Source organism: Mirounga leonina, unplaced genomic scaffold (assembly GCF_011800145.1).
Source record: "Mirounga leonina isolate KUSES-001 unplaced genomic scaffold, KU_Mleo_1.0 Mir_114, whole genome shotgun sequence".
Classification (NCBI taxonomy): Eukaryota; Metazoa; Chordata; class Mammalia; order Carnivora; family Phocidae; genus Mirounga; species Mirounga leonina.
Window position 1 is genome coordinate 22,961,095 of NW_023270265.1, and position 122,150 is coordinate 23,083,244.

General features: G+C 47.8%; 1 protein-coding gene across 1 annotated transcript; it reads right to left on the reverse strand.

Moving 5' to 3' along the window:
- Positions 1-805: 805 nt before the first annotated feature.
- On the reverse strand, positions 806-117,577 carry TLL2 (tolloid like 2). Its single transcript, XM_035026106.1, has 21 exons — positions 117,324-117,577; positions 94,059-94,169; positions 69,103-69,180; positions 54,925-55,080; positions 52,047-52,164; positions 47,473-47,651; positions 46,183-46,288; positions 38,632-38,756; positions 36,253-36,368; positions 31,153-31,255; positions 22,187-22,303; positions 21,017-21,162; positions 20,357-20,552; positions 12,739-12,864; positions 11,884-12,044; positions 11,062-11,242; positions 9,597-9,722; positions 7,496-7,623; positions 4,196-4,409; positions 2,597-2,847; positions 806-940 (listed from the first exon to the last, which is right to left on the reverse strand). The coding sequence occupies exons 1-21, from the start codon at positions 117,514-117,516 to the stop codon at positions 806-808; spliced, it is 3,066 nt and encodes a 1,021-aa protein (XP_034881997.1). The 5' UTR covers positions 117,517-117,577.
- Between the last annotated feature and the right edge of the window lie 4,573 nt (positions 117,578-122,150).

Genomic DNA, 122,150 nt, shown 5'->3' on the forward strand with positions numbered 1-122,150 from the left:
CCAAGCACAGGTGGGGTCTTCTGAAGTCAGCCAGGAAAGGAGTATCAGGAGGAGGCAGGATGTTTTCTTCTCAGCACACTGGGACTCTCAACAGCAGATGTGTTGATGGAATTCACAGTGGATGCCTTAACCTCCTAATGCAAGTAGGCATGGGGGAAACCCGAAGTGGCAAGGAGAGCCAATGACCCAGAGGGGAGGCTTGATGTCTACTAGCGTGGTGACAAGGATGCTTATACTCCAGCTCCCTCTGTGCACTGCTTCCTGCGAGTTCTTTTTCAGGCCTGACATCCGTATTCTCAGGTTTCCTGGCTGACATGTCCCTGGCAGACAGAAAGCAAAAGTCTCCAGCCAGAGCTGTGAGTAACAAATCAGCCACGGCCAAGCTTTTATCCTCACTGCTCAATGTGGACAGAAGACAGCCTGAGTCTCCAGGACACAGTCACATTGCCTGGCACCTACCAAAGCACGTCCAGAAATAGAGGAGTGACCAACCCAAGGGCTGGCCTCTTGTCCTGTAGGAGCAAGGGACAAGGAGAATGAGTATGACCAGGCATAGCTTGAGTGGTGAGTGACTTCAAAACCTTAATCTTCTCTCAAAGTCCATGATTGATAACACTGTGGCCAGAATCAAAGAAACATCTTTCCACCTTCTTGGCTGAACTTCACCAGATCCATACCTCCAAGGCTAGATTTTGAGTTTTTGTTTGAGGAAAAAAAAAAAACTTTACACTGGTTTAGGGCAGATTCACAAGGTGCTGTTGTTATAAAACACATTCTCAGTTCCTGTCTTTCATGAACATCGATGTTATTTCTTCATGTGCAGGGCATCCTGGAACTTGGTGCTGGTGTATTGGGCGTGAAAGCCTTTCTTGTTGATGGTGTCATCCGTGTGGAACTGAATCATCAGAGAATCTCCTGCAGAGTAGATCTCTTCCAATGGCTGAGGAAAGGGCAAAAGAAAACCAGGGGGATGTCAGGTCAGTTGGCTGTGGCTGGAGTTTTAAATACAGAGGATGAGACAGAGGTTACATGAGAACATAGGCAGGCCGGCACTGCCATGGGGCATCCCTGGCATCAGAGACACTGAAGGGCATTGACAGAGCTCTTTCTCAAAGGAAAACATTGCCAATTCTGCTCCAGAGAAGAGCTCCCCAGGCCTTGTGTTTTCAAAGACAGTCCTAGATGCACAGCTCATATGGAATCTATGGGGTATGAAGGGCACAGACGGGCCGGGGACTGCTCTGAGCGCTTTCAGATCTTACCTCATATAACTTGACAAGGGGAGTGCTATCTCCATTTTACGCTTAAGGAAACTGAAACTCAAATTCACACAGCTAGGCAGGACCCCAGCTCAGGTCTTTCTGACCTTGAAGTCACCACTGGGATAGATCTCCCAGTGGACCAAACACCGAAGCCCATGCTCGCGGCCTAGGTCCTGTCCAAGAGCGAAACGTGCCACGGAGCCTCTACGTTTGTATTGCCAAGGGCTCAGTGAAGGGGGGCCAGGCTCCGAGGCTGCTGTCTGCCAGGGCGCAGTGGGACCCAGCTGGGCTTCCCACACACTCACTGCTCGGGACTCTCCAAGGTTTTCCTCTGCACATGGGCCCCCCCCCCGTCTGAAAGACTTTATCAAAGGCATGGCATTGGTCAGGTCACACTTTGGCATCCTTTCTTTTTGGGAGGGTGAGGGAAGATGATGGGAAAGTATTCAGAGACCGGTATAAATGCCATTTTGAGGTTCTGATCAGCGCGAGAAGCACTTTTGACTCCAAAATGAGCTGACGTGAATTCAGCCGACAGCAAAGAAGCTTTGCCCTGTCAGCCCCGGAGGCAGAGACAAGGAACGGACAGGGGCGCAGGGGGAGCGTGACCAGGACCCTGTACCGGCCGCCGGTGCCAGCCATGTGCCAGCTTCTAGGTCAGGTGCTGGGGACCAACCAGGCCTGCCCTGTGCGGGGGAGGTGGCTGAGGAGAGAGGGGACAGTGAGGAAAATGATGAGGACCCGGAACATGGGTCTGTGTTTCCAGAGAGCCTCGTCATTCCCGCAGGCATCTGGAGTCTCCTGGGGAGAGAACTGTGAACATATGGGATATACAAAAGCATGATTTAAAACAAGTTTTAGGGCGCCTGGGTGGCTCAGTTGGTTAAGCAACTGCCTTCGGCTCAGGTCATGATCCCGGAGTCCTGGGATCAGGTCCCGCGTCGGGCTCCCCGCTCGGCGGGGAGTCTGCTTCTCCCTCTGACCCTCTCCCCTCTCATGCTGTTTCTCTGTCTCTCTCTCTTTCTCTCAAATGAATAAATAAAATCTTTAAAAAAAAAACAACAACACAAGTTTTAAAGCCTCAAGGCCACGTAAAAATGGAGGTGGGGGGAGGGTAGGGAGCCCTTCGCAAACACGGGAGGAAAGTCCTCAAGGAAAGCCTGCAGCAGTAGGGGGCCCTCCTGATGGGCTCCCAGGCTACTCCCCGCCTCCTCTCTGGACCCCTCTCCCCTTCCCCAGTTTGCTCCAGCAGCACCCCCTCCTGCCCCGGCACCCGGTGTGTCTCCCGCTCTGAGTCCTCGCGCCTCGCCCCTGCTGGCAGCCCGCGCACTCACCCCAGAGCCACAGAAGCGGCCGAGCCTGGGGGCCATGTTGTCGTAGCCGTCGTAGGCCTCCATGTAGTCATAGCCACAGTCGGCCTCCTCCTCCACCTCAAAGGTCCGGAAGATCAACTCGACCCCGTAGCCGTCCTCCGCCACGATCACCCAGTCGCAGCGGGCCTGGCTCGGGTAGTTGTTGTCCCCAAACTGGGCGTGGGAATACAGCTCTTTGGTCTGCACTTCAGCCTTCAGCCTGCCCCCGCACTCTGGAGCAGAGGGAGAGAGCCGCCCCGTCCGCTGGGCACAGAGTCGCGTGGGCCACCCCCACCCGCTTCCCAGCCCCGGCCTTCTCCCTTCATGCCCCAATGCCGGCCAGCTTTCCCTACGAGGCCTCGCGTGTGCCCTGTAGGAAAGTCTGGCAGGTTTCCTCATCCCGTTTTACAGAGGCGTAAACAGAGGCCGATAGGTCCTAGTTTCAGGGCTTACTGGGGGGTCCAAATTGGCCCTTCCCAGGAAGGTCCTATGTTCCTGGATTGGGTCACAGAAGGCCTCTGGGGAATTCCTGAGCAAGCTACTGAAAAAAGCTGGCTGGCTGGATCTCTACCACCTAATTCCCTGGAAGTGCTAGAAGCACCAGAGAAGGGCTCGCGGACCCCAGCTACTTACTGTGATTTGTAACTGTTGCCAACAGAGGGCACCAAAAGCACATCAGAACTCCTGGTAAACTCAAACCCAGAAACCTCAGGTTACAGACTGACCTGCTCCTGCATCTGACAGTGCTGAGTATAGTCTGACTTTGAGGCTCCTGCGGGTGTCACAAGTGAGCTGAGCCTCGTACGTTGGGCTTGTCTTCTGCAGAGCTGGCTTCTGAGTTTGTGACTAGGACCCTAACTCTGGTTGTCTGGGTCCCACCCGATCTTGCCTAGGCCACTAGAGGCCACATAATATAAATGGATACATGAGAGTGATCTCATGAGAGAGATTAGAAAGTGCCAGAAATTCCGAAGGCAAGTTCCTCTACTGCCTGTCCTCAATGTGCTCCACGCCCCCAAGACGCCGAGCTCCCCGAGGTCCAGTGACACTGTCAGGCCCAGCCGGCCCCCGGTCCTTCCTGACTCCCAGCTCTTAACCCCACGGGCTCTTGCTGAGAATTTCCTCCAGGGCTGGGCTGTCTTTGAGAAATTTCAAGTCCCTGAGATGTGACATGTTAAGTGGAGGAAAAATAATGGGTAATAGAAACATCTTCCGTTTTCCAGAACTGGCCCTTAGAGCGTGACAGGGGCTGTTCTCCACCCCTTAGCTCCCAGACTTTGGGATTTCACGGACCAGCAAGATTACAAATACGTTCTGGAAAGAGGATGGGAGGAAGGGAGGGAGGGAGGGCGGGTCGGGAAGAAGTGCGGCACCAACAAAGGGTGGCCCACTTTAAGTGTTATCGATTAAGGACATTCAAAGAAAACGACCCTTCCGCCTCCGGCTGCCCACGTTTCATGGTTAAAGGGACGGCTGATCACGCCCCCCCACCCCCATGTCGGCCGTTGTGCCTGCTTCCATCACCATCTGTGTCCAGCCCCTGGGGCCTCAGCGGGCTACGGGGCCCCCCGGCCCCCCTACCTGTGCTGTGCACCGCCTGGAAACCTTTCCTCTGCACAGAGGCATCTGAATAAAACCTGAGGAACAGGCTGCTGCCCGAAGCCACCACGGGGCCCGGTTTCTCGCTGCCACAAAAACGGCCAAGGGTGGGGGCCAGGCTGTCGGGCCCGTCGTACAGCTCCAGGTGGTCGTAGGCACATTCTTGGTGCTGCTCGATCTCAAACTCGTTAAATGTCTGGGGATAGAAAAGCAGAAAGGGAAGCAGGGCCCTGGTGCTCAGCCGGGGGTGGGGCCGCCTCCCCGGGGGCTCGGAGAGGATGGGGCGCACGGGACGTCCTCTCGTGGTCCCCGGACAACCCTATGAGGTAGTCACAGGAACGACTGCTGCTATGAGCACTCTGCAGGTGAGATGGCCGGGTTCCTACAGCTAAGATGCTGTGGTCATCCCTGCTCCTTCCATCCCATCACAAGGCTCCTTCTCACTTAATGATGATGACAGCAAAGACCAAGGACTCGAGCTGGGTCAGGAGCTGCTTTGAGTGCTTTACAAATATAACCTCATATAATCCTCACACCCCTGTGCTGTGTCTATCGCTACCACCCCTTGGATGGGATGAGGAAACTGAGGCGCAGAGCAGTCAGGTGACTTGCCCAAGGTCACCCACTGGTAGGGCTGGGCCATGACCAAGAAGTCTGGCTGCAGAGCCCCTGCCCTCAACCTCTGTGCTGTGCGATCCTTCAGTACAAATGACAGGATGAGGCTGTATGAAGTGCACGCTGTTCCTCGTCTGCATCCTCACAGTGGCTGACATTTGAGGAGAGCTTTTTTTCCTGCGCAGAATCCTGTGCCCAATGTTCATGAACATTTTCTCACTTAATTCTGATGATGTGAGGGAAAAGCTAGTATTAGACCCAATGTGCAGAAGGGGAAAACTGAGTCTTAGAGAAATGTCTTGCCCAAGCTTACTCCTCCAAGCTAGAGGAGGCTGGAGCTGGACTTAGTCCCCAGCCAGCCTGACTCCAGCCCACACTCTTAACCATCACCAGGCCATACTGTCCCCCTCCTCCCTGCCCCCTGAAGACTGTCCCCCAAAGCTGGCCAGGGGAGCCCCTCCATTCCAGGCCATGCATGAAGCTTCAAAACCCCAAATGTAGAGCTTCTTAGGGACTGACTGGGCAGCTGAGTGACCGATGGCCTGCCCACAGCTGCCAGGGAGATGGGAAGGGTGAGAGGGGACAGTGTTAAATGAAGGCTTGGACCAAATGACAGAGCAGGAAGAGAGGCCATTAGTGGGGGGCGAGGCGGAGTCTGAATTCATGAGAGTAGCTGGAGAGACAGGACAGAGATGGAGGTGGAGAGGGATCATTAGCAGTGCGGGCTTTCACAGGAATGACAAACAGTAGAAACAGGCAAAGCTCTTCACACCTTATAGAAAGGGAGGTGGGTTTGGGGGTGGTATAGGCACAGTGGGCAGGAGCAGGAGGGGAGACCAGCAGCATCAGGGTGGGTGATGCAATGGGAGGGACACACATGGGACACCCTGTTGCTGTCCCCATACAGTGAAACACCGGCTTCTTGGGAAGTATTCAACTCACATTTTCTGGTGGCAAAAAAGAGCATGATCAGGATATCCACCATACGCTTCCCAAGGAAGTTTTTTTTAAAACTAGCACATATACGTATGAACGTCTATAAAGCTGAGATCTGGTCTCTGGCCCCAGTGATCAGTTGCTTTAGTTCCTTAGCACTGTAAAGAAGGGGAAGACGTTCGGCAACTCCGAAAGTCTTGTGGCGCTTGGACAAAAGCGCGGCTTCCAGTTGTGCAGGCTGCGCGTTCCCGCCCCCAGGGGGCGCCATTCCCCCGCCGACGCCGGAGATGTATGTTGCCATTGAGAACCTTCTCCAGCAGAGGGCCGCGTTGGGGCGGGGGAAGCGTTACCCTAAGGCACTTTAGTTCACCCTCACCCAGATTCAAGGCTGTTCTGACACCCAGGAAAGCCGCCGAAAGCACTTCCCACATGGGCAGCCGTACATATGAGGGGCCCGCTGTGAGCACCCTGTGGTCATGGGCTCTGCCTTCGCCACCCCTCGCTGCCCCGGGCCTGGCACAGACAGACCCCAGCACCTGCGCTCTGTTGTGGGCGTCCGTTCACCCACCTGTCCTCCTCACCGCTCTCACCGGCCAGTAAACACCCTTGCAAGTCGCCCCCGATCGTTGCTTATCATCACGTTCTCCTTTATTCTCTTCCATTCTCCTTGCATTTTTGGCTCATACTTCAGAGGACCATCCCTATGCCTTCTGGAGAGCTTACAAATCTCCAGATTCAGAAGGACCCATTTAAAAACCTTCTGTCTGGAGTATACCTTCTCCAGCCGACAAGAGGGTTTGTTTTACACTCCAGGAGCTGGGAGTCTCTGGGGGCTGAGAAAAGAGACTTGTACCAGAGACTCAGTTCTCCTCTGAAATAACCGAGCACGGTGCGCACACCTACAACCATATGCATGAGAGACTTTAATTTTTTAATTCAAGAGAGAATTAGCATAACTTAACCTCTTATTGTTAATTTTTTTAAATGTAAGTTATGGAGGAATCTGAATGATAATCCATTCGAGAAGTCTGGGCAAGAAAAACGATTTGTATTTTTCCCATGCATATTCATACGTTATTGTATGTGCATAGGAAATTTCTGGTAGAATTTACAAAAAAAGTTCAGAGACGTCATTTCTGAAGTGGGCATGGGGGATCTAGAAGGTTTTTTGTTTTTTTTTTAAAGATTTTATTTATTTATTTGATAGAGTGAGAGAGCACAAGCAGGGGGAACAGTAGAGGGAGAGGGAGAAGCAGGCTCCCCGCCAAGCAGGGAAGCCAATGCGGGGCTCGATCCCAGGACCCTGGGATCATGACCTGAGCCGAAGGCAGACGCTTAACCATCTGAGCCACCCACGCGCCCAAGAAGGTTGATTTCCACTTTCCAACACTCTGTACTGGTTCCTTTTTTTTTAACCTCGGGAATGTATCGTTTTGTCAAAAATTACAGCTGGAAACAACTGAATGTCAGCTCTCCCGATCTGTGCAGACAGGTACTGCTGCGAACAGGTGCTATTTAGAGAGCTTTTCTTACCACCACCTCTGAATTGTGCGCAGCCGCCCCGCGAGGGAGGCTTCATTAGCATCCCCATTTTCCGGATAATGAAACCGAGTTCTGGAAGTGTTGAATAACCTCAAATTTCAGAGCTGGGAAGGGGCAGAGCAGAGACGCAACCCCCTGTCTGTCTGAAACCAAAGTCCGTGTTGTCCGTCAACTATGAAAATGACTCACGAGTTTCACCCGGTGGCCCGCGGTGGAAGAGATGTTCCAGGTACACTCCCTCCGACTAGGGTACTTGTCGGGCCAGTTGGGGCTCGCCAGGGTCCCCTCTGCACTGCTGATCTTGTGTGCGCAGCCAGCTGGAGGGGGGTGGGGAGACACATGCAGAGAGAAGCAGTTCATTTGTGGGCAGCACCAGAGGCCCTCTGGGGGAGGATCCGTCTCTCATTCTTATTTGTCATGGGGTCATGATCAAATGTGGGGGCAGGGCTCAGCCTGAGTCAAGTGTCCTCTGGCCAGAGAGTTTATTTGGTTTTGCTGCCTTCCTAGTGGCAGTTGAGACCACAGGCACTGGGGTCACATGGACGTGGGTCACACCGCCTGCAGGCTGTGGGACTTGGGCACTTACCCAAGCCTTGGTGTCCTTATTTGTAAAAGGGGTGCTGACTTCGTAGGGGGATATGTGGACTAAATGAGATAATACATGTACAAGTCTTAGCAAGTGCCAACGAAGGTCTTCACTACGCCTTCCATGTATATTTCCTTTCGATTTTCAAAGCAGTTTCATTTGGCGGCTACAGATGTTGCCTTGGCTATAGGGTGCTGTTAGCAAAGGGGGTCCCACGACTTGCTCAGGGTGCAGTGATTTGGTCAACAGCTAGAAGGTGTGCTGGGCACGACGCTAAGCATTTTGAATGCATTCCCTCATCTCATCCTTCTCACTTTGCAAATAAGAAAATAACTTTAGAGCGGGTGAGTGACTCGCTGGTAAGGGGCGGGGCGGGGACTTGAACCCAGGCCTGCCTTTGGTGTAAATGATTAGGAAACAGAGGGACTGAGGATGTGCACCCCCACCCCCACCCCCATTGCCAACGCTGCCCTGCGGCTGCAGGACAAGATGCCAGAGGGGGCAGTTGAGGGCGGGTCAGGGGAAGTGGGAAGGGGTAGGCAGCAGCTGAAGGGAGGTTCCTGCTCAACGCTGCCCCCACTCTGCAGCCCCACAGGGGACAAATGTCAACAGGGGCAGGGGCTCAGCGTCTGGGACATTGGCTGCCACCCCTTGGAGGAGCCCATAGGAAGGCAGCCACTGTTCGGCTGGTGGGACCTTAGTGGGGTTAAATCCCTCCGGGCCTCCCCCACGCCACGGGAGGCAAGTCTTGTTCTGGCCCACGCCCACCTCACAGGAGTGTGACAAAGACTTTTAAGTTCCAGAATGATGCGTCCTTCCAAGTTCTTCCAACCTGCTTCCCAACCAACCCACGACCGCCCATGTCTATGTCACAGGGCTGGTCTTGGAGGGTGGCTGCACCCTGCTTCTGAAGCTGTCTTAGCTCATCCTGTAACACCCTGGTAGGCCTGGTCAGACTCTGTGCATCCCCGTCAGATCTCCTACCTTTGAAATGCTTATCCTGGAGAGGAGGCGTGAAGTCTTCACCCCTTCCCTCCCTCTGACCACCTCTGCAGGGCCCTGTGCTGGCGCCAAGGCCTAGAGGCCTGTGTGCTTATCAGAGATGCTCAAACACCCTTCACAGGGCAGGGTGAGGGAGGCTCTTTCCAGAATGCCTGGACATTCAAAGGCATCTGGCCTTGAACTTCCAGTAGTAAATGAAGCAGGGAGCAATCTTTTTTGAATTCTATTTTACTATTAGACCTGCATATGATAAAAAATATTATGACATGGATGGTTGATATTTATTGACATGTCAAGTGCTTAATAGATGCCAGATTGTCTGAAATACTTTCTAGGCACGCTTTCGTTCACTCCTCGTACACCTTTAAGAAGAGGGTCTGTTTAGTCCCTTTTAAATAGAAGAACCGGAAGCTCAGAGAGGTTAAGTAACCTGCCCAAGGTCACACAGCCGGTGAAGCAGCAGAGTCAGGATTTAAGCCTAGGTGGTAGTCTGATTCAGGAGCCTGGGGGCATACCTGCTTTGCAAGAGTAACCCCATGAGGGCACCTGAGGGCCCCGAATCCTCCTGAAGGAGGGTGCTGCCCTGGGGAACACCGCCCTTCGGCAGGCGGAAGGCAGACAAGGAGGGCCCCTTGCTCACACGCTCACACGCGTGCACCCGCCAGCAGCCACGGCCAGCCTGGCCTCCCAGTGTAGCCTCACCTTCCTTGCAGTCGTGCCCGTTCTCGAGGAGCTGGTACCCATTTCTGCACCGGCACAGGTAGCTCCCAGACGTGTTGACACACTCGTTCTGGCACCCGCCGTTGTCCTTGGCACACTCGTCCTTGTCTGCGGAGATCGACAGGCTCTCAGGGGAAGCGCCACCTTGGGACTCCCCTCAGTCCGCAGAACTCCACTCAGAAGTAGCCTCTGCCAGGGAGGCTCCCAGATTGCCCTGACCTGGGGAGTCCCCTTCCTGGGGTGGGTGGCGGCAGCATCTGTTGGATCCTACCTGGTCCTGCTCTACACTGAATTCCCCAGGCTCCTACGGCCCTTGAATGAGCATTTGTGTCCTTTAACCCTGCTGCCCGCCAAAACAAGGAGCTCCTTAAAGGGTAGGCTGACATTAAGAATAGTCACGGTAACAATAATAAAAGTAACTGCCGTGTATTGAAAATTTATGTGAGGGGCAATTCCTAAAGCACGTGCTATACAGCATGCAACCTGAGGAGCCAGGTGCCTATGCCCCCCCCTTTACAGGTAAGGAAACTGAGGCTGAGGACACTAACATGCCCCAGGGCCATTCAGTAAGCGAGCAGCCCGTGTGACCCGGAAGCCTCGGCTCCTCCTCCCGGACCCCACGCCACTTCCGGCCTGTGGAGTAGGTAGGCCTTCGGGCCCCGGGCCAGACTGCCGAGCGCCGGTCCTGCTCTACCACTCCCAGCTGTTGTGTCCTTGGGCAGTCCTTGACTTCTGTGCCTCAGTAGCCTCGCCTGTAAAATGGAGCCAGTATGTGTCCTCACGTCACAGGGTTGTTGGGAGGAGGAAATGAGTTAGTACAGGGAAAGTACTTGGAACAGCGTCTAGCTGAGAGTGTTAGCTTGTATTTGTTACGATGTCCGAACTCAAGTCCTAGCTGTTGTCACTGTGGTTCTTGTAGCTCAAGCCAGCGTCTTCCTGCGATAACCGAGGACCGGCCTCCCTCCCCGGCCCCCGACACCGGGATGACTCCGGGGGTCAGTGGTGTCTCCCTGCCCTCACCGAACACTTGGTGTTTTAGTTTCATGAGGACAACGAAGAATCCTTAAAGAATAAAGAGATGAAGCCCACCCAACACTTAAGTACGGGGACCACAAGCTAGTTAGAAGCCAGGAAGGATTCTCCCAAAGCCTTCAGAAGGAGCACAGCCCTGCCCACACCTTGACTGCAGATTTCCGGCCTCCACAACCGCGAGAGAATACATTTCTGTTGTTTCACACCACGCACTTTGTGGTAGTGTGTTATGACAGCCCTGTAATAATATAACCAGCAATATAAAAAATCCCAGATCCAGGCACGCCCCCTCCCAGGTGGAAGTTTTACTGCGAGGGTAGGGGCGGTGGGCAGAGAGAGGTGGGCAGGTGCCCCAGAGCCTGAGAGCCTGCACAGCCAAGGCGACCCGTGACCTCGCCTCCAAACCCGCACACACCTGAGAAGAAGTGGGCTCTGAAGCCGCGTTTGGAGACCGTGTTGTCTGACTTGAACTCCACACGCATGTTGTTGCTCTGGGAGGTGATGACTTCGGGCATCTCAGAGCCGCAGAATTTGCCGTGCAGCCTGGCATCGGGGGACAGACCACTGCGTACCTCCACGAAGTCGTACTTGCAGACCTGCAAGGGAGCACCATGGGGAGCCCCCTGGTACTCCCACGGCTCCACCCTAGCCTCTCTGCAGGACCCCCTTCCTGAACACCACACCCTGCCCGGTGGCCAGACCAGCTCAGCCAGGTCCAGTGGGAGGGTCCTCTCAACACTTCCTGGGATCCCTCTGGCCCAAGGTGCAGACATGGGGCACTCATGCTAGCATGCTGCTTGGGGCGGGGGCGGGGGGCTCTACCTGGGCCTTGGCTGACTTGGTCATCCCATGACCACTGCCCAAGGGAGGGGACAGGCAATTCACACCATCCTGGTCTCCAGCTGCATCTCACCCCCTCAGTTCCCCTCACTTGGACGCTAACCCTCAGACTCCTACCCCAGGGGACATACTTGTCTTGACCACCTCCCACCCCCAAGACCTGCCTCCTCCACCCTGGTCCTGATTCTTCTTGGATTTATCAGTGACAAGAGAACCAAAACATCACATCTGCAGAGGGTGCGCAGCTGAAACCACTACACCAAACACTCCCCAGACTCTGCCCTGCAAAGAGTCCCTGAATGCAGGAAGCGACCCCCCCCGCCACCTGCTGAGCCCCTCGCTGCTTTGCAGCCCTGAGCCACATCCCAACACAATCAGTTAGAGTGCAGAAGCATACATCATTGCCTTCCAATTCAAACACTTCAAACTGAAGGGAGATCCGGTACTGAGCAGGGGCCACCACCTGCCAGACGCAGTTTTTGTTTGTAGGATACTCCTTCGGCCACCCAGGGCTGGTGATGGTCCCGTTCAGCTTGGTAATAAAACCGCCACAGGCCACTGCACGGGAGAAACAGAAGCAAAATTCATTTGGTTTTAGTTCCAAGTGACTGCGATTTCCCCCAAGCAGCAATAAGCCCTGCTGTTCTTTAATAAAAAAAAAAAAAAAAAAAGTTTGACAATCTGAACTGATTAATCCAGCATCCTTTCTTCTAGTCTGCTTCAACTGATGATTTGGAGGGATGACGCTGAGGACAAGCCTTTACCGCTTTGTAAAACGATGACAATGCATCTGTGCTTACCTGTCACTCAGTGGCAGAGTTGGGGACTCCACATGACTTGGACCAAAGGAGACTTAGGAATGTTTGCAGCAAGCTATGCACCTCACCTGGCTTATATGAACAAGCAGCATCATGCGGGTGGGCAAGGAAAACGGAACACCAGCCCCGTAGAAGTGGAATGAATGAAATGAGCAATTAGTTGCATCACACGAAAGTGCTCATGGTTTTTCTTTGCTTTCATTTTTTTATCTGAATAATCGTGTGAATCGTGTCTAGGGTGGAGTTCTTATAATCTGGGCAGCCCTCTCACATTTGTGACTTGATGGAGTTGTTTTTCCTTCCAAGAGCCAGGGGCACCCTCCATCACAGATCACGTCACCTCGCAGCCAGCCCACGGTCCCATCTCATCCCCCTTTCTCCTAAGACTGGCCCCTTATCCCTTCCCATTCTCGCTTGGCAGGTCCAACACCAACCTTCACACGTCTTCTTATCAGCAGCCAGCTCGTAGCCAGGATCACATGCGCACCTGTAGCTGCCCAGAGTGTTCACACAGCGCTGCTCACACCCGCCATGATCTGGCCAGGAACACTCATCCACCTCTGTTGGAGAGGAAGGGGACCCCAGCTAAATCATCACAAAGTCATCTGGTCTGCTCCCCATCTCATTCCCCATCCCAGGGTGCCTGGCAAATGTCCTCTAAGAACAAGAACGGCTCCTGGTGACGCCTCCCCAGGAGGCTCACGTCCATGTCTCAGAAACCTTGAGCAGCTCTAGCCAAAGGGGAGGTCATGAGAACATAAGAGTAACTTGTTAGGCAGAAGCAGGGTTGCTCTGGAGGAGATCAGGTCTGGATGGTTTTGTTCTTTGAAGGGTTCAGTCAGGGTATACAGTGTGATTTTTAAAAAATCTCAGAGGTCCCTCACCAAAACGTCATCAGTTTTAATGCTATGGAATTGGGGTTCTCCCCAAATATAGAACTTCGTAGGGACATTAAGTGAAGGGTAAGAACAAAGGGACACATTTCTAGATGAAGATGTAGAAGAATTTTCTAGAGATAGAACCAGAACTTGTGATTTTGTATGTTAGAAATAATCCGAAGCGGTGTGCCCAGGGAGATCTTCAAGGTTACAGAAGACGCCGAGCTCTTAGGTTAGTCAGCCCTCCCCCGAGAAACTGCAGGAAGAGGCCACAGTGAGACTGAGTTAGCAGGGGACTTGGATGGGATTCGGTGCTGACAAGTGTCTAGTGATATGTTTGGGGCAGTTAATAGCAGCAGGTAGGATGCCAGGAGAGCTGTCCCGAGGAGGAACATGGGGGTAATTGGAGAATCTGCCTGGAAATGTCAGCCCGTGCATCACTGGAGGAAAGAAAAACCCAGGCCGGGGGCATCTCCAAGAAGAGGATCGAAATAAAAGGAAAAACTCATCATTTTCTGGTGCCAAGCTCTGGTGCATCTATCCCTGAGAGGAGAGGCTGTGGCCTCACCGAGCCAGAGAGCCGAGCGAAGGGACAACAAAACCCTGAGGCACCTTCCAAAACAAGACAAAACCAAAAAAGCCCAATCTGAGAGGAAGAAAGGGTGGGGGTGGCATTGGTTCATAACACCACGGAAGGTAGGAAGAGAGCAAGCACAGGGTCGGCCACAAAATCTTCAAAGCCCACATTACACACAAAATGGGAGAAATCAGGATATCTTAGAGTTGGTAAAGACCCAGAAAGACCCCCAGTCCTGCCCTCACGCAGCGATCCTTTTAATAACATTACTTATGGATGGCTTTGCAGACCCTGCTCGAAATCCACCCAGAGATAGGATTCTCGCTGCTTTTCAAAAATGTTTCTTATCCTTTGAAATGTGAATTGTCAACATTTGGCCCCTTGCAATGTCCCTCCACTGGTCCTGCAGCACAAGCAAACCCTTTGACGGGGCTGACTCCCTCTGTGCTGCCCGTCCCCCGCTCAAACAGACCCATTTCCTTCCAGCCTTCCTTGTCTACGGGGCACAACACACTCATCTACCTGCTCGCTCTTCACTGGGTAAAGAACGGCCTGTGAATATCCCATCATTGCACATAGTGGGCAATAAACTTAGGTAATTGTAAGAGTGACGTGTTGTTGGGCTCAGCCAAAGCTTAAATAAATTGACCAGTAGGGGAACTGAGTGTAGGAGACATGCTCTAGGCAGGGGGTTGAAGTTGTCCATGGCCTCAAATAAATGAAATATGAAGTATGCTAAAATAGTAACAATCCTGCAATTACTTATTGCTTTACAATAGGAAAAGTGCTTTCTTTGGCATTTGCTAGAAAGTATAGAAGGAGGGAGAATCAATAATAAGGAAAAATGGAGAGTCCTGGCTTCTCGAGTGAGCCAGACAGACCTTGGTTGGATCCATACTGGGTCTTGCCCCCAACAAATTGGGTAATTTAACCTCTCTGAGCCTTCCCCCTGCTTCAGAATGAAAGTAGTACCTGCTTTTAGGGTAGTGGGGGCTGAAAATCATGTGTGTGAAGTCCCTAGCATATAGACATCCAATACACAATAGATCTCACTACAGACAATAGCGAGGTTGCTTTCGAAATCCCAGTGGGTGGAGAGACACAATGATGAGGGCAGTGAAAAGGATAAGGTTACCTGGGCATACCTGAATCAGGTGAGAGCAGAGTAGTACAGCCTGACGAAGGGAGAGGGACAAGACAGAAACAGAAGGAAGGACACTGCATCAAAGATGGGCCAGTGGGGGAAGAAGAGATGGGCAGGAAGGCAGCACAGCAGAGTCAAGAAACTGGCAGGTGGGTGCAGGGGGAGGGCAGAAAAGAATGATGGGAAAAGCCCATCAAAATACCAAGATAAACACGGGATCAAGTCGGGGGCAAGGGAGAGACTCTGATGCCAGAAGATGATATGGCTATGGGAAGGACACACGTTTGTCATAGGCAAGAAAGGGAAGACCACAGATGAACAAGTTTCCGGGTACCATCTTAATCATGTGGGGTTGAGAGAGGATGGTAGATTGGATTTGGGACTAAAGCAAAGGGAATATAGTTCCTCCAGGGACTAGAAGGGGAGGATGTTTGTTTGGCCCAGGAAGGTGGGTGAAAGCTATAGAGTTATATCTGAGCTCCCTCTAGCAAAAGCAGTGGGATGTTTGGACATTTTCAACCCTACTCCAACTTGGATGGATGACATGGAAGTGTACTAGGTGCCCTGCTCTCAGTGGGAGCCTGGGTGTCCTTGGAATCACCTCCACACTGTGATGAAGTAGCATCTGCTCCAAGCCCACAGATTCACGCTTGCTCTGGGCTACCGTGGTCAAGGCCAAGCCTCCTAGAAAAATCTGGGAAAGTGTGAGGGGTAGGAGAAAAGGCTGAAAAGGTAGGGCTCAGCCTTGCAAAGTGGTAGCTCTGTCTCTTTTGCCTTCTTTAAGCCGTATTAGTAAAAGAAGGAACCATTCCCTGCTTAGATAATGAGATGGCCCAGGTAGGATGCCAACAATTGTCTGCAGAGAGTTAAGGAATGAGAAGGCAGGGCATATGCGTAAGCTTTTGAAGAAACACCTGCAGGAAGCCAGTCCCCCTCATCAACACCCCATGGTGGTCCTTTGGCACTGGGACAGAGGACCGTGGGGAGCAAGATGGAATCATATTCTTTATGTGAGGAGTGTGTGACCAAAATGGCCAACCCTCAAATGCCGCCATCTCCGGCAGTAAGGGGAGATGAGCTCTGCCTGCTGCCAGGCCAGCGGGCTGTGAGAGACACTGCCATCCGGCACCGGGAGAGGGATGCAGAGGCCAACTGGCACCTTGGTCAGTGCCGTGCTCCATCTGGGCTCCGGGCAGAGCCTCCGGCCCACTGGCACCAAGGCAAGAGTTTCTTTCTCTTGGTCCAACTCTTCTGCATGGACTTTGCAGCTCATCTTCCAGTTTCTTTCACTGGAGAAGTCCTGACACACGCACTGGGCTCTGTGTGTTCCCAGGACAGCCTATTGATGGCTTTTCTGGACAAAGGCTGGGCAGAGGAAGCTGGCCGTGTCCAGTCCCAAGGCCTGCACTGACCAATGTGGTCACCAAACCCTTGAAATGTAGCTAGTCTGAATTCAGCTGCGCTGTGAGTGTAAAAAGACACTGGATTTCCAAGACTTAGAATGAAAAAACCCATAAAATACGCCATTAATGTTGAGTATATCAATTACATATTAAAATGGCAGTGCTGCGTGCGATGGTAAATGGTCATAAAATTGATATATTGGGTCAAATAAGATATATTCAAATAATTCCACCTGTTTCTTTCTTGGGGGAGGGATAAGGTGGCTGCTAGACAGTTTAAAATGACATGGCTCACCTTTGTGACTTGCTTCCTATTTCTGTCGGACAGCATTGCTCTAGACTGTGGTCTTGCCTCAATCTTCCTCCTGGGAACCCCAAAAAGGAGGCAGAGAAAGCAGCAGGAAGTCCAACCCACAGGTGAGGAACCTGAGCCTCATGTGCTCTTTGATCTAGTCATTCCCTGCCCCGTGAGTATTTACTGAGCCCGGTGTGGGCCAGGTGCCGGGAGTACAGTGAACAAAGCAGGTATGACCCAGTCTCCGAAAGGAAAACTGATCTGCCTGAGAGCAGACACCTGTGAGGGATGAAGGCAGGACAAAATTCCAAACCTCGGATGCTACATCCAAGGCCCTTTCCCCCATGTCCCCATGGGACCCAGAGGGCAGAAAGGTGACAAGTTTCAGAATCAAACCACAAACACTAATGAAAAATTGAACGCCCCTCGCTTGACTTGCCGGTGACTTGCACGTCTCTGTAGCGGGAAGAATGCACTGGGGGGCCCTGCAGATCCTGGGTCTGTTCGGCTCTGCCCCCTCAGAACTTCGATTTCCTCAACTGTGAAAGGAGGGTGATACTAATGCGGACCATGGGGTGGTTCTGAAGAGAAAGTGAGATCACTCACGTGGGTTCTGGCACACTCAGTAGAGTCCTTTTTCTTCCCTCTAAGAGGCCCCCCAAGGCTTCCACCAGTCCTGGTTCCTCTTCTAGGATTCAGGGTCAAGCTCACTGACATAAAAGAGACGCCAAGCTGGGCCTGTGCATTAAGTTAGTGTAGATGGGTCTTGGTTAACACCTTCATGGGCATCTAAAGAGAAGTTTGCAAGCTGAGAACTGAAATGCCCTTGAAGTGTGAGGATGGGCACAGTGCCCTCCCCCAAGGTTGAGTGCCTCCGAGGTCCACACGTCAGCGGCCCGGCCACCGCCCGTTTGCCTTAGTCCTCTCTCACCAGCCTGAGCTCTTGAGGACAGTGACTGTGCCTTCCTGTGTCCCCAGCGCCTAGCACAGCACCTGACACATGGCTTGATGACTGCTGAATGAATGCTGACTGTGGCAGAAGGAGAAGATGCTATCTTCCAACTGCAAACGCAGCTGGTTGTCGTGGATACCCAGAGCCAGCCAGTCGGTGCCTTACACGCCAGCCTAGCTTCACAGAGGGATGCACGCCTGTCCGCGGCCTCGCCTGGCCTCGCCTGGCCTCGCCTGGCCTCGCCAAAACACGCAGGGGGCTCAACTAAATTTGAATTGAAGATGAACATTTCTTATCATTTCTTAGCCACGTGTGCAATGTTTGGGACATGCTTATACTAAAAGATCATTCTTCATCTTACATTCAAACTTAACTGGGCATCCCTTTTTTTTCTTTAATCTGGTAACCCTGATCTCCAGCTTTGGCCGGTCCTCTCAAAAACATGCATCACCATTAGAAGCAGCACCAGGAATGAGGTGTGGGTGGGTTGGTGCCACTGGGTTACTAACTCCCCAACGCCTAATTTGCAGAGCGGAGGGTGGACGTCAGAGGAGGAGGACAGAATTAGAATAAATCCTTCCAATCATTCGTGACAAGTGGGAAGCAAAATCTGGCCTCCTGGAGCCATCCACATCTCAGTCCCTGGAACTTGTGAATCCGTTAGCTTACTTGGCAAAAAGGACTTTGCAAATGCAATTAAATTAAGGATCTTGAAATAGGAGATTATCCTGCGTTCTGTGGGTGGGCCCCATGTCACCACACAGGTCCTTATGCCTGAGAGAGGGAGGAGGACAGTCAGGGGCAGAGAAAGAGATGCAGCCGTGGAAGCAGACGTGTGACACAGCAGGAGAAAGACTCAACTGTCCAGAGCTGGCTTGAAGACGGAGGGGCACCCGAGCCAAGAAATGTGGGGGCCTCCTCCAGATGTGGGAAAAGGCAAGGAAATCTGACCTCCAGAACTGGAAGATGAGAAAGTTCTGTTGTTCTAAGCCTCCACGTTGGTGGTAGTTTGTTACACCAGCCACAAGAAACTGATAGCAACCTTTTGTGATAGCAAGGAGAAATCGTCACTTCCTTTTTTGCCAGAGATAACGATAACCACCTCAAAGACTCCTTCTTTAGCAAAGACAGTTCATGGGACTAACCATTAGACAGTGTGCATTTGCTGACACGGTTTCATTTTCTCCCGACAGCCCTGCTATAGCCTCATATGTCATTTCTAGAAGTGGATGATTTGGGGTTCAGAGAACTTGGGTCACTTGCTTCAGGCCACCCAGCGAGCGTGGCTGCTGCTGGGTCACATGTGGTCTGGGCCGGGGCAGGGCGCAGACTGTGAATTTCCAGGCATCTCAACCACAAGCTGACCTGCATTTGAAATACACTTGCTGCGGCCTGGCTTTTTCACTTGGGAAAGAATTGACTCAATTTTTTCCTCCAATTATCCACAGAATTATGATTCTTGTTCTGTTCCTGCTTGGGTTTCACTCTTCCAGACGCCACGAGACCAAAGAAGAACCCCACACATCACACATCTGTGGTGCACTCCCCAGCTTATAAAGTGTCTCTACAGCCAACATTTCGGTGGGGCTTCACGACAGGTCAGGTAAAATGGGCAGATTTCTTCCCCTCGTTTTACAGAGAGGAAACCTGAAGTGTCGGTAAGGGCGAAGAGCTGCCTGCTCAGGCTCACGGCTTGAGAGGGTTTCCTCTGACACCCATGCACTTATGTAGAACCTGTGAGAAAGGGCTACAGAGGGCAGATGCAGAGAGTGGGAGTAAGAGAGGGACCAGGGTTTCTGGGCTGACACAGCCAGGAGTCCTTGGAGAAGAGGAAAAGAGGGGAAAGCGGCTTCTCCCTGGACGTGAGTGGTGCCACTGACCGAGACCTCAGATGTGGATTAGCTAACACCATTCGGTGGGTGCTGGTGCGCTGCCGGGCGCCCGATCACAACGCGCTTGGGACTATCCAGGCCTCCCTTTTACAGTGTGGTCTGAGGGGCTTCCAGAGCCTGAGAGGAGAGACCTGCTCCGACAGAGGAGTCCTGAGTAGCCCCTTCTGCTGGGGCCAGGAATGCGGGCTTCCCATGCCATTCTGGGTCGCTTTCAAGACTCTGCAACACAGCAGGCCCCCAAGACCACATGGAAGCTTGTTCCCTGAGCACCTCTCGCTCTCCTCCCCACCCCCACCCCCCTCAAGGGGAGACTTGAAGGCCGGGAGCTGGTGCGTCAGCAGCTGAAGAGGGAGGCTGCCTCTCCGGCCCACATCAGGGAATGCGAGGCAACGCTGTAGAAAGAGTTTGGGCTTAGGAGTCAGACTGCACTTGGATTCTTGATCTGTCACTTAACTATCTGGGTGACTCCCAAGCAACTCTTCTCAACCCTAATCAAACGTGATCCAAACCCAATGCATAGGGTTATTTTGGGAATTAAGTGACATCATGTCCAGCAAGTACTTTGCACAGTTCCTGACACAGAGCAGGTGCTCAGTTAATGAGAGTGACTACACGAATATTTATTATCAATGCTCAGTTTCCCTGAGGTTTACTAACTTGACCTGGTAAACTTATTAAATCTAGTTTCCAAGTGCAGTGGCAGAACTTTCTGCCCTGTAGCAGCCCAGGCCCTGCCTGCTCCTGAGTCAGTGGTGAACTCGGCTAGGGGCAGCTTGAAAATGGGTCACTGCCTTCTCCCCGCAGGGAGCCTTGTTTGATGCTAAGGTTCCATATGGGTTTTGTGATTCTTAAGCCGGGGTAGCAATACCTCTTCCTGTGACTAAAAATGGAAACAAACTGCTAATTCATACCCTTGAAAAAATTGGCTGCAAAGCCCGCTTTATTGATAGAGCCGTCGGACACAAACTTCATCCACATTCTGTTGGAACTGGATTTCACATCTTCCGGCTTCTCGTAGCCACAAAAATGGCCAATCAGGGCGCTCTCTTCCGTGGGGCCGTCGCGGATTTCCAGGTAGTCGTATGCGCAGCTGTCATGCCTTTCGATCTAAACAGAGAAACAGAGGCAACGTGGAAGATGACGGATGGTCCTGTTTTTTCACGTAAGAAGGGAACTTAAATAACACTCTCAAAAATCTGACCAGGAGGCAGAAGGACCCAAGCGTGTCCTGGGCTCTCCAAGCTGTCCCCTACTTGTGGAAGCCCAGGAAGAACCAAACTGTGCAGACTAAGAGACGATACACAGGGAAGAACTGTTCTGCACAACTTCCTGGGATCCCCTCCTAGACTTTCAGTTCCCCTGGGCGGTGGTCAGAAAGGAGGTGGACGCAATTTCAAAGTTGGCCAAGATTTTGATGCCAAATGTCCAGGTACAATGCACCGTGAGCTTGAAATGGTCTCTTAGGTTCCTGTTTGCAACCCACAAAATGGAAACCCATCTTTATGGAGCAGAGTGTCTAGCAGAGTTGACATTTACTTCATTCTCGGGAAGAAAACCCGAGCAGTACTCACCTCGAAAGCTTGGAAGGTAAGCCCCACGTGAAACCCTTCCGAAACCGTAATCCTCCAAACACATTCCTTGGAAGGTCTGTAGTCATCCGGGTAGTTGGGAGATTGAATCTGACCAGCATCTTTGTTAATGTCTCCCCCACACGTAGCTTTAGAAAGAGAGCCAGGAGAAGAGGAATGGGGTCCCCGGTCAGACCTTAGGAAGGAAATGAGTGGCCACCCTTATCACCACTAGGTGACTCCACGTGGCAACATTTTCATCTCCATCCAACTGAGACTGTGCCTCCGGAAAGGCACAATTTCATCTGTTTGCAACTCTGGATTTTTTTCATATAAAGAAAATAGCCAGGTAAGGCAGCGGTTCTCCACCTTTGCTGTGCATCACGATCACCTGGGGAATGTTCCAAGCTGTGGAAGCAGGGGTCACAGCCCTACAAGTTCTGAGGCGTGGGGTCTGGGGGAGCTCCAATAGCAGTGAGTTCCCCAAGTGATTCTAACGTAGAGGGTAGGGGACCGCTGACACAGGGGGACGCACGTGTGTGTGCGTACGTACACACACACACAGGTTATTTCTTTTATAAAAACAAAATCTTGGCCTCTCCAAAATTATAATTTACCCAATACGTGGAACAAACTTTAGCAGAAATGCCCTGGGGGCAGTTGCCTGGAGCCCAGACTTATTTATTTCCTCAACTCAACCACCAAGGTGGCCTCGGAGGCCCTTTCAAGAAATGTCCTCGGAGGCCCTTTCAAGAAATGTAGTTGTAAATATCCTGATGTTGCCCAAAGTCCTCTTTTCATCAATGAAACAAACAGAGGCCCAGAGAGGTTAGGTCCTTTGCTCAGGCTCACACAGCTCTTCGGAGGCTGCTCTCCCGGGCTCGGGGTTCTCAATCCCGGACAGGCCCCCCCACGCAGCTGCACTGGAATGGAGTTCAGCGGGGTGGTGACAGGTAGACGACACCTGTCCTGAAGGAGGCACAGCTGGCCCCCTCTGCTTCCAGAGTGCGGAGGAAGGGGCCCCGGGGGGGGGAACGCCTCAGCCCAGCCCCTGTGGGGGGTACCCCCACCCTCCTGGCTCTGGCAGCTTCCACGCATGCCTGGGGGGCGCTGCATGTGAAGGTCAGGGCACATCAAGGGCTCCCCGGGGGGCTTCTGTCCTCGTGAACACACCTTCGTACACCGCGAAGAAACCCCTGCCCAAGATGCCACTGCTGCTCCTGAACTCCACCCAGAGCCGGCTGTCCGTGGAGGTGAGGGGCTCCGGCACTTCATCGCCGCAAAACCTACCTGGGAAGTGGAAAAGACTGGTCAGGCTGCCGCAGCCAGCAACAAGAGACTCATTACAGACCCACAGGAAGCGGCGTTTCTTCAGTGGCGCTCCAGGTGAGCAGGAACCTTGGCCGTGGCGACCCATCCTGTCGCGCATACAAGAACAAAGGACGGAAGGAGGCAGTCACGCAGCCTGTGTGTCTCTTCCAGGCCGGCTTCAAGAGCATTCCAGACTCCAGTCACTAAAGTACCCAGAGTAAGCCCGGGCACCCCCTCCTCTGCCACGTGGGTCGGGTACGGGTGCTGCGGGCGTGGGGGGTAACGGTCTGAGGCCACGATGAACATTTCCTCCCTCGGTATTTCCTACTACATACGTGCCCTTTTTGGGGGTGCGGCATGCCTTTGGGAAGACATTCTGCTTTCCTTGCCTCAGAAACGGGATGCCAGAGAACATATGACAAAAAAATCAAATCTTCTAGGCTCTTGAATTTCACAAGCCTAGTCACAATTACAAACGTTTGAAAGAGGACTCAATGAGTGAGAGCACATTCTTCCATTTTCACCCTTGTAGTCTTAGAAAGATTGCTAGGACAGATGAGTGACGGACCCAGGGAGAGAGAGGATTAGAGAGGGGACCATGGACCGTCTAGAAGGACCCCATATGCTGTCCCACCCTGAGCTATGACCCTTGATGGAAAAGGATGATAGAGACCCTGAATGGGTTTAAGGATCTGGAAGAAGGACACAAAAGCAAAAATGGACTACTGGGACTTCATCAAGATAAAAAGCTTCTGCACAGCAAAGGAAAAAAATCAATAAAACTAAAAGGCAACCTACAGAATGGGAGAAGATATTTTCATGACATAGCTGATAAAGGGCTAGTACCCAAAATATCTAAAGAACTTATCAAACTCAACACCCAAAAAACAAATAATCCAGTCAAGAAATGGGTCGAAGACATGAACAGACATTTCTCCAAAGAAGACATACAAATGGCCAACAGATACATGAAAAAATGCTCAACATCCCTGGGCATCAGGGAAATACAAATCAAAACCACAATGAGATACCACCTCACACCAGTCAGAATGGTTGAAATTAACAAGTCAGGAAGCAACAGATGTCAGCAAGGATGTGGAGAAAGGGGAACCTCCTTACACTGTTGGTGGGAATGCAAGGTGGTGCAGCCACTCTGGAAAACAGTATGGAGGTTCCTCAAAAAGTTAAAAATAGAGTTACCCTACAATCCAGCAATTGCTTTACTAGGTATTTATCCAAAGGATACAAAAATAATTATTTGAAGGGGCTCCTGCATCCCAATGTTTATAGCAGCAATGTCCACAATAGCCAAACTATGGAAAGAGCCCAGATGTCCACGGACAGACATTACTCAGCCATCAAGAAGAATGAAATCTTGCCATTTGCAATGATGTGGATGGAACTAGAGGGTATTATGCTAAGCAAAATAAGTCAGTCAGAGATAGACAAATACCATATATGATTTCACTCACATGTGGAATTTTTAAGAAACAAAGCAGATGAACATAGCGGAATGGAAGGAAAAATAAAATAAGATAAAAACAGAGAGGGAGGCAAACCATTAAGAGACTTTAACTATAGGGAACAAACTGAGGGCTGCTGGAGGGGAGGTGGGTGGGGGGGATGGGGTAAATGGGTGATGGGCATGAAGGAGGGCACTTGATGGAATGAGCACTGGGTGTTACATGCAAGTGATGAATCACTGAATTCTATTCCTGAAACTAATACATTAACTAACTTGAATTTAAATAAAATCTTTAAAAAATAATAAAAATTAAAAAAAAATAAAAAAAGGATCTGGGAGAAGGACAGAACTGTGCCCCCAGTCACTGGGCAGAGCCTGAAGGGGCAACAAGATCTTAGATCCCCATAAACCTGGGGTCAGAATAGGAGCATTGACATGGTTCATCCAGACATTAGGCCAGGAGACAGGCATGCAGAGTTCTTCAGGCAAAGGGGGTATGGAGGTTACTTTCCCATAGTCCAGAGGATGTGGGGAGCCACAGGACATCACCCACTGAATGTCTTCTAGGGAGATGTGGACTCAGCACTGATCTGAACTGGCCTAGAGTTGAGACAAGAAGAGGCCCAGCAGCCACTTATGATTCTGTGCTCAGACAGAGGGCTGGAGACCAGGCATGAGAACATCCAGCAAAGCCAGCTGGGATGGCAATATGGATGCATCCCTGCCACCATGCCTTGGCAGAAAGTATATCCCTTATCGGACCCCTCAAGGGAAGAAAACACAATCTGACTGAAATTAACTTCCCACTACCTGATAGAAAGGGGCTCAGAATTGCTGTTGAAATTCTGTTATGGAAAAAATACAAATAAATGTATATTCCTCAGACACTCAGATCCAAGTCTGAAATTTGGATCTTCTACAGAGGAAGAGGCCGGTGGCCATGCCTTCCCAGTGTATAGTAATCCTTGACTCTATAATTCCTAATGCCATCTAAAGATGGCAGCCACGGCAGGACAGGAATGGGGTTGGGGTGGGACATGAGCTGAGTTGTACTGATCAGTTCACAACACAGACCAGTCAAGGTCTATTTGGACTGGAAGTCATGGTTCTCTCAAGCACTGACTACAGAGTCACTCAAAAATCCATTTAATATTGGGGAAATGGGGAGTGACTGTTAATGAATATGGATGTGTTTTCTTTTGGGGTGATGAAGATGTTCTAAAATTGATTATGATGATGGTTGGTTGCACAACTCTGTGAACATACTAAAAATCGTTGACTTGTTTACTTTAAATGGTGAGTTGTATTATATGTGAATTATATCTCAATATTTTTTATGTCTATTCAACAGATATTTAGTGGGTACTCCCTTATTGCCAACACCACTTGAAGTTATAACTCTCCTTTCCCTTCTGAGAAATGGGGGGAGTGAGGTTTGGGGAGGAATAAAGACCACTGTGGACATTTCCTGATGGCCAACTGTGGATACATTCTTTGGGGAGACATGGGGTAGAAGCTGCTAATCTTCTGTTTCCTTCCGATTCTGGCCACCTGCAGCTCTTTGGATTTGGTGAGCTTAACATTAAGTTAGATGAGCTGAAACTTCTGCCAAGAATTTGGCAAGGAACAATCCATCAGAAGCCTATAAATTTTCAGTAATGGTTACTCTGGCATGGCCAATGAGTGTCAATTAAGTCTTGGAAGCACCACGTAAGCGTGGGGAAGTATTGCTTACCAGTGAGGAGACAGGGCTGCTGAACAGCATTGCAACAACGTGGGGTCACAAAAGGAATTCCTTCTTAGCCAAACCAAGTTTCAAGTCCAAATCTCTCCTTTTAAAACCCCAGCTGTCACAGCCGCTGGAGACTGTTTCCAAAAAAGAGAGGGACTTCCTATACCTGCCTTGCTGCCTAAGAACCCAACCAGATGAGATGAACCATCACCATTGGACCATAGGACAACCCCGGTCTGCTCACTACTCTGGAGGAGGGAGGAATTACTGCAAAGCCAGACTTGGTAGGATAAATTACAGATTATTTCTAAGTAACTTCTCTCCCCCAATCACCGTGTAACTCTTAACTAAAACCCTCTACTTTGTCCCCTGACTCTTCTCTCAACACTCTCATCTCCACCGTAATGGTTCTAACGAAAGCCCTTTGTTAGCGAGCATGACCCTGTCCTAAGCACCTTACGCAGATGATCTAACTGCATCCTGCTCCCCCCGGAATTAGGTACTATTAGTAATCTAGGTTATGAGAAAACCGAGGATTGAAGAATTTGAGTTGAGTTACATGCATTTTTGAGTTACACTCAAAGTTGTAAGTGAAGCAGGACTTGAACCTCTGCAGTCTGGGATCTTGACCTTCCTCATCAACTTTACCTCCTACTTCATTAACCACGGCCACCATCATCAAAAGGAACTTCTCTGTTTGGGGTGGGATTCTGGACACAGTCCGCTTTTGGATGAACAAATATGAAACCTGCTCTCTGGGAATGTACACATTGTTCCCGGTTTGGACACAGACATTTAGGAACAAGGATCAAAGCCTCCAACCATACGGAGAGCTTGTGGTGATGCCAATCTGGCTGTCTGACTCCCGCCATCGTTTCTGCTCATTTGGGAGACTGCCCCGGCCCAGGGAGCCCCAGGAGTGGGGCCACGCGACACCGATTGGCCGGCCTGGTCTTTCTGAACTTCCCCCCCGCCACTGCAGGGAATGGGGGGAGAGGGGCTTTTGTGTGCATGGCAGTGTTACAGAATGCCCAAAGACAGTTCTGCATAAAAAAGTACATTGTTCGAGTAATTCCTCCAGCAGAAATAAGGGAGGGGAATCCAATTAACACGACAGTATTTAAGTTTACTGGTAAATTCTCTTTGTAGCACCGCACCCCACCCCCCCGCCCCGTTCCTCCCCACTTCAGGTACAGTCTCACGAGTGACCCCTGAAATAGAAAAACCAATTTGATACCTTTAACCAGCTGTGAACTATTCTCATTCTACTTACATTTCTCTTTAATCACTTTGTGAAACGGTGGGTCCCAAACAGCCCCCTTCCAAGAGAATGAACAGGCTGGGCAGAAGCTGGACTAGAGAAAAGGTGGCAAATCCCTAAACCGAATCTGGTTCCTGGCTTTGGAGGAGGAGTTTAATAAGGATATCAAGAAGAGGAAATGCAGATGAGGACACTACAAGTGGGCTCCATGGGGAGTCATAAAGGGTTCATTCATAAAAAGTTATGCGTCCATTATGCCTGGATTTTCACACACTGCCCTGGGAAAATATGCAATGCACAGTTTTTCAGAGCAAGATGCATACTTTCACAATCCACCCTAATCCGCTCTCCCTCCTGCCAAAGGGGCATTGACCTGCCTCCTCCCAGCAGATTTCATGGCACTGACCCCTCCCAGGGACCAGCTCGGCCCACACAATACACTTGTTCCAAACACAAAAGTGCACTAACAACTGCATTTGGAAACATCAGAGCAGGGCCAAATAGTTGGCAAAGGAGAATTCCTGCAAACGAAGAATGACGGTTACAGGCACTGGGCCATGCCTTGGCTGAGACACACTCAGCACACACACACACACACACTGCAAAAGTGTGTAAAATATGAGCCAAAAAAAACCTCACACAAAACCCAAACAAAACAAACCGTCACCGACAACAACGAATGGCAAAAGCCCCAACTCACCCATGAAAGTGTAACCAGAAACACCAGGATCTGCGGTGAGAAAATTCTTGTTTCAAGTTCAAGAAAAGGGAATCCCTGGAAATGTCTCTGGCTGTGCCCACTCTCAGGAGCGTGTCTCGGCCCTCTCTAGGGAACTTCAGTAAAGGAGAGCTTGCTTCCCCTGAGCCCTTTGAGGCTACTGCATTCCTCCAGGGCGGGGGGTGGGGGGGTGGGGGGGTTAGGGTTGCCAGATTTCCCAAACAAAAATACAGGAAGGCCAGTCACATTGGAATTTCAGATAAACACTGAATCACGCATCTTATCTGACCATCCTACGGGGATGCCCTTCTCAGATGCAGCAGTCCCCACTCCCCATGACCAGGGCCTCTGAGTTCTGGTCTCATCTCAGCCCCTAGCTAGCTGTGTGGACTTAGCGAGTGGGTCCACACTCGAGGAGCATGATTTCCTGGGGAAGGTGTGGGATAAGTGGGGATAAGATCTCTAGATCAAGATAACACTCTAAGATCCCTGCCAGGTTGAGGGGTCCATGATTCCATGTTGTCACTGAAACTCATCCCACACAGCCTTTTGTAGTTTTTTAATTATAAAATACTACCTGAATGCATTCTTGTGAAAGATGTAGGACGACCCAGAAGTATACAAACCAAACCACCAAGCTGCCCAGCACCTCTGTGTTGCCTTTCTCAGGGGTAACCAGCTTCGGCTGTTTGATAAGCACCCTTGCAGTCCCCTTTCTATGTATGTGGTGCTAACAAGCACCCAAGCACATACATTTACAGAGAAGCAGGATCATTCCCTGACCCGGCTCTTGGGGATTCTGATTCGGTAGTCTCCTAAGGATCTGTATTCATAGACATCTTCCCAGCAGATGCTGATATCCAGCCAGGTTCAGGAACCTCTGCTACCCAGAATGTCGCCCTCCGTCTTTTTGCCACACCCAGTCAGTATTAACTCTAAAGCCATGCCTCCTTCGCTGCTAGCATGCACGAGACGGGAAGCAGAAATCCAGGACAGGCAGCCTCCACCTTGCCATCAGGTAACCAAACCCATTTGTCCTATAGCGTGCACACTCCTGTCTGTGCCTGGCTTGCCTACCGCGACGGCGAACTACCCCACTGATGATGGCAGTAACCTGGTACCCCCACGCAGAGCCTGCCATGGCTGCTTTCTTGAGCGCAAGGGCACACAAATTCCTATCTGTTTGTACCTCTAGGAATTTAAACTCACGGTCCTCTGGACAGAGGGGTTTAGGTGCTATTCCCAATGAAAGCTGACCTGGCTGAGACCCTAATACAGAGCTTAGTATCTGCCAGGCCCCCTCGGGTCCAGCCAGACCCTCTGTCCCTATCTCTTCTGACTTGAAGTCAGGCTTGGTCTGGCCACGGAACTCCCCAGCTTAACTCTCCTCCTCTCCTCCTGTTTCCATCTCTCGTCTGCTGTCCCAACAGCAGCTCACTCCCAAGCCAGCCATTCACAGCATAACCGGTGTGGCTTTTCTGCCCATGTGAGGATATGCCAGGGACAAAGATCTCACTGAGGGCTTAGACTTGTCAACCTGGAAGCCCACCCTACTACTGCTCTAAAAATGAGGACAATCCACTATCAGCCAAAACCATTCCATCTGGCTCCTTTTAATCTGCCTCCCTCCCTGGCTCAGCTGTTGCTATTCCTGAGCCAAATGAGTCCCTATGTCCATTCCCAGGACACCATGCAATTGGTTCTCTATACTTTCATCTTTTTGGGTCACCCATGGGAGATTGCAGATTGGCGACCAATCCTGAATGAGCTGACCTTTCTCCTTATGCCACCTGCCCACTGCCTCTCGCTGAAAGGTCCAAGTTGCCTTTTCACATATGAGTTCATGCACTGTGCATCTCCCAGAAAGGGTACATGCTTATTGTAGAAAAATTAGAAAATATAGCTAAACCAGGAAAAACAGAATAAAACAAATTTTTAAGAGAGAGAGAGGGCATACAGGGTAGAGGGTGGGGAAGGTGCAGAGGGAGAGGGAGAATCCTTGAGCAGACTCCACGCCCAGAGCAGAGCCCGACATAGGGCTCTATCTCATGACCCCGAGACCATGACCTGAGCCGAAATCAAGAATCGGACACCTAGGGGCGCCTGGGTGGCTCAGTCGTTAAGCATCTGTCTTCAGCTCAGGTCATGATCCCAGGGGTCCTGGGATCGAGCTCCGCATCAGGCTCCCTGCTCCACGGGAGGCCTGCTTCTCCCTCTCCCACTCCCCCTGCTTGTGCTCCCTCTCTCGCTGTCTCTCTCTGTCAAATAAATAAGTAAAATCTTAAAAACAGAATCGGACGCCTAACCAGCCAACTGAGTCACCAGGCATCCCCAGAATAATTTTTTTAAGAAAGTGCTCCATCATCCTGAAATAACCACTGTGTTATTTATTTATGTTTATAATTTTACTTGATATTTATACTGTAGATCACAAAATGGTTTCTTCCAGGTGAATCCAACCTGTACATGTTTTAATTTTAATTTTGTTTTGAGTAATTCTGGTCAAGATATTCACCGTTCACTTTGCCACACTCCCCCCCCACTCCTTCGTTTATTATGCCAACCCCATAGCCCTCATGTAGGTCTTATTTCTGAGGGCATCTGAGTTTGCAAAACCTGCAAAATATACATATACATGTGTTTTTATTAAAATGGAATTCAACTGCATGTTCTCTTTTGTAACACCTTTTTGTGTAACAACGTACAGGAACCCCTTCCTATATTAATAAGTAGGCACTTCCACCTTTATTTTTAGTGGCTGAATAGTTTTCCCCTGGAAAGATGTATTCCAATGTTTTCAGCGAACCCACACTGTTGAACATTTAAACTGTTTTCCATTTTTCCTGCTCCAGTGAACAACCCCATAGCTAGAACTTTGCACACTTCCTTAATTGGTTCCTTAGGATACATTCGAAGAAGTGGAATTGCTGGGTTGAAGGGCCATCTCAGTCTTAAAAGCTTTTTTTTTTTTTTTTTTAAAGATTTTATTTATTTATTTGAGAGAGAGAGCACATGAGAGAGGGGAGGGTCGGGAGGGTCAGAAGGAGAAGCAGACCCCCCACCGAGCAGGGAGCCCGATGTGGGACTCGATCCCAGGACTCCAGGATCATGACCTGAGCCGAAGGCAGTCGCTTAACCAACTGAACCACCCAGGCGCCCCGAGAGCCGGGCAGTTCTTAATCAAGTGCAGCCATGCCTCTTCTCTCTGCCCTCCTGCTCCCTTCTGGCCCTGCTCTCCTCTCTCTCGCTCAGGGATATGTGCTCTCCCCTCAGACCCTCCTCTGTCTTTTTTTTTTTTTTTTAAGATTTTATTTATTTATTTGAGACAGAGAATGAGAGACAGCACGAGAGGAAAGAGGGTTAGAGGGAGAAGCAGACCCCCCGCTGAGTGGGGAGCCCTATGTGGGACTCGATCCCAGGACTCCAGGATCATGACCTGAGCCGAAGGCAGTCGCTTAACCGACTGAGCCACCCAGGCGCCCCATTAAAAGCTTTTAACATGTGTTGCCAAATGGAGTGTTCAGAGTTTTACAAGGACACCGACCCTTGAGGGCTTCCTGTGACGGCTGTCAGGACGGGCCCTTCCACACATTAATGGCGTCACACAGACAGCCCATCACCCCTCTCCCACGGTTTTCTCAAGTTAACTCACCCAACAGGGGCGCTTTTCTCCAATAACCATCCCGGACCTCCACATAGTCGTACCAGCACAGGCGGCTTTTAAACAAATCCATGGATGTGAAGTTTAGGATGATCTGTAAAGAGTGACCGTAAAGTGAGCTTTGGCAGCAGAGCCCGCGGAGTTTCGAAGACACAGCTTGCATGCCTGTGTTCTCACATTACCCTTTAGCATACAGAGCTCTCAGACCACGGTAGGAGTGTCCTCACAAAGACACACTCACAGGAAACCTCGTGACATTAAATAATAAACCCTAAGCAGGATGGGGAGTAAACAGAGGAGATGGGTCCTCTGGTTCTGTCCTGGGGAATAACTTGAGCTTTTGAAGTCACTAGGTGGTTTATAGAAAACAGGATGCATTAAAAAGATGGGCCGGGAGGCACTGAGCCTGGGGATTTAGAAGGAGGTAAGGGGTCAGTGCAGTTCAGAGATACGAAAAGATCTTATAACATCATCAATCATTCCAAAGGGCCTGGGGTTAGCCTGAGTGCATCTGAGCACCACCGTGATCAGTGTCCCCTCGGCCATGACCTCACTCTTTTGAGACGTGGTGTATCCAATAGCCTTCCTATAGTTAGTCTGTTCATTCGTTCGTTCCTGCATTCATTCTTTCATTCATTCACCTCACCATTGTTAGTTGATCACCTACTATGTGCCCGTCTGTGTTGGCCAATTGAGATCGAAAGATCAGCAAGATAGGGTTCTTGCCTTTAGAGAGCTCAGAGAACACAGATGTGTCAGGCCAGTTAGAACACTCTTGAACAAATGCTGAAAAAGAGGGATGCACAGGAAGGGAACCCTGCAGCCCCGAGGAGGGGGAAATAGATGCTGCCCAGGATATTGAAGAAGGCTTCTCAGAAGAGATGGCATTTACCTAAGGGGAATAGGGGCCCAGGGGCAGAGACACGGGGCAAGAGGACATTTTGGTGAGAGGGACTGACATGAGCTCAGGTAAGGAGAGTTTGGGGAATTGTGTAGGTTGTGCTATGTGTATCTGGAGTGGGGAGGCAGGGGCGTGGAGAGGAGTGAAGGCTGGGGAGCTGGGGGTTCAGATGGACTAGGAAGGAAGGGTTCAGTTCTTCTGGACATGCTGAGGTCATTCAGTGGATGCCCCATCCACGAAGAGTGGAAGGGGCTGGGTGGCCCTGTGGACTTGGCACACAGGTAATGTTCCCACAAGCCTGCTACCCTTCCAGTTTGGGGCGCCCCTTCGCCCCATGGCGTGCCCACCCATGTCTGCCACACTCAGCATGTCCCTGCACCATCACTTCTCCGCTCTCTTCGCTCACCAGGGGCCCACTGAAGGCAGCCCTGCCTGGTCACTGCAGCCCTGATCCTGTGCCTTATCCCATTTGGTCCCCCGCCCTGAGCCAGCTCATCTCTCTCCTCTGTCCACTGGCCACTTGCTTTTATATTCAGGCAGCCCCAGGTCCCTCTGTTTCTAAGCAAAGGCCCAGGTTGTAGGGCTGCAGGTCAAAGTTTCGGTGCCTTCCCGGCCAGATTGAAAGGACTGTTATTCATTTGTCCCATCCTCCATGGCCCCCCTGCTTTGAACCTCCTCTCTCTGGGCTTCAGCACACCTGTCCTCTCTCCGCTGCTCTCCGGCCTCGGCTGGCTCCTGTCCTCCCCGCTCCCTGGTGACTGTGAGGGCCCCTCAGTGCAGCAGCATTTCCCTTCCGGCTTCCCTGTGCGCAGGTGACACCAGGCACCGGGGTGCAGCCCCTTGCTGTCATCTCTACTTCACCCCTATTGTTTATCCCCGATGCTGACAGGCTTCCTTCCCTTAAGATGTCTGTGTGCCCTGCCGCAAGCCTGTCCCCATCGTTCCTGCCAACATGATTTCTGAACTCCTCCCTGCCGTGCCCTGGCCCCTTCTGCGCTCTAGGGCTTCTAGATCAATCTTGCACTTACATCTCATGTTTATCCCCTCCTATGTTCAGAAAACTTCAGTGGCTCTCCCTGCCTCCATCCCATTAATTAAACTCTCTGCTTACCTTCCAGAGCCTCCAGCGTCCATCCTATGTGACCTTATTTCCCCACGTGCCCTGAGGGATCCTGTTAATGGAAGCTTCCCCAGGCCCAGGTCCAGTGCCCTCTGCTTCCTCCCCGAGTCTTTCTCTGACTGCCCGAATGGACACAGCCTCTCCCTCCTCGGGTCCCCCTCCCCGGCCTTTTATAGTGACTGTGGAGCAGGTGTTTTTAGAGTCAGGCAGATCTGGACTTCTCAGTTCTACCACTTACTAGCTCTGAGATCAGACTACCACTTACTAGCTCTACCGCTCACTTGCCCGCTTGGATGTTTAGTTTCCTTTTTCTGCGAAACAACACGCACACCATTGGGTTATTGATGGGCTGCATGAAAAACTGTATATTGAGTGTATCATGCTATGTCTGACACATAATAGGCACTCAATAAATGCAGCTTTAAAAAATCAAGCCACACTGAGTGCACACTTAGTGCTCCACAAACCGACACCCTAAGTACACTTCACAGGCTGCCTGTCTTAATTAGCCTCGAGTGTCCACACCTTCCTTTGGGCCAATCCCACCCAATGTTCAGGTCTCAGGACAAGTAGCACCTTCTTCCACAAAGCCCTCTGATCTCCTATGAAATGAAGAGGGATGACCGGAAAATAATAGGCCAGCTCCTCTCCTGTGTTGTACAGTGTGTGTGTGTGTGTGTGTGTGTGTGTGTGAGTTGTCACTCTTCTTTCAAACTACACCAGTAGTTCTCAATGCTGCTTGCAGACTAGTACCACCTCAAAAGTGCAAAACATAATATAGGGCCAAGCAAATGCCCCTCCTTCAATGAAATCAGACTCCCTAGAGGTAAGGGTAGGGGGGACCCTAAACTAAACTCTAAGTCTCTTGAAGACAGGGATTGTAAATTAGATTTCTTTTTTATCTCCCACTGTGCTCATGTTCAGGCAGAAGGGCTCAGTCATATTGACTAGCTGGTTGCAATATAATTCTTTAGCTTTTCAAATTTTCAGAAAGAAAATGTTATTACAACTTCCTTAGTAACACATTCATGATCGAACTGAATGGGATAATTATTCAGGCTAATTATTTTAAATATGTAAGGGCACCATAAAGACCATAGGAGAAGAGGTGATAAACAAGAGGTGATACTTGAATCAATCAAGTTTGCTAATTACTAGCAGCTCTGGGGAAGGCTGGGTGAAGCAGAAATGGAAATAATTGGTACAGGAAGTTCAATGCTGTATATTCTCCCTGCCCCCCAGTTAGCAATAATAATTAAGGCTTGATGAATCTTGTGCAGTTCAAACACATCACATAGCCTCTGCTCTGTCAGGCAATTCAACGATTTGGGGATTGCTGGATCACGTCCTCCTCCTTCTTCCTGCCTCCCTCTCTTCGACGCTGCCAGCAGGCACAGAGGTGGTACATCCACCTGAGAAAGACAAGCCTGGAGTCTCTCAGGCTCAAGATGACAACCACACTGTCATAAATGCTTAGAGCCAGAGGAAGAGTTGCATGTGGGTGCTGTGTGGGAGCACACGTATACGTGAGCATGTGTGTGTGAATGCATGCTCAAATGCCTATTAGCCTGACCCCTTTGTGAAATAATATAGGATGATGGCTAAGCATCCAGGTTCTCACCTGGGTTCAGATCCCAACTTTGCAACAAACTGAGTAGACTTAGGCAAGGCCATTTCCTTACCTGAAGAATTAATGTGTTAATAGCACCTATCACATGAAGTTCTGAGGATTAAAAGAGATAATCCACATAATATGCTGAGAAAAGCACCCAGGCCATAGAAAACATTTAAATGGACATTTTTAATGGTTATGAATTAGGACTACCTGAAGGTTGGCTACAGGCATCCAAAAATCCATCACCCCCACGGGGATGCAGGTTTTTCACTTGGCCACTCATCCATTCACATGCCCATTCAACAAATACTTTTTGTGTGACTATGTGCCACGGGCTGTGTTGGGTGCTGGAGACCTCGGGGTGAACAGTCTCTGTCCTCAGTGAGTTTAGGGTCGAGAAGGCAGACAGCCAAATAAACCAGCAGTCAAGATACTGTGAGACAGGCTTCGACAGGTATGACTATATGGAGCCTGACCCAAGGGATGGAGAGGGCATCCCAAAGACATCAGAGTCTAGTCTTGGATTTGAAGGGAGGTGTGAAAACACATACACACACACAAGTTTTAGGAATGCAGAAGCCCCAGGTCCCAGTTCTATATTTTACTGTGAATTTGGGCAATTTTTTAAATGTCTGAGCCTCAAATTCCTTATCCATATAATGGATATGAAGAGATGCATCCTGCAGTAGGTTTGAGAACATACCACCCTTGGACCAGGGCAAAAGAAGCTGCTACCTTGGCTCAGCTCTACAGGGAATCTGGAGGGAATCATGGAATCTTCAGACCCAAAGGATTGTGCTCACCCAGAGCTTGCATAGTTCCTAGACCTCACTCCAGGTGCCCAGGACCCTGGAGTTCCTGTCCAAATGGCCTTGAGCCCACTTCCAGAGCATGCAGAGATCTCTGCCCTGAATCCACACTCCCAGAGTAGACAGCACATCTAACCAGCCCGCTTCTACTGGAGGAATAGCTGTTTGCAAGGTAGGAGTGCGGAGTGTTTGGGAGAGTGGGCTGGAGTGTCGCCAGGGGTGCTCCTGAGATGAAATGGGGGGCTGAGAAGAGAAGGAGGGGCCGGCTGTGGGTTGGGGCTAGCTCTCCCCACATTGCTCCTTCCAGAGCAACACTCTGAGGTGTCAAGGAATTCTCAATTGGATCCTCGCCTTCCAAGGCATTCTGATGGTGTATTTATCAAGGAGGAAGGATAGAGTCTACTTTGTTTTACAAACTGTGAGCCTGATCTCTAATTCACGTGGACATTTTGCTTCTAGGCCGCCGTTTGTATGATCCTGGCTGAAAGTGCAGAGATCATGTTAGGCAAGCTAGCTCAGCGGCTGGTACGTAGTGGGTGCTCACAGCGTAAGAGCTGCTCTTACTACTATTAATAAGAGTACAAGGCCCCACACCTTACCCAACTAAAGAAAGCTATGTCATTTCCTGAGGTGGTTTCACACCTACCTTTTCCCCCGGAGTGACCGATATCCTCCAGACACAGTGGGAGTAAGAAGGGTAGCCATTTGGGAAACCAGGTGCAGAAAAATTTCCTGTTGTGTCCTGCAGGGTCTCCCCACACGCTGCACAAGCAAAACAATGACTGTGATTTGGGCAGACACGCTCCCCACCTAAGCAGCTCCCTGCGCCAGGCTGCTGAGCAAGCAACAGCCCTTGACCAGCCAAAGCCCTCGGGATGCATCGGTGAGAAGCATGTCAGGCAGATCGACAACTTTTTTCTGGCTAATAAAAGTGAAAATAGGGTCTGGGCGCCAAAAAGTAAGACCCAGGGGTTCCTTCTGAGGCTCTCAGGATTGAGCATGGCCTTGAGCATGGTGGGCAAGTTTCCCAGCCTTGCTGGGCCTTAGTTTTCTTGTCTGTAAAATGGGCAGGAGCTGCCTGAAGGGTTAATGACATGGATCAGCTCGGTGCTTGGCACACAGTGCGTGCGCCACACAAAGTACAAGTAGGTGAAGCAACAAGACAAAGAAAACACTTGGAAACTCATTTCATGAGAAACTTCTTAGTTTGAATCTTGCCTCTTCTTTTTCTGCTACCTATCTCTGAATGAGCTACCAAATAAACAGTCAAGAAAACACAAAGACCAGAGGTATGGGAAGCTCTTCCGCCCTTGAATGTTTGAGGGTTGCCTGGTCATAAGTCCAGAACCTAGTCCTTATGTATGTGAAAAATATTTCCTCTAATTTGTCCTTAAAAAAAAGGTACCTCATATGAGTAAGCTTGGGAGCTGCAGGTTCCTTACCGCCTGACCCCCGGGGACTCAGACCCCAAAGACAAAGACGTTGGTTTGCTGCATGCCCCTCTTCCCAAGGGTCGCCCCCAAAGTGTGGGAAACAAACATCCTTACCCATATCTGCCTACATGCAATCCAACCTCCACTCGGCAAAGACCCCACTTTTAGTTACTACTTGAAATTACTGGAAGCTGCAGTTTGGGAGCCGCAGGAAGGAATAGCTAGAGAGCGGCCCGTCATCAGCCTCAGGAAATCCTGGATGTCGGGGCTTCAATATCACGTTACCGAACAACTGCCAGGCATCATGAGGATTATGCCCGGCAGTCAACACCCCCAAGGGTTCCACGGAAATTATTTTAGAATAATCATCAACATTCTGCAAGAATAGATACATTACTATAAGGCTCCATGGTATTTACCAGCTGCCTCCAATCCTTTGGGGAAGTAAGAGGCATATACATTATAACTAAATAAATACTATGGCATTTTCCAGAGAATGCTATAAGGTTTCTCTTTCAATTCAGCAAGGTTATATGATATGTGTGTCCTACATTTCAGCCCTAACACGCCCCCACATGACTAATAGCTGGATGGACGTATTTCCTAGAGTTTTGTGATGGACCAAACCCCACAGAGTCCTTCGCATGCTGACAGCCTAGATTTTCTAAGATGGCCCCTGTTTCAAATATGCTGTCCCATGATCAAACTGTGTGTCTGGTCTGGGGTTTGGAAAATGTTACTGGACCTGTGGGTAATGAATTTCCTTCTTCCTCCCCAAACTACTGAATTGCGTTCTCTCCCATCGGTGGTAAACCCTGGCTGCTATAACTAATGCTTTGCACTGAAGCTCAACAGCTTAAAGGGGCCAGTGTGAGCTCCCTCCCAGGGCAGCAGGTTGGGGCGGGGGGGGGGGGGGGGGTGATGCTGAAGCCAAGGGGATAGAAGGCAAAGAGGGTACATTCAAGGGGAAGGGGCTTGTGGGTGGGCGGAGAAGCAGACATCTCCTCAGACCCCAGGGTACTGCCCAGGCTCCGATGGCAGATTTCTAGCCAATGACCAGCACCTTGGATGGCTAGGAAAGCCCCAAGGCCATAGAAACAACCTCATTTACAGCACTGAGGCTGTGGGAGGCTGACTACCCCCGCTTCTATAAACACTGCCCTTCATTCACGGTCTTCCTGCAAAACCCTTGGTTTTTGTTTCGGCAAACCCACATCTCCTACTCCCATAGGAAGGGGAAGGGATTTTATAGTTATGAGGCGCACACTGCATTGGGTCCTTGTTCCCTGTTGTTCCCCTAGGGCTTCTTCCTCGTCAGACTATCAGGGCTGTGCCAGAGAATTCCGAAGATTCCCACAAGTGAAGCCGTGAGCTCCCAGACCTGTTCTTCGTGTCACTACGGGCAATGACCGCCCCCATTTGGGCCTCCTACACTGTCTAAAGCCTTCCTGAGAGCCGCACGCCAGAAATTACAGCAGCCTCGTCAGGCTCCCCAAGCCGCTTTCCCGGCAAGGGGGCGAGTTTGCAAAGGGTGGCTGAGTCACGCTCCGAGGGTGCTACTGAGGCCCCGGGACTCCCCAGGATTCAGTTACCTGGGCATTTGTACAGCTTCCTGGCTTGAGCTATGTCTCCCTGACTGAGCCGCACGCGCTGGCCAATGGTTGGCCTGATGCCATTGTCGTCTCGGCGGGGGAGGATGGTGTCTAAGAAAACTCCTCTACAGGAAGAAAAGAGAGAGAGAAAGGAGAGAGAAAAGTCAAGGCTGGCTGGCTGGCCGCGCCGGGATGTACAGTCTTTATTTCCCTGCCCATAACCACATCGATGTCCCTGGCCCCTGGGCTGCCACATTGTACAACGGTGGGGAGCACCATTCAGAGAGACTTAGGTGTGCGTGGAGCCCCCTGGAGGTGTGCAACGGGCACCACTGAGCATGGATAAGTCTTGGAGAGGCTCCAGAGAGAGCCCGGGAAACAGCACAGTGTGAGGCTCTCAGGGGCTGGTCAGTTAGTGCTGGTTGATGGTTTGGTGAATAATGGGAATCAGGGTTTGGGGGCCTTTCTGGCAATGGCGATGATCAGATGGAAAGTGAGATGAATGCAGAGAGCAAAGGGTAGCTGAGAGATCCCTGGTTTAGAGATTTCCATGTACGGCCTGGCTCGGCCACCTGGGTGAGCTCGGACAAGCCCCTTCCCCTCCCTGAGCCTCAGTTTACTTCTCTAACAGTAAGAGAGTGGCCTAGACAGTCCTAGCAGTCCCTTCCAGCTCTAACATCTTATTCTATTCCCACATGAAGGAAATCGAAAACGACCAGAACAGAGGAGCAGACAGCAGGCTGCCCAGCTGAGTTTGGGCTCACACCTCCATGACGTGGGCCTGGTGGACCCCTGCCTGAGCCTCCTCCTCTGCCTCCAGACCCCCGATGCAGGGGCCTCTCCTGGAAGGGAGGGCCTCCCTCCGAACCAGTTCCTTTCCCAGTTACCTGTTTCTTCCCTCCCTTCTTAACCAGGTTTCCAGAAAGAACTGTCTCCATCTGTCTGGCTGCCCACCTCTCATTCACTCCTCAAAGCAACTGCAATCAGACTGCACCGCCATGGTCTGCAGCCACCAACCGACTGACGACTCCGATGGACACCTCGCTGACATTCTTCTGCTCCTTCCTTTCTCAGCCTCTCGTCCCCTGGCTCCCAGGGCTCCGCTGTCTCTGAGCAGCAAGTGAACATCCACTTCTGCTTCCCCCTCTGGGCTCTCCCTGGAGTTTCTGTCTTCTTCCTCCTCACCTGCTCCATGGGTTCCTCTGGGTTTTCGCAACCACGGAGAGATTCACAGAGAGTTCTCTGATTCTGACCCCCAGAATCACCTGCTAAGCCCCAGATGCCTGGTGACCCCTCTACCGCACTGTCCTCTGGGTCTCATATCCATGCTCACCCCATGAACCTTGTCTCCCAAGACTGAATCCAAAGGCACCAAGCACCTTCTGTCGTGCCTTGAATCCATGCCTTCCTCCTCGTTCCAGACCTCGGCTCAGACAAACAACATCCCCTTCCTGAGTTCTCCCTAGTATCTTAACTGGCCTCCCTCCCTGTGGACTCAGCCACCTCTGTCCCACCCCTCTAACGCTGCAATGGGATCGTCCGGAAATGCAAGGGCAGGCTTGTGTCCTCTCTGCTTAGAAGCCCCCCCCGATCTCTGATCACCACCTGGATCCCCAGGCCCTGGGCTCACTGGCCTCTGCTTTCCTCTCCAGCCACTTCTGACACCTCCACCCCACTTGGTATCTTAAGCATCACTGAACTTCTGCTAGCCCCAAACATGCCCTTACACAGGCTGTCCTCTGTTTAGGCTGCCCACTGCCCATCTTCTTGTTCACTAGCAAACTCCCGTTCATTCACCAAAACCCTATCAGACGGCTTTCCCTCTTAAAAATCTTCTTGAGCCCTTTTTATCCCTCCCATCCTGAGTTACTCATTCCTTTCTCTGGGCTGCCTCTGGGCCTTACATGTCTAGTCTCTTCTTCTCATACTCTAGTGTCTTTTTTGAAGGATGCAGGTATTTGTCTTCTCTGCTAAATAGTAAGTTCCTCAAGCAGAGAGACCAAGACCTTCATCTCTATGCCCTCAGGGACTGGAGCTAACAGGTCAAGAAATGCTTTTTGAATTAAATTATGTAACCAAGGTAGGGCAGTGTCTTCAAAAAATCTTGCAAAGTAATGTACACCCAAAGGGAATGTGAAAACATACCTATATATTAGCTGTACTGTCCTTTCTCTCCCCCCCAAACATTTCCTCTCCCCTAAATTCTGCACTACCTTGGAAAACCTATTATCCCTATTTCTTGCTGGTTACAAAGATTATCTTTCTGGTTTTGCATATACTTTTTCTAAGTCAGACATCAAGCTCACTTTCATTCCGACAGAAGCATGCAGGAGCCTGGATCATCTGCCAATTTCCTTCGAAGCATCCCTATCTCCGAACTTTAACCACCTGGCCTATCTTTCTCCAATTCCTACTGCCTCATCTCTGGGTCCAGAGCCTTCTAGAGAAAATTTAGTGGAATCCTTGGTTTCCCTCACTGACTTTGTCACATTTTAAACCACAAGTAATTAACCTCCATAAAATTCTAAATTCAATCACTTACTAAATCTAAAAAGAGGCACTTCTGCCCTAACGTAAAATGTGTTCACTTGTAATTATTTTCTTGATTCCTCTGAGGAAAGAAATTTTGCTGCACAAAATGTAAACCTCACCACAATCTCTTAGCAACCCGGGCCAGCCGCCCCGCTGAAGCCCACGGCTCACAGGTGACTCTGCCAGGGCCATTCTATGTGGGTGCCATTCTTATTAGGGCTTCCTCCCGACAGGTGAGAAAAAGCCCGCGGAACTTAAGTATCTCTCCCAGAGTCCAGAGCTAGTAATGGAGAGCCAGCCCTGGAACCCAGGCAGGCCTGGAGCCCATCTCCCACATCCTCCTCCTTCCAGCCAGTGTTTCCCACTGCCCAAGAAACAGTCGGCTTTCATGTGGGAGACTTCAGACACCGAAACAGCAGGAACAACATCAGCCCACACTCGGGACAGCATTTGGGGGCTGGGACTCCCTCCCCGACTTGTCCCTGAGCTGCCAGCAAGGTGGCAGGCTCTGGAAGGTATTAACTACGAGAGGTGTCACTGTGTGAATTGCTGCAGTGACATCCCTCTTATGTAGGACAACTCTTAGCGTTGACATTCCGCTAAACTATGAAAGGGTTTGACAGGTGCTTCGGAGACTAAAGCTGTCAGCTCTGAGCTCTCCAAACAAAGACACCTCTGTACCACAGAACTGTCTCCTCAGCTCCTGGACCCTTGTCCAACGAAACCTGCAGAGACATCACTCCCCACAGCCCAGGTCCAACCAAGGGGGAGGAGGGAGGGCCTGCAATAAACTAGAAAGTGAAGTCGGAAGGAGAGAGATCAATTGTAAAGACACACAAAGACTGGGTTTCCCATCAGCAGGAAGAGCATTTGCCTCCAGACGAGCATGTGTTCTATAGGCCATTTTCTGCTCTTCAACAGACTCAAAGACAATGTACAGGCTAACTGCAGGGGATGTATGGCCAGGAGTAATGACGTGGAGTTAGGGAGTGTGAAACTTGACAAAAAGTGGGCCAGGAAAGACCATCAGTATGGAGGACATTGATAAATGTCCCACTGAACCAAGTAGTTTCCTGAAAAAAAAAAAAAAAAGCCTACAGTTCCTACAGCCCATTGGAAGTAATTTATTCCTGAAAATCCATGAAGGAAACTGACAGAAAGGACAATGAAGGTATCCACTTGCCACAAAATAGATTTGCCAAAATCATTCCAAACTCTGGGGTGGGGTAAGCAAGTAGTTGTGGTAGAATGTTAAAATAATGAATTGCACCTCCTATTGTCCATATTCTTGGTCTTGCACCTTGCTCGGCCAATGGAACGAGCTGTACAGTGATGTCCTGTAAGTTCCAGAGCCTGGGTCTTAAGAGTCTTGCGGCCTCCCCGCTTGTCCTGCAGGAACTCTGAGTCCCAAAGCAGTGAAGAGTCCAGTCTAGCCTGCCCGAGGATGAGAGGCCCCTGGGAGGAGAACCGAGGGGTCCCCCGGCAGACAGGCAGCACAAAGACCACACATGGCGCCCACCATCCTGGACTTCCAAGGCCAGTGTCACTGCCACATGACTACTGCTGTGGAGATCATCCCAGGCAAAACCAGAGAGAATGAGCCAGAATGACCCACAATGTCACAAAAAATAAGTTATTGTTGTGAGCCATTAGTTTAGGGGTAGACTGTCTTGTTACACTAATGACATCATGGTGGCAGGAGACGTCTGCCTCCCTTCGAGGCCTTCAGGGGAGCTGCTGTGCTCCTACCTGGCTGCCCAGCACACCTGAGCACCGCCCCCTCGCCCATCTCCCTCTGAGGGGTTCTGGGTCCCCTTGATGGGGAGCTATTATTTCAGGGGTTTGGTCCATGGGCTTCCACTGGTCTGTGCTGATAAACTGCTCCCCGTTGACAACAGTGTTAATAACGGTTATCTCCTTGAGGGGCAAAAGGGATGGTATTATGAGCTACAGATCACAGGAAGAGAAAAATTTTTTTTCTTAAAAGAAAAACAAGAAAAGGGGGTGCTTGGCTGGCTCAGTTGGTGCAGCATGCAACTCCTGATCTCAGGGTTGTGAGTTCGAGCCCCACACTGGCTGTAGAGATTACTTAAATAAAACCTTGGAGCGTCTGGGTGGCTCAGTCGGTTAAGTATCTGACTCTTGATCTCAGCTCAGGTCTTGATCGTGGGGTCGTGAGTTCAAGCCCCGTGCTGGGCTCTGTGCTGGGGGTGGAGCCTACTTAAAAAAAAAAAAAAAAGGAAAGAAATGCTGGTACCAGAAGACACTATCTGCATTCTTGCCCTGGCCTCTGGCTTCAGAGCTTTTCATGGTAATTGGCACATGGAAGGTACCAGGGAGGCAGTGAGTTCCTACAGCCCATTGGAGGTAATTTATCCCCAAACCCCCTTCATAGGAGATGTCTGTAGATCGTCCTTATGAAATGACCACCACATCTGTGGGTATGTGGACAGAAATGCATGAGGATAATGGAAATTTCTTCCCTCACCTAGTTCCCAGCATTTCAGATCTCCCTGTCTCCTTTGATTCATTCATTGATTTATTCTTTTAAGAAGTATTCATCGAACATCTACTCTGTGCCAGGTATCATGGTCGGTGCTGGAAACTAGAAGAGGATGCCCTCAAAGATCTCAGATCTTAGTCTAGGGAGAGAGGGATGTAACAGATAAATAGGAGTAGATGAATGTATAATAATAATTAACGGACAAATTATAAAGCAATGAAGAGTTAGGACAGCTATGGAAACAAGACCCAAGGTACAAACTTCTCACTTGGGCCGACTTGACAGTGGTTCTCTACAAAATCAATACTTTGTCTCTACTTAGCAGCCTGCAACCCCAGGGCTGATGTGGTCTGACCCACATATTTCCTACACCATTTCCCAAACCCGCAAGTCAGCCCAGCCCCCACACCCAAGCATCCCACTCTGACCTCTGTAGGGTGGACTCTCATCCTGCCCACCACCTTGTTTCTTGAGACTCCCCAGAGATGCCCCCACCAGGGTAGGTCCTTCAAAGTCTCTGTTTCCCAATGTGGAAGAGGAAGCCTTGAATGCCCACGTGGCAATGAAGGTGACCCCATCTGTCAGAGCCTCACCCATCCACACCAGATTAAGAAATCACAACAGGAAATGTTCGAGCTGGAAGAGGCTCAGAGAACATCTAATCCAACCCTCTCATGAGGAAACTGATACCCAGGGAGGTGGAGATTTGACCCAGCACAAAGCTATCCGCAATTATTGTCTACACATCCCTCAATAGCACAGTGAGTGAGAGCACTAGGACTGGAACCCAGTCTTTGACTCTTAATTCAGTGGTCTCTTCATTACATGTATCCTCTAATAAAGAGCCAGGAGAAGAGTAACAAGAACAGGGTCAGTCAGTCCCATGCCAGTTCAAAGATGCTGACTTTGACAAAACTCCACCCATTAGAGTTCTGGAGAGATCCCAGCTGGGTGCATGCAGGATGGAGATCACAGCTAAATCAGCTGCGTGGCCAGAGGGACAGCACCCCACTCCCCCCGCAACTGAGAACTTGTGATATGGAGGTTTGGAGGATCTCTCCCCCAGTTCTGTGACCTCATCAACAGCATGCTTCCAGCATCCCTACCCAAGAGCCAACAAGTCCTGGGGACACAGTTCCCCGTTCACTCCCAAGAGCGGTGTGTTTCCTGAAAGAACGGTTTCCTTTGATCTTTATGGACATAGCGACTCATGAAGTGGATTGTTTCCCTCTTTGCTATAACTGCTAAGAAGCACAGGGCAGGATTTGCTGCCAATCCCACCAAAGAGTACATGACTTTATGGCATGTATTCTGAATAGTCAGTTGATTCCAGGCTTCAGTGTAGCTCTCTACCCTTACTTTCCCCTCCGCCATCCTCAAGTTTCCTCATACATCTGTTTCTTGTCCTGTGTATATACTGGGAACCATTTCAAATCTTTTTTTGGGGGGGGCGCCTGGGTGGCTCAGTCGTTAGGCGTCCGCCTTCGGCTCAGGTCATGATCCCGGGGTCCTGGGATCGAGTCCCACATCGGGCTCCCAGCTCAGAGGGAAGCCTGCTTCTCCCTCTCCCACTCCCCCTGCTTGTGTTCCCTCTCTCGCTGTGTCTCTCCCTGTCAAATAAACAAATAAAATCTTTTTTAAAAATCTTTTTTTTCAGTGATCAAATAGATAAATAAAAAGCAAACAAGCTAGTTTTAAGAGGAAACTGAGAAAAAAATGCCAAGAGAGAAAATATTTACCATGTCTCCTCTAACTCAAGGGTTTCAGAAAGACCCACAACACTGGGACTAGTGACAGAAAACTTCTTTATACAAAACACTCATATGGTCTAGAAGCAAGGGCAATATTGGAAATACTTAACACCCAGTCTAGCACAGCAATAACTTATCAAAACAGACCCTGCCGATGCCGGCTGTAAATCACCAGTCTGGCCATACTTGAGTATACATGGGCCACCATCGAGCGTGACCAGCAGGCAGGAAACCTGGATCTTTGTTCTCACTCCGACCCCAGTTACCTGTGTGCCCTCGAGCTGGCTGGAGCCTCATTTTCTTCACCTCGAATGATTCACAACCACGATTTACAACCCTCCCAGCTCTCATACCGTCTTTTTGAAACTGAACCAATAAACCACACCTCTTTGAGAGAACCGGTGAGCACCACCAGGCTTACATCAAGGACGTGCTTTAGAAGACTCCCCACCCCCTGGAAATTTTACACAGAGCCTCTAAGTTATTATCTCGGCCAACCTCTCGATAATTTCCCCTTTCCAGTTTGCTGCTTGTGACATTAGCCCATGATGGAACACCAGCTTCACAATGGGATTCAATCTTATTAGCGGGAACCTGATTAGATTATATTTCGCTGCAGCCCAGAGGCCACTGTATTTCAAGGACAGACAGGCCAACTGTGTGAGAAGCATGCAGAGACCCACTCTCCGCAGACCTCCAGGAATCCGACCCAAGCCTGCGGCAGCCACACCAAAACACACATGAGGCAGAAGCATAGATTCCGACCTTGAGAAGGTATTCCGGGCGTAGTGCATGATGCTGTCAAAGTCGTACGTCTCTCCCAGAGAGCTCACTTCCCCAGCTTCCATTTTTAAGAAATTATACTCCTGACCTGTGACACAACACTCTGTTAAGGCCTTTGAAAACCAAGGCAGGTACCTGAAAGGAGGCAGAGGGGGAAAAGGAGGGCCCATGGCAACTCCTGAGAGCTCAGTTGGCCCAATCAAATAGCAGGGGTGTGGTCGTTCTCGTTGGTTTTAACAGACTGGAAATGTGCAACTTCGAGCAGCCCTAGGTTCTCCCAACCCCACCACCCAACAACCCCTCCCCAGGTGCCGCTCGAAACTTTTATGCCAAGTTTGTAGACAAGTTAATTATTGATCGGATTGCTCAGAAACTTAAAAAACAAATAAACCTCTGATCTTGCTACTGAAAGAACAAAAGAAAAATCAGGGAGTTAAGTTCAATCCCAAATTGTTCACAATTCAGACTCTCAGAAGCATTTTAAGGCAACCATATTATTCAGTCAGCTACTTTCATGTTCCTTATGGACTTCCATATAAAATTATTTAACATGAGGGGCGCCTGGGTGGCTCAGTTGGTTAAGCGACTGCCTTCGGCTCAGGTCATGATCCTGGAGTCCCTGGATCGAGTCCCGCATCGGGCTCCCTGCTCGGCAGGGAGTCTGCTTCTCCCTCTGACCCTCCCCCCTCTCATGTGCTCTCTCTCTCTCATTCTCACTCTCTCAAATAAATAAATAAATCTTTAAAAAAAAATTATTTAACATGAGATTTTTGTTTGTTTGTTTGTTTGTTTAATCTAGACACTCTATCTGCCTTGGGGCAGAACATTCCCAGGCAGAAATACTGCAGCCACAGGTACTCGTGTCCTAATTGTATTTCAGTTTCAAAAAGATGTGCTGCTGAAGTCAGCAAAAGGGACTCATAAAAGCCACCAGGAGAACTCCTTTTTTGGCTTCTCAGCTGTGATGCTGCCAGTGTGTTCTGGTCCATTCTGTTCCTGTTAGGAAATGGAGTTGGATTTCATTGTCCTTTACAACGTGAAAGTCATTTCGTTTCTGCTATGACCTACAAGCTATGGCAAGACCTCCCCGGAAGGGCCACAGAGGACAGTGGCCGTGCTGGGCACAAATGCCTGCACAATAGGCTTGCTGCCTCCTTACTTAACAAATGAGCACTGGTCAGCTCCCCAAATCCCCTCTCCTTCACACCTGCCTGCCCCGGGGGACGCCACCTTCCTGGCCGGTGGCTTCCAGACTCCATACTGGCTCCTTACCTGGTTGGATGTTTTCTCTGATGATGGTGACATGCTGGTCTCTGTCTGGCCGGGTGTGTTCATGCCAGAACCCAACCACATGGCCCAACTCGTGCGCCACGATGCCAAACTTGTCACAGTTTTTCCCAATGGATATGGCCTGTGGGCCTCCTCCTCGGCGCCCAACGTAGGAACAACAGCTGGACAGTTGCAGAAATACCCAGATCAGCAGATCAGAGAATAGGAGAGTCTAATGCCCTCCCCAGTGTGTGTGTGTGTGTGTGTGTGTGCGTGCACACACACGTGTCTCTAAAAGAAACAGACTTTCAGAGCTGAAAGTACTCTCATTGTCCAAGTTCCCTCCCAATACAGAAATGCCCTCCAAAAATGGTTCACCTTTTTGGTGGTCATGGATCCACTTGAGAACCCAAAGAAAGATAAGGCCTAGATTCCTGAAATAAAGCCCATACCCTTTCTGACCGCTGCACCCCCAAGTCTCTGCGAGATCATCTCTGATGACAAGGAAAAGAGATAATGAAAGGTGTCAGCTGAGTTTCTGTAAGGCATGAGTCTTGGTACCCTTATCACAGGAGTCTTGGCAATGATTCCCCTTCTGGGCACAATTATTTTTTCAAATAACATTTATTCCTAATATATTATTATATATTATTCCTAATATAGAAAGGTATAGGAAAAAAATTAAAGTGGCCCACAATCCCACCACCTTTATCACCCAGATAACCTCTCTCAAACACTAAAAAAAAAAAAAAAAAAAAAACATGATCAGGGGCACCTGGTGGCTCAGTTGGTTAAATGTCTTGACTCTTGGTTTTAGCTCAGGTCATGATCTCAACATCGTGAGATAGGGCCCCACATTGGGCTCCGTGCTCAGTGTGGAGTCTGCTTGAGATTCTCTCTCCCTCTGTCCCTCCCCCCACTCTCTCCCTCTCTCTCAAATAGTCTCAAAAAAATACATGTTCAATAGACTGAAGTATTAAGTCTCTCACCCCCTCTGATCTCTTCATCCAAAGATAACCATTGTTAATAGTGTCTTGGGCATCCTTCAGAAAAATTAAATATACATATTTTTAAATTACAAAAGGCACTATTTATGTTGTCCTTCATTTTTACCGTTTACTTCCTTACTTTAGAGATCTTTTTATAACAGTGCATATAGACCTCCTTTATTCTTTTTTTTTTTTTTTAAGATTTTATTTATTTATTTGAGACAGAGAGAATGAGAGACAGAGAGCATGAGAGGGAGGAGGGTCAGAGGGAGAAGCAGACGCCCTGCCGAGCAGGGAGCCAGATGCGGGACTCGATCCAGGGACTCCAGGATCATGACCTGAGCTGAAGGCAGTCGCTTAACCAACTGAGCCACCCAGGCGCCCAAGACCTCCTTTATTATTTTCAAAGTAACAAAGTACTATATTTTATTTAATCAGGCTCCTATCAGTGTACATCTAGGCTGATTCCAATTTTCACTATTTAAACAAAGCCTCACGGGAAAAGAAGAGAAAACAAACAAACAAATAACAACAAGCAAAACAAAGAAATGATTGACTCTTGTTTGTGGCAGGGTAAATTCCTAGCATTGGGATTGATAGATAAAAGGGTATATGCATTTGAGATTTCGATAGATACTATCAAATTGCAATCCCCAAATGTGTCTACTTATATACCCACTAATAATATATTAAAAAGCCCTATTTCCCCACAACCCGACCAACACTGGTTTTATCAAATTCTTTTTGTCAACTGGATAGGTGAAAAATGGTATTTCACTGTATCGAGACTGGATAGTTTTCCATGTTTTATATGACATTTGTATTTTTTGTTCTTGTAAACTATGGGATCACATCTTCTCCCTATGTTCTTTTGGGTGGTCCATCTTTTTATTATTGATATGTAAGAACCCTTTGTGAATTAAGGAAATGAGTCTTTTGATTGCCAAATATATTGAAAATATTTGTCTCACTTTCTTTCTCATTTGTTTGTTTGTTTATGTGTTGTTTTGGTTTTGTTTTCACCATATAGAATTTTAAAATTTCAACGTATGTAATGTCTTCATTTTCTTATGTCCTGCTTAGAAAGGCCACCTCTAGGCCAAGATTATAAGTAAAATCCACTCTTATTTCTTGTTTTGAATACTTTTTAAATTTTTTTCTTTTCTTTCTTTCTTTTTCCTTTTAAAAATGTTTACATCTTTGATCCAGCTAGAATCATTTTGATGTACAAAGTGAGGTAGGAATCCAGCTTTATCTTTTTCACAACGAGCTGTCTACCCCAGTATTAAAATATCCCAAATGACTAATCCAGGTTTCTCTTACTCATTTAAAATGCTACCTAAATTTGTGTATAGGCATATTCATTTTAAACTCTCTTGCTCCATTCCAAATGGTCTTAATTATTATCATCTTCACTTGCATTTTAAACCCTAGATGTTTGAATAGACCATCAGACCTCTTCCCATAATCCCCACCCTACTTCCATCCCTCTGTCCCCGTGTTCTCTCTATCTCTCCCTCCCTCTCTCTCTCTGTCTCCCTCTCTCTCTCTTTGTCTCTGTCTCTCTCTGCCTCTGTCTCTGTCTCTCTCCTTCTCTGTTGGTTATTTCTACATGGTCATTCCTCCAGATAAACTCTAGTATCATTTGTTTAAGTTCTAAAAACATATATACCCATATACCCACATATACATAAAATGTAGATGTTTGAATCACAATAGCATGCATTTATAGATTATTTTAGGAAGTTCTGACATCTTTACTATGTTGAGTATCACCATGCCAGGAAGTGGTATGCATTTCCATTCTGACTTTTTTTTTAAGTTTCCTTAGAGTTTTGGCATTTTCTTCCTATAGGTCTGGCATAGTTTTGCATTTTTGTTAAATTTATTCTTAGATATATTATTTATTATGTTTCTATTAAAGTGATATTTTTCCCATTATAAAAGCATATCAAATTATTTCATTATAAGGAAAAGTAATTAATTTTTTGTTTATTACATTTTAATCAGTCACCTTAACAGGGTCTCCTTTTGTTTCTAATAGTTTCTCAATTGCTTTTCTGGGTTTTGGGGTACATGTCACATTAACTTCAAACAATGCAAACATCTCCTTGCTCCTGATGATACTTACTGTGTGTATTTCCTTCTCTTATCTAATTATATTGGCTAGCATTTCCCAAAATGTGTAAAATAATTGTGGTGATCATAAACATCTTCGACTTGTTCCTGAGTCTAACAGAAATGCTTTTAGAATTATCATTGTTAAATCTGATGTGGGCTGTTGGGATACACACACACACACGCACATACACACAGCTTTAGCCATATCTCTTTAACTTAGAATTGTAGGGCTTTTATCATCTAGATAGCTTGTAATATTGATCCTGATTTCTTTATGACCTAAGAGTTGTACAAACAAAAAAATGGAGCTTTTAACTTACTATGTAATGCAGGAGTATTTATTCTACTTTTGTTATGATGTCCAGTCTTATTGCCTTGCAATCAGAGAATATGTTAATGCTATTTCTGCCTTTGAGAATCCATTGAGGTGTTCTTCATGCTTAACAGATGGACAATGTCTATAAATGTTCAACACGCACTTAGAAAAGATGTGTTATCAGATTGCAGAATCTGATAGACCCATAGCATCAACTCTATTAGTTATATTTTTCCAATCATCTACAAATCTCTACTTATTTTTTGGTCAACTTGACATTGATCTCCTTGGGTTGACAGAAATGAAATAAAGTCACTGCTGCTGGTGTTTCTGTCGATTTCCCCTTGAATTCCCTGGGGCTGGTTTTATGACTCTTAATGCTGCACCATTTGGTGCATAAAGATTTATGATGGTTATATTCTCACTGTAGCTTGGACTCTTTCTCATTATAAAGTGTCTCACCTTTTTTTTAAAACACTTTCCGACTTTAAAAACAAAACAAGAACGAAACAAAAAAGGCCTTGTCTATAACTAAAATTATGATCCTAACATTCTTTTTGTCAGCGTTTGCCTGTGTGCCTTCTTTCCTTTTACATGTAACCTTTCTGGGTCGTTCTCTTCAGTAGTCATTTCATGCATATACCATGTAGTTGGGTTGAGGTATTTGAACCAGTATGGGAAACTTTTTCTTTCAGTGGGAGATTGCATCACACTTACATTGCCTGGCATAACAGATAAGTTTAGTCATAATCCAGGCATCTTATTGTTTGCTATGTTTTCTGGAGGAAGTCTGTTAGCCCATGGAGCCCATAAAATTACGTGCAAAATTTTGCATAAATGTATATCTGTCATGAGGGAGCCCATAGCTTGGTTCAGAACCACTTCTCTATATGAAACACCCTCAATTCCTTCAATTGCTCCCACGACAGGAGATCCAGACCCCTTGTCTTTCTAGAGTCTTCTTGACCCGCCTACTTTGTCACTGGATTGTGAGTTCACTGGGGGCAAGGAGAGTTTCTGACAAACCCCAGGCTGCTGTTTATCACAGCTCCTTGGAAAGACTTGGTTTTACAGAGAAAATTCAACACTCATGAGCCATCCGATTGTCTGGCTCTGATTCTGTTGAGGTGGCCTTGCTTGTGCTTACTTACCCGCAGGTTCTGTAACTGAACACAATAAAGCTCTCTTCATCAGTCCTTTCTATGAAGGTCACACAGGTGTGCTTCTCCCAGTGTCTCATGGCCTGCTTAAAAATGGCCCTCTGGCTTCCTGAAATGACAGGGCAAGCCTCATCACTGCACTGATGGGTCCATGCCTCCCTCAGATGCCGTAAGGCATGCTGACTTACAACAATGCTTGTTCCAATGAACGTTGGGTGACCCAGAATAGAAATGCACTAGGAATAAGGATTTCCCTTGCTAAGAATATAACCTTCCTGAATTACCAAAACTCAGAGAGTAAGAGTTATGAATGGAAAAGAGGGTAAAAATAGATTTTCAGAATATCCCAGGCTCTCCAGCTTTTCCTTTGAATGGAGAGTACTTCTTTCTAAACTTAAAACAAAAAATCTTACCCAGATTATTCAATTTGAAAATTTTAGGCTTTTGAAGTAGCTCACCAGCACTGCATTCTGCAGCCTCATTTTATTTTATATCTACAGGAGCATGGGTCCATATGCTCTAAAAAGTTTGTTTTCATGTACATTCATGTTACTTTTGCATGGGGCTGCAGTGTTTTCTGGTGGATCCTTGAGCCTCATTTTCTATAAAGCCTTTGAAAACAGGTGAATTTCATACTTTCTCTGAACATGTCTTCATATTTCCTTGAGTGGAAATGTGTTGAAAAATAGAGCAATAAGTAAATTGTCTTGGAGCAAGAACAAAGTAGTTGTAAATTCTGGCTGATAGTTACTTACAGTTAATATGTATTCTTTAAAAGAAAAAAAATCTATCAATCTGAGATAAAGAAGACTATTTTGATTTTCCTAGAAACAATGAGAAGGATCTAGAAAAATAGTTGTTGGGGGGATACAAAGGACGGTTGGGGGTGGGGTTTGAGTTCTAGAATGACCTCATTGCCAAAAACAAACAAAGCACTGGGGAGGCTTCCATCTTAGTCTGGAAGACCTAGGTGTGATATCATATTGTCCCCCCAAAAATACATACAGAATAAAGAGTAACCTAGCTGTCCATTTTTTTACATCTTGATATTTTTTAGTTCAAATCATTTATAGCTCACTCACCAAAATAGCAATCCCATTAATTACAGAATAACACAAACCACCATGTTAAGAAAGTTCTCTACATAAAATTAGTTAACTTTGATGAAGGTTATATAAATCTTTGGTCAGAAAAGCACACCAGATCTGAAAGAAGAACACAGTTAAGCGCCAGAGAACAAAAGCAAGTAGCTGGTTAAAATTCCAGTATTTCAATTCTTTAGGCACACTGCTTTCTCTCCTAGCAGGACTGGGAGCTCCCTGAGGGCAGGTGAAGTTTTGGTCATCTTTTTATCACCAGCACCTCATTAAGTATCCAGCACGAGAAAGCCCTGGGTTAACGGCAAGGGAGTGATGCTGCCGGGAGAGAGAAGGGGAGGCCTTGCTCCATGCTCTCGGTCAGCTCCCAGGTCCTGTCGTCCACGTCATCACAGCGCCTTTACTCATCCGTGGTTTTCAGTGGCTTTGGGACATCTGCCTCATCGACCGCCTCTCACAGAAGTCATAGATCCGCAGAAATGAAGCCGACTTGTGCATGCAGTCAGAATTGAGAGGCCAGAAGAGGCAGCTCTATGTGGCTTCTCACTGAGGCCTTCGACTACCCCTGGGCCACAGGCCTGCTGTGGGCATAACTGTTGACCATCGACTATGCGTCGCCGCGCTATTCTAGGTGTTGGAGGCATAGGAATGAAAACAACAGGAATAAAGATCCCTGCACCCACAGCATTGGGCAGAGACAAAAAATAGGCGAAACAAAAATAAAAGTCAAAGCATTTCAGGTAATGGGAAGTACCATAAAGACTAGAAAGTGGGGTGCTGAGAGCAAGTGGCTAGTGGGGGTGCCAGGGAGGCAAAGAAGGCCTTTCTGGGGATATGTCATCTGATCTGAGACGCCAGTGATAAGAAGAAACCACAAGAAGGTCTGGGGAAAGAATGTGCTAGGCAGACAGAGGGCAGGGGCAGGTGTGTTAAGGCAGGAATGAGCTGGGCATGTTCCAGAAGGGAGAAGTACCTGTGAGGCCAGCACAAAGGGACTGAGGAGGAGAGAGCAGGAGCAGGTGGGAGACTGGGTGGGACGGGGCCAAGGGCTGCCTGGAGGAGGGCCTTGGGGGCCATGGTCAGGAGCTTCAGTCTCACCAGTAGTGATGGAAAGCCACTGGCTGACATACATATTTTAAAGATAATAATACCAATAGTAAACAATTACTAATTACTATGTGCCAGGCACTATTCAAGTGCTTTATCTGCTTAACTCGTTTAATTCTCAAAACAACACCATGGGCTAGAAAATATTATCATCCCCACTTACGGAAGAGGCGACTGAGGCCCGGTGAGGTGAAGCGACTTGCCCCAGGGTATACGAGTGGCAAGCGCCACGGCCAGGATTGGCCACGTCTAACGGCCCACTCTGCTTACCTTGCGTATTGCTGCGGGGCTGGGGACTGGTGCAGGGCATGCACCCAGGCAGAGGCCAGGTCAGCCCACCACGTGCGGCTGCTCACAGCTGCCTCCTGCCTGGAGGGCTCTGCTCACCTACCCATTGTGCAAACCCTGTCTCTATTTCAAGACCAGGATCCTATGTGACCCCCGGCATGAAGTCTTGCGGACTAGGTGACCACCTTTGAGGACACAGCCCCAGCAGAGACCGCAGTTTTGCCAGGCTACATTTCGTAGCCCCTGAAAGGCATAATGGGGCATTAGCAGGTAGGACTGTGGTGCCCCAGCATCTACTCTACCCTGAGGAGGACACTGTCAACCTAGGGGGACAAAGCCCCCAGCCCCAAAAGGAGGCCTCCTTTGGGACTACTGACCAGTGAAGTTCCCGCCGATGACGTAGGGGATGACCCCTCCGGGCCATATTCTCTCTGTCCTCGAGGTTGTGGCTCTTCGGACCCGAGAAGAAAAGGTCTCAGCTCTGGCGTGTGAGGTCCTGGGGCTGGGCAGAAGCATGGCATTCTCCTCGCCATCTGCAAGACAGGCACGCTGCCGTTTACTCTGCCTTTCATTCCTTCTGTACATTATGGTTAAGACTACATTATCCATGAATCCACAAAGAGGGGGGTTAAGAACTTGTGTTCTAAAGGGGGTATTTGGTCTGCTCAGGGTTTTGAACCCCTGGGTGTTAGTAAGGTTGCCAGGGCTATGATGGAAGCAGGTTGCCTTGTCGGAAGCCTTGAACAAGGGCCTGTGGGGCTCAACAGCAGCCCGAGATCCTCAGACTCAAGCGGGCCCCAACAAGGCATCCTCTAGGATGGAGGTGAGTCAGGGATGTGCCCTCTTCTCAGCGCTGGGAACACCTGGGAGAACTTACCGAGCCAATCCCCTCCCTGACCAAATGCCCATCAATGTTGCAAAGGTTGAAAATAATTTGGCCAGTCTGACAAATAAAGTAAACCAGTCTGTGATGTTGGGAAGACAAACTCTTCGCAAGATAAACCCCTGGAAAAAGCAGAGCCTCATAAAGTCCCCCAGCCCTTCCCAGTCTCTCGGCACAGCTGGACCTTTAAGAGAGGGACGTGGAAAAGAAATGGAGGCTCTGTGAAGGTTCTGAGTCCAAGGTGTGGCCCCGGAAATAGCAGAGATAGACAGGTGGGGTGGAAGCGCTCGAACCTATGGCATGCTAATAACCCAATCCGCGCTCATTTTATTAATTGTTCAGACAACGTAAGCTTTTGTTTTCAGTCTACTTGCTTAGACTTCCTCATTATTTTCACTTAGAGCATTTTCTTTTCAGTTTCTATATCTTTTCCCTAAAAATCAGCTTTTGATTCTGTTGATCCCTTTCATTTTTTAGGATTTCATTAATTGTATTTATTTTATTACCTCCTTCCATTTTCACTTATTTTATTCTGATGTTTCCTTTCTATCTTCTTTTCTTTTTTCAAAACTGGAGACATAACTCACATACCTTAATAGACATTCTTTTAAAGTATACAATTTAGTGGTTTTTAGTATATTTGCAAAGTTGTGCAACCATCACCACTATAGAACTCCACATTTTCATCACCCCAAAAAGAAACCTATTAGCAGTCACTCCCCATGTCTACCCCTTGCCCCAGTCCTTGGCCACCAGTAATCCACTCTCTGTTTCTATGGATTTGCCTATTCTAGACATTTCATATAAATGGAATCATGCAATATGTGGCATTTTGTGTCCGACTTCTTCTACTTAGCATGCTTTCAAGGTTCATCCCTGTCGTAGCATGTATCAGTACTTTGTTACGTTTTATGGCTGGATAATATTCCATTGCATGGACCTACCACATTTCGTTTATCCATCTTTCAGCTGGATATTTGGGTTGTTTCTACTTTTCGGCTATCACGAATAATACTAGTACGAACATTAATGTATACATTTTTGTGTGGACATATGTTTTCAGTTCTCTTGGGTATATGCCACAGACTGGAATTGTTGGGTCATACAGTCACTTTATATGTAACCTTTTGAAGAACTAGTAGACTGTTTTCCAAATCGGCTGCACCATTTTACATTCCCATCAGCAATGTATCAGGGTTCTAGTGTCTCCAATATACTTCTCAACACTTGTTATTGTCAAGCTTGTTGGTTATAGCCATCCTAATGGGTGTGAAGTGGCATCGCACTGTGGTTTTGATTCGCATTTCCTTAATAACTAATGATGCCAAACACCTCTTCACGTTCTTATTAATCATTCACATAACTTCTTTGGAGAAATGTCTATTCAAATCCTTTGTCTATTTCTTAATTGGGTTGTCTTTTTACTGTTATAATGATTCTTTGTATATTCTGGATACCAGACCCTTATCAGACATACGATTTACAAATATTTTCTCTTATTCTGTAGGCTGTCTTTTCATTTTTACAATAGTATCCTTTGAAGCATAAAAGTTTTAAGTTTTGATGAAGTCCAATTTATTCATTTTTTCTTTTGTTTCTTAAGCTTTTTGTGCCATATTTTAGAAATTACAGCCTAATCCAACCTCACAAAGACTTATATCTATGTTTATATCTATGTTATATCTACAGTTCTATAGTTTGGGTGCTTATACTTAAGTCTTTAATCATTTTGAGTTAATTTTTGTATATGGTGTGAAGTAGGGGTCAGTTTTATTCTTTTGCCTGTGGATATCTAGTTTTTCCAGCACCACTTGTTGCAAAGATTAGTTTTTCCCCTATAGAACTGTCTTGGCACTCTTGTAACAAATCAGTTAGCCATCCTCTTCTGGCTTCTTGAGTTGAACGTTTGTCACATAATTTTCAATTTTTCTTATATTCTACTATTAACATTTTAAGGCTAGAATTTCTCTGAGTTCCATTTTACCTGCACTCCATCATTTGACATGTACATTTCAACGTTAGACATTGATATATTCTGTTAGCTCCATTTAGACTTTCTTCTTTGATCTTTGAGTTATTTAGAAGTGTGATTTTTTTAAATTTCTAAATATTTCTTTCTCTGTGGGTGTTACTGATTTCTAACATTGCTTTGTGTTCCAAGGACCCATTCTCCAAGGTGGGGGTCAGCAAACTTTTTCTGTAAAAGGACAATAGTAAATATTTTAAGTTTTGTGGTTAATATATTCTCTGTTGCAACCAGCCAGCTCTACTGCTGTGGTGTGATAGCAGCCACAGACAACATGTAAATGAATGGGTATGGCTGTATTCCAATGACAGTTTATTTGCAAAAGCAGATGGCAGGCTGGGTTTGGCCTCCTGGCTGTTGATAACTAGTCCATGCTCCAAGGTATCAATTCTTTGGCATTTTGAATCTTCCTTTGCAGCCCAGTACGTGATTGGCTTTTATAAATGTTCCATATGTCCTTGGGATAATGTGCATCCATTTCCATAATTGATGGTTAAAGGGTGTTACATATGTTATTCACATATTCTGTCTACAACTATTTTGGCTCTTTGGTGTATCAGTTACTGAGAAAAATGCTTTAAACAACCCTGACAACTAAGATTGTGGATTGTCACTTTCTCCTTTATTCTTAATTTCTGCTTTGCATTGTTCAAGGCTATGTTATTTAAGTAATACAAGTAAAGGGCTTTTAAATACTCCCAGAGAATTATTTCTTTCATCATTAATGACCCTCTTTATCTGTAATAATGTTCATCCATAATAAAGATTATTTTGGCTGATATTAATGTCACTATATCAGTTTTGATTAGTGTTTGCCTCATAGTTTTTTCCCACTCATTTATTTCCAATCTTTTTGTGTAATTGTGTTTTTTTTTTTAACGAGTCATTCAACAGGCATTATTCTGTGAGTAAATTATATTTCCCACAACAATAACACAAATTTTACAATGGTCATATTGTTGGGGTTCAATTTTTTTTATTGTATATGAAATGGTTTTTGTAAATTGAAACTTTTATTGAGATACTTGTAGATTCACATGCAGTTGTAAGGAATAATAGATTTTGTGTACCCTGTACTCCATTTCCCCCAACAGTAACATTTTATGAACATTTTACTATAGTACACTATCACAGCTGGATACGGACATTAATGTATTCCACTGATCTCATTCAGATTTCCCCAGCATCATGTATACTTGTGTGTGTGTGTGTGTGTGAGTGTGTAGTTGTATGGAATTTCATCACATGTACAGGTTTGTGTATCCACCACCACATTCAAGATACTGACCAGTTGCATTACCATAAGGATCTTTCATGTTGGCATTTTATAATCATATCCACATCCCTGCCCCTCTCCTCTCACCCATCCCTAAACTCTCAAGCACCAATCTGTTCTCCATTTAGAAAATTTTGTCATTTGAAGAATATTATATACACGGAATTTTATAGTATATCACCTTTGGGAATTGGCTTTTCTTACTTGGCACAATTCCTTGGAGATTCATCTGAGTTGTTTTATGTATCAATAGTTTCCTTTTATTGCTGAGTAGTATTCCACGGTATTCATGTACCACCATTTGTTTAACCATTCACCTGGGAAAAGATATCTGGGTTGTTTCCTGATATTACAAATAAAGCTGTTACGAACATTCATATACAAGTGTACAAGTGTTTGTGTGAAGATAAGCTTTTATTTCTCTGAGATAAATACCCAAGAGTGGAATTGCTGGGTTGTATGGTATGTGAGTTGATTTCTGGGTTCTGTATTTTGTTCCATTGATTTATGTGTTTATCCCTCTGCTAATATGACATTGTCTTGATTACTGTAGTTATATAGTAAGCCTTAGTATCTGGGAGAGTGATAATTCCCATTTTAGACTTCTTTTCCACGATTGTTTTAGTTATGTTCCCATATAAATTTTATGGCTGTCCATATAGATTTTAGAATAAGGTTGTCTATGCCTATAAAAAAAAAAACATGCTGGGATTTTGATAGGAATTACATTAAACCTATAGATCAATTTGGAGATAACTGGTATCTTTACCATATTCAGTCTTCCAATCCTCGGACATAGTATGTCTCTCCATTTATGTAGGTCTTTCTTGATTTCTTTCATCAGCCTTGTGTAATTTTTAGTATACAAATATTGTACATGTTTTTTAAAGTGTATAGGCATTTCATTTTCTTTGAGTGCTTATAAATTGTATTGTGTTTTAAATTTTTATTTCTGCATAATTGTTGTTAGTATATAGAAATGTAAGCAATTTGAGGGTTTGGCCTTATATCTGCCATCTTGCTGAAGTCACTTATTAGTTCTGGGATTTGTTTTTTGTTTGTTTTTTTGTTTAGATTCCTTGGGATCTTCTACATAAACAAGTCGTTTGGAAATAGAAACAGTTTTATTTTTTCCTTTCCAATTTTCATGCCTTTAATTTCTTTTTCTTACCTCATTGCAGTGTCTATAACTTCCAGAATTATGTTGAATAAGAGCATGAGAGCAGACATCCTTGCCTTGTTCCTGGTGTTAGGGGAAGTATTCAGTCTTTCATTACTAAGTAAGATGTAAGCTGTAGGTTTTTGGCAGATGCTCATTATCAAGTTAAGATAATTTTTCTCTATTCCTAACTTGCTGTGTTTTTATTGTAAATGTTAGATTTTGTTAAATGCATTTTATGCATCAGTTGATGTGATCATGGGATTTCTCTTTTTTAGCTTGTTGATATGGTAAGGTTACATTGGTTGATTTTCAAATGTTGAACCAGCCTTGCATACCTGGAATAAATTCCACTTGATTATGGTGTATAATTATTTTTTATACATTGATGGTTTCGATTTGCTAATATTTTGTTGAGGATTTTTTAGTATAATTGTGATTAGATTTTAGGTATATCTGTTATAGACAAATAACTACATTTTTTTCCTCGTTGTTCAATCTGAGACTTTCTCTTTTAACAGACGAATTATACTTATTTTATAACTGACATACCTGGGCTTATTTCCTCCTTTGTGTGTGTGTGTGCATTGTTTGCTATTTTTTTCCTTTGCTTCTTTTTTTTTCCTTCATTGCTTTCGGTAGGATTAAGATATTTTCCGTATTTACTTTTTATTTCCACTATCTCCTTTCTATTCTTTAGTATTGATTTTAATTTTTAATGTTCATACTGGACTTAACAAAGTACAAAGAATTCGCAAACTACAAGATGGATCTGAAGAAATCAGAATCTCCATTCTCATTCTGAGACTACAAGGATCTTAAAGTATTTTAATTTATAAACAGACCTCCCGATTTTTCATGTTATTGTTTACTTGCTTTTAAGATCCCAAATTAGTTACTATTATCAATGATTTGTTTGTTTGCAATACAGATTTACATCTACCTTCACATTTACCATTTCTTTGCTGAATGCTACTTCTTGCATCCCATACCTCCCTCCTGGAAATGCATCTTTTATTATTCTTTCATGATGACAATAAACTCTCAGTTTATTTTATCCTCAATCTATTTCATCTTCGCTCAATTTATTTTATCCACACTCTGGAAACTAAGTTTAGCTGGGAATGTACAGAATTCTAAGTTGACAGATGTTTTTCCCTCAGCACTTCAAAGATAGTATTCCAGTGTCTTTTGGTCTTCATTGTTACCAACAGGAGGTATCCTTATAGTTTAATGGTCAGTCCTTCACCTCTTATCTGTCTTATCTTTTGTTCTGTTCTCCTTCCTCTCCTCCTCTCCTCCTCTCCTGTCCTCTGTTCTTTGTCTTTGGTGTTTCTCAGCATCATTATAATTGTCTAGATGTGGATTTGTGTGAATTCTCTGCTTGGGACTCAGTACAATTCTTCCTTCAACTGTGGAAAACCCTAATTCCTCATCTGTTTGACCACTGCCTCCTCTTTCCCAGTCTCTCTATGAACGTTCTCTCATCTTCAAGAATTTCTATTGATTATGCACTTAACAGTCTCATTTTATCCATTTTGTCCCTTTACCTTCTTCCATATTTTCTTTATCTCTCAGTGGTAAAATTTGTGTGGTTTCCTCAGATCTGTTTTCTACTTCACTAATTCTCTCTTCAGCTGTGTTCAATATACTATTTATCCAATTCCAGGTTCAACAATATACTTATCATTTCTAAAAGCCCTATCTAGTGGCTTCTAAATCTGCCTGTTCTTTTTTCCTCCCTACTGTAGTTTCAAATTCTTCGATTGGTTCTTTTGCTATATATACTTATTTAATCTCCTTCAGATGGTTCTATTATTTTCCTATATCTTTGGGTACTAATTCTCCAATTTATTGTCTCTGCTGATTCTCCTCCATGGATTAACTTTTTGTGTTTCTAATGTTTTTATTTAAAATTCATTTTTAGGAGAGATCATTCCTTTCTAAAGGAGCCCCATATGCCATCAATTATGAGTGTGACCCTATTTTTTGTTTTTTCAGGGCTTTTGGGATTCTAGGGTCCTAGATCAATTTTTATGTTAATTTCTAAGTTTAGGGTTTCCATATTTAGGAAATGTAATTTGAGAACTTATACTACATGGGGAACAGGCTTTCAGATTCAGTTTCTCATAGATGAGGTATTTTCACCCACACTTAGAGCCTAGGAAAGATAGCAAGATTTCTTGCCACTCTTAGCCACTGAGCAGAGTTTTTCTACTCTCTCTCTCTCTTTTTTAATGAGTATGAAGCCCTTTGAGGGTGTTCATTTTATGCAAGATCTCAGCATTCACTTCTTGCTTCACATGGGACCAAGGCCGTATCTCCTGTATTTATAGGCATGAAGACACCAGCTCCCTGTCCCCCAAATCTTAGCCCAATTTGAATGCCCTCTGCACATTCTTGCCACCATCTGAAGCTTAATTCTACGGATTTGTGTTCCCTATTCTCTTCTGATCATGGACATTTCTCTTTCTATCCTTTGTTCTTAACTCTGTATCTTTTATTTGGGATGGTGGGAAGGTTATATATTACTTTCAGCAGTTCTGTATTTGTATAGGGGTTCCCACTAATTCAGTTAGTCATATGAACAAGGCTGTCACGTAATACATTTTTAAACATGAAAACAGTTGTTTTACTGGTAGAATTTCTAGATCAGAAGTCATACACTTGCAACTCTTGGGATAAATCCAACCCACAGATGTGCTTTGCTTGGCCTGGACACTTTTGGCCCACACTGTGTTTTTGTTGTTGTTATTGTTGTTGTTTTAATATAACTTTAGAAGCCAACTTTTAAAAATCAAGGGATTTCACTTTAGGATCCAGATTTTCTAGTTTTTCTTTAAAGACAGAAAGATGTGGCAACATTGGGCCCATGTCTCATCATTTACAACCCACTAGAGTTAGGTTGTACCTGCTGGCCATAGCCATGGTACATGTTTTCCTGGTTGTCAGAATCTCTCCCCCACTTCCCATCGTCCTATCTAGCCCACCTCCCCCACTGACATTATCTGCTGGGCCTCTGCAGATATTCTAATTGGCTATCCCAATCCTAGACTACAAATTACATCCAACTGCATTCAAATGTGAGTTGCCCCCATGGGCGGGGAAGCTCCACGGGGCCAGCAACCATGGCTGGCCTGTTCACCACTCTAGTCGCACCCAGCACAGTGCCTGGTTGGTGGTAAGTATTGACTGCTTTTGTAGTTTGAATGAATTAATTAAAGAATGGATGAGTTATTCTAAAAATAAACAGCCCAACAGTCCAAACAATTCCATAGCGGAAACTCCTCCAAAATGTTGGCAGCCCTAACGCCCTTAATGTTTAAACTCTGAGAATCATCGTGTCTTAAGTAATCACAGGCAGCGATGTAGCAAGTGGAAGTTTATTATTCATTTCCCATAGGGTTTTCAACAAGTCTCTTAATTTTCTTCTGCCGCCAACTCTCCTTTGGAAATTGGGCAGAAATAGTTTTCTATTCGAGGGAACAACACTGAGACGTCCCGTGTTTCTCAGACAAGCTGTGCTTGCTGTGTATGCATGTGGGCCAGTATGGTTAGGGCTAGGCTGCAGCCGAGTCAGCGTGGGAAAATCTGAAGTGCACCTGGAAAGAGACTGGGGTGTAATTTCCAGAGATGGGTTATTGAATGACAGCTTCCCCCTCAGTCCAGTGAGAAATTTAATTTGCCAAGGACTCAACACAGGAAGCATTTGCCGATTAAAAATACATCTAAACAGATGTTCTGCTTAGCCTGGAAGAAGGATCTTAATGCAACTGTCATTATTGGATTTTCTTGGATTACTACTATCTGGAATCAGAGTCCACACAGGAGGATGTAATTATTTATTATGGCCAAGAGTCCTACATTTGAAGAGGAGCTCAGAGGCATCTGAAAAGATTTAACACACCGGGGGTGGGGTGGGCTGGGGGATAAAGTCCATTTAAATTCTCCGGCTCTGGGAGTGGACCCTGTCCTCTGTGGAAAAGCGGGACGGCCACAGCTATTCAAGGTTCCTTCTCCAGCTGAAGGTACAGGCGTGTCATAAACAGAACCAGGCCTACCCCAGCCTTCTCAAGTGAGGCGCTGGGAATTTTCCATGATTCGACTGGTCAGCCCCACACTGGAAGCAAACATCCTGAGAGTCCAGCCATCTGCACACCCCCCACCCCAGGGTGGTGGGCAACATTGCACCTTGCCTGCGAACCTTGAAAGACTCAAGAGTAGCCCCTCGGTGAAAGTGGAGACTGGAATATTCTGCATGATGGTTTTCAAACCTGGCTGCACATGTGAATCAACTGGGGAGCTTTTTAAAAATTTTGGCGTCCACCACCTGTCCTGAGATTGCAACTCAATCAAACTAGAGTGGAGTCCAGGCATGTGAGTTTTTAAAGCTCCCAGGTAGTTCCAAAGCACAGGCACGTTTGAGAACCACTGATACTGCCCAAAGGTTAGGAGCAGGGGGTTTAGGGTAGGGAGACTTAGGCTCAAGGTAAATGCTGCCATTTGCTACTTGTGTGGCCGTGGATAAGCCACTCTTCCTGCCTCCTGAAGCTTCCTTCCTGCTGCATGCTAGCCTTGTGGGCACTGAACCAGGTAATGAATGTCAAACGCCTGCCATGGTAAGGGCTCGATGCGAGCTTTAGTAATCGCTAGCAAGGTCTGCATCTGGGGACGGGCTAGAAAGAATGCCTAAAGTTAGGTTCAGTGGCTACACCCAGATACACTGACATTAGTGACATTCAGGGTTTTGGGTGCTGAGCAGTGCTTTGTACCCAAGCGTGCGTTCTCTAGTGCAAACAAGATTCCGTTGTGATTTCCTGCAGCACAAAGCCCTTAGGAACTGTTACTGGGAGTGAAAGGTCCATTCTCTTCTACGAATATGGTTCTGGAGATCGGGCTCTATCCAAAGTCACAGCTTCATCGGAGGAGTAGTTAAACAGTCCATTTCATTAATCCTATTAGCAGCCCTGAAACGCATGCTGAGCGCTCATCTCCAGGGAGGGAGACTCCTCGGACCAGACGGCCTGCCAGGGGGATGCTGAGTGAGCAGTTCTCTGAGCCCAGCCCTTCCCAAAGCTGGAAGCACAAATCCCTGCCGTCAGGGCTGAGGGGAGCCACATAATGCCAGGAAATAAACCTGCTGCTGAAGCCAGGGGGCCAGGGGGCAGGGGCTTCCCTCAGATCCTTTCTCTTGCTTGGGCGGTCTCTTTTTCTGGGGGTGTTGGGAAGGGGTCCGGTTGTGATGAAAGGGGAATCTGAGATTGACACAACTTGTCTTATCTTTAATTCAAACAAAAACAAGAGGCACCCACGCTGGCGCCTGACAGGGCCCCAGAGAGATGAATCGGATGGAGGGAAGGCTGGAGGCACAGGCTAGAACAGCCGGCCCTCGGCTCACCTCTGAGGGTGCCAAGGGTCTCCTTCCTCATCAGGCTTGCCCGGGAGCCTTAAAGACCTGCCCGTCTGCTGCTGCAGTATGGAGTGGAGAAACTGGCCTAGCCTTGACATTATCGTCTTCCAAAAAACCAGGGTCACTGGACGGTCTGCAGACTATGGATTTAGCCCACTGTAGGGGTGTGAGGAATGGTGGCTGCGGGAATGCTTTCACTGTCCTCCTTACAAAGCCCAAGGAAATCTCTTATTTATTTATTTATTTATTTATTTATTTATTTTTATTTTTTTTAAACTCATCCAGTGTTTCCAAGGAAATCTCTTGTCGCAGTGTGGGTACCATGCCCAAGCCAACCTACCAGAGGCAGCATGTTAATGAGCTGCAGCAGCCTTATTCCTTCCGGTCTCCCTTAACTGTGTTTCTGAGCAGCTGTTGAACAGCTGTGGAATCCCAGTCCAGAGGTGGATAATGCACTTCCAATGCTGGATAATATTATTCTTGGAGGTGGAGGTAGAGAGGAAAAAGTGAAGGAGCTACATGTCCTGAGCACCTCTTAAATTCCAGACACCTGGCTATGCACTTTGCATAAATATTATTTCTAATTCTCTCCAAACCTCAAATGAACACTTACCTGAGGTCCTAGCTACTGAGTGGCTAAGCTAGGGCGCAAACCCAAGTGTGTCTGACAGTCCAAGTTTATTCGATTGGGTCATTTTACACCAACAAACTAGTAAATACTAAGAACCCTGACACTGTCTATTGCTGGTGGGTAGGTAAGACACAATGAGAGAAGGCTGGAGCTGGTCTCTAAATATGGCCACAGCGCTCATCCCTGTGAGCTCATGCCACTTTTCACATTAAGGGGCGGAATCTATTTTCTTCCTCTTGAAGGTGGGCAGGCCTTTTGGCTTGTTTTGACCAAGAGAATGTGGCAGAAGTAGCATTCTGGGTACTCTGAGTTCAGGCCTTAAGGGGACTGGTGGCTTCCGCTTCTTCCCTCTGAGAAGCCAGGTGCCATACTGTAAAAAAATCGCAGGTCAGACAGCTAAATGGAAATCCACGTGGCGAAAAAAGCCACGTGGAGGCGCATGTGACTACAGCTTTTTTTTCGGACCACCCAGGCCAGCCCAGCCCAGCTGCCAGATGAATGCAGTCAAGTGAGTGACCCAGCTGATGTCCGCCAAAGAAACACCCCACGGAGCCCAGTCAACCCACAGAATCATGAAAGATAACAAATCACTGTTTGAAGTCACTAAGTTTGGGAGTGGCTTTAGGCAACAATAAATCACTTAGGAGGGGAAAATCCAGTGTGGTATCTACACCACTGTGGTGCTAGCAAACCCCTCTGGTTTCATCCTCACACCCTATGCTCCATTATTCACACTAAGTGCTGGTCATCTGTGGCCAAAACGAAGTGTCATTGAGATTATGAGATGTCTTGAGAGTCGAAGAAAGCACAAGTCAAAATACTTCGAAAAAGCAAAGCAGGAAGCCACAGATTTTGAAGGAAGCCCTGCACATGGTCCCAGCAACGTGTTGTGAGATAGAGAAACAAATACACATTTGTCAAAGGGGGTGAGGAGCGTGGGAGCTAATGAATCCGCCTTTCTCTGAAAGAGGCCAAACTGATAAAAGGGGCATCAGTAGCCCAACAGAAAAATGGGCAAAAGACAGGAAGAGGCAAATCACAGACGTGCATCCCTACATCACTGGAAAGGCAGGAAAAGATGCTCAAAGTCACCAGCAGTCAGGAAAATCCAAATTAAGTAATAATAAACTCCTGTTTACATTATTAAAAACATGAAGAGCACCTAGTGCTGGAGAGGATATGGTGAAAGGGGCACTTCACAAGTTGCTCTGGAAATGTGAATGGCTTTACCCTTTGAAACCCATTCCAGGAACACCTGTTAAAAACATCCCAAGAGTGAGGATCTAGGTTCAGGAACATCTACTGTAGCATTGCTCGTGATGGGAAAAACTTAACACGAAGTGAATGTTAACTGATAAGGGAATCATTGGATCAATTATGGCCCACCCACGCCAGGAATATTTTGCAAAATATTCGGAAGAATAAACTGAAGTTATCACCAGTGCATTGGAGGGGTTTCTTATGACGTACTGCTGAGTGAGAAAAGCATGATTCATAAAAAGCACGTATCAAATCTGATCCTGTTTTGTAGAATGATGAAGCTTCTATTTGCATGCATGTTTATATCCCTACAGAAGTGTCTGTGTGAACACATGCGCAAGGAGAAAAATACAGAAGGATGCACACAGAGCCATCAGCCGGTATCCCTTGGGGAAGGGCAGAGGAGCAATATGTGGAAAAGAGAAGGGAGGGAGCTAGCCAAATTAAAGGGAAAAGAATAAAAAAAAAAAAATTAAGAAAGGACATGATATCATCACATGTATGCATTTGTATGAAATTATATATATATGCATATGTATGCGTAAAATATAAAATAGCATTAAAGCGAAAACATAAAGCAAATATTGATTTCTATTTTATCCCTAAATAGGCATCCTTGAAAAAAAGGATTCTGGCACTTAAAAATTATTCCTTTTGACAGGGTCAGTGGCGTGACTGATAACGCATCTGACTACAGATCAGAAGATTCTAAAAACTATTCCTTTTGACACTGTGTGTCAACTATACCTCAATAAAAAAAATTTATTCCCTCTGCTCTGCATTTATTTTATGTAGAAGAAGCAACATTGGCAGTAGTGAGCCCTGACTCCTGCAGGATGCTAGCCAGACCGAAGTCTAGCAGCCTCTCTCCCCCAGCACGGCTTCTGAATGGGAAAAACTCCTCCAGTTGGAGATGTATCCAGTGAGACGCCCCCCGCACCCGTAATCTCCAGCCTAGAACCTCCTAGAACCAGGAAAGCACACGTGTGTGAGTGTCAGTGTGCAGACACGCAGAGGCAGACTTCCAGGCAGGCACCTGCTGATGGGTGGCCCTGCCCACAGATGGCCACAACCTCACCTGCCCTCTCCCCCAGCAACCCACAAGGTCTCTAGGCTACACCCTCCTCCCAGCCCCCTCTCAGCTTATTTTCCCTCCTTGCCTCCCCTGCCCACTTGTTCTGTCAGACTCCTAGTTCCCAAAGCCTCATGATCCCTCCTGTTGGCCCTTGGGGGCTGCAACTCACAAGCCAAGCACGGTGAGAGAGGTCAAACCCAGATGGCAGAGTTTAACTGAAGACCATACGGTCCCAGAGCAGCCAAACACCACCCTCAGCCAGTCCATCCTCAACAAAAGGACACACTCCCTCATGCCCAGAGACTTTGGTGCTCCTAGTCCACTAAGATCCAAAGTAAAAAGTGGAATAAGAGGTTTCCAAAGCTGGGGCACCTGGGTGGCTCTGTTGGTTAAGCATCTGCCTTCGGCTCAGGTCATGATCTTAGAGTCCTGGAATTGAGCCCCTCATCGGGCTCCCTGATAAGCAGGGAGTCTGCTTCTCCCTCTCCTTCTGTGCCTCCCGCTGCTCATGCTCTCTCTCTCTTGCTCACTCTCTCTCAAATAAATAAATAAAATCTTAAAAAAAAAAAAAAAAGAGGTTTCCAAAGCCAGGGGCAGAGAGAAAAGGGAAGTGACTGTTTAGTGAGTGTGGGGTCTCCTTTGGGGTGATGAAAATCTTCTGGAATGAAAATTTTCTGGAACGAAATAGTGGGATGGTTGTACAACATTGTGAATGTACTTAATGTCACTAAGTTACACACATTAAAATGGTTAAAATGGAACTTTTATGTTATGTGAAATTTACCACTGCTGAAAAAAAAAAAAGATCCAAAGGCCTGGTGGGGCCTCACATTACCCCGTCTAGCTTCCTCGCCGCTGGTATTGGTGGCAGTCGCGTTCTCCCGGCTCTCAGATTGCTGCTTCTCCAGCCCACCTAAAGGAATGAGAAAGAAAAGAAACGTGAGGACGCATCAGCCTTCTTTGTAGGAGCACCAAGAGCCGAGGGAGCAAACCTAGTCACCTGGGGGATGACCGGGATCCCTGGCAGATCAGTAAAGATTTGATAACACAGGTTGATTGAGCACTTATCACGTGCTGGGTACTGTTCTAGATGCTAGGGCAAAAAAGAACCTGCTTTCTCATAACCATGCACATAATTCACAAATTAGAAATGTATTGCTCTCCTCCATCAGTTCAAGGGTACTTGGAGTCAAATATACAAAGTTAAGAGGCAAATCCCAAAGTCAACCTGCAAGTCAGCTTCCTTACCCTCGCCCCCATTAGGAAGCCCGAATGTAAACAGGACACTCCCTTCTGGAGTCCCCTCATGTGGAATGTGGGAGAAGTCCTCAGTGCTGCTTTTAAATATGGGATGTGGTCAGTTACTGCCTTGGCTTAAGTAGGCATTTGGGTTTTCTCTTTGGGGTGAGTCTCATTTTAGAAATTGCTCTGTAGACTTTATATATCAGACTCTGCAGACACGGCCTTGGTCAAGGACAGTGACGCTTGTCTTTGTTTGCTAGTAGCCATTGTGTATAAACCTGGTTCACATCTGTCCCCACCAGGAAGGTGGTCAATCAGCTAAAAGTATTAGACCCACGGTGAACTAGAACTGTGTGCAGTTCCAGGCACCGGGGGATTCAGCAGTGAGCAAGAAAGATGGGTAAAGTGGGCAGCTGGACAATAAACACAAGGTAAGAAAACAAAGGGACAAAGTCATTGTGGGTTCAGAAAATCTGAAGATCGTATGCAGTATGAGCGCTCAGAAGGGGCCTTCCCTGACCACTAACACAGAGATCTGGCCCAGGATCAGGAAAGAATCTAGACTGGGAATGAGCTTGCCCTTGGTGGGCAAGGGGGAACCAGGCAGAGAGGGAGGGCGGATCCACAAGGATATTAGGAATATAGTTGCAGGCAGGGAAGCAGGGAGGCTGATGGATTAGATACGAGGGCCTGAGAGAGGTCCCCAATGACTCCTACATTTGGGGGTTGAATAACTGGGTGGGTTGTGATACCAGGGAGCAGATCTGAGGATAGAGCCTATGTCCAGGAGAGACTATTGTACATAAGAAACCACATCCAAGTAACTACAGGACAATCGACTTTCAAAATCATTTCTTGCATTTGTTTAGAAATTTGCAGCTTACAGAGCTGTTTCCCCATACCTCCTTTGACCCCCATTAGAACATTCTGTGGCAGACAAGAGTGTAATGCCATTTTACAGAGGAGAAAACCAAGACACAAAATGAGTAGCCCAGGGTCGTGCTCAGGACAGTCTTCCTGGTCAGAAGCCTGAGGATCTTTCCTGTGCCCCACAGCTCACAACAATGCTCGGGGTAGAGTCCCAAACAGATGACCCAATGACCTGACCTGGGACAACCAAGGGAGCCGGCCCTGTGGTCCCACAGCTCAGCCTCCACCACGCAGCCCGCCTCTTTCCCTCTCCTGCCTATGACACCGGCGGCGGACCAGGCGTGCGCTGACATTTTTGCGTGCCTTCATCCTGCTGGTTCCGCTGCCTTTCTGGCCAACTCCGAATCCACTCACACGCTCCCTGCAGCTGCCGGGCCGTTGGCTGCCAGCTCCCAGCCCTCTGGGTATTCTTCCAGCTTCGATATCATTTCCTCTTGGGCTAAAGTTCAGGGAAAATCGCTGGCCGGCAGAGGAATGCGGCATGTGTGGAGCGAAGGGGAGCCTGGAGCCAGAGCTCCGGGCCCAGCTTCGTCTTTGCTGCGGAACTGTGGCTAAGACCTTGGGCGTTTGTATTTTTCATCTGTCAAATGGGCTGTTTGTTTTGAAGACCAAATGAGGTAATGGGTTTGTTTAGGCACTAACTCATTCAACAAATATTTATCCAACACCTGCTCCACGCCAGATGCTGTTTCTGCTGCTCAGAATACAACACAGAACAAACTCTACCCTGACCTCATGGAAATTATATTCTGATGGAGGGTAGGGGAGAAAACAATAAGCTAATAGGCAACCAAATATTTAAGCCAGTTGCTGATAGGCACTACAAAGAAAATAAATGAGGGTGAAGTGAATGCTAGGGATAAGGGGTTGCTGTTTCATGTGAGATAGAAAAGCAGAAGCCAGAACAGAGTGACAGAGAGACTACTACAGAAGACTGGGGAAGAACATTTCAAACTGAGAAAAACAACGGGTGCAAAGGCCCTGGGGTGGGAGTGTGCTTGGGGGTAGGGAGGCGGTATGACTGGAATGGAATGGGTGAGAGAGACAGTAGTAGGCAGTGTGGCCAGAGGGCAGTGGAGGGTCTGGAGGGTTAGCTCATGTGGTGCCATTTTCAGGATTTGGCTTTTATTCCGAGGGATCTAGATGAGAGCCAGAGAACATGAGAGGGCTCTATAACTGCACCAGCTTTGAATATGACCAGGGTTACTAGTAGTGGACAGGAGGGGTACTCAGGGGCTGGCATTGGAAAGGAGATTCCACATAGCACTAGCCCAGCATGAAGGGTTGGTAAGTTTAGATGTGCTTGGCTCCTGCGAAAGGGGTGGAACGAGGCAAAAAAAAATTAAACCTGTAAGGATACCTGAGCACAGCCTGGGTTCAAGGTTAACTGTAGGCTGTGGCTGAGGGAGCTAAGGCCAGGAGAGACTGATATTCAGCTCTGCAGCAGGCTCGGGGTGGAGGACTTCCGATCCACCTGGCCCCCTATAATAGGAGCTCAAGCTCTGGAGTTGAGGGGAGAACAGGGGCCCCCTAGTAGCCAGAGAGGGGAAAGAATCAGTGATTACTATGTGCCAGTTATGGAGTTGAACATGCGCTAAGAACAGTGCTAAATGCTCTTCTTGTATTGTGTTTAGTAATTCTGGCCTCATAAAGACACAATGACAAAAGGGCCATAACCATCCCCATTTTCCAGGGAGGAAACAAGGCTCCAAGAGGTGAAGTGACTTGCCTATCTCGAGGGTACAGAGATGGTTAGCAATGGTGATGGCTGAAGATGGGTCCTATCTGACCCTCCAAATCTGTGCTCCTTCCCCTCAGCCTCAGGACCAGAAAGAAAAAGAGTAAGTGGGGTGTCTGGGAGAGGTGGGCTATTCTCAAGGGACTCACAGCATTTTTTTCCAGAAGGCCTGCGAGAGCTTGGGGCCCTGGGCAGTTAAGAACACAAATCCTTCCTCTGTCATCCTTCCCAGCAAGAGACTAGAGACTCTTTTTTCTCAGAAGGGCAGCAAATCTCATGCTCCCAGTACCGCTGAGCCTGGGATCTCCCTGGACTTAATGTGGTTTGGCCACTCTCCCTGATGAAACCGTTCCTGAGGCTCCCCACTGCCTTTGGGATGAGTTCTAATTCCCTGAGGCCTCCTCCACCTGGTGCCCCGGGGCTTCCTGCTATTTCTGCCACTCCCATTCAGCCACCCTGAGCAACCTATAGCACCTTGATTTTTATTTTCCTCGGCCACACCCACCTCTTCACCTGGCCAAATCCTACTGGTGCTTTAAGTTTCAGCTGGGACACCACTTCTTCTGGGACACTGCCTCACTGCTCCTCCCAGGTTAGAAGCCCTCTGCTCTGTGCGCGCATACAGGGCCTGGGCTGATTCACACCCCTTACCGCAAGGTATGGACATCTCCTGTCCATTCAGTTGATCCTTCAGTTTGGTTTTTAGGTTTTAGCATCTTGGTGAAAGTATCCTTGTCTTGTCCAACAATGAACACGAAGCACTGTGCCCGGCACATAGCAGACACTCAATAAAATATGGGATGGATGGATGAATGGACTGATGGATGATGGATGGACGAGTCAGGTAGACAGTGCTTAAAAAGATAACTCAATCATTTCTAATGGATGGGAAAGTCCATCAGCTTTTATGGAGAGAGGGAAGCAGATATTCCTGGGACAATGGTTATCAACCTTCGCTGCAATGTGGGATCACCTGGGAAACTTTTTTAGACAAACACGGATGCCGGGTACCTCCCGCCACCCCCCCACCCAGGTTCTTATTTAATCAGTATGGGCCTGGGCTGGGCCTTGGGATTTTCAAAAGCTCCTCAGGTGATTCTAAGGTGCAGCAAAGGTTGAGATTCACTACTCAGAGAACCTGATATTTTCTTAAAACCAAACTCTTCCTTCCCAAGCTCACCAGGAATGAAAGATGTGGAGCTGGAGACAGACATCAAACACTAAAAAAGTCATTTCTCACATCTGTATCAATGGAAAATGTTCCTCTCTTCCAGTAAAAGTTAGCAAATGAGTAAGACAGGTGTGACCGTGGCTGGAACTGCACCGGTGAGCACCACGGAACAAGGAAGAGAAATAATAGCCTGCTGCAGCCAAAGACTGGGGACAATGGGGGAGGGAGCATTCAGGGGGTGGGGATATATTTTTCCTTGGGTGTAACTGCAAGACAAAAAATATTTGAAAAAAATACATATATATGCCTGTATTTGATCTTTGGTTAATTACCTCTTCACTGAGAGGATATGCAAAGGCCTTGTAGATTTCATTAGTCACAGGGGCTTATTCAAACGTCTCCTTTGCATAAGAAACCCAGGCTTACAGCTGGTCTCTGGGAAAGAATGCCCTCCAGGCCTTGAAAAGAGAGCTACAGGCCTGTTCACGCTCTCACTGAAACACAGCAGAGGTCAACGGCCCGTGATGCATGGGGCCAGGCTGAAATGTTTCTATCCAGCATTTGCAATTCAATCCCACAGTTTCCTTTATGGAACAATTCACTAAATTCAGAGTTGTTCTTTTTTCTAATTCACCATATAATTCACCTCCCAAGTTCAATTAAGAAGCAATCTGTTAGCAACTTTGGGAGCAAGCTGCTTTTCTTTGGGAAAGCCCAATTTTCTTCCGCTCCCAACAAAAAGTAGCTTAATTATATGCATCATATGAGACATTGATGTATACACAACACTCCTCCACCATAATTAGTGAAATATTAACTATATACATCCAAAGACATCTAGGCAGAAAGAGATGGGCTTTTCCAAAGCCCAGGAGGACAGAGCCTTGTTCCATAGATCAATATTGCTCATTTGAATATATGCTCATGCATAGTGACTATGAATTAATATTCATTAATATGGTATTATAAACAAAACTGGATATCAATTATTCCTTCTATTCCTCATTTGTGGAGTCTAACATTATTTAGTCCTTGGTTTTCTTAAACACAAGAATAACTACCATTTTTAAAGTGTTGGTTACTTGCAGGTACTACACATAACGTTAATCTATTTAATCCTCAAGCCAACCCTCTGAGGTGGATATCATTCCCATTTTACGTGCAGGGTAACTGAGGCTTAGAGCAGTTAAGGTATCACTGGAGACACACAGCCATTTGGTAGAAAGGTTGAGATTCTCTCCAGACAGTCTGGTGTCAAATCCTTTAATATTCATCACACACCACGGTAACCCTGCCAGGCCAACCTACACCCTCCATCTACTCACTTTTATTTTGTTTTGTTTTGTTTTTAAGTATTTTATTTATTTATTTGAGAGACAGAATGCGAGCAAGAGAACACAAGCAGGGGTAGCAGCAGAGGGAGAGGGAAAAGCAGACTCCCCACTGAGCAGGGAGCCTGACATGGGGCTGGATCTCAGGACCCTGGGATCATGACCTGAGCCAAGGCAGACGGTTAACCGACTGAGCCACCCAGGCATCCCTTCCATTTGCTCACTTTTAATACACGTGTATTTATAGCTCTGACCCACCAGAGGTAGGTAAATCTATCATGAAAATGCTTTGCTTTATTTTAATAATAATAATAAAAAAATCTCTAGCACAAGATCCTAAAAATCACTTTATTACTAGTCTATTCATTCAACAAATACTGGTTGAGGGTCTGCTTTGGGCAGCACTGGACTGGGTTCCTGAAGACAGGACAGCCAGGGCCTACCTTCATGGTGCCCTCATGGCTCTCGTGCGGAGGATAAAAATCAACAATAAACAAAGAGATCATTCCACGGCGGGGGGGGGGGGGGGGGAGGATGAAGCACTTTGAAGAAATTAGAACAGTTTTATGAAAGACCAATGGGGGATGGGAGTCCAGGGAAGGCCTCTCTGAGTAGATGGCATTTGAGCTGAGACCTAAATGATGAAAGAGGGACCTCCATCTGGGGAGGGCATTCCAGCAAAAAAACAAAACCAAAACACAACAAAAGCAAAAACAAGCAAACAAACAAAAACCCAGCAAGTAAAAATGAGTCGCGCTGGCTGGAGCCGGGGCTGAGGGCAGCATAGGCAGGAGCTGTGCCTGAGGAATGCACAGCCAGCTTGCGCAGGGCTTATGAGTCTGATCCTCACAACCATGCCTTAAGCAGTCCTAATTTGCCATGCCCTTTGGTCATATGTAATATGCACAGCAATCCCATGAATAAGTAATATTATTCCTCTTTTACAGAAGAGAAAACGGAGGGTCAGGAGTAAGTTGTTGGAGGTCACCCAGCTGGTAAGTGACAGATTCTGCATTTCCAATCTGGCCCATCTGACTCCAGAACCCGTGTTCCCTGCCCTCTAGCCCACACCTGTGTGAGTGTGGTCTGAGTGAGCATCTTAGGCCAGGCCGATGGATGACATATCTGCCCACCTCGGTCAGTGCAAGAAACACCTGCTCAGCGGAGGTTTCAATTATTCATTGGGAAAAAAAAAAGAGGCCAAGCCCCCTTAACAGGCTGATTTAGGAAGGAACTGGTCAACCACTCTGGTAATCAATGTGTAATCCTAAGCAATTCAGGGCCAAGTAAATTTTATATCTATGCCAAATTTCAAATACTACGGAAGGGAAAGGGAAAATGAGTTAAAAGATCATTGCCAGCTTTTGTTAGTGAAATGATTTAATATCAGCAAGTGTATAATAAAAAGGGAATTTTTATACACTGCTGGTGGAGCAGGAATATAAATTGGTAACATTTATGAGGTAATTAACAAGATGTATCAAAACAGGCAGTAAAATGACTTTGACCCAAGAATATGACTTCTGGATATTGGCACTAAGGAACTGATTGACGATGAAGACAAAGGGAAGAACTGGGTATGATCCCATCTTTTTTGAAAAAGCATCTACAAAAAAGGTGGGGGAGAAAAGACTGGATGGAAATACCCACAATGCTCATTGTGATGATCTCTGGTTTGTGATGTTTGGGTGAATTTTATTTTCTTACATATTTTTTGTAGTTTCTAAATTGTGATTACTTTTATAATCAGGAAATAAAGGGATTTTCCAAAAGAAAAGCTAGATTATAGCACACACTTGCCTACGAACATGGGCTCTGCACTTTGTCGTGCACATATGCACACACACACGTGTACACATGTATGTGCCCGCGCGCACATGCGCACACACACACACACACACATACAGGCGGCTGCCAGGAAAACCCTTCTCCACTGGGAAAGCAAGAAACATAGCTGTGTTTCTGCAGATGGAAAAGCTGTGGTCCAGTCGGTTTTTTTGCTTTTCTGTTCTGACCATGGAAAGAAAAAGTAATGAGTCCACACCTCAGCAAGATGGAAGGCAGGAGAGCTCATGGCTGAGAAGTGAGGGGGCCAGTCAGAACCTTCTCGCAGACAGTGATGTGTAGGCGATTCCTAGATCCAGCCCTCCCTTCTCCAGCCAGTCACCTGGCTCCCACCAGTGTCCAAGCACTGGCTGATGAGGCCTTGGAATTTGCTCCTGCTCCAGGGGGAAGCTCACAGGAGGCTTCTTAATCACGCAAATTGGAGTGCTCTCTCCCCAGGGCCTCCGGCCTGACATCCATTCTGTTTGGCGTTGGACCCTCCACCTGCATTTTTCCTGGTCCCTGACTGTTGTTACAACAAGGCCGGACCTTTAGCTTAGGTGTGATCTCGAAGTAGTCGCTATTGCTCACCTGGCTTCAAGCCTCCGGTGCTCTCCTGAGCCTGGGCTCCAGGGACTCTCCCACACGCGGCCCACGTCTTTCACACCCAGCCTGGCCTTGGCTCTTCGAAGGCTGTTTCCATCATTTGTTGCTGCATAGCAAACTATCCCTCTCAACAGAGTGGCTTAAAATAACCATTTTATGCTTGCTTCTGATTCTGCGGGCCAGGAATTGGGGCAAAGAATGGCACTGGCTTGTCTGCTCCACAGTGTCTAGGGCCTTAGCTGGGAGAGCTTGGATGGCTGAGGGATGACCACGATGGCTCACGGGCAGCTATATGTCTGGGACCTTGGCTCTCTTCCATGTGGCCTCTACATACAGCCCTCTTGAGCTCTGTTGGGCTTCCTAACAGCAGGGTGCTTCCAACGGGCAGCATTCCGAAATGATGTGTCCCGATGTGCCACTGCTTTGTAAAAGCTTCTGCTTCCATCACGCTCTCTAGGGTTCTACTGGCCAGAGCAAGTCCCACACCCAAGCCGATAGTCATGGAGGGAGAGGACAGAACCAGGGAATGCCTGTGTCAGGTGAGGTGTGCCAGGGAGCACAAATGCGACAACCTCCCTACCACCTCCCTGATCTCTGTTTACCTGAGGTTCAGGCAAATCAGGTGATTTGCAAGATGGACCTACAGCTCAAGCTCCAGAGTCAGAGTGCTTAGGATTCAGCCTTTACTTCACCATTTCCTAGCTGTGTGAACTTAAACAAGTCACCTAACCTCTTTCTCTTTCAGATTCCTCATCCATAAAATGAGGATAAGAGGATTCACCTCATAGGGTTGTTATGAAGATTAAGAGAGATAATCCATGCAAGGCATAGAACAATGCCTGGTCCCAAATCAGCACTCACAGAGTTAGCTATTACTCCGATTACTATTATCACTATTGACTCTAACTCATCCTCAGTCACACAGCCAGAAAGAGGCAAAACCCAGATGCAATCCCAAGTCCCTCTGCCTCCACTGATGGCCTTTATCATACAGGGCGGTCTGGGGCTTCTCCCACACAGAGATTTCTAGAAGCTTCTGAAGGGGTGTGCTTCTAAAGCAGGAAGTGGTCAGGTGTGGCAGTGGTGGGACACTAGAGAGACATGGGGGTAAAAATTCAGACCCACAGTGTTCACAGCTGATGGTGAGGCAGCAAGAACCAAGGAGCATGGTAGGACACCAATTAAATCCTTCCCTGAGATGCTGAGGGCCAAAATTTGAACCAAAATTTGGACTTACAAGCTGAATGTATAAAAGGAAGATTCTGGAAGAAACTTCCCAGTCCCCATTTATTCCCTTCAGGGTTCATTGAGAATTATCAGCAATGATCTTGTTTATGTGCTTGCATGTTAACTACTTGCCTCCATGACACCCTCTAAAACACCAGCTCCATCTTCTTCAATGATGTATCCCCAGGCCTGGGATGGACCTGGCAGACAGGGAGGAGGAAGGGCAGGGAGGCCAGAGGACATGGAGGTTGGACTCCAAACAAGAAGTGATGACATCCTGAAGTGGGCAGACCATAGCGATGGAGAGGAGGGTGCTTAGGTGAGCTCGTTAGGTGTTTGGTGCGCAGCTGGCCAACAGAAGGGGGTGGAGGAAAGCCCGAGTCTGCTCTGAGACGTGATCAAGGCCCTCCCTTCCACAGTCATCATGCTGAAAGATGCCAGTGGAAAGAAACGTTTCAGACGACCCATCAGAATGGTCAACATAAGAGACTCGGGGTAACTTTAACAGGAAATGTGTCTAACTGATCTGGGAGAATTATACATTTTATTGCAATTTGTAAAGATAATAGTAAGTGAAGAAGAAGAATTCCATGTTCCTGGATGGAGTGAGTAAATGATATAAATGGGTCGGTTTCTCCAAAGGAAGTTAAGGGTTTAATGCAACCATGATCCAAATTCTAAGAAGATTTTGTTGGGATCCTCTTAGATTTTTGTAGAAATGTGATTCCTAGACTCACCTAGAAGAATAAACAAGTGAGATTATCCAAGACATTTCTAGAAAAACCCAGAGCAAGGGCGATGAGGAAGAATGCAGCCCATCAAATACTAAACACATGAAGAAACTAACTAACAAGACACATAGGTGAATGGAGCACAAAACCACACACTACGTGATAAAGGAAACATCGCCAAAGCACCAGGAAAGAATATGCAGTAGACGGTATTGAGATTATTATTCAGAAATTAGGGGGAGGGGCATCAACCCTACCCTCAAAGAAAACCCAAATGGATAGAAAGAGTGAAGTATAAACAAACAAACCATAGGAAAACAGTAGAAAAAAATATGTTATTTCCCAAAGTTAGAGTAGGAAAAATTTTATATGTTCAGAAGCATAAGAAAAAGAAAATTTGGTTTGACACATTCAACTTCAAAAACTTTAATAGACTGATGAATCACAGACCTGTACCCCTGAAATAAATAATACATTATATGTTAATTTAAAAAAAAATTTGTGTATCAGAAAGATGAATCCCCAAAACTGGAAACAAATCACCCAGACAGGGGAAAATGTCTGCATTGAAGGTAACAATGGGTATCATTCGTATTATACAAATAGCTCATGCAAATCGATGAGAAAAACTGTCTCCAGTAGACATCGGATAAAGGAAGTTGGTGAACATGTCATAGAAGAAAAATCTAACTGGTAGGTAATTATATAGAAGTTTACCCCCAAGAAATGAAAAAAAAAGCAAAATGAGGTATCTTTTTCCAACGATTTAAGTAGCAAAATAATGAGATTAATGGTAATAATTGTGCTGAGTCTGGGGGAAAGGGAATTTTCCCTTTGTGAAGAGTTGTTTACTCAGCAACTTTGGTGAGCATCACAGGACTAGGCACTGGGAACACACAGACACATGATGGCTCACAGAGCTCACTGCCCAGCCTGGGAGAAAAGGAAGAGATCTGGGCATGTGGGGGCTTCCCAGAGAAGGGGTGGCAGAGTTTGAGGGAAAGGCAGATGGTGAGGGGCAAAGACATTGCAGGCCCTGGGGTGGCGAAGAGGACAACATATGGGGGCAGAGTCCTCAGCCCAAGTCCCACCAGAGTGTGATCCCAGTGTGTCTTTCCAGCTTCTCTCCCCCACCTGCCATGTCCCACTGACCTGCCAGCCACCCTGAACTACTCGGTTCTCCCTGCCAAGCTCCCCCTCCATGACTGCATTCAAGCTCTGCCTTCCCCCTGCAACACACAATCCTTCCAGCTACAGCCCTAGTCAAAATCCTTCAGGCCCAGCTCTACTTCCTCCACGACACAGCCCCCTCCTCTGTGTGTCATTTACATCTCCTTCATGGCCCTTTATTCGTTCATTCATTCATTCATTCATTCGTTCCCTCATTCAACTAGCTCTTGTGGGGCACCTCTCTGTGCTAGGCATCGTACCAGGGGCCAGAGATAGAAAAATAGACCAGACCCAGTCGTTGCTCTCAAGGAGCTCCTGGGCCCGATCATACCAAGCCCATGGTATAACTATTTGTGAACCAAGTCTGTTGTTCCTAACAAGACACTTAACTCCTTGGATAGAGATAACACCCTGTGTATTTCCCCCATGCAGTTTTTGTGACACATGCATAACAAATATGTCCATCCGAGTTGGACGGAACTGGATTGGCGAATGTTGGCATATATTATCCCAGCCAATATTCACTGCCCCTGTGTGGGGTGAGGTATTGTTACTGTTGTCCCCATTTTACAGATGAGGAAACCAAGTCTCAACGAGGTAAAGCACTTGATCTGTGGTCACCAGCTTGTATGCAGCAGAGCTGGGAGGGTCTAACCCCCAGCCCTCAGTCTTTGCCTCATGGTTCTGTCCCTTACTATGTGACAGGAGCAGAGAATGAAGAGGAAACCCCAGATACTGAAGAAAGGGTTACCTAGACTTGAGGGGTAGGATTCTCACTACGTGGAAAGTTCAGAAGAGGCACATGTGTATCCTCATAGAAAAATCTTAGAAGGGTTTTATCACATGGCCTCTGCACAGATGACCAAATGACCAGTAAAGATTTGCAGATGTCTCACAGAGCAAGCCCCATGGACTGGGTCACAGAAAGAGTAGCAGGGAACTCAGGAAAACAAAGATAGGAAGACCAACCCAAGCCCTCTCCAGGGAACTAGAGGAGAGAAGCAGAAAGGATCACAGAGCTCCATGGCCTGTCTTTGTTTGACCTTTCTGGAGAGACGTCAGCTCGGTTCAAGGAGAGCTGCAGAGTAATGGCTTCACCTCTAAGAGATACTATAGGTAAACAGAGGTTAAGGTGACTGGGGTTTTTGCGATGGCATGATGGCAGATGTCAGTGAAATGTAATGGCCCCTTTGCTTCCGAGAAGTTAATATCTATTAATGGTCCCATCCCACTGATTCACTAGGGCACAAAGATCCTGTTCTTATGCCAATGCATTTGCTGGGCCATAAAACATGCCCTCCAAGACACTGAGTGTGCCCTTCTGTCTTTTTCTGTGTTTCTTCCCCAGTACCATGCAGAGCCCCAGACAGGGCATGCTGTATTGCAAAGAGGTGCCAGAGACTGAAAGTTCAAGAAAAGAGCCTCCAGAAGAAGGATCTTCTTTCAGATTACCAGGCAACAGTTGCAGCTCTGGGATCCTCCTTCCTTGGCGGAGAAGAGAGAAGTGGCGTGGTCAGTGCCATGGGATCTGATTTAGGGCCCAAGGATGGTATCTTTACCCACTGGCCCAATACACAAACTCAGATGCTAGAGCTGGGGGGCCAGGCAAGCAACACATCAGAGTGCAAGAGGCCGGCTGCGAGAGACAAAGAGGGCTAGTGGGGTCTGTGGCAAACCGCAGAGCATGCGCTCCTCCGGAGGTCAACCCATCCTTACGCAACTCCATTGATTGTTGCCATGTGGAAATGTTGGATCAGCATGGCCAGATCTCCCAACTTTTCAAGAGAAGCCAGACTTAGTTCCGGATTTTTATGAGAAATCTGATTTTTTTTTTCAAATGTTGGCAGCAAGTTTAAAAATGTGAGCACTACAAAACAAACAAAACACATCTGCAGACCAGATTTGGCTGGTGGGCTGACCGCTTAGGACCTCTGGGCTGCAGAGTAAATGGGAAAGCCATGCCTCTAGGGGGTGCCAACGTCAGAGGAGACAGGATCTCCTTCCTCTGGCAATGGCAACCCAGGTCTAGGGGAGCAGGAGGGTAGCAGAGAACCTGGGAAGCAGAAAGCAAGGAGTAGCAGAAGCGAGTTAGAGGCTCAGTGCCAAGGCCAGCTGGGGCTTTTCTCTCACTGTCTATGGGCAAACAAGCTCATTAAAGGACACCGAAGAGAAATAAGATGACCAGAACACAGGATGAGATTCCACTGGCAACTCCACCACCATCATCACCTCCTCTCCCTGGACACCACAGAAATAATGACCTGCAGACCCCACTGTCAACAGCCCCCGAAGAAATGGGATTTTGCTCTGGCCATCCTGCAATCAGCCACAGGTTAGCACAATGGAAGGCAGCAGGAGTCTCATCCCAAACACACTGGCAGGACCACCTGCCCCTCAGCAGGTTGCATCTCCAGCTCTCCGGGCCCAGCCCACTTGTCACTGGTGCTCGGTGGCCTTGGAGGCCGTCTCGGCTCTCTAAAACTTCTCTCTCCTGCCCATGGTTGTGTGTTGTTGTTTTCTAAGACAGGACAAAGGGAGGCCACAGACAGGTTTCTGCCAACACCTAGGGGAGCCCACTGAAGGGTCTCGGGTTAGGTACAATTTGAGCAGAACATTCTGAAGTTCTGTGAGTCATCAAATGAAGGAGAAGCCAAAGATCCTCTGGTTCTCTAACCAGCTGTGCATGCAGCAGAGACCACACGTTTAGTCTCCATACATTTCTGGGATTACCGTTGGCAAAAGAACCGAGAGACACATCCGTGGCCCTCAAGAGGCTTAGAGTGCAACCCTTCATTTTACAGATAAGGAAAGTGAAGTCCCGTGAAGCGAAGCGACATGGTCAATGTCTGTCATGCAGTGGCTAAAACTCTGAAGTGTTTTGGCGCTGGTTTTGTCCAAAAACAACTGAGTTCATTATCACGCCCAAGAAGAAAATACTTGAGTAGCAAATGCATTTGCGACAGAGATCAGGTTCCAGCTGTGACAAAATGCACACATCTAGAAGGGCCAAGAAATACAAGAGCAAAGGTGCATAGCTTTAAGAAAACTGAAAATACTAACAAAATATTTAGGGGGTGATTTCCTTATTGATAAAAGCATCCTTTATTTTGTTAAAAAGGATTCACCACAGGGTTCTCTTAAGTCAGGAAGGGGAATATTTTTTATATCTAGGCCACTGATACTAAAATGATGGATTGGAAGGCAGCCTAAATAAGCAAGCCTCAAGGATGGTTTATTTCATGTCATTCTGCTCTAGAGATCTACTATTTAAGTTAAAAACAGGAAACATAGAATTCCATTCAATAAATACAAACAAAGACATACCCAGTTAAAGGGCAGCGAGAAATGGAATCAGATTATGAAGAACCAAAGAATGACGTCTGGGGAGGTAAGGCAAACTCTTTCTATTAGACAAAACCGAGGGGCAACGATTGGGTCCTCCTCTGATACAGGCAATTCCCAGCTCTCATGAGGCTGTGTTCCCAGATCCCATGTATTAAGATGACTGATGGGAACCCAGGAAGTATTTTCTCATGGAAATAATAGCAATGGCAAAGTGGGTGTGAGGTTACCAGGTGTGGCCCAAGACCAAGTTAACCCAAAAGGGACTGCCTCCACAGCCCCACCCCTGGGGGTCTTCACTCACCCAACACCTCCTCAAAGAGTCCTCACTCACCCATCACCTCCTCAAAGCGGAGGCTGCTCCATTATTCGTTCTTCTCAGAGCCACAGACACAGACCAACCTGCTTCCATCATAAGTTTTTTCCTCCACCTACCTCCCTGGGGCTCTGTTGTCAGCCCTCTGGTCAGCTCACTTTATACTCTCTCCTTGGGAGATTCCTGCTACTCTTAGGACTTCCACAGCACCCTACCTAGGGAGGCACTGCAGGCAGCCAGAGGAGGACCCTCGAGTTGAGGATCATGATGGCAACTCACGCATGGCCGCCATGATGGGTCAGGTGCAAGAAGAGGCAAAAGCAAAAATAAGGCACTGTGTGGCCCCTGAGAAGAGAAGCCAGCTTTGCTCCTTTCTGTCCAATTTCTAGTCCAGTCCCCAAGAGGCTGGCTCGTCTCTGTTTCTGTCTGTAGGTGGCCCTGAGAATATATTCTTAAGTAAATTCTTTACTTGGGCTATCTTGAGTGGGATTCTGTAAGTTGAAATGGAGAGAACTTGGCCTACAATGCCAGGTGCTAAATCTTGTTTGTCCGGGCTTCTCAAGCTAATCTCCCAATTTTGACTCAGGCTCCCGGATTCGAGGTCCATGAGGGGCCCAGGATTGCGGCTCCCTGGACAAATGCCCGAGGGGGGTCACCCCCCCTCCCTCACCCAGCTCTGCACCCCACTGTGGCCCCAAGTGGACTTCCCACCCAGTGTCCCCAAATTCTGAGAAATGCAGTCATAATAAAAATCAACCTAAAGGTGAATTTACTTTTCCCAACACTTGAAGTTCACAGCGAACTCTGGCTTCAATCCAAGGTATAAATCAGCCTCTGAATGAGACCCCAGGGAATGAGATGATAGAATCCTTATGTTGAATTCTTTTTTCCTTCCCAAAGAACAGATGTGCATTTTATCAGATGCCTCTTTATCATCTCAAATTATTTTACTAAACTGAAGATTTTATGGGCAGAATAGCGGCCAGGCCTTGCCCAATTCCTGCCCCACAGTCCTCCCGTTTCTGGCTGCCGACTGCGGTCTGTGGGCTCAGCCCGCCCTACACTGTGGCCAGCCCTGTCCTAAGTCGGGCGGGGCGGGGGGCGGCGGCGGGGGGAGGTAGATATAGGGAGTTTAGGCTCAAATGGGAGGGTCTCAGAAGCATTTCACCTTTGACCGGTTTGGATCCGTGTGCTCCTGCCTAATTTCTGACCCTTGTCTTCATTTTATTCTCTCAGGCCAAGTCTCCAGCTTATTGTCCTCCCTAATACCTATGCCCCAGAAGGATTGGGAGTCCTTGCCTTGTCCTCCCAAGCTTGCAGCACAAAACTGGAACTTCCTGTGAGTTTGACTAAAGGTCCTTCTGATGCTATTTGCCTGCGTCTCGGCTCTTGCCCTCCCGGGGGCCCTGCTTTGTCCCCTGGCAGGCCCCGTGCCCCAGGCTGGATCCCCAACACCAACTCCTGCCTGGATGACAGCTGTCACCTGGGGCCTTCCCTCTGCCTACTGGATCACGCCTCCTCTGGGGGGTTGGTGGTTGCCCCACACCAGCAGGGGCTTTGGATCCCACGTCCCACCCCCTCCAGGCTACCCCATTCCTCCCATACTCTAAAACATGACCATAATCACATCCACCATTAAAGCTCCATCTCTTGAATGGCAGGAGAAAAAGTGGGTATCCTTGGTGCTGAGCACAGAAGAGGTCCCCAATTAGCATCTGTTACTTGAAGGAAGGAGGGAGGGAGAGAACACTGGTGTCATAGGGTCAGCAGAGCTGTGAGGCAGACACATGCCTGAGTAGGAGTTCAGCAAGTAAAGATCAAGTTCTACACCACAGGGGCCAGGAGGAATTCTCAGAGGAGGGCAGGGATGGCGGGAGCAGCTGGCTTGGCGGGGGGGGGACGGCAGGTCTGGGGGGAGAAGGGATGAAAGGAACCCTGGAGGGGTGAGCAGAATGCCAGCACGCCCTCTCTGGCATGGAAAAGACTGCATTTCCATCTGGGAATCTATGTGAGGAGCCCCGTAAAGAAAGCTTTTGGCCACATGGCTAAATGATGCCCTTTTCGGACACTTCCTGCAAGGTGATCGGGGCTTGCCCAGCCCGAGGCCACCACCCCCTAAGCATTTCTTTCATTGCTGGCACCCCACATTCGGGTGCAGTCCTAACCTCAACTGACCTCTGGGGGGAGCAGAGGAGCAGGGAAGCACGGAGGCCACCAAGCACTCCTGAGGCTCGTGGCCCCATCCACAGACCACAAGCGTTTGTCTGGCATCTTTCACGTGCCAAGGCTGATGCTGGAACAAAAGAAGACGAGCCAAGGCCAAAGACGAGTCACAGCTGGGACAGGCTGGGGGATGCGGCAAGGCACACCCTGAACGTGACCTGAGACAACAGGGAGGGCACGATGAGATGCAGCCCTAATGGTGCATGGAACTCTTCCACATCTTTCCCCGTCGCCTCTCAAGAGTGCTGATGGGGAGATCGAGTCTCCCCGGCTCAAGGGGACAGTGTCAGTGGCGATGCCAGCAGGTGTTTCTAGAAGCAATGGAGGGTAGGGGCTAAAAGTAGGGCCTTTGACCTGAGAGTTAAGTCCTAATCTGGGCCCTGCCAGTAATCTGCTGTATTAGAGTTACTTACATACCTCTCTGAACATTAGCCTTCGTGTCTACACCAACAGTACCGACCCCCTAGAACCTCTGTGTGACGGTTAAATGAGATCATGTGTTGAGACTCTGTAAGACATACACAGCAGACAGCAAATGCCAGTTAGTAGTATTCTCTCTGTTGTTGCTACCGGCGTCCGATCCATTTTCAGGTCTCTTTCTGGCCAACTGTGAGATCCTAGAGTTTGACTCAGGAGGACTGGGGAAGGCTAGGGAATTGACCGAGATGTCCCGTGGGTGGGTCAGATCCCAGTGGTGCCGGCCCAGCTCCGGAGACCCCAGGGAGGGTGCTGCAGAGTACGTACAGCAATGAAAAAGAATTCTGGGGCATAAGGGGGATGTGGAGCCTGAGACACAGACGTGGGCCAGACAGGAGCCCACACAGGGGCAGCCACGGTGGCTATGACTATTGGGCACCTGCCAGGGGTCAGACCCTGGCGTAAGTGCTTTCCCTACCACGCCTTTCAATCCCCCTGCAAGACAGGCATTAATAGCCCATTTTACAGATAAGGGATGAGTCACCCTGAGCCCCCCAGCTAATCAATACAGAGCCGGAGAGGAAAACCGAGGCTCACCTGACTCCACTACCCAAGCCTTTCTACACTGCAGTTCTGCAAGGTCCGGATGTCCACATAAGAAGAACATCTCATGCGGCTATTCAGTGGGCGCACTGAGACCAGGTGACGGCAACGTGTGCCACTCCAAGTCATGGGCAGAGTGAGAAAAGGAACTCTAGGAGCTGAAGGGTCTGCCAGGTGGGAGGGCCCCCATGGTTCAGAGAGGAGGCCCAGAGAAGGGAGGCAAGGTACCCAAACCTACATCTTTCACGCCTGCTATTTCATTCTTTTGAACTCAGGAGCCCAAACTGCTGGGCTTATGCAGACGCTCACACGTCTGGGAGGAATTTAGGAACTGAGGAGTTAGAGGTAGGTCGGTGTCTTAAATAGAGCTGGACATGGCCCAGTGGCTCAGAATAGACAAGACGGGGCCATCAGCTTCCATCAGAGCCGATAGGTCATTACAACCATCTCCCCTTTCCAAGTCCTCATGACAAAGCCCAAGAAATCACATCCATCATCCGGATGGAGGTAACGGTGAGGTGAGACTTTGTCTCCAGGTTTCCAGACATTTGCGAAGATAAGAATTTGCAGTACTGGCGTCCTGGACTCTTTAGGGGAGATACAAACAAACAGAAGCCCAAAACATCAACCACGTCGCCCTGCACCTTGTGTAGTTAGCAGAAGAGGTGGCTCGGGCCTTGGGAACGGGGCTCTCGGGCTCGGGCCCAGCGCATCGAAGAAGACACAAGACGGTCGGAGAGTGTGTGTGTCCCTGCGTGTGTGTCCCGCTAAGTACTTCCTTCACTACACAGCTAATCCGATTAGCTGCTTTAGGAGACTCTGCAATGTTAATTCAAGGGTCCCATTCATAGAGCAGCTTGGCCCACGGCTGCTCAGAGCTCCCATTCTTCTTTCTGCAAATAAAATGCACACAGAAGGACTTTCTCTCCCCGAAGAATGCCCTCTCGCCTCCTTGCCCCGCACACAGCCAAAATGCCGCTGCCACTTCCCCTGGTAGCTCCCACGGCAGGGCCAGGGGCCCGTCTGGAACTGGGGAGAAAATAGAGCTCTTTGCATCCCAAGCACAACAGGAGGCTAATTTTCACAGCACTGTCAACCCAGGGGGCCTCCCAAGCCGGCAGCCGTGCTGAGCGAGTTGCGTCGTGAGAGCGCACCAGTCGTAGGGCCCTGGAGGAGTCGTTGGCTTTCTCTGGGCATTCAGTGCTCTTTCTGCAGAATGGGGACCTGGAACAGAGGGCTCAGTTGGAACGGAAGGCTGGAAGGAGAGAAACTCCGGGCTTGTATAGACACAGTGTCATTCTGTTTGGCTGGAGGACAAGGAGAGGGAAGGGGGCTGGATATGTAGGTTGCAGACAGAGCGCGGACAGCCCAGACCAAGGTCAGACTCAGCAGTGTTTCCGCTAAGTGATAGGGAGCCATCAAGGGTTTTAAGGAGTGTAGCTGTTGTGGGGGTCTCCCAGGACTGCTCTAACAAGGTACCACAGGGTGGGTGGCTTGAAACAACAGAAATCCATTCTCTCCCAGTTCTGAGGGCTAGCAATCTGAAATCAAGGTGTTGGCAGAGCCATGCTCCCTCTGAAGGCTCTAGGGAAGGAGCCTTCCTCACCCTCCTGCTAACCCGGAGCGGCTGGGGCAATCCTGGCCCTTCCCAGGCTCGTAGATGCTTCGCTCCAGTCTCTGCCGCTCTCTTCACACGCCCTCTTCCTCCTCGCCGTGTCTATGTGCTCTCCTCTTCTTATAAAGACTCCCATCGCTGGATTCAGGGCTCATCTCAAGACCCTTAACTAATTACATCTGTAAATCCTCTAGTTCTACATAAGGTCACATTCTGAGGTTCCAGGTAGACATGAGTCTGGGGGGACATTATTCCACCCACTCCAGTGGTTGCCAGGTCAGGGCCAGGAAGATTACCTGGAAGCAGGATGGGGAAGGAGGGACTAGAGGCAGGGAGACTGATTCCTCTAAGTGAATGATGAGGATGCTCCCTGCTTGGGGTCCCAGCAGCTTTTTTCTGTGGCCAGTGCAGCACCCCATGTGGGCTCATAAACCAACCCAGGCACAACCCTTTGCTCACCCTTTGGCCCAGAGAGGCTGCAGCCTACCTTCCAAGGGATGGCAAAGGAATGATTACACGCACCTCTGCTGTTCTCTGTTCCTTCTAACTGGCAACATGGCAGGCAGGTTGGTCTAGCAGAGGACCACATGGGAGCTGGGAAAGCTGGTTCTAGTCCTGGTCTTCCCACTCACTGAATTTAGGACTTTGGACACATCTAGGGCAATGATATTGTTTCATTCTGCAGCCAAGAAAGCAGCTCCAAACTCACAGGAGGAACCAGGGAAAGAAGGCCGCTGGGGCTACACTTCAGGGGTCTGTGCCCTCCCCACTCTGATTCCCCTCCAGGGATTCAGCGCCCCCTCCTTGAACTTCCTTCCCTCCCCTAAAACACAGGGGCACTAACCAAAGCTTGGAAATGACATAACCTAAATCTAAGAATACATCCTTTCACACATTTGGAAGCAGGAAGATGGAGTAAAGATGTGGTTCCTTTTTATTTATTTATTTTAACCTAAGCAAATGTTTAAGAATCAATGCACAAAGTTGTTCATAGCACCATTGTTTCTAAAAGGAAAAAATTACAGGAAGAAAAGGGAAACACTCTTCATGTCCACCTGTATGGGATTCGTTTGATGAATTATGACAGAGTTGGGCATTAAGTGTGATAGACTACAATGTACTGCATGAAAAGATGTCTATGAGGTGGTGTTAATGGAAAGATGCAGATTGCACAAGAAGGTGTTGAGAAAAATCCCTCCTATGTTTTAAAAATATCTGTATGCTCACAGCCTGAGCCCAGTGAGGCTGGAAGGAATCCAGCAAACAGATAATGACACCGATCCCTGGGGCTGGGAGAACAGGAGATTTTTACTTTCTACTTTGTCCAATTTTGAGTTATTGGACTTTTTTTTTTTTTTAACAGCTGGCAGTATTAGTTTCATCAGCAAAAACAATAAAAATATTCCCATTCTGAAAATAAAATAACTATTCTAGATAGATGCCAAGTACTATTGGCCCACAGAGAAAAGTGATCAGGATAAAAATCACTTTGCCATAAAAGCACACCAGGAAAAAAAAAGAAAAAAAACAACAACATTCTGAGCTTGGGAAGGAGGAAATACCACGTAGGTATATGTTTCAAAGGCCTCAAACCCAAGCTACCAATGTTCCCTCCATCACACAGCAAATTTCCCCTGTTCTCCACATTAGCCTAAACCCTCCCAGGTCAGTGCTTTCGGCAGATACTACTACTAAGAATAATGAGGAGGTGGCAGAGCTGATATTTATTGAGCACTTATTATTAGCCAGGCACTGTGCTAAGCACTTGATATGTATTCTTTTTGTCCTTATAACATCACTATTCCCTTTTGATAGATGAAGAAACTGAGGCCCAGCTCAAGGATCCAAACCCAGACAGTCTGATCCTAAAACCCGTGACTATAACCAGTGCTTTAACCACTCTTCTGGAAGCAAAGCCCTGTTGGAGCCCTTGATCGTTTAGGCCCATAGGAGATGGTTCCAGGCTCTGCCAATCTCCACCAACCCCTTCCTTCTTCCTCTCCACCCACGTTGGCCAGTGCCTTGTACATACAGGAGACTGGGTCACCTCCAAAGGGATCCAAAGACAAATATGATGTGGTCTCTGTCCTCTCCTAGTTCACAGGGAGGAAGGAAAGAGAAGACTCAAGTTCTTAGACCAGAGGCTGACCATGTTGGCCTTGGGGGAGTGCCAGGAGGGAGGAGAAGGCAGGGCTGCTAGGCTTCCCTTCATTGCAGCATCCTGAGGCAACCTTCTGGGCATGCGACTCTCCAGGAGCTGGCCTACAGCTGGCATGGTGGCTGGCCACTCCCAGCCTCTCTCAGGGGTCTCCCACTCACATCTGCCAAGCCCCATGCTGTGCCATGGCAGGTCCCCCAAGGACAACACAAGGATCACTGATTGGGGTGACCCTGAACGTTCGTGTTGGTGGATGAGCACCAACTCACTGCTGTGCTGGTCCAGAGTATGGGAGAAGGGTCCCCAAGCCAGAGAGACCATGCCCCAGCCCCCGAAGTCCTCATTGGATCTTGCATGGACACCATTCCTGCCTTCCAAATCAGTACGCACCCACACAGAATGCAAATTGGTGCAACTTCTTTGGAGAACAGACAGTATTTACTAAAGCTGAACTTACGTAGCTTATGACCCAGCAATCCCACTCCTGGTTGCCCAGTGGAAATGAGTGTTTGTGTCCACCAAAAGGTATGTATAAGAACATCAGTAGCAGCTTTATTGATCATAGCCCAAAACTGAACGGTCTAAATGTCTGTCAATAGAAGGATGACCACGCTAGCATTTGATCACACGAGAGAATACCACACAACGAGAGAGAGCGAACTACTTCACTCAACAAGGTCAAAAAGCTGAGTGAAATAAGATAGACACAAAGAATACATGCTGTGTGATGCTATTTCTGCAGGTAAATGAGTCTGTGGCTGCTGTGGGATGGGTATTGACTAGAAGGGGGCACAAAGGAGTGTCTGTGGTTCCGGAAATGTTCCATGCCTTGGTCTGGGTGGGGTTTATGTGGACATACGTAGAAGTTCCATCATCCTGTATATTGGAGATATGTGAAGTTTGCAATTTTTAAGTAATATTGCAAAAAAAAAAGTTTTAAAAATTTTAACCACACAGAGATTACAATCAGGTCAACTTCTCTAGGCCTCCAGGTAAGAACTGGTTAGTTGGAGTGGTAGAATTATGAAGAGATGCTTCCTTTTGTTAGAGCTCAATTAAGGTCATATATATTGGTGTGAAAAATAATTTGGCTTGTAAAAAAACATTTAGAATTCAAACAGACTATTCAAACCACACACGAGAGGCCTCAAAACTCCTAAGAAATTATAGTTATAGAACCAGACACCAAAACGAAGCTCTAAAGGGCTAAACTGTTCCTCCTTCCTCCCAACCTTTGGCAGTGGGGTCCCTCTGACCTCCTGACAACCTTTGCCCTCTTGCTCTCCCCTCATCCCCCAGCCCCTGGGGGGTGCTTGGACTTGGCCCAGTCCCTGGAGCTGCTCATATTCCTCATGAGCCATGGGAGCTGCCCCCTTACTCTGGGCACATTCCCACCCACCCCTCTAACAGGCACCCTCACCATCTACCCCCACCAACCTCGGCGGGTGCATCTCTCTATCACAGCCTACCCCAAAGAGCCACCCTCCAGTGACTCGCAACTTTCCGAGGCTCCCCAAGTAAAGACAGGCCCTCTCATACTCCCCGTGTGGCTTCCCCACTGCCTGAAATGTGTTTTCTCAATTCTTTACTTCAAGGATTCATTCTCATCCTTCAAGACACGATGCAAGGGTGTCCATTCCCACAATGGCTTTCCTGGCTCCCCTATGTAGGCTTCTTCCCCTCACTCTTCTCTCTTCCCACTTCTCTTGGTTCATTACAGCCCTTGCCGTGAGGAACTGCAGTTTATCTCTTCACCTGTCAGTCTTGTTCCACTAGAGAGGAGCACCTCAGTGATAATATCTGTCATTGCCTGAGAACTTGCTATGTGCCAGGCACCAGGCTAGCCCATTACCCTGGGACTTGATCCTCCCAAACCCCTGTGGCATGAGGGATGGTTTCATCCCCATTTTGCAGATAGGAAAACTAAACCTTGGAGATGATAAAGAGCTTGCCCAGGTCTAAACCGTGTCTGCCTGGCAGGAATGGTCTCCCTGAAGGCAGGGGTCCCATCTTACTCCTCTTTTTCCAGCACTGCACTTGGTCACGACAGGTGCCCCAAAAAAGGGTACAAAGCTCAGTTACGCAAGAGCAATACGTTCTGGAGATCTGCCACACCACCCTGAGCCTATAGTTTATAATACTATTTGTGCACTTAAAAATTTGTTAAGAGAGCAAAGCTTTTGCGTTCTTAGCACAGTAAGTTTTTAAAAGTCTCCAAAGAAAGGAAAAGAGGGTGTGGGGAGGGGCGGCAGGTAGCAGGGGCAATGTAGCCTCGGGCACATGTGAGCCCTGGTCACCAAATAGCCAGCCAAGGTGAGTCGCACCGGCCCAGCCGCCTCACAGGGCAGCCCCTTTGCTGCTGCTAAGAATAGGGATTCCCCAGAGCTGAGGCGTCTGAGCCCGGGGCGGGGCGGGGGCGGAGAACTCAAGAGACTAGTCCCACTACTATTCCCCCCAGGTGGAGGCAAGGAGGGAGAAGAGTAATCCAAGTCTGAAGCCCCATCGTGTTTCCTGGTTTGACTGCAAAACCAGTGCACAGCGCCCCGGGAGCAGACATCTTTCCCAGTGCTGAGCGTTCTTAGCATCATCAACAGACATGCCCGAGAGGGAGCCCACGGAGGAATTCTCTCTAGTCTGGGACGTGCGGGGCCCACCCAGGGGCCAACGTCCTGAGAACCCACGCTGAGCTCAAGTCTGAACCTTCTGAGTTGCAGCCTGAACCTTCAGATAAAGAGGCAAATGGAGGGCGCCTGGGTGGCTCAGTTGGTTGAGCGACTGCCTTCGGCTCAGGTCATGATCCTGGAGTCCCGGGATCGAGTCCCACATCGGGCTCCCAGCTCAGCAGGGAGTCTGCTTCTCCCTCTGACCCTCCCCCCTCTCATGTGCTCTCTCTCTCATTCTCTCTCTCTCAAATAAATAAATAAAATCTTTAAAAAAAAAAAAAAAGAGGCAAATGGAGATTTTCTTACAAGGATCGGCAACCCTGGACGCTCCAGCTCCGCAGCCTGCAGTGCAGAAAGAGTGAGGCCTCTGGTTTTCCACAGACCGACAGGTCAAACACTGATGTCTCGTGGTCCACACCCACACTTGCCGGAGTTCCTGACCCCTCCCCGCCAGAGAAAGAAAAATGGGGGACACAGTCCTTACCTGTGCTATGTTCCCCTTCCTCTGCTGACTGCTTGATCCAGTCTCCGGTTTTGTCGACGTGAAATAACTTCAGGTCCTCTTCATCTAAGGCAATGTCTCCCCAAAAGACAGCTGCAGAGAAAAAAAACATAAATGGATCCATTTAGGCTGGAGATCAGGGAAAAAGATGGATTTATTAACGCCCCGGAGGACATTAGATGTTGGGTAGCAAACTCTAGAAATGACAATCCATCCAATCAAATCTCTCCCTGAACCTAACACATCAGGCTGGTAGAGACAGAAGAATGGCGTATAATAGTTCTGTGTACCAGAGCCACAGGGCTGGAGCCAACCACCATGATGATCAAGGCCTAGGTCTATAAGGTATTTTGAAAGGGCACCCTGTCTTACTCGAGCTGTAAGCAGCTCTGGGCAAAACCACCACATAGAGATAGCTGTTTCTTTCTCCTCCAGAGTCCCCAGGATATAAAAGAAAAGCATAATGTGATAAATGATACTACTGTTCACAATATTTGCTGCCCTTCCCTGGGGGAAGATTATATTTCTTTGCCCCATTAATGTCAGAATTGGCCACTTCACCTGCTCTAATAAATAAATGTGAGAGAAAGCTTTAAGAGTTAGTGCACGATTCACACGTCCTCTTTTCCCTTTCCCAAAAGACAAGCAATGTTCTAGATAGGGGCGACTCTCTCACTCTGAGTTCTAGGGTAAATAGGATGGGGAGCAAAGGTATGGCTGACCAGGATGGATATGTAGCATGAATGAGGAGAATAAAACCTGCTAGTTTTACAAGTCTCTGAGATTTGGGGCTATTTGTTACTAGAACACAGACAAATGTGTTTATCCTGACAAATACGGAAATTGCTATCAGAAGTAGTATGCTGCTATAACAAAAATCCATTGTGTTTGGGCAAGGCAGTGAGTGTCAAGGAAACTGTTACTGAAGCCTGGAAGGAGGTGAACTATGTTATGCAGTGATGGGGTACCTGGTAAAAATATTGGCCTGTATTCACTTGGAAAGCAGATGATAAACCGAATGAGCTATGGCTTTAAGTGAAGAGATTGAGAGTCAGAATGTTAATAGCACGCCTTAGTTGCTATTAGCTGTGTTTGATAAGGTACTACAAGAAAGAAAAGGGTTTCATAGAGAATTGGGCAATTTATAGTGGGAATGACAAGGCGTGGAGAGAGTCCAGAAATTCAAGAAGAGCTAACCTATTCTCATCACTAAGCAATAAAAGAAAAACTGAGAGGGCCTTTGAGTAACAGAGGCTAATTAAAACTTAGCTTTGTGGTGAAGAGAAATGGGAACTCTCACCCATTGCTAGTTGGAAGATAAGATGGTATACTACCTATGGAAAATCATTTGGCAGTTTCCTAAAAAGTGGAACATGATCTTAAAAACATAATCTTAAAATCTCAAAGTTTCCTAAAAAGTTAAATATAATCATATGATCCAGCAATTCCACTCCTAGGAAATCTTCCCAAGAGAAATGAAAAGATATGTTCACACAAAGACATAAACTCAAATGTTTATAGCAACCTTATTCATAATAGCCCCAAACTTGAAAACAACACAAATGTCTATCAGCTGTTGAACACATAAACAAAATGTGGTATATTTATAAAATATTCAACTATTTAGCAATTAAAAAGAACAAACTATTGGCACATGTATGACACATATATGTATTGACTACAACATGTATGAGTCTCAAAAACATCATGCTAAGTGAAAGAGGCTAGATGCGATAGACTACATATTACATGATTCCATTTATATTAAATGTCTAGAAAAGGCTAATTTATAGAGCTAGAAAGATTAGTGATTGCTAGGGTTGGGGGCAGGACTGAGATTTGGCTATCAATGAGCACAAGGGAGCTCTTCCCGGTGGTGGAAATGTTCTATAATTTAATTGTGGTGATGGTTGCACAACTATGAATTTACTAAAATCACTGAATTGTACACTTACAATGGTGAATTATACAGTATGTAAATTATACAAGAAATCTGTGTGAGAAAAAATAAACCACTCAACCTTATTGCAAGGACCAGTCAAGATGGTGCCCAATACATGCTTTCAGTGGGAGAAGAATGGGGAGGGACAGGAGACTGAAAGCAAGGTTCCCTCAGAGAGGCCTAGCAAATGCCAAGTGCCAGCAACTAAGTCCAGAGAGAGAGAGGCATGTCTAGAAAACAACCGTGGTGTGGCCCCCCCACCCGCAGCTGAATCAAACAGGAAGATGACTAACATTTCAGAAAAGCATGTGTCAGAAGAGCCACTAGAACGGCCTGCAGGAGACTGCAACTCTTTGAGACTTAAAATGACCCCAAATGATCCTTGGGCCCCCAACCTTCTATGGGGAAGGAAGGGGGCTGAAAAAGATGTCCTCTTCAGATACAGCCAATGAGAATAACGGAAAAGAAAAGACAGGACCCCCCCCCACAATGGCACCATGGAGGGCCATGTTGGAAAGATGATCGGAGAACTACTCACAGGAGGTGGAATCAGAGCCCTCCCCTGGAGAGCACACATGGGGAAGACACCTCGTGGCCTGCCACTGCATCCTAGTCCATCTCTGGAGCCAGAGAAGAGCAGAGCTCTAAGATGTAAGTTTCAAAAACAAGAATAGTCAGGGAACAGCAAAGAGTGCTGGGATTGGTTCGTGATGTCTGCCGTGGGCAAGTGTGGGAGTGGCAACCCTCCAGGGTGTGTTCGAGGTCCCTGCTTTCATCTTTAGGAAGAGAATCGGGGTGATACTGCTGTAGAAGAGAAATCAGAGGTCTGGTATAAAAGCAACTGCTCTCCTTAGAAATCAAAAAGAACAGATTGAAAAGTGTTCCCAAATAAAATAAGATACTGTCACAACACATAAGAAAAAACGATGGATCAACGATTAGCACTACACCACTGTGCAATAATATTTTCTGCAATGGTGGTAGCCATTTCTGCAATATGGTAGCCAATAACTACATGTGATTACTGGGCACTCGAAATGTGGCTGGTGTAACTGAGGAACTGAATTTTACGTTTTATTTTATTGTAATTAAAATTTAAATTGCTACCTGTGACTAATGGCTATATTATGAATACAATATAAACAATATAAACTAAAATTGTATATGGTATACATAATATAATATAAAATAAAATAATAAATTATATTTAAAATAGCAGCAAAAAGCAACACGTATCTAGGAATAACCTTGATACAAAAAGTGTGATACTATGTCAAGAACGCAAAATTCTACTAAAAGCTATAAAAAGTGACTGACATGAAAAGAAAAACATACTATGTTCCTGAAATGTTCATTCTTTTCAAATTAATGTGTAGGTTTAATATACTTCAATCAAAATCCCAATAATGCTTTTATTATTGACAAAATGATATTAAAGTTCATCTGCATGATTAGGTGATAACACTCAAGAAAGAGTACTAAAGGAAGACTGGCTTCATTGGACTAATTAATATGTTACATGTTATAACATACATGTTATAAAAATACATGTTATAAATATGTTATAAAGCTACAACAACCCTGCAACATAAAATAGTCTGGAAGCAATCCCTAGGCTATATAAGAAAATTCATATATGAGGAGGTCTCACAAATTTGTGGAAAGAGGGGGCAATCAATGAATTATGTTGAGACGAATAGGTTAGCTATTCGAGGAAAAATCAGGTTGGCTTTGAACTTACACTACACCAGAATAAATTCCAAATAAGTAAAAAATATATTAAAATTTAAAAATTAAATCAACAAGTTGGCAGAACAATATTTAGAATCAAATGAGCTAATAAGTCTATGGATTCAAAACACACAGCTATTGAATTCTTACCAAAAGGCAAAACATGGCCCCTGGCAATCTCCTAAGAGAAGCTCTGGGAGGGTTCCTTTCTCTTTCCCCCACCAACCCCGGCTACTAAAGTGTAATTCACAGACAAGCAGCAGCATCTCAGAGCTCCATAGAAATACAAGATCGCAGGACCCACACCAGACCTGTTGAATCAGAAGCTGCATGTGAACAAGATTTCCAGGGAGAGCGCGTGCACACTGAAGTCTGAGAAGCACAGACCCAAGGCGCCAGAGCTTTTGCCTCCATCAACCATGCCCCTAGGGGCACATAGAGAACTTGAAAGGATAGGCCAGAGGAAGCATCTAAAATGCCCATCAGTGAAAATGCCATGGGCTTCAGTCTCGGCTGACCCCACTGAACTCCAACCTGCAATTTAGGGAGTTGTCACAAGGTGGTGTTTTGTTAGGAAGCTCTGGCTAGTAACTCTGTCGGGAATAGATTATGAAATACAATAGGAAAAATGCTTTTCAGAATCCAAAAATAGAAATCTTTAAAGTAGTCAGGTCCAGTTTTAAATAAGAAATTTGCAAATATAAAAGGAGACTAATTTTAAAGAAATACTTTCTAATGATATCTAATCAGTGATGTGCTGATAATTAACAATTGGCTAGGGGAGGGGAGAGCCTGGTTTGTAGCATTTGCTGATTTCCCTGGTGTAACTCCCACGGTGGCTGATTTCGAGGTGGCAGAACATGGTGTTGGGAAAAGGAGCGTACCATGGGCTCTCACAAGCTTGCAAGTGAGAACCAGCTCCAGCAGACTACTGTAATAATAATGATGAGTAGCCATAATGTTATGTTCCCCATCTGATCCCATGTGTATGCCTGGCCCTCAAGGCTTCAAAAGATGACCATGAGTCAGCCTTGCAGGGAAAGGCTCCCATCCCAGGATTCTCACAGCATCTTGCCCTGCCTGTCTTTTCCCATCTACAACAGAAGCATACAGCACTCTGTCTCGGATACCAGGCCAAATGCATTCTATACATCAACCTCAAATGAAGGGCCAGAGAGGAGATAAGACTTGGCCAAGGTCATGCAATCAGGAAGAGGCTTCACAGACGTTTTAAGCTAACCGAGGCCTCCCCGATTCCCAAGCCAGATTTCTCCCTGACCAAGCCACTCTTCCCAAAGTTTCGCATTCTAATAAGAAATGTGGCATTAAATAGCTTTCCTTACTGCAGGACTTCTCAGAGCCTTTACAACCCTAACAAATATCATGAGTCTCTAAGAGAAAGAGAATGCAGCCTTTCCCAATGTGGTTTGCCCTGGGTTCTCTTTTCGCTGAATCCTGATCTAAGGAACACCTTTTGGAGACTGTTGCACTGCTCAGCAATCCTCCAGGAATTATAGACTCTGAGGCCTAGAAGGGGCCCTACTGGTCCCCGGGTCCAACCCACCCACTCATGCCTGAATGGCCTCTTCTCACACACTTCCAGTGACACAGAGCTCACACCCTTCCAACGCATCCCCTTTATCTTGGATCAGCTCTTTTTCTCCCAAATCTGATGTTTCAGTTCTTCTCTCAGGAGCAAGGCACAGAAGAGAAAGGGATTGATCCCCTTAAGCACCAGCCAGATGCCAAGCTCTTACACTCCTCTAACCCTGCCGACGGCAACTCCGTGCAATACACATCATCACACTCATTTTTCGGATGAGAAAAGCAGGCTCAGGCGATTGGGCAATTTGCTCTGGGCCACCTCTCAAGTCCACTCTCAACTGCCATCCATCTTTGCCTTGAAATGATCCAGGCTGCTCAGTGAGGGAGGGAAGCCTACAGAGGAGGGACTAATTTAGCCTGGGGGTTAGAATCAGGAAAGGCCTCACAGAGGGGGTGACACTTGAGTAGAAGGATGAATTACAAGCAGAAGTTTGTTAAGTGGACAGCAAGAGCAAAGGGCCCGTGGTGAGAAGCAGCAAAGCAGTGTCAGGACAGGAGCAGAAGGGGCCCAATGAGGGCAGCCTGGTTGATGTGGGGGACCCACTCATGTGGATTGCCAATGACAGCAAGAGCAAGGGAGGATGTGAGGCCACAGGAACTGAGGGGCTGTGCAAGGGGTAAGAAAGGTCCAGACACTAGGAACAGAATCCGGGGCTGTTAGAGCACCCACGGTGGAGCTGGTCACAAGGAGCCCCTCACTTTGGTTCAGCCCTTCACAGTTCCCTGTGACTCTCCTCTCCTCCCCACCACTCACCCCAGACCCTCTCCACCACTCACCCCTCCCCACCACTCACCCCAGACCTTAGCTCAGAGCCTGCCATGTTCTGGGCCTTCAGAACGTGTTCGTGACAACTGAGGGCAGGTACGATCCCCGTGTCACAGGGGAAAGCTTAGCCAGAACCGTGAGCCCCATTTTATGGGGGAAAGTAAGGCTTAGGGGAGTTAACAACTAGCCCACATTTACAACCTGTGAAAAGTGGATGGGCCTTGAAATCAGACCTTTTGGCTCTAAACTTGGAGCTCAGCTCACTGCTTTGCACAGGACCCCGTTTCTTGAATTGGGACTCCAGATGGGGGCTGATCTCACGGTCAGCAATAAGAGCCCTGTTTCCAGAGAAGCTGCTGGCCTGACAAAGGCTGCAACAGCCCAGCCAGGGTGCTTCCGGGGGACAGAGTGCCGGAGGGGTGGGCCAGGGTACTCTGCACACCCCTTCCCACCTGAGATTCTGAAAGTCTGGTTGGGGGGGATCCTGGGGGTGTTATACATAGTCCTTGGGTTGAGGCCTACAGAGCTGGGAAGCCCGTGAGCCAGGCAGAAGCCCAGCCAGTCAGGGGGAGACCCCTTTGACTCTGCCATCACCCTGTCACCAACCGTACCCTCCCTAGGATTCTGTTTCCTGGTGCCCTGAGAGTGGGAAGCCCAGGGGGACTGACACAGCTTAGGGATACCCCCACCTTCCCAGTCCACCCTGGGGCCCACTCCAAAACCCGAAGAGACCTGGATCTGTTATCCCATGGGAGTGACTTCCACAGGTGCTTAGCTCTCCCTCCCCTCTACCAACCAGGCCATTTCCTCACCTTCATATCTACACTTACAACTTGGGCCTGAGCTAAGAGGTGGTCTAGTTTTCAATCAGCTTCCCTCACAGGGACCTCAACGCACATGTTCCACCGTAGAGCTGCATCTCAGGACACGCCAGCCCAGATTAAAGCAGTGTGGAGCCACGGACATCATCTATACCCAGAAAGAGGGAGTCTGGTTGCTGTGTGTGACGCTGGACAAATAACTTTTCCCTTTGGTGACATTTTCTTCACCCATACAAGGAGACAGCTGAACCAGCTCGGTGCTTCCCAAGTCATGGTCCACAAACCACTTGGGTTCGAAGTGTCTAAGGAGAGCGTATGCATATGCATATATGACACTAATCCCCAGGCCCCAACCCAGGCCTATGAAATCAGAATCTCTGGGGACAGAATCTCCAGGAATATACATTTAAAACTCATGCCCCCACCCCACCCCCTTCAGGTGACTCATGCTCACTTTAGTTTGGAGACCAGGAGAGTCCACCGCCTCTGAGATCCCTCCAGCGCTAAGGTTTGATTTCCCTACAATTTCTGTATCCCCCCACCCAGGGCCCACCCTTTGTCATCCCGATGACAAGCCATGAAGGAAGGAGATGGCGCTAATGCTCTGTTTAAGAGTCGCCTAGAGAGAAGCCGAGATGATCAGAGGAACTAAATACGGTGCATTCTGACATGGGAATTCCTCTCAGCAAACAGGCTGAGGTAGGGTGCGTGGGCCCGAGGCGGGGACAGTTACAGGGAAATCCTACCCAGAGACACATTTAGTTCACTTCAAGTTTCCAGCAGAGGGATTTAACAGGTTTAAAGCAGTTTTCTGTGAATCTTTGTCAAGGGAGTGTATGTACAAACAAACAGGGAGGGTTTTTTTTTTTTTTTTTTTAGTAAAAAGTTAATCGGCTTAAAGTGTGCAACTAAATAAGCAAAGCTTACATTAAAGTGACCCACAGAGAAAGGACCCCATGGAAAGAAAGTTCTAGGAAATACAATATGGCCTCTATGTTCTTTTGTAGTTTCACGCTATAAATATTCATGGCGCGGTGTTAATGGGGTCCACAGCTCTATGCAACCACAATAGTTTTTTTGTTTATTCTCAGGACCATGAACTTTGAAACCATGAACCTAAATTTCAGGACTCTGCATTCAGGCGCATTTGCAGAGCACGAGGGGAGAGGTTCGGGCTCTCGGAGGACAGAGGAGAGGAAACAGGGCGAGATGTGAATCACGCCTCCTGGATCTTTTGGTCGAGATTAAAAAGTAGGGTCTGTTTAGTATGGGAGGCCTCCTGTCTCAGGGTGTCCAGCTGCTCAAGCTTGGAAATGGCCCCCACGAGGGACAGATAGCTTAGTTACTCAAGCATATGGCTGAGAGGAGCGGGGAGTTAGAAATATTTTAATTGGATCCGATTCATTGCAAGTTTCACATGCTTTAAAAAAAAAAAACTAGTCTGAATCATGGAATTTCTAAGCTAGAGAGAGTTTAAAAGTCATCTAAGCAATGTCCTTCTTTTCCATGTGAGGAAACAGGTCCTGGAAGGTTAGATGATGTGCTCAAAATATCACATTCAGAAGCCACGTCTGCCGACTCTCAACAAGTGCTCTTTCCATTTACACCAGGGATGGCAAATATGAGACAAACATGTGCTCCCCTCCCCCCAGGGCAGATATCCCTAATCATGGCCCTCCTGTCCATCCTAACACAGTGCTTCAGAGGGCCAGCACAAATTGATAGAGATGGCACAGGAGCTGGGCCCTATTTGCTATCTACACCCTACACCATGCTGGCAACGTTCATAATCTATTATCCACTGGTTCCAGCTAAGGGTTTCCTATTCAAAGTCACTTATAGCCTGAACTCAGCAATCTGAGAGCACGCAGAAGAAACACCCCCAGGCCTTAGAATCCATAGGGTCCTCCCTATGTTAAGGGTCAGTCAGGACCGAGGAGAGCACCACACACAGATGGCTGAGCTCCGAAGGCTGGTTCCACCTCAGGAGCACGCCCAGCCCGGCCTGCTGTCTTGCTTGGCACCATCCTATTTTACAGATGAGCCAAGGGCATCCGGCTGGTGCCTGGGCTGGTGGCCACCTTGCTCGAGGCAGATACGGCCTCCTGCCTCGCCCCTGCTTCTCCATCACACTATGGCCACACCAGCGCCTTAAGGAGCCATGCCGCCTCTGTGCTTTCCACGCAGGACTCGCTTGGCTTAAGAAATACCTGCTTGGCTATCTCCCAGAAAGAAAGGATTATCCACTAGATTGGCAAGAGCAGGCAGGTAGGCCATATTGGCCAGGTTATTTAAGTTTTAGCTCCAAATAGGTTTCATGTCATGCACCAAGCCCACTCAATTGGTCATGCACCTCGAGGTGACTTCTTGGGCTCACAGAAAAGAGCACCATGGTCAATCAGCCATGTCTGCCTTTGCCACGGGGGAGAAGCGGCATCCTACGTGCCACACATTGGCCATTTACAAATGTACCTTTTAAAGATACTAAAAGTATTTCCATCCATGTAAAAGAATATCTGCAGCAGATCCTGAGCTATGATTAAAGTTATTCTTCCTGTACTTACTCTCCACCCTCTCTGCCCTGCCCAGGAAGGCTGATCCTGTGGCCTGCCTGCATCCTCCATGGCCCCCGGCTCTCTGGCTTCTGGGGGCATTCAAGCAGGAGGAGACCCTGGCAGATGAGATGGAAGAGGAGGGAAAGATCCAGACATTTCTTCCCTCCTTTCTCCCCCAGCTTGGTGCTCTGTCTCTCGCAGCAGGTGCATCCCTCAGCCACTTCCCCTTGTGCTTGGTTCCAGCTCCTATAACACTGCCCCCTCCCCATCCCTTCAGCCACAGGGGTGGCTTGCTGGCCACTGGGTGCTTCATGCTCTTCTTTGTCCCTTAACCCTGCCTCTGTAAGTAGTCTCTTCATGGAGGTCTCTTCGATTGAAACATCTGGGGTAAAGTCTGTTTCCTGCCGAGACCCTGGCTCACACTGTTCTAAGAAAAATCCTTCTGTTATTTCCACAGCTGAACAGGACAATGGCATTCAGACTGATAAGGGGATTGGCTACTTTGGCCTAAGAGCACACTTTCGCTGCTTCATTCCAGCAGAATATGACTTACTGCTCTCTCACACGCGCTGTGTTCCCACAGCCCGAGCTCACAGGCCTCCACTCAGTATTGAAGAGAAGGGTGCAGTTTAGGTCCTAAGAGCCAGAAGCTTCTTGGGCTGTAATTTTTCATCTTATGTGCCTGATTCCAGGACCAGGCATATCTCATAAGCCCTAATATCTCCACTGTGGAATGATCTTGCATAGAGCCACAAGTTACCAGCGCAATTATGCAGGACTCATTCTGAAGACAAAGGCCCATTGGAGACCCTAAGTAGTGCAGAGAGTAGAAAGATATGCAGGCAGAGGGTAAAGGAGACCAGGCATCCACCTCCAGGCCAGAGCTGCCCCGCCTCCCCAGGCCCTCAGGGTTCTCACGGGAAATGTGAAAAACTTAGAATAAATAATCCCAGTGGTTCCTTCTAGCTCTGACATTCTACAGGATTTTACTCTGAGATCTTACCTTGTATATCAGTAATAGTAATGAGCTTATCATCATTGTGACTAAATTTTCTTCATAAAGGTCCGGCAAGTTTAGTCTATTGTGGCAGAGATCACTTATGGTCCACCAATACCTTTTCTCCCTTCTTCCCTAAGAATGGAACCTCTGACTTTCAGTTCCAGGCCTTCCCAAAGAAACATCCCCCCGACTCCCCTGTAGCTATCTGTGGCCACATGACCAATGAGATAGTAGATGCTGACGGGGCAAATGGCATCTCCTGCAAACCTTCTTCTCACACATTCTTGGTCCCTCTTTCTTTTCCATGTCTCCCATGTCTAGACTGTGTTTGTGATGGTTTGAGCTCTGGCTACCACCTTGGGCCATGAGGACACAGGCCTCAACCTCGGGAGAACAGAGGGGCAATCTGTAAAGAGACTGTATCCCGGAGGATTTCCCGGAGCAGAAGACTTACTGGCTGGGCCTGCATTGCAGAACCTCCAGACTTGGATGTGAGAAAGAAACTTCTAGCTTGGGTAACTGATGTTCCAGCTACCAATATATTGTTTCTCAGCTCTAAATCTACACTTTCGGGTCCTGCTTTGTGGTGCACGAGCTGGACGCTCGAGCCCTTCCTCCTCTGCCACCCGGCATGGCATGAGGCTTTATCAGTAGAGGGCACTAGAGGGAGAGTGCCAGGGGAAGGGATTTTTCTTCCCGGTTCCAGGCGTTTCATCTTTCTTGTTCCTATGGAGTGGCTGCCAGCACTGTTCAGGAGACCTTCAGAGTTTGGCCCATACTCCAGTGGGCGACTCCCCACTCAGCAGTCTCTTCCTGTAGCACCTCAGTGAGCTTCTCCAACTTCCAGCGAGCCACAGCCACACCCTGTCCTATGAAGTCAGAAGTTCAGTCTGGGTGGGGAGTTTACTCCTTCCCTAGTAATTGCTCCGCGTGTCTGCTCATTCTGTTTTCCTTAGAGTTCTCCAGTAGCCACTTCCCTTTTGCTAGTTTATAATCCTTCATATTAAAATTTTTGAATTAGTTTCTCCAACTACTGGTGTGATTTCAGTCTCCCAACTGGACCTCGACAGACATAGCCAATTAATGTGGGTCCATTACTAGCAAACCCCAAATCTTAACTGATATAGCCACGCAATCATCGCCACGAAAGAAGTGAATGATATGGTACAGAATAAACTCTCTGCTTTTTAGAGATCTTCTCTCCAAAAGTTATTTGTGACAAACGTGACAGATAAAAGGTTGAAGTTCCTAAAATTTAACAGTTTCTACAAAATGTTAAAAAAATGACCATACAATTAGAAAAATGAGCATGGAGAGAAGGGGGAAAAAAGCTCATAAATAAGACGAAAACAACACGAAATAAACAGCATAAGCAGGAAATGCACATGGCAAAAGATATACAAATGGTCAAAATAAGCTGTTAAAGGTTCAAAATCATTTGTAAAGGACATACAATTACAATATAAATGCAAACTGAAGAAACAGCAAATTATTCTTCTCTTATCAAACCAGCAAAGATTTTTAAAACTAGAATACAGAATGTTAATCTTTTTTTTAATTAACATATGATGTATTATTTGTTTCAGGGGTACAGAACGTTAATCTTAATGGAAATTCAAAGGAATGAAAAAATGTGAAGGGCAATTTGAAAAGAAGAATCTAAAAGCATCTACACTTTTGCCTCAGCAATTCCACATGTAGGAATTTTTTCTAAAGAACTAATGCTAAATGCACATAAAAATCTAGCAACAAGGATGACTCCAGTGTCACTGTGTATAAAAGCAAAAGAAAAGATTAGGGAAAATCTCTATGGCCAACAATAGGGGATTGATTAAACAAATTATAGAGCATCTATACAATGATGTACAAAGCAACTTAAATCAACGTTATAGAAGTACATTTATTACGCAAGCAGCTTTACTATCATGCAAAGAAGGTCACGCTACTAAGTGAAAATGAAACACCAGCAGGCTCAAAGCAGAATGTACAGCATTTAAAGAAAAAACATAAACACACATAAGAACTTTTTGGAAGAATACACAACCAAATGTTAACAATTACTTCTAGGCTATGGAATTACTGGAAATTTTTACTCTTGCTTGCTCTTTATATTTTCTAAATGTTCTTCAGTGGATGTGTATTAGCTGTGTAATTAAGAAAACTGTTTTATGTTAAAAAGTAATCTCTCTTTCCTGCCCACCTCAAGGACACCCCAATGCTTACTGAGCATGCCTTGATGAACTCATTCATGTTTCAACTCTGATCTTGAGATGCAGCTCAGCTTGGGACCTCTCCCACACGTAGACCCACGATCTCCCTCCTATCTTCCCTTCCTTTCCATTCCCGAGGCCGTAGCCCAAGTCTGGTCCTCCTGCTCCCAGGCCTTGACCTTCTGGTGGTCCTCCTATTTCCTGCTTCTACAGATCCTAAGCATTATATGTCTTCATTATAATAGTCCTCTGCTCAAGAAACATCAATAGCTCCCCATTTCCTAAGGGACATGTTTCAAATGTCTCAGCTTGACATCCACTGTTCCAAGCTTCTCTCAGTCTTGTCTCTGCTACTCTGCAAAGTAAACCAGAGCAACCCCCCAGCTCCAGACACATCAAAAGCACTCCTGCTACCTCACCTTGACTCAGTTCCTAATGTGCACCCCAGCTTCTTCGAATCCCATCCATCCTTCTAGGCCAAGATCAGGGCTTACCAGGAAGGCTTCCATGATTTTCTTATGGTGATTGTTACCTTTTCCAAATCCCTCTGGTATCTCATTTGCTCAGGTTTTCATTTCACAAATACTGCTTGAACCCCCACTATGTGCCAGGCGCTGTGCTGCTGACCTGGAAACCAAATGAGTCTAGTTTCTATGCCTTGGAGCTCACTGTCTCATATGTAGACAGACATTGAGCAAATAATCACACCATTGACTATGCCCCGTAACGGACAGTGAAAGTTGCCATTCAGGGAAACAAAGGTGATGAGAGATTTAAGAGAGGAGTCCTGATGGAGAACAGGACCTAGGAAGGCCTCGGAGGGTCAGGGGTGGGGGGGGACGATATGTAAGCTGAGGGTCCTAAGCAGATCTGATTTTGTAAATATGATCAAAAGTGAGTTTCGAAAAGAGCACTCTGCCTACGCCGTGGAAAAGAGACTGCAGGAAGCAAGTGGGGCAGCAGGGAGGGGGGGTCAGGCACTGTCGCAATCAGCCCAGCGGGGAGCCCACCTCTGGCCAAACGGTGGCAGTGGAGATGGAGGAGGGGGACTGGCAGGACTTGGGCTGGACTGCACGAGAGGGAAAAGAAGAGACAGCTATCCGGGATGACACCGGAGTTTCTGGTTGAAGCACCTGGGTGGACTCTGGTACCACGTGGTACCTGCCGCCACAGAGCCCAGCCTTCGGGAATCAAGCTGAGTCTGAGCCCAGGGTGAGAGGATGGGAGGACAGTGCCAGTTCAGCGAGGAGAACGGACCCAGGAACGTGAAAAAGAGTTAGGGTGGAAGGTAGCTGGCTCCTGTGGGAAACTGGCTCAGGCAGGACTCACATCAGCTCAAGGCCAGTAACCCAGGTGGGAGGAAGGGGAGGAGGCTTGGTGCAAATTGCAGGATGAGCTTGGAGATAAGTGGCCCAGCTGGCGGAGCGGGCAAAGACTCGGGGCTGAACGTCAACACTCAAGTGCTCATGCAGACGAGCTTGAGAATATTTATTGGTAATTGACAGAAGTGGTAGAGGGTGGCGTGATCATAGATAGGTCTGTAACCAATCAGCAGGAAAGCTCGGTTTCTGTTGCTATGTTTGCATCCAGGCAGAACTGTATTATGAGCAGGCTAAGAGGATACCATGAGAAACCTGCTTATATGCATTTGGTTTATCTGTCATCCTCCCTCTGCTTCATGGATGAGAGCGAGAGAGCTGTGGAGCAATAAATTATCACTTGCCACATGCTATGGATCCCAAGTGAACTCTTTGTAGCCCTGAGAGGGAGAGATAAGCATACACAGGCCACAGAGAGATTGTCACTTAGAAATTCTTAAATGGGGAACAATAACAGGAGTAATAGTAACCGTCGCAAAGAGAAGAGCCAACAATTAATAACTGCTCGCTAAACACTTCTGTTCACTGCCTCATTTAATCCTCCAGCAAACCTATTTGATGGGTTTTCATACCATTCCCATTTTCCAAATGAGGAAACGAGTTCAAAGAGGTAAAGAAACTTAGTCAAAACCACACACGGACTGAGGACAGAGGCAGGCTTCATGCCATGGGCTGCTGGAGGCCAAAAACAGTCTCTTAAACATGACATTTCACTGATCTGCTCTGTCTCCCAACGGCCACTCACCCATTTAGGTCCTCTCCCTCCGGGGTGAAGAGAGTGACTGGACCCATCATCCTCAACCAGCCTGACACCAGGCACTGCCCCAGGCCTTCAGGGAAAGGGATGGAGGAACAGAGAGGGGACAGATGACATTCAACACTTTGTATCATTTCTCCCCGATGCTTTGGGACTGAGTACTTTGAAGGCCAGAAGTGTCTTATCCTTGTTGGAGTCCTAGCCAAGGATAGAGAAAAAGGCAGGGAGGAGGCAGTGGGCTATGGTGCTCTGGGGAGCAAGTACACCAACATGACCTTCAGAGTGGACAGCACAGAGGTGCTTATTGACGGCGTGGAGGGATCCAGGAGAAGGGAAGTGGCTCTGGGCTTGGAGAGGCCATGTGCTTAGGGAAGACAAGAGGGGTTGGAGGTCCTTGTCTCACCACGTATGAGTTCAGTGTTCCACACACGCCCCAGCCCAGCTTCTCCCCTGTGTGTACCTGGACCATATCTCCTAGTGCCCACAGATCATAAGAGCCCAGACCATCTCCCATGAGTGCTCAGATCATCTCCTGGCTATTTGAGAGACCAGTGGAGAGAGGAGAAGGAAAAGAGCTTTGAAAACCATCAGGCATGGCCCCAAGCTCTAAGGCAATGCTGTAACCACCGTGAAGGTTAATATCGTAATTCTCCTTTTGAAAAGCATGCTGAGGGGTGAGAAGGCAAATGTCTGGGGATCAATGAAGTTACATCCTCTATTCAGATTACTTGACTAGGTGTCCATAGCAGAAGGACTGTGCCACCATCAAACATGATGTGGGCCCAAATCCTGCTTGCACCTCAGCTATTTGCAACTTGGGGGAATGTATGCTTTTATTTATTTTTTATTTTTTAAAGATTTTATTTAATTATTTGAGAGAGAGAGAAAAAGAGCATGAGTTGGGGGTGGAGAGGAGCAGAGGGAGTGGGAGAAGCAGACTCCCTGCTGAGCAGGGAGCCCGACGCGGGGCTCGATCCCAGGGCCCCAGGATCATGATCTGAGCCAAAGGCAGACAGTTACCAACTGAGTCACCCAGGTGCCCTGAGGAATGAACGCTTTTAAAAATAAGAGTGGCTGGGGGTCGGGGGGGTGGGGGGCATTGGCTGAATGGAGGCTCAGGCCCAACACCATTCACATATCTCCAAATAGTCAGGGGCTGGCTTCTCAGTGGGGCCTACACAGCTGGTTGGCTTGCAGGGTGCGGAACCACCCCTCTGCCCCTACCTCAGGATAATATCAAGGAAGCCAATGACATTCGCGGCACATTTATTTTCACACCAAGGTCTCTGGATATAGAAGAGCTATGAGCAGAGGTGTCGTCAGGAAACATAAAGCTCTGGAAACATCATCTGGCTTCTGTTGTTCAGATACTTGGTTTCCTGCCACTTGGAAACCTTGTTGAATTTTTGTGAGATGAGAGTAATAAAAACAAAAATATTTACTGAATACTTACCATGTTCCAGGCACTATTCAAAGGCTTTGTCTATACTAACTCGTGTAATCTTCATAATAACCCTACGTAGTAGATATTAGTATCCACATTTTATAGTCGAGCAAACTGAGATTCAGAGGGCTGAAGCAGGTTGCTTAGGGTCCCACAGCCACTAAGTGGTACAGCCAGGATCTGAACTCGGGCACTTTGTCTCTAGAGTCTGCCCACTTAGCCCCCAGGTGTCTCACATCATGCAAGGTGGTGCTGTTCAGGGGACTCAATTTAAGCCACATACTTTTTGCGCATGACGGGTTCTTCCAGGGCCACAGGATTACTGCAATATTTCACATTTACTGAAGGATTCCATTTACTCCAAAGCCTGGGTGCAGAACCAGCAGGCTGGGGAGGAGGCTGCCCACTCTGGTTCGTGTCCTGAGAGTGGCTAGAGAAGCAGCAAGAAGCAGAAGGTCCCCAACTCACCACGGGAGGTGCTGCTGAATGGGACAAGCTGCTGGCCTGTCTACACCCGCTTCTATCAGCAGCATCTTCTTCCTGAGAAGGTCACGTTCAGCCCTGAGCGTGGTGGGTGCCCTACAGATCCAGGGCTGCTGTGGATGGCTCTGTGGTTCAGCTCCTGCCCTCCTCTCTGTTTCACTGGGCAGGGGATTAAAGGATTTGCTCCCAACATACATGCCACTCCCAGAAGAGGGTGTGAGACACTGATCACTGCAGAGCTGGCGAAGGGAAAGAAGAGAACAGTGGGCTCCACTGATGTCAGAGTCGGGGATCCACGTTGGATGATACCATTGAGGACTTTGTCTTCAGAACCTGAGCTCCGTCTACAAAGACAACGTCAGAAGTCACAGGACCATCAATGTCAGGCAGAAGGTCTGGGCATGAAGCTCAGTTTCCCCATGTGCAAAATGGGAACTGACAGAGCTGCCTGTTTACTCCTGGGGCTGGGTCAGGATCAATGGGATGGAGTTCCTGCTCTCACTCAGCTCTTGGACTATGCTCATCCGAAGGGGGTCAAGGTGTGCCCCTTCCAGGCCTCTCCTCTCCCAGACACTGCCCACCCCAGTGTGAGTCTTGCCCACTGTTGGGACCTCTGGGTTCTGTTGGGCATCTGAGGGCCACGCTGGCTCTGCTTGCTTGAGTTGCTTGCTGTGTCTTTGTATGACAGTTACTGAGGGGCCAAGACCATGTATTTCTTCACCCAACTCAGCCCTGGCCCGTCCTCACCTTCACTTACTTTTTTTTTTTTTAATCTTTATTGAGCTATAACTCACATACCATAACATTCATCCTTCAACTACTTAGGAGACACTGTTTACCAATAATTTTCAGGTCTGAATGTAAGAATCCCTAACTACACTACATGAAATCAGTTGTTCATTTACTAAAAGAATTCAAATTCCTCTATAGCATGTCAACAAAGAGCTCAAGAAGGGGCTGTGAGTACCTGCTCTGTGTTCTAATGATGTACACATCAGTCACTGAACGCTTGCCCAAGCCAGAAGCTGTGCTTGAATCACGTAATCCTTTCAACAATCCTGAACGGTGACTATTAGCAGTTCTTGCCAAGTGGAGGAAACAGAGGCTCAGAGGTTAAGTAACTTACTCCAGGTCACAAAGCCCTGCACAGGCAGCAGGTTTTGAATCCAGGTCTGTCAGGTGTCAAAGCCTGTGCTCTTCCCCACCTCAGGCCTTGCCCTAGTGCACTTCAGGGGGTGACAGGTTAGAAAGAGAGATGAACTAGATGCTGCTCCTGCCTGGAGAAGTGGGAAAATAAACTTCCATTTCCATACAGCCCTGAAATATTTTGACTCCGTCAGATCAGCACCTGCCCATCAGCAAGGACCCCATGACAAGTAGGAATGAAAATAAAGTTGTAAAATGCCAGCTGCCCTGTCCTGAGTGTGGCCCATGGGGGTGGGAGTCTGACAGGAGAGAGTAGTAGGGGTACCATGGAGACAGGCCTCTAGGAGGCCCCATGGAAACCTCACAGCTATGCATAAGAAACCAGGGCACCTGCTCCTGCCATGAGGATGGAAACCCCCGGGGGGGGGGCACGTCCCAGGACCCCAGGACCCCCCAACTTGGAGCGCTCTTAGGAGGGCTGCAGCCCACTGGGCCAGGTCTGCATCACTACTTTCCAGGCTGACAGTGAGCATGGAGATCCCTTCGGCCATAGACCCAATCCACACAGGGCCAAAGTCATCATTCCCTCCTTCAGCAAATACTGATGAGTACCCCACAACGTTCCAGGCACCGCCCTAGGCACTGGGCTTAGAGCAGTGACCGAAACAGACAAACATCCCCGACCTCACAGACTAGGACATTCCAGCCTTGCATTGGTAATATGAGGGCTGCTGGCTGCCCCAGAGAGTACTGTCCTTGAGGGCTCTGGGGGGCTCTGAAAATCAGGAGCTGATGGGTGAGGTCACTGTGTCCGGGAGAGCCTGACAAGGTAGAGTAGGGCCCCACATTTCAGGCAGAAGTAAGGTCTAAAAGTGTGGGAAGGGAAGAGTAGCTTCCAGACCAGCACCCTCACCACTGGCTCCTAAGCCATATGCCGTCAGCCATCAGGGAGCACTGACTATATTCATTTATGTAGCAATACATGTTTTTATCATGGGTGAACATGGAGTAGTGAGGAAGGCCCTGGGATTTATCAAGCCGCCAGCTGGAAAGGGAAGTTGACTGTCGGCTAGTTTCCTTGGGTTTAGTAAATCCAGAAGACTGCACAGGACTTTACAGTTTACAAAGCGCTTTTGCATCATTTGAGCTTCATGTAGACAATTTTGGTGATCTAAGTCACACATCCTCAACTTAACTCTGGGCCGTTCCATGCAGCGCTGCATGTCTCCCCACTTTTCTGCTTAAGAACTTTTTCTGAATCTGTTAGCGACCATGGTGCCTGAACACACAGATGCAGGCTGCATATACCAGAAATAATGCCTGGAGGAGCATGGCAGGTCCTATTTTCCCAAACTGGCTGAGGCAATATCCCCTATTCCACAAACTCTTTTAACAATGTGACTTTGATACTCCTCCCGTGGAGAGCTGGGTTTAGGTTCCTTCCCTGGAATTTGGTAAGGCTTGGGACCACAGTGGAAATGACGATATGCAGCTCCCGAGGCAATACAGCTTCCATCTAGTTCTCTTGGGATGTGAGCACTTAGAATCAAGCTGCCATGCTGTGAGGAAGCCCAACTAGCCCGCATGGAGAGACCACACAGAGAAGCCATTTGCAGGCTCCCAAATGAAGCTCCAGATGATTCCAGCCCCCAGCTGTCAAGTCACACCCACCTCCATCACCTCCGCCTGCAAATCTTCCCAGGAGAGGCTCAGACACTGCAGAGCAGAGACAAATCACCTCTGTAGTGCCCTTTCCAAACTCCTGCAGAATCACCAAAACAATAAAATGGTTGTTGTTCTATACCACCGAGTTTGGGTGGTTTTTTACACAGAAATCAAAAGAATAGGGAGCAAATAATGAAGGACAGCATTTCTTTGGAGAAATGCTCCAGTCCCCTATTGTATGGGCAAGGAATCCTACGAGACTTTCTGGAAGCTTTGCAGAGGTCCTGGTGGGTGCAAGACTCCATCAACAAAAGCAGCTACTTCAATTCACTCCCTTCGTTGGATTTCCTCCTTCTCTGTTCTACTCTTCCTGCTTCTTGGGATCACCTCCCAAACGAACTATCGACACACAAGTCCTTGTCTGAGGAATCTAGCTACAACTAGCCACAGACCCACCCTATAAGGCAAGTGGTTTATTCTCATCCCCATTTTGCAGATGAAAAGACTGAGGCATGGAGAGGTGAAGTGACTTGCTCAAGGCCACACAGGGAGTAAAAGGAATAAGGACCCAGGCCTCTGGTCCTGAATCCAGCTAAAGAATTGTGGATGAGAGCAAATAGGCAGGAGAAGCCCTCAGAAGCTTTGCAAAGGTCACTCTCAGAGGCATGGTGGTTGGGAGGATATCTTATAATTCACTATCAATTGAACCCTTGGCTGCACTTACAGTATTAGATGGAAAAACAAAAACAAAAACAAAAACCAGCAGAGAGAGCTGTGGACTGCTAGGCAGAGACTGTGCCCAGAAAGACCAGTGTACCTCACCAGCCCCAGGCTAGGAGGACCGCACACATTCACTCCCACTCCACCAGCATCTGATTTGAAAAGCATCCCTTTTTTACAGCATTAAGTAGATTGTTCATTAGTAAATTTAAATGTTACACTTTAAAACTTGCTTCAAAGGTCCACATGAAGATGTTCCTTTAACAAGTTTCTAGAAAACCTGTTTGTAAAGAACCTACATAGATAGCCGGTGCTGTTTTAAGCACTTTAATCTATTTGGAATCATCCTCATTTATAAACAAGGACACTAAGGCACAGAGACATTAAGTGTATTGCCCAAGGTCACACAGAATGTAAACAGCAGAGGAAATGATAAAATTCATAAATGGTAAAATGGTAAAAAAAAAAAAAAAAACGATTTTCAAAATGGTAAAAGCGGTGAAATGGTAAATAGTAAAATAGTAAACAGTGAAACACTTACCAGTTTGGTCAGCCTCTGAGAAGCTGAGCTGGAGGCAAAGGTCATAGAACCACAGAACACTAAGTAGGAAGGAGCCAGGGGCGCAAATTCAAACACCCACAAGGTGTGAAGTGGGCACAGGGCAAGACAGCTGACAGACGTGGACCAAGAGAACCAGCTCTCTGGGCCTGTCAGTTTGCAACCCTAACAAGTCTAACCACCTTATCCTGCAGATGAGCAACTGAGACCCCAAGAGGAGGGGACTTGTCTGAGGTAACACAGCTCCAAGAGGCCAGGACCAGATCCCCGACTCTCCTCCCTGCACTGTGTCTGCAGCATAATGCACTGTGTCCCACTCAAGAAAGGGCAGGTGGGACGTGTTTTAGATTCAAAGCCCTGAAGCCCTCCTTCTTGGCAGAGGAGTCAGAAGTTGGGATTTACTGGGATAGGATGAGAGGCTGCCCCTAAACATTTGGTTTAAATGTGGAACCAGGAAACGCAGTGTTCCCCCTCAGCCTCGACACATGTCCTTCCATTGAGATCTCAGTGCCCTGGTGAACTGCTTTTTGTCCTTCCAGAAGGCTTTTCCTAGCTCTGGGAATTTCCAGAAGCATGGACAGACTGAGATGTGACCTTTTCCCCAGGTTTCCCTTGCCATCGCCCTCTTCTGGCCACTCTTAGAATGAGCACAGCTTAAGGAGAGGCCAAGGCGACTGAAGATCAAGGATGGCTATGGAGCTTGCCTGGAGCGGGCTGAAACCAAGCTCCCAAGATCCTCTACTCTCCAGCCCGGCCCGCCCATCCCATCCTGTGTGCGAAGAGTCACAGAACACGCATGCCCTGGTTATCTAGCATTTTCTACAAAATTATTGGAGGCAAACCTGCCTTACCGTTATTCCACAAGGCTGCGACTGGGAGCTGGAGGGCTCTCCCAGACAGATCTGTGCCTCTTTCACCAGGATTTGCAGCACCCAGCATACCAGAGGTGCTCAGTACATGCCTGAACAGACTGTTGGCTTCCCGAGTCGAGGCCCCAGCTGCCCACATCGGGGCCCAGAGGCCCCAGCACACATCCAGTAGAGTCCAGGATCTGACAGGCTCACGGGATGGTTGATTCATCTCCTTTAGACCCCGCCTCATTTTCACAGCCTCAGTCTCTTTCCCGGCAAGGTCACCACCATTCCAACAGTGCTCCAGAGACTTCTCCCTGATCATGGGCTGGGTCCCATGACAAACTGAGATACTTCGGTTGGGACATGCTACCTGCTGACATTTTCTCAAAAGACCCAGGAACCAACATTTCTGCGCACCTTCTTAACTCAGAAGCCCCACCAGGTACAGCAATAGGTGGGTATTCTGGAGGACTATTCCTGCAAGGTAAGACCAGGCCCCTCAAGCCTGGTCTTCAACCTTCACAAGACACTCAGGTCTCACAGCCTCTGGGTCCGCCCGCCTCCTAGTGACCTGGTCTTCCCCCAGACTTCGCCCAGTTCTGATCTGTCCGACCCCCAACCTAGCCCATAGCCGCTGCAGTAACAATACAGGTTATTACAGGACCATCTCATTTCTCCATTTGCAGAGAATTTCCCCATACATCATGAGACCTCCTATAATACTGCGCCCAGTTTAGAGATGAGGCAACTGAGACTACCAGAGGTCTCCAGGGAGTGAAGAAGTGGGGCCCCTGGCCACGGCGCTCCCCCAGCCCGGGCCGACCACAGCTCGGGGAGAGGAGGGAGGCCGCGCTCTCCGTTCCGTGTGTTCATCTCTGCGGGCCGCCGGCCGCCGGCCAGGAGCGGTCCCGGCCGGAGCTCCCCAGACTCGTGGGCTCTCGGGAACCTGCGCCCGGGGCCCGCGGCCCGCGGCGCTGCCGCCCGGAGCGCTCGGGCTCGGAGGCCACGCCCCTGGGGACCCACGAGCCGGCTGGTGGCTCCGGGAAGGGAGCCGCGGCGCCCCGGCCCGATGTGCGCCAGAAAGACCCGCGCGTCCCGGGGCGCCGCTTCCTGAGGGATTAGAGCACGTGCCGGCTTCCATCTCCGCGCCCCCCAGACCCGGACCACTTTCCCTGTGCCGGCCGTGCAGCTTTTCGGGTTTTGTTCTTCTCTTCCCAAGAGCAGGCACGAGATCTCGGGAAACTTTGCGCACAACTTGCAAACGCGGGGAAGCCGGGGCCAGGGCTCCCTCCGAGCCCGGGAGCTGCGCGCCCAGCCCCGCGGTCCGGCGGCCGCTCGTGCGGAGCACCTGGCTGTCAGGCGGCCCGCGCGCCCGCCCTCCTCGGCTGTGGGAACGCGCCCGAAGCTGCCACCCGGGGCGCGCCGCAGGCCCGCGGCCGGGACGTCCCAGCCGGAGTGGCATTGTTTTCCCGGGGAGCCGGGCGATCTCGGGGGAGGGGAGGGACACCCGCCCCACAGACGGCCGCGCAGGCTTGCCCACCACTCATTTGCATTTCAAAGGCAAACTTCTGCCGGACTTCCCCGGCGGCGGCGGCGGCGGCGGCACCTACCGGCTTTGCACGGGTCGTGGTAATGCTCCAGCTGCTGCTCCGCGCCCTCCTCGCCTTCCAGCGCCGAAGAGTCCGGGGCGGCGTCCGAGAGCTCCGCCAGCCCCCCGGCGCCGCGGCGCAGCGGCGGTAGCAGCAGCAGCAGGACAGGCAGCAGCAGGGGCACCGGGACCCCGAGAGCAGTCGCCCGGGGCATGGTTGCGAGGGGCCGACGGAGAACGAGGGAGATGCGAGCACGGAAAGCTCCGCTGGACCAGGCACCGCGCACAGGGCAGGTCGGCGGCGGCGCGGCGATTACGCACGGCTGCCCGGCATGGCTCGGGCGCGGAGCGAGCAGAGCGCGGCGCCCCGGTCCGCGTCGGGGCGCCCGGGAAGCCGCCGCCCGGAGCTTCTTGCCCGGCGCCCGAGGCTGCGGCGGCTGCGGCTGTGGCGGTGGTGGCGGTGGTTGGAGCAGTGGCCGCTCCGCCCCTCTCCACCCGGGCTGGACCACACAGCCCTCGCCGGGGGCCCCGGGCAGCCAATCACTCGGGCGCCCGAGGCGAGGCCCCTCCTCTTCCAGGCACCTCCGCAACTTCGGAGAAAGGGGAGCGAGGTGAAGATGCCGAAGGCAAGGGCCCGCGGAGCTCCCACCGAGCCCAGGGCGCCCTTCTGTCGGCGCCACTTCGGCCTCTGGCCCCCCGAGAACGTTGCTCCTGAAGATCAAGGCTGGACTTCCCGCTTATTTGTTGGCGTAACTCACTTTACAACTCCCTGACGCACACGTGGGCGAAGGCAGGCAGCAGTGGCGGCGGCTCCGAGCTCAGGACGAGTAGCCCGGTGTGCGCGGTCCGCGTCGTTAACCGACTGGCTCTGTGCTTTCGGACAATCGTTTCTCCTGAGGAATGAAGTTAATCTTCTCGCTGGTAGATTTCAGCTCAGAAAAAAATAAAAGATTACGATTCTCTCAGCTTTCTCAACATCCCTCGTCCAGCCACGAAGGACGCTTGCTGCAGCACCCACCTCATCCAACGTGGTGGCTGGTGATACGGTGCCTTAGGGGAAGAATTATTTAAAATGACAGATTTCCCCTCTTGGTGACCTATCCTTTAGCAAAACTGTTTAAGATGCCTCATACAGGCAAAAAGATTGACAAATGAACAGCTGTACGTGCTATTTGTGTTACATTACAGACATGTTTTTATTAAATAAGCCACTCACCATTAACTTGATGGAATAAAAATGACCAATTTCTGAAGTCTGGTTATTTTTTGCCAATTAAAAACATATGCCCAAATAATTCAGAAGAATAATCAAGAGATACTTGAAACCCACTCCCACGCTGTACCTTAAATGTAAAAATTGTCAGAGCTGAGCCATTTTTATAGACATAAAAAGTACTATTACCATGAGGCATTTCAAAGACCTTTTTATGCAAGCAAAATTGCCCTAATCAAGGAGTAAAACACACCAATGTGTAGAGATTGTTCAGCATCACACCCAGTAGAATCTTTTTTCATTTAAACTGCAAGCAAAAAATGAACTGAACTTCCTTTTGGGTTTCCACATGATTTCACAGCCATTAATGACAAACTAGCTGACAGGGAGCCCAGAGCTGGACTCTATATACAGGACTCTAATTTCTTGCATTATGGTAATCTGTCTTACCTATTAACTAAGATAACAAGTCCTTCAAATCAGTAATGGTTCAAAACTTAACCACTGGAAGGTGGCTTTTGGGTATTTTGTCTTCACCCTTAAAAAGAAATCCAAGTTGACCCTGTTTCATCATTGAATGGGCACATACAGAATGGACCCAGATTGGGCAAGATGATCTGATTTGGAACTCCTAAGTGGGAGAAAGAAATCTGGGGGGAATGGATGTCACCAAATGGCAGGGAAGAGGCCAAGTGGCCATTAAACATGTGATAGGTGTGGGAAGGGGTTGAATGGCATTTCTGCCTGAATGCTGGAAGGAGTCAAACCCAACGCCATAGTTCCCTGCATTGAACCCAATGAAGGTCACCAAGTCCACAAAGTCAACATCTAAAAAGCCTAACAAACTTCTGTGACACCTCCAGGTCTCCAGATGGCACTAGGCAAAGAGCCAACTGGCTTCCTCATTAGCAGGGAATTCCTCTGGAAAGTAGGACATTACAGGAGACCTCTTGTATAAGCCCTGAGGTTGTGAGCTTTTATTGCCTCTAATCCCCACCTGGTGAGTAGCTGCCAGGTCTTCTCACCAACAGTCTTTGTCCAAATATTTAGAAGACAGTGGTGTTCCTGAGTGAGCAAGCAGCACAGTTTTATGTCAGAAGCCTTGTTTTGCTGCTACTTTGGCTCTCAGTCAACAAATAGCAACAAAACATTTGGATCACAGTATTGAGAGATTAGATAGGAACAGCTGAAGAGGGATGGTTAATAATTTTTATCAGCTCCATAGTTCCTGATTTCACAAATTACTTTTATATATTAAACTCTAATCTGGGTTCACATAATTTTTAAAATATGCATTTTTAAATTTAAATCCCATGGGAAAACTAGAGGTAGAATAAAAGGCTTTATGCTCTAAAGCTGCTCATCGTAGTTCCATTACATCCATGATTATTCATAATTTTTGTGGGTTTCCTCCCCCATAGCTCATGGTCCTGTGGAAAGCCTGCCAAGTATACAAGCTTTTCCCCCCCCGTTTAGTCAGATGTCTGTCCTCCACCCAACTCATTCCACCTATTTCCGAATACCCAGAGCAGACCAGTTCTCTTGCAGCAGCTCTCGAACCCCTGCACAACCCCTAAGTTTTATCCTCAACTACTCCACACAGGCCACTTTCTCATTTTGCCATTCCAGGCCACTACACATCATCATCTCCTCCAACGCAGGGAGCAGAACCTGTCGAATAAAGCAGACACTCTCATCTGCTGGCTCATTCCTTTGTTTACATTACCACTGAGAAGGCACTTTGAGTTCCTTAGAGAAGGTTATTAAGATATTTAAGTTACAATCTTTAACAGCTGTTCAAAACCCCTTGTAGCTCTTCTCCAAAACCTTTATCCGAGCTCCTCCAACACACCAGAACTTCTGATCTACCATCAGGCCTTCCGTTCACACTTCTAGCCTTGGCTCCTTCCACCTCTGTCCACTCGCCACTCTTGTTGCATTGAACACCTTGCAGTCACCCTAACAGAGTCTTGCTGCTTCACACTCCATGTCTCTGCTGGGTACAACTTGATAACACACAGCTTGCATCCTCCTGCCAACACCTGTTATAATAGCTTACCACACTTACGACACTTACCTATGTATGTCTGCGCTACCCGACTGGTAACCAACCCCAACTTGGGAGTCACCTTCCATATTTCTCTCTAGACCCTCCCCTCCCGTCAATGACCTTCAAGGTTAAGTCCCAGAATCTTAGTAGCTTAGACTGAGCCACTATGAATAACCAGGACAGTGGCCAGTTAAAATGACTTACATCAACCTCTCCCTACAACCATCTCCTGCACTTTGTAAATCTGAAACTTTTATCACCTTAAACATGCAGTTTTTAAAATGATTTAAAATACATTTGTAGACTATATTACCATTGACTCCACATGTCCCAGTGGAGGCACATTCCCCCCTTTTTTTTTAAAAGATTTTATTTATTTGACAGAGAGAGACATAGCGAGAGAGGGAACACAAGCAGGGGGAGTGGGAGAGGGAGAAGCAGGCTTCCCGCCGAGCAGGGAGCCCGACGTGGGGTTCGATCCCAGGATCCCGGGATCATGACCGGAGCCGAAGGCAGACGCCCAACGACTGAGCCACCCAGGCGCCCCTCTCCCTTTTTCTAATGTTAAACTGTAGATTAACAGTTTAATAAAATAGTTCTCAAAAAGGGGGGAGGCGCCTGGGTGGTTCACTCATTAAGTGTCTGCCTTCGGCTCCGGTCATGATCCCGGGGTCCTGGGATGGAGTCCCACGTCGTCGGGCTCCTTGCTCAGCAGGGAGCCTGCTGTTCCCCCTGCTTCTCCTCTCTCTCTTGCTCTGTGTCAAATAAATATTTAAAATTTCCAACCACACAAAAACTGTTCATTAGAGATCAGAAGTAATCCAAATTTACTCTAACTTAAACTATATGGCCAACAGGAATTGTCAAGTATAGGTATTGACTGAGGCAGCTAATAAAATCAGGGGAAGAAAAGGACTAAGAAGGTTAACAAGGATTTCAATAACTAGTTAAAACTGGAGACGAAAAACAGAAGTACCAATAGACCTGGAGAAATTACTGATTTTGATGTAGCACAATAAAAATAACCCCTTCCGTTGGTATAAAACACTCATTTTCAATATGATCTTTACCCTATATTATCTGCTCCACAGGCTAGAGAGGTGGTATCCCCATTTTAACAGTGACAGTGGTCAAGAGGACCCTAATCTAATCTTGATTACTTTCAGCTTAAAATAATATACTCTTTGGTTGCTCTAGCTTCTTTTCTAGAATATGCAGTGGTCTACCCTATCAGCTTCACAGAATGGTTGTGAGGGAACATGGGTGGCACTGCTTTGCCTAGACAACGTATGATCAGTCAGAATGACAGGCATGGGGTAGTGGGATTTGAGTGTAGGAGTCAGAGCTTGTACACAGAAGTCAAAAGAATGATAATAAAAGAGAAAAATAATTTTCTAAAGACAAACCTTATTCATTGTACCATCCTTTCAACTTTCTGTATATTTAATTTTTTTTTTTTCCAAAGTAAGAAGTTGGGGGAAAAATCAAATCTTAAATTTTAAATCTTTTAAATCCTTCATTTCAGGGGTCAGCAAACTGTAGCCCATTGGCCATTTTTGTTGTTGTCGGATTGGAAAACTGCCATG

Excerpts from the sequence above, each read along its gene's own strand:
- TLL2 (XM_035026106.1), bottom strand. The coding sequence starts at position 117,516 with ATGCCCCGGGCGACTGCTCTCGGGGTCCCGGTGCCCCTGCTGCTGCCT. Across the intron at positions 4,410-7,495 it reads CGGGCCACCGGGTGAAACTC|ACATTTAACGAGTTTGAGAT; the intron begins GTGAGTCATTTT and ends TTCTATCCCCAG. Across the intron at positions 2,848-4,195 it reads CCAGGCGGTGCACAGCACAG|AGTGCGGGGGCAGGCTGAAG; the intron begins GTAGGGGGGCCG and ends CCTCTGCTCCAG.